This window comes from Amblyomma maculatum, chromosome 6 (genome assembly GCF_055883805.1).
Source record: "Amblyomma maculatum isolate TAMU_Amacu chromosome 6, ASM5588380v1, whole genome shotgun sequence".
Lineage (NCBI taxonomy): Eukaryota > Metazoa > Arthropoda > Arachnida > Ixodida > Ixodidae > Amblyomma > Amblyomma maculatum.
The window spans coordinates 101,956,303-102,100,481 of record NC_139349.1 but is presented as its reverse complement, the minus strand read 5'-3'; the positions used below and the strand labels follow the sequence as shown (position 1 = coordinate 102,100,481).

Below are 144,179 nucleotides of genomic sequence, written 5' to 3'. Positions count from 1 at the left end.
GAGGCGCATCTTTACAACATGAGCTTTTTCATAGGAAACTGCCAGATAACCAATTTCGTATGGAGCTTCATTTTCTCCTTTATATATATATAGAAAACTGGCAGCGTTTTCTCGATGCTATAAATGCTGAATAAAGTATGACATAGGACAACTCAGCTGCTTCACAGACCTTGAGATAGAGTTCAGTGAGCGAAAGAACATTTATTTTTAGCACTTTCAGCGGAATCAGGAGGAGAAAGTGTTTTCCACTTATTTACCCCGTATCCTTCACGCCAAATTACAATGGTGTGGAAAAGCCACGATCGATGAAGCAAAACGTGCTGTTATAATATTCCATCATCTCGACGTGAGCACATCAAATGACCAAAAATAATACGTGGTTGGGTATTGTGTTACTTAATACCAAATTGCGCATAACTGACCAGGCTGTAAGAAATATATGTTACAAAAAAAAAAAAAAAAAAGCAGAGATTTTCTAGCATTTGTCCTCCAGTAACATTTTTTTTTCCTCACATGTTTCATGTTTTTAATTCCGCCATTTCACAGGTTCTTTCTGTATTAACAAAAAACTTCTGTAAAATTGACTTTTTTCCTTCGCTTTTCCGTATCCGAGAACAGAAAATTATGTAAGGCTTTATTTTCTCTTAACGTGTTTCTCTGTTATTATACAGCATTTCTAATGCAAAAATCTTTAACCCCATTGCGCCAAAATTTCTCTATCGACGTCGCCAACACTCGATGGTGCCTATATATAGGACGGTTGTAACCATGGACCTTAGCGGCAGGCGTAGTTATACTATCCCGTCAGGCTCACTATATATATACATATGTTCGTAGGCATCGTTACCGTACTTCTACATGTCGCCAGTTTTAGCAATTTTCACACCAAAAACGTGACGTAACCGTTCTTGCGACAGCGCTTAAGCTCCTCATTAAGCATTCGTCTGCTATTCAAGTAAAAGGCAGTTTGCGATATATAGATTTGAATCGGCTACATATAAGCTTCCCATTGCGAGCCTTCACATCAAGGCTTCGGTGCTGGATGATGTTGTTATCTTATTAAATACTTCCTGTGATCCCTTTCACCTTGCTGATAATGATCCATACTGAGGATGGTTCATCATTTTGCGTGCAGCAATACTTAGAATGGTGATCGCTTTCACCTTGTACTGAAGATGGTTGGCCGTTCTGCACGCGTGTAACAAGGTTTTTACCCGTATTCATTTTTTTTTTAATTTTCGTGTGTTTTAGGCGTCTGTTCCTAGATAAATGCGTCTTTATCGCTGAGAAACAACCGTAAAAAGGAAACTTTAAAAACTTGGAAGTCGCTTAATACTCGCCTCGGGAGTGGAACGCGACAGCGCCTTCTCTATACTATACACGCATTATAGTAAAATACATAATACACCCCTGCGGTACTTAATATAACTAGGCCGCCCTCTAATGAGCCCTTATAAACGAGCCTTTGAAACCAATATGTAGCGCGTCCGTCCGGCACTCAGAAGGCCTGGGTACGATCCCCAGCACCGGACAGGGCACCGTTTTATAATATATAATTATTTCTCTTTTCTGTTTTCGAATTACTTCGGACGGACGCCGCCTCCGACTATGCCATGTTTTCATTGCAACAAGCTGCAATCGCGTTAAAATAAAGACCGTATGTACAGCAAGTGATCAAAAAAAAAAAAAAAAAAACAAAGAAAAAAAAAACTGTAGGAGACGCACTGCTGGAAAAGGGCTAAATTTTCGCCTTCTTTTTTATTTATTTTTTATTTATAGGTACTGCGATCTGGTACAGATCATAGCAGGGTGGGAAAACCAAAAAGAAATACAAGCATATAAACGCACTAAAATTCATAATATTTGCAGGCACTTTTCAAACATTAGTAAAGAGCTCCGAGTTACAGTCTCGCTATTAAGTCTATTCCATTCCGTAATTGTCCTCGGAAAGAAAGAATATTTAAAACAGTTATTTCGCGCGTTCACATGCCTTTGTCTCGTATTATAACCTGAAGAGTAAGTAATATAATTGGAAGTGTTAATACTATAATGACCTTTTACGAGCTGGAAAAGAAACTTTATTCGGCAGATACGATTGCGCTCAGTCACAGAAGGTAATCCAGAAGGTAATCGTTTTCTGTTTGTTCCAATAGGCTGCTATGCTTAGCTGTATAGAATCAATCCTGCCTTCCTTAAATTAGCTTGATGCTGCCGGTATCGGCCCACGCATCGAAAGCGGGCAGGGGAGTGGAGAAAGGAAAGAAAGGAAAAATAAAGATAAGGATGGAGGTCGGTTACTGCAGTAAAAGAGAAGTCACTGCATCGGAAGAGCCGGCCCCGCATTCCGCTGACGGCCCAAAGCCAGAATTTGGAAGCACGAGGGACGCGAAAGAAACAGGCGAGCAGCTAACTTCTTACAGCAGAAAAAGAAATACAGGCAGAAGGAGAGGTTGGTCGGACCATGTCGTTTCCTCCGGGCAGTCCTCGCGGGCAGGCCACGGAAGAAATGTGGATATGCTGCCCGTGGCCGGCAGGGACAGGCTGCTGCCGGCCGAAGGCTTTCTCTTCTCTACCTTCGGCCTTCTCGGGCAGACAAATAAAATGGGGAAAGATTTCGGGACCTGCACCATCGGAATCCTGGGAATAGAGGGAGCGACGGAGAAAAGGTTTTCATTCCTTTTCTTCTTTCCTTTCTGTTATGCTGGACTTGCAGCACGGGCATCGGGCAATCCCTATATATCTCTGGCACAGGGCCCGTTTCGTGCCTAGTATAGGGAGTCGGGAAAAAAGAACGGAGGAGGTTAATCGGAACCGAAGGCTCTGCGGCAACGGGGGGAAGAAGTTGCTACAGAATCCCGCTTGAGACCGGGCGCTAACAAGAAAGTACGATAAGGCTTATACTCCCGGATAGGGCACCGTTATCTGCCCGGAGCCCTGATGGCCGACAGGGAAAGGAAAGGAATGGTCGGTGAGCGTTGCACAGCTGGGAACTATGCCCAGAAAATCGGGAAGAGTAGGGAGCCCGGGGCATCTGGATCGAATCTAGCTTGCTGCGCCATAGCACGTCTTGGCTTCAAGAGCAGTTCCAAAGCAGCGAACAGCACTCTCTTAAATGAAGAAACGCGAACGGCAGATCCTGGATGTGAGCCGTGGATCGCACATTTGTCGAGGAGAAACTTACACCGACAGGAAAAACGTTGAAATGAAAGACTAAAAGAAAATACTAACACAAAACACAGAACATAAATAAATGGTCGATAGATAGAATGAAGGTGCGACCGTCCTCCTGCAGAGGCGGAGTACCTTTCTCACTGTATAGTACAAAAATACATTTGCAACCACATGCTTATCATCGCTCTGGTGGGTATGAAGCTTACCAGAAATAATTTTGTGTTTCTGTCCCAGTGATCTCGCTTACATTAGTGCGGCCGTTTTTGGGACGCGCTCTAGGTCACTTAATTGATAATCGCTGGGTGGTAAGCTGCTTTCCTGTCGCATTGATGCTCTCTTCAAGGATGAGGGACGCTATTGTGAAAGGGAAAACAAAAAACAAAAAGCGTATACACAATCGATATAATCTCGATATGCGTTAACGTTATTTATTATTTTTTATTTAGACATACTGTCAATCCACTGGGGATTTTAACAGGAAGGGCATTTAGTACAAAGCATATCAGGGTGAAAAGGACTACATGGATAAAAATGTCAGATGCAGAGTGCGTAGTCTTAAAAGGAACTTAAAAGGTGAAACGATGGGAATACAGTGTCACACTTCATTATACAGTTATACAGGGAAGATCACTGTTATACAACAAGATCACTGACGCCTGGCAAACATGATCACACTAATAGGTTAGGCATGGCCTACATAGCATCACACAGAAACAATATGAACGAAAAATGTTGCACTAAACATGAAGTCAACTATTTAGGATGACATTTGGAATATGTGATAATGACAGGAAGTGATTCTCAACAAGTTTTGCAAAAGTATCTAGTGATGCACTATTAGTGATGTGATGATGAAGGTTATTCCACTCTCTTAATGCAAGGGGAAAAAAGGAATATTTCAGGCAGTCAGTGCGGAAAGAATATTCTTTTAGTGTTTGGCTATGTTTATGCCTAGTTGGTCTCGCCTCTGAGGTCGTGATGTACTTTGTTTTATCAAGATTAAGTTGGTTATGTAGCAATTGATAAAGCAGCTTAAGACGTGCAAGTTTGGCTCTATTTTCCAGAGTGAGAATGCCGGCGTCAATTAGTAGTTGAGTCGGTGAGTTAGTATACCTGTACCTGTTAAACACAAACCTAACTGCCTTTATTTGGATGGATTCTAATTTACTTATGAGACATTTTGTGTGAGGAAACCAAGCGACAGTCGCATATTCCAGAACCGACCGAACAAAAGCGTTATATGCAAGTTGTTTTGTTGAAGGCGGGGCTTGACGGAGGTGTCTTCTGAGAAACAGGAGCCGTTTTAATGCGGCTGATGTCACATAGTTGACATGCGACTCCCATCTGAGATCATGGGATATTATAACTCCGAGGTATTTATAATTGTTAACTCGCGTCAGGGGGGTATTATTCACCATATAGGAATATGAAGACTGACTTTTTTTCTCGTTATTGTTAGAAGAGCAGACTTACTAATATTAAGGTTCATTTTCCAGTCAACACACTACTTGGATACGGCTTCTGCAGCGCGGTTTAGGGCAATATGGTCATCGGGAGTATTAATTTCCTGGTAAATTATACAATCATCTGCAAAAAGTTTAATATTGACATTGACATAAGAGGGTAGATCATTAATAAAAATTAGAAATAAAATTGGAGCCAGGACGCTGCCCTTAGGCACTCCTGATGTTACTCGTTCAATTTCAGAGCACTGATTGTTAATCTCAACATATTGTGACCGATCTGTCAAATAGTCTTTAATCCATTTAACAACATGGCTGCTGCCTAGTGTGCATTCTAATTTATTAATAAGTTTTCTGTGTGAAACGCGGCCAAATGCCTTTGAGAAATCAAAAAAAAAAAATCATATCTACTTGTTTCTGATTGTCGATGCTCAATGATAGGTCATGAATTAGTTCCAAGAGCTGAGTAACAGTGGAAAGGCCTTTCCGAAACCCATGCTGGGATGATGTCAGGATGTGCTGTTGTTCGAGAAATGTGGTTATATGCTTGGTCAAGATGTGTTCGAGAAGTTTACATATTGTGCAAGTTAAGGAGATGGGTCTGAAGTTAGAGAGGGTTCACTCTTGCTTTCACCTTTATGTACAGGAATAAGTTTGGAGATTTTCCATTTTTGGGGTAAGGCGCTTGTTGATAAAGATTTATTAAATAGTATGAATAAATATTTGGCGATCCATTCGGCATATCGTTTGAGAAATATGTTTGGTATGTTGTCCGGGCCAGGAGCTTTTTTTGTGTCTAGTTTAAGTAAAAGATTCAATATACCTGATTCACTTATATTTAAAGAGGCTAGAGGTAACCTATATAAAGGGGCTATAGGGGCGAGCTCATCATCATCAATTGTAAAAACAGATTTAAAGTACTTATTTATGCTATTAGCACAGTTAAGATCCTGTTCTTGGGAGTTCTGGTTCTTGTTTTGTTTTTTGGGTTTGAGAAAGTTCCAAAATTTTGGGGGGGAGCTTTTGAGAAAATTAGGTAAAGTATTTGTGAAATAGTTGGTTTTAGCTGAGTTTATCTTTGATTTCAAGTCTGTAATGGCTTCAGCGAGACGATTTCCGAGTCCAGGTGTGCGTTTCATCTTCGCTGATTTTCTTAGTCGTTTAACTTTGCGTTTCGCATGAATCACGTCTCGTGTTATTCAAGGGTTGTGTTTTCTGGTTAGTTTTGTTTTCGTCAGTACGTAATTCTGAATACAGAAGAAAACAGTACGTTTGAATCTGCACCATAGAGATTCAATATTTGCCGAAGGCTGATTGGACATTTCTTCAAATGCCGTGAATTCATAAATAAGGTGATCGAGGATATTCGAATCTTTAGCATGACTGTAATCGCGATAGATAATTTTAGACTTAGTGGGAGGCTCTGTGTTATATATAGGAAGAGTGCATAGGACTAATTTGTGGTCACATATGCCATCAATATATTCAAGTTCTGCCTGGTCTGCTGAAAAGTGGCTACTGAAAAATATTAGGTCAAGAATATTGGACGTTCTTCCTTGTACACGTGTAGGCTTATTTACTACCTGACAAAGATTAAATTGAAGCATAGCATCTAGAATTATTTCGGAACATAAGAGGACTCATAAGAGAGTAGATGTTTGTGATAGTCTCTCTGTCTTTCAAGAAATTAACAAGCTTGTTGTCTTTCGACATGAGAAAGCCCTTATACACATATCTGATGCACGCTCAGAAAAAGATTCTTGGTGGATAAATAGGAAAAATAAACACACTCTTCCCTTTCAGTCACACTAAGTCGGTCGACGCTCACTTATTGCGAAGTAAGCCAGAAAGAACTTCCTGACATGCTCTCCGTTTAAATACAGTATAGAAGAACTTCGCACTCAGATGCACATTTGGAAGTTCTTTTATCGTCTGGAAATTCTGCACTCTCGTGTAATATTTGTTCCTCTTCTTTTTTTTTTTTTTTTTAACATCCGGGGAGACATTTAACGTCTCTTCCCTTCCGTTAAGACACCTAACCCAAAGTCTGCGTGAAACGCGAGAACAAACTCAGAGGCAAGGAAGAAAAAAGAAAATACTAAAACGAAATGGCCTGCAAAACGTGCGGTTTCGTCATCTGCACTGCCACGCGAACGGGCGACGCAATCTCTTCCATCCGCCAGAGTAGAGCTTGCAACGGCGCTGGAACACGAGGCAGTAGAAATAGAAACAACAAAAAATACGAGGGCAAATTAAGTGAAACTGCAAGGAAAATTACCGAAATAAAGAAAGGCAAACCGCAGTTATAATGTAGGAAGGAGGAGTTGCTCGATGTACAGACTTCATAAATATTCAACGACCGATCCGCACACCATCCCGGCGAGCGAGTCATGATAGCGGTGGGCTCTCCCACACGGCATATCGGCAGGCTGGCCGCTTCCCCATGCAAAAAAACGCAATGCCTTTTACTTTTTTTTTTTTTTTTTTTTTACTCCTCCGGTCTTATTCAGCCCTTTTGAGCCGCGTGCCTGTCTTCATTCCACTTTCTTTTTCTCCCTACATTACTCCTCTTTTTTTTCTCCACTACTCCTCTTTATTTGTTCTCTCGCACGAGCGAAGCTCGCAAAGTTCACAGTATAAATTTTCGATTCGCCCAAGTATACGGCACAGCCCTCTCGGTTGGCTGCGAACCTGTCTGCCTCTCATTTTGTTTTTGTTTTCACTCTCTCACTTCGCATAGAGTCGCTTCCTCCTGCGCGATTATAAATTTATATTCTCGATAACCATGTGCCTTGCTCGCGAAGTAACAGCAGAGAAAGGCGCAGTGGGAGAAAGTCGAGAAATGCTCGAAAAAGAAAACGCTGCTGCCGATTGGAAGGAACAGCGCAGCGCCCGCCCCCTTCGCCAGTGCGCACGTGCGCGGCGATGCGAAGGGTGTGGAAGGTTCACTGGAGGTGTTATACAAAGAAGCAAACGTGACGTACCGGAGCGTATAGCTTGGGAAAGCAGCACATACATGCAAGAGAGCTAGTCGCAGCCGTCGCCACGCTGGACTGCCCTGAGCATACGCCTTTTATTTATTTATTTATTTATTTTCCTTTTGGAAAGGAGTGCACACGAAAGGAGTCTTAGTTAGATAAAACTGGTATCGAAGCTTGCATATAGCGTTATCAATGAGAAGAACAATTTAATAAACGCTGGTCTCGGAGCAGCTGGTTAGATCAGAAAACGCATTCCGACACACACACACACACACACACACACACACACACACACACACACACACACACACACACACACACACACACACACACACACACACACACACACACACACACACACACACACACACACACACACACACACACACACACACACACACACACACACACACACACACACACACACACACACACACACACACACACACACACACACACACACACACACACACACACAAGATCCAGGCTGTCGTGTACAATACTATACTGCATAGTAAGGGCTTGTATAAATGACCGGCTCAAAGCCTTAATCACGTAAGGGTGGTCGCATACTTGCTTGGCGTTAAAGTACTAAACATTTGTGTTTGCCCGCAAGGCTGCATGTTGTGCGCTCTATAGAAAACGGCTATTAACAAGACACACTTGAAAGCATAGATTCACACATTCTTTAGTTAAGTTGAGTAGCCTTGGAACATTAAACAGAATGTTCGCGCTCCCTTTAAACACCTTTGGCATGAGCTCAAGTTACGCATCATTGTCGGCAGCGCGCTGCAAGAGTTAGAAAACGCAATATAACGTGCTGCTTAGACTGCTGTAGGTGGAAATGTATTGTTGCCCCAAGGGTCTTTCGAGAGATGAAGTGCATTTTTCTTCATAATAGCCTCTTCACAGTTCCTAATATTTACAGAAATATAAATTTTAGTGTCTATGTTCTAGATCCTGTAGCTTAGCAGCAATGACCTTTGGCGTTCAATAGTGCCCTTGTTACAACCAGAGAATGAGCAGAGAAACGACCTTGTTTACAAGGCCTAACGTCCCAAAGCGACTAAGGCTCTGAGGGACGCAGCACTGGAGGGCTCTGGAAACATCGGCCACATGGAGTTCTTTAACCCTCACTGACATCGTACAGTATACGGGAGACTTGATATTCGCCTCCACCAAAAAGCGGCCGACGCGGTCAAGATTTGTTCTCGCGGCTTTACTATGGCGAGCGACGTCGGCGGGGCTGAAACAGTGACTTTTGCTATAATGCATTAAAAGCTCGAATAATTTGATTCTTTCCTTACCACACCCCTTTAAATAGTATACAATTTGAACATAAAGTGGCTAATTCAACGTGATCCTGCAGCTGCATATATAGATGGATCATGCATTATTCAATATGCTGCAGAAAAACAGTACTTCACTTTCGAATACAGTGTTTTCGTCCCAACCTATGAGGATCATCTTTACAATTCAAGCGAAGTCTGCCAACAGGCACCAATCACAGCAAGCATGGGCGTATCTGTCTCGCATGCACCGATTCGCGGTTACATCGGGCAATAATGACTACCGAAGGTACCATGTCTACTGCAAGGTTTCCGTCTACAATACTTGCTTCGCCCATTGCAGTGTAGATTTGATACATATCTCAAAAGTGACCCGGCTTCGATGTTACCACTGTAATGCGGAGTAGGATCGAAAATGTGCTTAGCGCGAGCAATGCATAACAATTGGAAACTTCAAAATGGAGTCTCGTAACATTTAGTACTCGTTGGTGAATATTTATACATAAAATTTGCATTGTACAGTTTTTATCCTCTTATATATTCAGTATCTTTGGGAAATTTTGTGCGCTCGAGTTTTGTTATTCAATTGGCGTCTTTTTTTCTTTTGTAAGAAATTCAAATCCCGCTGTTTTTTCTCTATTACATTAAAGAGAGCTCATTTAGATTCAGTATCGTGTCCTGCAATAGCGCAAGCCTTTTAAAGTTATGAGTTGATAACGTTTTTCTACGCTCTAACATTTGGCTGTTTTCCCACACTAAATGTTCGTGCACAAAACATGCAGCGTCGAAACATGTGCGTAGTGGTATTCAGTAACAACATTATCGAATAATCGTGCTAGACGGATAACAAAAAATTCACATTAAGTACTGCCTATACTCGTTCGGAATTCATTCAGCTGAAGAAAACATCGAGACGCGCTGGAGCGGTGTTTCTGAAGGCCTGTCAGCAAGTGGCCCAATGCCCGCTCAGACAGCCCGCTGGCAAGACAGAAACGGGGAGAGGGTGCGATGAACGAAACTGAATACGCTCAAGGGCTCCGGGGAAACGGCATGCCGAACTGCTTTGAAGAACAAGCGGGGAGACAGTATGTCAGCCCCCATGACAGCCTCTCCTGCTTGGTGGAAAACTTCGTTTCCACGACATTGATGGTGCGGGAGAAACTCGGGCGGCGTTCGTTCGCGTGGCGTTGGAGGGAGCGCATGAGACAACAAAAGCAAGTTGCAAGAAACCCAGAGAAACAAGTACCGAACATTGAAGCGTAAGCCGAATGAAATAGCAAACAGGGCGAGCTAAGCGGAACAAGATACCACTGCCCGCCGAGGGCAGCAGCAGCAGCGAATGGCGCTCTAGAAAAGCTCGTCGGCGAGGTGGACGCGATCCTGACAAGGCTCGCGAAGGCATTCAGGGGCACATGCCGACGCTTCCGCGAGGCTGTCGGGAAACTTCTATCGGCGCGATGCCAGGCGGCGCAAATGGACGGGCCGCTGCAACTTATTGCTTGGGCGCTCGCCCGACGGGCGCGGCAGATTGGCGGCCCCTGCCCGCCCGCGCAGGGGGCTGCTACGAGCAGGGGAGCAAATGGTCCATCGTCAAAGACAGAAATATGGCGGGAACCCGAGAAGTTATGGCGAGCCTGCGCGGCAGCTCACTGCATGCCCGCGCATCCGATGGATCCGCCGCCAGAAGCAGGGCGCAGTTCTCCCGACGAAGGGAGGCCCCTATGGCCCCTTCCCTTCTTTCTTCGCATAGGGTATGGCCCGCCATGACCGTACTCTGCGGCTAGCTTCGTTGTGTAGCACTCGGGAGGAGGCAGAGGACAGACTCCGGTGCGGAAGCCGCAGATGCGGATTATACTGCTCCCACTCCCGCGTGCCGACCCCGATGCGGGAGGCGACGTGAGTCGAAAGGACTGTCCGCAGGGAGGCGCCTCTGCCGCTGACAGGATGCCACTCGAAGAGAGAGAGGAATGCGCTGAGCCGGCAGCCCCGGCGTTGTGCCTCCATATTTCAGCCTTCGCGGCCGCCTGGCCCTGTTTGTCACCCGTGTAAGTGCGCATGGCTGGCGTTGGAAGCCCTGAGTTACGCCGCTAAATGTGGCCAGCTCGAGGCCTGTAGATTGCGTTTCCGAAGGAGAGAAAGTCGCTCTCCGAGATGTGGGCTGCGAATAGCCGGAGCCGCCAAAGAGGCAGTCTGGAGACGTTTACAGGCAAGGAATAAACTGTGCAGCCTCATAAGAACCAGAGGAGGGAAAAAAAGAAAGAAAAAAACAACTCGCAACAACAAAGTGGTGACGGCGGCGAGGCCCTAGAGCGGCGTGCCACTTATGGTGCACTGTAAGTGAGGGCAGAGCCCACGGTTGTAAACGACGCTGACGACATGTCGTCACGCGTTATACGGCGCCGACGCTAATGGGGAGCCGCTGGTAAGTTGCGCATATGAAGAGACGCTCGACAACACCATCAACATGGAGTCTCGAGGCAGCCTGGAGTAATCATGGCATGGGAGATTCGTGTTCGTCGCGTCGGATAAGATGTCCTTGTCTTTCTTCCTTTTTATTAGTGGGCCGCTCACCGACGGCAGCGATTCTTTCCAGATTTGCATATAATGTGGTGTCGAGGGCCTTGTCATGCAAGCTTATAGCTGCTCAGATTACAGTGGTCGCGTCCTTCTGTGTTTATCCCGAGCGTTTGAGTATACTTTCCACAAACAAGTTTCGCAGGGAAGACTTGTGTTGAGTACTGCGATTCTTATTTAAAAATTTCTCTAAATGTAATATTTGTGCGTGCAACTTCATTACTTATACGGCAACAGGCGAAATATGGCGAAATATGAGAAAGGAAATACGACATCACCTTGCGCGTGAGCTCTATATAGCTTAGATAGTTTCTGTATATGCGAGTATACATATAACCGTTGCAACGCTCTTTGGCCTTGGTCCTGTTGGCCGCAGGTTGAACCGACGTAGTCAGACGAGGCGATAAAACTGCGTGCGATAATCACTATGGTACACGCGAATGGTTGCGCGCCGGTGGAATCTCGACGGGCCAGCTCCACTTGATGATGCCGCATGCCCCTTACTGCGTAACATACATTCATGACTGAAATCTACTTCAAGATGTTGCAACTTTCTAAGAAATCATTTGTAACATCAACACTGCTACGAATTGCGCCCTTCTCATTAGTTTCTCTTGTTCTGCATTTTCATCCACTGCATTCCGCATTATGCTTGGGAAGATTTTGGCTTGCAGTAGAAATAGATAAAATAAACAAATAAATAAATTCAATCAAATATAATGCGTCAGTGTTCGAAATTTGTACGTGTTTGCATTTATTGCATTTAAGGGGGGTAGAATTCTTACGTAATGCTATGTCAGCTTCACAGCAATGATATATGATCAAGAAATGATGTAAGAGGCAAGCTTTAGAGAAGGAGACAGAAATCTAATTATTGTATTCCATGCGCAGAATACATTCTCGGGGTCCTCATGACAGCTCCACACGCGTTTGCTGAACACGTGCAGGTGAACACTTTTCAGTCTTTTTGTCTCAACCACCGCGCGACTTGTTGATCAATGTGAAATGCCGAAAAACCAGCCAGGAATCTTTTGAAAGGGTCCATACCATTTCGAGCACCGAAATAAGAATGTTAGACCTTTTCAGAAAGTCAAAAGCTTATATTTCCTTGGGCGCTTTGGTATTATAATCTGGAGCGATATTTGGCGGGTTCTTTTTTATAAAACAGCACAAGGGCGCACAGCAGAAAGAGAAAGGACACTCATGACGCTGAGTGTGCGTCCTTTCTCTGTTTTTGTGCTGCGTCCCTGCGCTGTTCTATATGAAGATGTAGAACCAACTCGTTCAAACAGCTCTTTTATTACATTCTACGGGTGTTGCCGTTTTACACATGCATACATCGGACCGCGCCCAGTGTCTCGAATGGCGCGGAACAAAAAACATCATTATGTCTCACAGGATACCACCTCTGGATGTGTATACCTCCACTCACCACTGTCAGCTATAGTCTCTCCCTCTCTCTCTAACTTTTTTTCTTCTGACGGAATGTTTCGAAGGGCGTGCTTGCATGATGTTAACCGCTCCATTGACGCATCGTTCTGTACAAAATTCTGAGGACGAATTTTTTCCAGGGTGTTGTTGCCAATATTTGGCCGCAGCGGATGCATTCAATGGGATGGGAACGTATACGTCTAAGCAGTCACAGCGTTTCACTAAAGGTAATATATCTAGGAACACGCGGTTCGTGTAAACCTGGAGTATACAGTACTCAATCTCAAAACGCGTAGTATGCATTCGAAGCTCATAGCAGCACGTATCTGCAGCGAATTTCTTCCAGCGCAACAGATGCTACACTCAGCCCGTTTAACGCCTTTATTCAAAAGATGACGCAGTCCCACTAAAATCTGAAGTATGTGAAAAGAGAATTCTCTCTATATAAGGTGTATAGAAGATCTTCATGAAGATTGGGGCTTCTGTAAAAGCGCTAGAGACAAAGCTAGCAAAAAATAAAAAAAAAATAAAGAGGAAGCAAACAGTGAAACATTCGGCTTGGAGCATGGCGCCTTACTTACTATACCTGCATTTTTTACTCCGAAAGTTATCACAAGACTGTTCTATCTACAAAGCACATAATTCTATACCGCGGGATCTAAGTCGTAAGAACTTAAACATTTAGCACATTATTTTTGTTAACTAATTCCTACCTGTTACGGTGGTCAAGTGAAAAAAAAAGTAGATGCCCCTCACCGCTTTGGGGGGAGAAGAGAAAGAGAAGTGCGAGAGGGAAGCGAGATGGTATGAGATGACGTATGTGGCCTGTAGCGGCTCGGGAGTTTAAGACGAGAGAGGAGGAATGTGCAAACGGAACGTGGTTGCTTCGATAAGATTCTAGAGAGTATAGAATCAGTGCAGGGAAGAGGTTTTGATCAGCACAGAGGAAATGGAGGGCTGTTACACGGCAGAGTGCAGTGCTACATGGCTAAACGAAATGTATAATAGCTTTCTCTGGCTATTTTTTTTTTTATTGCCAGCTGACAGTATACAAGAGAACAATGCAATGATGCGGTAAACTTGGCAGCGAGTTTAACATATACTCGAAAGAGATGTTAAAAGCACAACCATAATCCGATTCTGGTTGAGCAGCCACTTTGGGTGGTCTGAACTGTTAACGTGACACGTGCATAAATTTAGTATAACCGCATGTAATCCCTGGCCCACAATTGACAAAGGCAGAGTTATTGTTGAATAAATTTTGTGAAATATAACGGTGCACATCGTCAATTATTTATAAATCGCAGCTGACTGAAGGAGAAAAAACCCTGAGAAAAGCAGTGCACCTCCGGAAAAAATACCCAATTTTAGAAGCAGGTTCATGGCGCCTGCTGAGTTATACTCCTCGAACCCTTAAGAAGAAGGGCACTTAGAAATTAAGGGCCCTTCAAGGGGCCCTTAACATATTAACTGCCACATGACACTTTCCTTTAACAAGCTCCTCTCATTAGTATTCCATGGCTCATCCATGAGTTCGCAACTGAGAGTTCGCTGCGGGAAAACTCATAACTCACACCTCCTTTGACCTATATTCCGGAGAGGGTAAGTTAAAGCTTAACTTCAGGATCGATGAAATTATAACTGAAATTACGCTTAGCGACCAGCAAACAAAATTACCAGCGCTAAGACACATGTGCATATATATATATATAAATGCATTGTCCCTGTTGACAATGAACAGCTGTCCATGGTGAACATACTTGACGAATCGCTATTAGAACTTGTGCAAAAATCGTACATGCAACAAGCACACATGCGGAAACAAACTCCTATGGATCTCACCACTGGTAGCGGGCCAGGTAGGCTGCACATGCATTCGTGTAAGAAGTTACCGTCGTACGAACGGGTTCATGGGTAAACGGTACAGCGCATAATGACCACGCGTAAATTTGCATGTATACAGTCTGAATCGCACAGAAACTCTGCGAGTCGGGAATTTGCTTTGAGCTTAGAACTGTAAAATCTCACATGCTGTATAGTTAGCTTTTGTGCAGGAGCTGAGTATTCCTAGTAAAAAATCTCGCTGTCATTTGGAGCCGGCGTTTTGGGAAGTGCGTCGGTTTAGAATACAAAAGCCAAAGGTAACGCTCTTTCGAATAACTTGATGTTGTCCTGTCAACACTCGGCGTCGTTTCACGAATGATTGGACGACAGAATCATGACGTCACAGCCACATGACCTCGAGCGGGAGTTTGAAACACTCCACAATGCTCACGTGAAACGTGACGGAGTATGGGAACAAACTGAATTATAGAACAAACAATATTCGTATAGGAGCAAGAATGCTACTGAAATTCAGTAAATACAGTGAATGGTCATCTAAAAGCAGATCGATACAGTATGGAGGCACAATCACAAAATGTTATCAAGAATACTTCCAAACTTTTCATTTTCACCCCGCCGTGGTGGCGCAGTGTGCTACTGTACCGGAATACCCGGGTTCGAACTCGACTACTGGCAGCTGCGTTTCGATGGAGGCAAAACGGAGTGACTTCCGTGTACTGTGCGATATTAGTGCACGTTAAAGAACCCAGAAAGTTAGGTGGGCGGATGAGATTAAGAAGTCCGCAGGGGTCAAGTGGATGCAGCTAGCACAGAACCGGGTTAAGTGGAGAAATATGGGAGAGGCCTTCGCCCTGCAGTGGGTATAATCAGGCTGATGATGATGATGATGATGAAAGAACCCCAGGTGGTCGAAATTTCTGGAGTCCTCCACTACGGCGCTTCTCATAGCTTGAGTCGCTTTGGTCAAAGCAAAGCAAACTTTTCACATTCAAACACTTTTTTTCACAATAAGTTTCACTGCGTCATGGTTGGTGAGAAATATGAATATCTCCATTAATTTGTCTGATCAAAGTATGGGGCCAAGGTGCGAGTATGCTTTTGAAGCTTTTTTTCGGGTTATTACTGTGTGACGTGAATTTCGCGCGAGATTACCAGTTCCCTATACGAACCAGTCAATCGAGAAATTTTTATTCTAAGTTTGATGGGCTGTATTTGATTTGCTATCATTAGAGCTATGGCACAGCATATGCACTAATAAAGCTAAATCCGTGAAAATCAAACAATATTTATTTTTTAGGTTCATTACATGCTGTACAAATTTCGTAAGGTGAAAATTGGAATACGACATTCGTCAGCAAAGAATGACGTCTGGATTATTACGGCTTTCAGAGAGACGCAGTCCTAATAACCAGTTTAATTGCTCTAATTACACAGCTCACTGGTCGCTAATGTGACAAAAGCTGCAGAGTATGTTCACGGAACACGCCTCGAGACGTTGATATTATATAGGTTGGTGCCCCTCATACACTGCAGCCCTCTTTTGATTACCCTGTGCTCGTGTTTTTTCCATTTGTCCTGGTGTGCTGCGGGAAAGTAACAAAAATAAAAGTTTAGTTTTTGTCTTAAAATTGATGGCACATCCTGTTTGACGTCCACATTGACTACACGAGGCGCCGAAGTGGGGGGTTCTGGATTAAATTTGTCCACATTACGCTTTATTAGCGTACACTGGCATCTGACAGCAGACTTAGCAGCTGGTGCGTCGGCCGCGATTCCACCTCATGTCCATGAGCTCTTATCGCATTATCATTTAGATAACGAAAAAAATGCATGTATTGTAGTCTAAGCTTTTCATTCGCACAGGTGTTATTCCTAAAATGCTATTGAGGGCGACTGTGTTGAGAAATTCGTGATATATTTGAAGCAGCGTGTCGCAAGTATCAGTAAATTTCCGAGTGGGCACTGTCCCGAAAATCTGCTCGTTTAAAACATTCTTAATAGAAACAGGACATTCCTAAGAGGAATAGTAGCCAATCCTAACTGGAATGTCCACAATGAAGCAGCAGCCTATACAGAGAAGAGTTGTATATTTTGTTTCAAAGAGGCATGAATTATCTTTTCATTGCATGGATTCAATAAATACATATAAGATGCTGTTAAGAGATGATTTTTCGAAAGTGGCTGAATGAATATGATATCGTTTTCTTCAAGTGTGTTCATCCCAACTAACAGCATTTGGAGCAATGATTGTTACTGAAAGTGTTACAGTGAAAGTTAATGAAATCCCCTTGAAAGCAATATGGTATGACTTCGTGTATATCCACTGCGGGTGCACGCAGTTAGCCAGATAGAAAGAAACCGCAAGGTGGCAGCTATAGAGATTTTACGATCTCTAGAAGGCAAATGTGACCTACGCCACATTCCTACGAATAACCGGAAACCTGTTTTATGCCCGTGAAACATTCAAGCCTAAAGTCTAGGGTAACACATGTGGGGCGATAATTTTTAGAAGCATCTGTCACATATACACTGATAATTACAAGTGCTCTCTGGTAATTTTCTTGTGTACGTACTTTTGGAGGAATCGAAACCATCGCAAGTCACTGCAGATACGGGTATATTTTTATTCAAACTGATTCGCAACACAGCAAGAAATCTATTTTTTTTTTTTATCCTGCCATCTACGCGAGTTTAAAAATGAACGGGCAGCATCTCTTGCGTCAGTGCACTACGTGGCATTTGGAGTTCTTATGAATGGCTACTCACTTGCTATCCTAAATATAAAACAACGATTTTGTCCAATTGTTGTGATTACGTTCAGAGGCAAACTAACACGCGTTCACAACAAACTGTCCTGTAAAATTTTCGTTCACTTTGTTACCCGCGTTTGCACAAAAGGGATAGAGTTTTTTGCTGCGGAAGGATCACCACTATGGTGCATCACAGTAAGCACCTGATATGTAAAAACGCCAATAGTAAATGCAAACTAAAACAGCCTCAGAACACCTGCACCATGGGTGCTGCAACAAAACCCTGAATACGTTTCTAAGCAACGCCAAACGTCACCCGAGGGGTGTCGGATTACGTTCAATAACGCGGCACCTGGAGCAAGGAACCCAGCTTTGTGGCTTCGAAAACAGGCCTGCCTCGGGAGGGGCTAACTACAAAACGGTGCTGGCCGCGCATGAGCACTAGCTATACCCATACGGAATCGTTGGAGGTGCTGCTCCATACACAAATTTCTTTGGCTTAAGGTGCGCCTTCGTCCAATGGCGTCTCACCATGCGGTCCCCAACGAAGCCCCGCCGAAAAAAAAAGGGACGACCCCTGGTAAAAAAAAAAAAAAAAGAAAAAAAAATGAAACTAGACCAGCGAAATAGACGAAGAGAAAAGAAAAGACAAACGTGAAGTACAGAAGAGAGCAAAGAACACCGCCCCGAGGTCGCCGCTATCTATTGTGGCTTAGTGGGAGGGATCCCAAGGTGACCCCACGACACCTAACGGTTCATAATTTTCGTTTCGTGACTCATACCTCGGCGTGGCTCCATTCTTTCTTTCGCCAACCGTCTCAGCTACGCTGGGTGGAGGCGGTTCTTGTTTGCATGGTTTCTTTCCGTAACTGCGAACACGCCGATACTCAAGTTCACAGGTAATCCTGAAGGTGACCTCAAAACCGGTGCGTGATCCCACCGCAGAGGCTGCACTCTGTAATGGTACCTGCACCGGTGGGATGTCAGGCGCGATTAATAATTCCTGGTGGGACAAAGAGGAGCCGCCTTGCGGGGGAATTTCGCATAGTGTGCCGAAGCAGCGGGGCTGCATGTTTGAAAGGAATGCCCCGGGCGTCTCACCGCGGGACCCGGGAAAGACAGATGTTCGGCCTTGTCTATATAACTCGCTATACTCCTCCGAGCAGGAAAAAATATTGTCGGAGGAACAGTGACACTTATTGAGGTGGGAGGGGATTGGGGCTTCTTGTTGCGTCTCCTAAGTTATCGGAGAAAATGGCAGATTTAACGAGAACGTGCTGACAGATTTACGACTCTGCACTGGCAAGGGTAAAAATGAAAAGAGCAGAGAAATCAGTCATTTTTTTTTTTTTTTAACGATAACCCTACTATGCCTTCATAAAGGTGCTTCGCATAGGTATACAGCACAGGATTGAGAATAAGCCCTTCATATATATAAGCCTATGCATGGACGATAACCCTACTATGCCTTCATAAAGGTGCTTCGCATAGGTATACAGCACAGGATTGAGAATAAGCCCTTCATATATATAAGCCTATGCATGGGCGCACAAATCACACTCATCTGCGTTCAAGCACAGGTTCACCCTGTTTTCTCTGAATGCAAATGAGAAAAGGCATATCTATCGTGCATGCATATATCGTCAAGCGTTTTCCCGTGCGGAAGAAAAGTAAATGCGTTCGATTTTATTTTTCTTTTTTTTTCTTCTTAGGTTTCAAAAAAGGAACCCGTGAATGAAAGTATCGCAGCTGTACACTTGTGGTGATCCCTGACCGATAAAAAAGCAGCACAACGTTCTTGCAATGATGGATGCTGCTGGCCCCTCAAAGCAACGGCATGCATATATAGGGAAGCAAACAGTCTGTCACCCCATCACTGGCAGAGTTGATTTGCAACAAAACGTTGCGGTATTCATTACGTTTACTAAGGGGACTACAAACGTCGATGCAGGGTGCTAAAGACAATCAAGCTTTTAAACAGAAGAAAAAAAAAAAACATGGGGCGCCATAGCCTCGTGATATCAACTCAGGTTTGTTGAGAGTCGCGACGCCTATAGTTTGCGGAATTTTTCGTCCTTGAAAGTTATTTATTTAGTGCATACTGATAAGCAAGCTTTAAAAAGCAAGAAAGGTACAAATTGTACATTCAGAAGTCGCAGATTTCCTTCAAAAACAGCAGTGCTTGCATTAAGGTATCGTTTACTCAGTTTTAAAGATATCACATGAAGAGCGTGTGGGCGTGTCTCTTGCCCAGCGCACAAAAAAAGCTTCATGAAGAGAGCACCCCATCGAGAAGAGGATTTAGCTCTCTGACATTTTTCTTGGAACGATGAAGCATCGCGTGCCGCTGCAACGTGAAAGGTTTTTGATTGATGAAGTATATCGTTTAAGGCCGATAATAATTTTATGCAAACGGTAACGTCTTTAAAAATGTTCCGTCAGTTTTAAAGGCGATTAAATTCTAACACTGACTCCTTTTGCTTGAGGCCGATAGATAATAAGTTAGATAATTTTATTTATGAATTAGTTTTGGAAAGCAGAAACAATACCGCAGACTGGACGTCGCTCTAAACAGCCAGTATGATTTCACTAGGCTTCGACACTCCGCTTGTTTTGAAACCTTGGATAGATTTAACCTGAGGCATCCCGCATATTTGGAACTTGGCCTGCCACCAAAGCGGAAATCTGCATGTTATTATAGCAACCTCCGAAAATCTCTGCACCAGAAAGAACGGCTCCAAGTTTGCCTAAACTTTAAGAGTTTATAAAGTTCCATCCAGATACCCAGGCTTAGAGAGCACAAAACGCCTTCATTCCGATCTAATTATTCATAACTGCCTGAAAATATAGCATTTCTTAAGCTATAAATCTTAACAGCCATATAGCAATTCCAAATAGCTTTTCTGCCGTGTGTGAGACTTAACCAGCAGGACTTCCAATAAATCTCGAGCACTCCTGAAGGAGGTTATTGCATGGAGGTTATTGCACTCTTGCTTTTCCTGAAACATTCGTATTTCTGTCGTATTTTTACATGTTTAAAGAGGTCTCCAAAAATGTCGCAGAAACAAAAATTTTAAGAACGAGAAAAACGAAACTATGTCAAATATCACCAATTGATCAATTGAAAACCACTTAATTTTGCTTTCTTTGTGCCTTCCAAAGAAAAAATCCTATGAAGTGTTTGGAGCTCGCCTTTTATACAACGACCGCAGCCTTCGTTTCTTCCTTACAACGAGAAAAATTGCGTCTGTTGGAAATGAAATTTATCCTCTCTTTCGCCGGTGGTATATGCATATTGTGGGCAGCATACATGTCCTTGTTTTTGGCCTCAATAGCAATATGCACAGGTGTACCGCAGTAATAATAATAATAATAATAATAATAATAATAATAATAATAATAATAATAATAATAATAATAATAATAATAATAATAATAATAATAATGATAATAATAATAATAATGATAATAATAATAATAATAATAATAATAATAATAATAATAATAATAATAATAATAATAATAAAGTTGATTTTATCCACCTGTGGGGTGGCACCAACGCTGACGTTCGAGCCTAAAGTACTAAAAGCTGCTGGTAAAGCTGGTAGCAGTGCAAAGCTGCCGAACTTCAGACTCTATAGTCCTTTTCTCCCTTTACGATTTTCTTCATTTACTGTACTCAGTATCCCTTCCTCCCGTCATAATTGTACCTTGTTTATCGCCCTCGCATCTTATTCTCTTATGATTTTCCTCTTTTCTTGTATTTACTAGCCCTGAGCTCCCTGGCGAATCTATCTTTTGTCTATATTCCAATCCCTCAATTTTAATGCTAATTCCTCATTTATGCATGTATGGTGCGTTCTTTCCTTATCATGCAATTTTTTTTTCTTATTGTATGCACAATTCAGTTACCTTCTCTGCGAGCTTCCTCACCTTATTGTGTTGACGATTCCTTAATACTTATCGTGTTGATTGTTTTACCGTAAAATACTTAAAATGACTTCTTGGTGATGCTGATTCGGAGCAGCGTTGAATAAGTTCAAATATTCAAACCTTTGCTTAATGAGAATTAAGTTACTTTCTCCAATGGCATCATCGTGGAAAGCAAATGTCAGTACTAATATCTATTTTTCTACCGCCGTGAAGAGTGGCTTATTGGCTCGCCTTCTCGCCAGGTCGCCTTGGGGTACTTGCTCAGGATTGTGAAAACGTGGGCCATATATGCGTGGTTTATAGCAAGCCGGGTTTTCTCCTTCAAAGTTTCTGTTGTGTAACGAATTTAAGTTTCTTTAGGCGTGTCTGCAGTGAATACAAGTGCACCCACACTGCACTGCGGGTAGTCAATAGTGTGTCAAGATAGTCACCGGGCGTAGTGGTGGTTTAAGTTTTGGGGCTCTGTGAACTATTTAACGCCAATCCAAACAAGCAGATAACGCAGCTGAATTCCTGTATAATTAAGAACGCTTTGTTCTAATACCACTGTGTTTCAAATTGTACTTATAATAAGTTCTCGATATGAGCACGCAACGGTGATCAGGTCTATAACATGCCACAGAAACAATTTGTGTGCGTGTAGTCGTGTACGTGATCCAGAAATGGTGGCGCACTTAATACAAAACAAAGGCAGATGTAGCACTCTAAACACGAGTAAGCTTATAATGGAGTAAAAATGGTGTATTTGTCCCCTATCGCACACCTAAGCCATGCTGCCCGAGCCTTGAAGCAGATTTCCATCAGTGGAGATGTGGAAGGTAATCCGTACTTCAAGATGAGTAAAGTTTTAGCAATTACGAAGAATCGAATGAGGTTTTTATGCCCTATAATTATTAACGTCAATAATACTGGTGCAGTGGTGAAATGAGCCTTTTCACTGCTAATTGCACCAAAAAATTATTTAATAAGAGAACATTCTTCTGTTGCCAAAGTATAGCATTCTGTATAATGGTGAAAATTTACCTGACGGTTTGGAGAGGATACAGTGCCCTTACAAAGGAGGGTGCTAGAGGACACACTACTCCCGTTTTACTCCCTTAAAGGTTTATTCGTGTTTAGAATGTACAGGATGTCTGAAAAGAAAAGCAAAAAATCAAACTATTCCCACCAAAGGAGCTACTGACCATTGTCGATAATTCTGATCAGTGAAGATAGCGTACGAAAAATTTTTTTGTCACAAGGAAGAAGAAACTAGCTTTGCAGTCCTTGTCAAGATTATTTATTCCACAAACTTTGCTTCTAAGCCAGAAAATGGGGTTCTCGTAGAACCGGCAGAAGTCTTAAGCTCAGGAGTAATAAAGAAGAGCGCTTCTCTTACCAACGAGATATCAAGATTTCCTTGCATGGTTCTACACCGCATGGTCAATGAAGAAAACTGTTTAGACATGAGGCCGTTAACAAAGGGTGTACGTCTTATTTAACCAAAGGAAAAAAATATATAATAACCAAAGTTTCAACCGCCATACACAGACAAAATAATTCCGGGAATGAAGGCAAGTAATGAGCCCAGTTCACGGATCGAATGTTGCCTCGCTTCCTAGGAGTGCATCATAGTGAATTGAAAACTGCGCAAACTTTTGTACAAAAGTGTTACACACGCTCTCTTTTCCTCTGCGTTTTGTGATGCCCAATCGGAAGGCCAATTTTTTTTTTTTTAATTGTTAGGAGTCAGGACCGCTAACTATAGGATAGATTTGATAGCAGACGTTAAAGACTGATATGCAGTTACTGTATGCGCATGTTGAGAGCGCCCTCATAACACCGCACTCTTTCCTTGAATCTTTACCACAGACTGCATCGGGAACAGACCGGGCATGGTTTGATGCCTCACATTAACGTAAATCTTTCGGTAAAAGCGATGAGTTTAACAAGAAGAACAATGATACGAAAGGCAGAGTGCCCCAAAGCCATACCCGACCCAGCAAAAAAAGAAAAACAGAAAAGAAAGGAAACTTCAAAGATGAGCCAGTGCGAACTCAACGCGGGTGCGACGTGATCTGTCACGTGCTCTGACCCTGATAGAGCGCGCGTGTGGCCAAGCGGAATTTATATCGAGGACGTAAACCGTAAAGTGCCTTTTACAGTGGCCGATGGCGTACATATAGATATATTCAGCCTCGCTTTTCCACTGTCACGGGCGCGCATCGATCAGCTATGGGGAAGAAAAAGAAAAGGAAATGAGTTAAATATACGCACGCAGCCTGGCCCATCTGTACCACGCCTTTATTTCTGCATCTTGCTTTCAGATACACTGTTGCGTTCGACATTAAAGGAGAGAGCCAACGACAGCGATACGCGCTCTTACTGAAAGGAACCAGTGGACTTCCTCCGACTGGCGTGGGAATTCGAGACAGAGTGGGGCTTTCCGCGGTTAGGCCTAACGCTCGCTCGCGCACACACACATACACACCGACTCTGTTGACACCATACGGCAGCCCGTATTTCAAGTATTCCCCCAATAGACGCCGCGGTGGTGCGGAGAGCCAGTATAATGCGTTGAAGACGAGTGCGGGGACCACGGAAGAAAGCGCGCCAAAAATAATAAGAAACCATAAGGAAATAACAGCTCCGCCGGAAAAGGACGTCTGTTATGGATGCGAACGCGCGACCACTTTCTGCCCAAATGTGTCACGCGCACAACGGAAAATGTGAATTATGCGACCACGCGCGAAGCTTTTCAGGCCCCTTGGCTCGTATAGTCGTGGAACATTTAGGAAACCTTGCTGCTTTATTCCCTCCCGCTCCTCCTCTCTCCCCTTCAACTATACAGCATAGCTGTCATGCGGTCCAGTAGCAGATGTATAGACTTCCTGCGCGCTTCCTGAAAGCGTCGTTTCGAGCTGACTCGTAAAGATAAGAAGGGCCTTGCCAGCATTTCAGCTTCTTATATTCTGCAGCCCGACTATTTGTCCCAAATTGATTCGTAAAAACGCGATCTCTTAGTGGTCAATACTTGGTAAAAACGCGCGACGCTCTATAATGGAAGACGAAAGCGAGGCATATATCAAAGAAGCCCCATTCAGAAACGGTCTCATAACAATATGGCAAACCGCGTATTTAGTCAATAAAAGCTTCATCAACGCGCTTTTGTATACGGAGTGCGATCGCACCTGCCAATATCTTTATCGTACGTGTTTCTCGTGGTCTGTTAGAACTTTCTTTTTTTAGAAAAGAGCGAAAGAAAGGGGCTGGTAAACGCTGCATGATTTGCCTTTCTTATGCGAACTAAACCAAGGTGAGAAATCATTTTTTCTTTACACGAATCAAAGACAAGCGTCCAATGTCTTAAGCTACAAAGGTTAGGTAATTTTAACTGCGAAGAATTAGTAGCACTTCATCGACAAACAGCTGACGTCCCCTGTAAAATATATCTAGGTGTCTAACCACTAACGCAGGACAATGTGGGTTGCAACAGCCCCTACAGAGCACAGCAAAATTGGAGTCAATTTTAGGCAGAACAGTGGACCAGAGAGACGCCATAGCACTTTGTGAGATACGAGGGCAGTCTTCGAACTCTACTCAGCTGTCTTCGAAAATTTTTCATTCTCGTTATTCTGCCATCGGCAGAATACTTTATTTTTTATCTTCTTTCGCACTACCCACTTCGCATTCTTACAGCATTCGCTTCACCGGAGAGGTGTAGACCGCTCGCTTCCCCGATATTGGATGTGAATTCGGTCTTTCCCGCTTCCCAGAAAGTGTCAACGTAAGATACGGAGCCGCGGGAAGTAATGAAGAAGAAGGCAAAGAGGGAAAAGATAACGAAAATCGCGTCACAAAGTAAGAGGACCGAAGAAGGGATGTCGGTCGGCGTCTCCTTTTCGCGAAGAAATAAAACAAAAATATAAATGCACCAAAGAAGCAAGCGCCATGGAAGGGAAGCAGGGTGAGCGAAGCGGCCGACGGGCTCTGCTGCGGGCCTGATCGACTCGCAACCGGAACCCGTGGAAAAGCGACCACGCCATTGGCTGGCGCGTCGTAAAAAGCGGCAGCCGCGGCGACATCGAAAGAGGAGGGAAGACGGGAGCGACGCGTTACCCAGGCAGGAAGAGAAGCAGAAAGCGAAAAAAAAAAAAAAAAAAGACGGCAGGCTTTGAATGAAGCAAATATATAGAGAAACTGGAGGAAGGAGATTCAGAAGGGAAGTGGGGGAGGAGCAGGAAATCGGGATGGAAGGGAGCTCGCGACACTGACTCCGCCAAATGGAAAACAGACGCGAGTCAGCTAAATGTCCATAGAAAAAACGAAAAAAAAAAAAAGTGGTAGCGTGTCTCCCTTATACACTTTCTATACCCCGTTCTTTCGAGCTGCGAGCGCGCAGCAATTCTCTACTTGGCGAGCAAAATGTGATTACTCGACGCTGCAGGCAGGGCAGGCTATATTTCGTCCTGCACTTCTGTCTTCCTGCTTCTACGTCGTGTTCGTTATGCTTTTCTTTGTCCTATTCGAGAGTGCTTCTTTTCGCACTCTCAAAGCGTGGCAAGCATGCAACGCTGTATTTCCCCCATCCGTTCTTTTTTGTTTTCTGAAAGCCCAACGTGCATCAGTGAGGCCAAGAAGGGAGCAGAGTGCGAATTCTGAACGCTGTTCGCCCTCAGTCCGGAATTGATGTTGTTAATTTTAATAAATTTCTAATGTTCTACGTTACCTGAAAACCTGAATGGTCACACGCCTCAGTACACATCAGTTAATATCGCAGACGTGTTTGAGATGGGTACTTATTTTAGAACAATTGTAATTTTAGACATTTAAATAATTGAAGCATAACAAATAAAAATTGAGTAATGAAAATACGGTCTCTATCGCTTCTAGTCGTTAAGCGTCCTCCCATAGTTGTTTTTCTTTTTCGGCCAAGTATAGAATGCGCTTTCCTTTCATATTTTCCATCGTTCCTTCTCAAATGCTCAATATTGCTTTCTGATCCGAAGCATTAGGTATAAGCAACAAAGTCTACAAATGACGTATACTCAGTCACCCGACATGCCGAGAACATGTAAGCAGGAAGAATGCAACACTACAGTTTGCACTTCAATGTTTTCGCTGGAGTACGTAGTAATGCCTGCGTGGTATCTATAGAAAATAAGGCACAATGTGTGTCTCATCTGAGCTGTAAGCGCCAACTGTTCGGTCAGGTACATCACGTTATTTTTTGGCGAAAGGTAGCTCTTCAAGTGCCGCGAGCTTTCTTTGCCAGAGGGCAGAACTGCCGGCGAACTGAGCGTTGTGCCTGTGTTGGGAGTGCACGGTGTATACAACATATTTGAAAAGAGGGGAGAAATGCTGATGCATATCACTGTTGTAAAAGCAAATCGGGTGCCTGGAGCGCTGTGGGAAGTCACTGCATTGTTTTAGGACTGTATTTTAATTGAAATGGGCTGGCGACCTTTGAAAGGCGCTGAATTTATCCGTCTCGTGTTTCAATTCCGCATGGCATACTAGAACACAATATGCCTATACTAACTGCATTTTACTGACGGAAGTTGTCATACTCCGTAGCTATATATTATGGCACGTATACGTCGTAATTTTTTTTAACTACAAACCAGTCTCTTTTTTTTTTTTTAATTCTTTCAGAGGCCATCCGACCTGGCATTACCATTCTTCGACGACAGTTATCTTTCAAGGTCTGGAAAAGAGAAAAACGCATCGAGCTCCTCGCCTAATTAACAAGCATCAGCTGCCGAAGGCGAATGCAATGCGTTCAGGTAAGATATTTGCAATTAAGATGTTTGCAACCTGCACCGCGCTGCTTTGCCTTTATCTGTGCCCAAAGAGCCCTTATAAAAATGGGAACATCCTTTGAGTTCAATGTGAACTCAAAAAAGTCAGAAGGAAGCAACTTCCTCTGAACTGAGAATTGGCTACTGATTTTGAATTCACAGTGAATTAACTTTCTCTGACCATCCTGTGAATTTCCTGTGAATTTCCTTTGAGCTCTCAGGGAACAGACCGTTGTCAGTTTGAGTTGAGTTCACAGGCAGTGGCCAATTATTGGTTCAAAGGAAGTTCGAAGGAACGATGACTATGGGATATTTGGTGGATGTTCGAAGGAAGTAGGTTTAGACTGAAACATTTGTTTGTATGAGCTTATATTTATTTGAATAGATGTAATTCCTCTGTTTAGGCCTTGCAATTAGGCCTGCTTTCGAAGACCCTGCGACAAAAAATTGGATCACTGTCCACAATCCCAGTGCAAACTTGCGCAACTGCCGGCGACCACCTTGGCTAGTACTCCATTGAGCAAGCAGGTGTAGGCTGCAAAAAGAAAAAAAAAACGTTAGAAGCATGACTGCAATGAACAAGCTTGAGTCCATCCAGCCTTCCTTAGCTTTTGTAAATTAAATATACAGAGCACGGACAAGTGTGAGCGCCATGCAGGCACCACAGCATTATGCATTAAGGCAAGCATTATGGCCCTGACCATCACTGAAAAGTCAGCTGTTTGGACAATATTTCAGAATGCTCTTGCATCACATGCACAGGCTATGAGCTTGAGGACTTACAGATAACAGCATCCAATTTTCGGCAGCCCAGTGCCTTTTTTGGAGCTTGTTCCTTGCGGGCATTGCAGACACGGCCATAGAGTGAGCTTTCTTCCAGTTCTTCGGGTGAGAACACAACCCGCACCAAGTTACACGCAGACTTTGTTGCTTGATTGCCCGCACTGAGTTTCATGCGGTCAATCAACTGTTGATTTACCATAATATTGCTGCCAATGTGCGCCTGCAAGAACAAAAAGCAAATATTAGTACTATGACCAGTATTGTAACATACAACAATATTCCTTGATATGCAATAAGAAAATGAAGGGGCTTTACAAACAACAAAAAACTTAGACCAGCTTAAGAACATTCAAAGAAACCCCAAAATGCATAATTAAGGTCATTTGTTTGCAAGTAAAAATACACATTCAAGAAGCCGTACTTTAACATGTACAACAATGAAGGCATACGAAAACTATTGGATGTTTTTGACACCTTCCCGAACGGTGTTTTGATCTAATTTTGAATCAGGCCAAGCATCTTTTAACATTTTTATTAGTGTAACCTGACAATTGTGTAATATGTATTTAAAGTAACTAGCCAAAAAGAGGGCACATAATGCCCCGCAAAGGATTGAGCGCTAATAGTGCATTGCTATAGCAGAAGAAAAAACAAGAAATAAGAGATTTTTTAAAGACCTAATTTATGCTTGCATTTCAACAATAAAAAAAAAAAAAAAAAAACAGATTTTAAGTCAGAAAATAAAGGGATTTACTCATCATTAACATTGCAAAGGCCATTAAAAGCCAGTTTAGACAGAGCACAGTGCCCACATTGTCACCTCCTGTTTAAAAATACTAACATCCTTTTCGTACATCAGAAGCTCAACCAATTAAAAAAACTGCCAATGAAGGTTTAGCAAAAGCATGCACTCCCTGCTCTGTATGTGCTACTTTGAGGCAACATTTAGTTTCCAGCTTGCACAGGTAGCTTTCATAATTTAACCCCTCAAGCGCTTTGGACAAGCAGCTCGTCCTTGCAAAGATGCCCTCAAGCCATTTTGGACGAGTGCTTGTCCTTGCAGGATAGATCCTCACCCTGAGAGTTTTAGGTGAGTACAGCGCTCCTCTGTGGCTTAGGTCATGCGCCATTTGACAGATGGCACCACTGACCCGTTAACTGCTTTTTGTTCTACCGCTTGAAAGCCTTTTAAGCAGCCTTAATGAGAAAAATGGTGCCTGGTAGAGGCAACGCATGCATTGTTGGCCCGTCATCGCGGGAAAGAAGCTTTTCTTCGTTGCCATCCTCGCCATCTGAAGATGGCTCAGACACCAATTTTTGCATTGTTATGGGAAGTGAAGACAACAGTGATGACATGAGTAGTTCTTCCGACGAAGATGATGACAGCTCAGACGATACTATTGCGAGTTCTGTGTCAGTGGATGAAAATTGACAACATTCCGATGAAACCCCCTGGGCTTCCATTCTTGGCCGTCCCTTGTAAAACATTTCCAGTTACCTCGCTATATGTTACTCGACTAGATTGCTGCTTATTGGCGGGCAGTTGATTTTTCACGTAATGAGCAATAAACATCACTGCGCTCATTTGACTTAGTTTCTGGTTCAAATATTTTTGTCTTGGATACCTCCTTTTTTATTACACTACCAATAGAGACCAGCAGTAAAAATAAAAACTAAAGGGACACTTAAGCTCCGCCTTTAAGGGTATGATGTGACCAGTGTAGGCTACCACCCATCATATAAAGCCCTGCTTTAACCAAGCTGTATCAACATGTCTGCGTAGCCTAGGTGTAGCAAGCCTGACTCAGCATTGAAGAGCACTGGAATGTTGATTCGTATTTCACCTTCCCACCTCAAATGAACGACCGGAGTTAGCAGCCCCTCCTAACTTTTGGATATCATGTGGTCTCGTTAAGCCACACAAATCATCGAAGAATGTGTGTTCGGCCATGCCACTTGCCAGCGCCATGCTCTTGATGTTTCACTCACAACACAGACAACAAATTTTCATGTAATGGGGCCTTTAACGATATCGTAATTTTAAGCGATTTTAGCTAGAAATCTCAAAATAATAGTGCTCAAGGGGTTAAAGTGAAATTGAACCATTGTTGGATCAGCTTAAGAAGCCACAACTCCTTCTCAAAGGAGACCCTCCTGGCAATACCATGGTGGTTAATTGCCTTTGACTTGCCAGAGTGACATTGCAGGTGGCTGTCAGGTGCAAGTGGATTATATGCACATTAGCTTGAATACCATGGTGACTGGCCCAAGTCGCTAAAATGACTGATTAGAGGAGCACCAGCTGCGTCATTCGAGTTGTAGTGCAAAAAGATGGCCTTCCGAGATCGATAACCTAAGAAATTGCTGAATATTAAACAAGCTAATGGAAATCTCTTTTCTGATGAAAAGGGCTTTGATATAGCCCGAGGGAAGTATGCTCAACAGGAAGCGTAAACAAAAGTAACCTTGCACTTCCGATCACTACAGCTTTCACAAAAACTCTTCCAAATCAATATACACATGAATGAAGTAACAGTCACTAAAATGAAAGGAAGCAGTTGGGATTTTGTTTTCATGGTTGTTTTGATGAATTTAAGAAAATAGCACTGTCTGTCTTTTGTCGTTTCTATCAAATTGACATTCATGTAAAAATATCATTATGCTACTAATTATGCAGTCTGTGAGCCCAGCCTCATAAACAGCATCCCAGCCAGGGCAGCCGCTTTTCAGTGGAGCCGAAACGCAAGGTGCCCGTGTGCTCTGTGTTGTCGGTGCACGTTAAAGCACCCCAGGTGGTCGAAATTTCCAGAGCCTTGCACTACAGTATCTCTCATAGCCTGAGTCGCTTTGGACATTAAACCCTAAGAGCCAACCAATCATAAAGAGCATTGCTTCTTGCCTATCTCTGAATTCAGTGACTGCTGACTTCATTCACATGGATAATGAGCTCCTCGTTTCCCTATCCCTGCACACTTCTCAATGGAAGTGCATGACTTGTGGCAGTGCTATCATAGAGCTAGAACCAAGTTCTTGTGTGACCCTTAAAAAAGTTTCATCGAGAAAGGCAGTAATGAGCACAACCATGCAGACACTAGACTAAAGCAACTAACCTGAGCCTCGGTTGGCAGCACAACTGCTTGTGTTGTACACGCAGCATTATTAACGGATTCCGTCAGCCGATTGACCAGCTCAGCAACATCTGAAAAAAACAAAAAAGGAAAGCTGGAACAAAACATACTATTTCATCACTAGCAGCAGCAGCCCATGTAACATTCACCACAGGAGAAAAGCCTTTTCTTTGCCCTAGACTGCATGACCAACCCTTTTCTGTCACCAAATGCGCCACTCAAAATTTAGCTGCTAGACACTGGCATCACTCACGCACTCAAGGCGCCCTATCAGCGGTACATAATCTAGGGGATGCTGATAGCAATTGATGAAGCCAATGCTGACATCCCACTTCTGATCTCTTTGTTCACTGTGGAAATGCCTGGATTGAATTAACTGCGGAGGACGTTGTAACTACAGTGCAACTGACGGGTGCTGCTATTGCTTAGAATGAATTCATGGGTGCGAATGATGATGCCGAGATAGATGTGAGCGCTTTAACAGAAGTTAGTCAGATCACATCCCTGAAACAGTTTGTCGGTAGCAAGGGCCTTGAAGAGGTCAGCATGCAATATACATGTATGGCGGCAGCAATACGCCATACATTTGGACAAAGGCTGACACTCGAGTGTGTAGCTGATACTCGATAGCCCATGCTTCACCTATCTCGTGTCTGTCTTTCGTGCCGACATTTGCTAACATGGTGTAGTGACCGAGTTAAGTTAGGCAGATTGCTGAGCCAGGTGCAGAGCTTGGACAAGCATAAATTTCCTGTTGTGAAAAAAAAAAAAAAACACCACCTAAGTGACCAAAATGGCACAGGAAAATGAAGCGCATGCCATAAGGATTCCAAGGTCCAAGACAGGACGAGGCCACATATGATAATTTCATACAAATTTAGATTTTTTGCTGTCCCTCCTGCGCTCATTCTAGATGCACCTCATCATTTGCAGGAGACTCAGAGGTTAAAATTTGAGGGAATCAAGGGTTCCATTCAGATACGCCGTCCACAGTAATGCAAGAGCACCACAGACCTGCCGCAGCCATCTGGCTACAACTTATACCCCGTGAATGTGTTTGAACCTAATGCAGCTCTCCGGGTTCACTGGAGCGTTGTCACCGACCACTCCAGAACAGAAAGGAACCCAATCCCGCGCCCGTTTTTCGGCCTCGGCAGCACAAATCAGCACAGGTGCTCACCTTGAGTGGCATTTGTTTACCATGCATTTTCATGCAGCTATCACATACGACAACAGGCTCAATCTCAGATGCATGCCGATCCCAAGCAATGACATGTGACACGCAAGTCACTGTAACACAAACAAAGCATGCTTGCAGAGCAGGAGTGGCAGCAGTTCATCTGCTACGTGCACTGCAAGCATGGTGGTTGGTGGCGTCATGCAGCAGCGCCACGGTGTAGCTGAGCACTACTGTACACCACCTATAATGTGTCGCAAAGACAACTACAGGAGGAACACCAATCCTAATCCTCAGTGTAGGGGGAACCTTATTGCAGCAACATAATCTTACTGGTGCTTTTACTAGGACGTGCTACAGACCAAGAGGTCTTATTCATTTAAGAGTTAGCACTTGAATTTGTTATGCTTTACGTAGCATCTGGTGACACAGCAAATAATTTCAGTCTCATGGCAATGGAGATCAGCATTCCAATGGCTTCAGAAAAAAGCGATCACATACCAAGCATCTGACGTGCTTCATCTCTTGCGGCCTTATATTTCTTCGTTCTTTTTTTTTTTGCAGACCCCACTTCATCCTCAAGCTCCAGGACTCTCTTTTTTGCATCTGTTGGCTTAGACATTTTGTCACAGCTGCAGCTTTCCTGCAAAACGACATGTGGCAAGGTCTATTCACTAAATTGTATTTGCACTCAAATGCATCATACAAAAATTATTCAGTATAACGCATTGTGCAGATATCTGGTTCCACACATGAGATTAGCAAAATAGTGACCAAATGAAGACCACTGACAAGAGAAACGTAGCATGGACACTGTTTAGGGTTCAAAGCAACACTTCTTAAGGAGGAACATTAGCCCTTGAGCAAACCTTGGCACATAAAAGGACATGGTAATGTTTAACTGCTAGCTGACACCATCCAGCATCACTACTGCTCAAGTGGGCAGAATGCCCACTTGAGCAGTAGTGGACAAAACAAAGGATGAACTTCCAGAAAAACAGTTTGAGCTCCCACGCATGCCGTAAAACATAGCCACTCTGCTTTATGGTAGGTTCATGGTGTTTTATGCCCCAAGCGACTTAAGCTATAGCGATGAGGGATGCCGTAGTGGTGGGCTCACCTGGGCTTTTTTAATGTGCAAATGACATCATACAGTACACAGTCAACTTGCATTTCACCTCCACTGAAATGCGGCCATGAATGCTGGGATTGTACCCATGTACAGTCGTGAGCTTTATGAAAGGGAGCATGCGATCCCGTGGCAGATAGCCTCATCCAGAAGTAGTGGCAAAGTGCAACGGCAGCATTGAAAATGAAGTGGAGAGAGCGGTGCCCTTCCACCTGTTGGCCGTACCCCATGCACTGGGAGCAACTTTTACATCGGCAGCTAAAAATCATTGCAGCATTATGCTGTTGGTAACTGATATCACTGCTTGCTTTGCTATGCTCTGACCTAGCAACCCAGCATAGGCTGGTAACTCAGGCAAAAGCGGCAGCCCAGGCCACTGGAGTCTTAGAATGGAGACTCCACACACTGCCTCCCCACCACACACACTTTTTTTTCCCCTTTTTTTAATAAAGTTTTCTCTCTCTGCGCGAAATCTGAGGAATGGCTGGTAGCGAAGAAAAGAAGCATGTTTGACACTTCAATAAAAAGAAACAAACAAATGAATATGAAAGTAAATGAATGCGACAACACGTTAGACGCTTTTATCTGCTTAAACTTCAGTCGCCTGCAGCTGTGAAAGCGTCCGTTTCACTGCTACACTACCAATTGTCTCGGAACGAGCACCCTGGGCATCTTTAAAACTTGTTCTAAATCAGCTTCAATAATCAAGAAACTGCCATCCTCCATGCCGCACCGTTCCGAGACGACAATGCGGGCAGGGTTGTTGGTGTTTTTTTTTTTTTTTTTTTTTTTTTTATAGAGCCCAAATTGGGAAGCCTACTCCTGTTATCACGAAACACCGAGAATTGCCATTTGCTGTGTAAACAGGGAAAATCAGGTCCACGTAACGACAGCAGCCGCGTTTATTCTACTTCTTATTTCCGCAATTCAGTTCATTATGCATTTTTGTTTTAATTTCACGCAATTCCCGGAATCAACTGTCTACCTCTTTCACCATGTGCACTACTGTCACCTGCCGGTTAACACAATGCGGTCGTAATGCGGGCATGTAAACGACTTCGCGACACGACTCACCGCGAGTAGCAAAGGAAGGTGTTTCACGGTAAACATTATTAAGACACGAATACGAAAAGAGACAAGAGACGTTTGACTACTTACCCACTCCGAGAATGAACGTAGGAGAGTACGACCCCTCCTTCCACTGGGCATGTAGTACTCCTTGGTTTGGAATAATCTTCCAGTATTTTGGATTATCCATCAGTTTCGCCTGCAGTTCTTTTGATTGTAGGTTTCTTACAGGGTGTATACGTCCCACTTCTGAGCGGTCGCCCATTTAACCAAGACATGATCGGCCATTTGCACTACTCACGCTAAGAAAACACGACGAACACAACGAACGCGAACAATCAACTTCCTACGGTCATGAAACACATAGTGAAGCATGCCGCTGGCTGTTTTCACGAAAACGATAGCGCTAGAGTCTCAAGCGCCATTGCAAACTTTTAAATGCATTTTTGCAAACTTCACAAACTTTCAAAATAAAACTTATAATTTATAAACAACCTTAAACGTTTGTTTTTTTAGTAGTAATATGTGATGCGTAACAAAACACAAAATAATTTAGGCAAATTATTGCCACAAGCAGCTGCAGCGCTCTTTTTTTTTGCTGCGGAATTCTTGTGGTGCATGTCAATCTTCATTGGTTTTACTCGCCGTGAGAACGTTGGTTTTACTAGCAGTATTCGTAACCTCGGCTGCGGGTGCTTCTGTGCGTGGTGGTACTATAGTGGTACCGACGTACCGACGTCGCTGACGTATTAATTGCTGGTCTTTAAACTGTGATAGGAGGTAAACGAGCTTGACTTTCGTGAACAATGTGACATCCGGTACTAGGCACATCGTGAAGTGCATTTAACTGCAGGCTTTTGAAGCCGTTATCGATGGTGCTGCGGTAACCGCCTACCCGTCGAACGCACTTGAAATGCCACCACGGTAAAAGCGTACTTGCGCGACGTCAACGTCGCGCCGTACCGAAGTGCACTAAATCACGACGGAAGCAGGCCGCGCTTGCTAACAGCGTCGCCCTTGGCGTCGCTGCGAGCCAAGAGTTGCCAGGCTGCAATGCCGACGCAAATACTGACGAACCCTGCCAGCCCTGCGCCGAGCTTTGTTGCGTACCGTGTCAGAGTGCTGAAGCAGCGGTCACGGTTGTATGTACATGCCGTCTCGCGCATGCATCGCCATCGAACCAGCGGGCTGCGAAAGCGATGAATTAGAACCACCTGGCATTCTTTAACCTGTATGAAAATTCTTGAATGTGTTATATTTTATCTTAAAAAATTCAGAGGGGCAAGAAATAGACCAAGTAATGCCACACACACAAAAATAAGCACAAGAAATGAATGAAAAGAAAGTTATCTTTACACTTAAGGACAAAGGAAGGAAGGTGGTGAATATTATTGGTCCTTGTGTGGTGACTAAGAAGAAACTTGCTCTAAAAATAAGATCTAGCGCGTGAAAAAAAAAAGCATGGTTTTAATATAAAATGAAAAAAAAAATTAAAATGATGTTTACTTGCACAACAAAGAAACGAATGCGATTTTGTATATTTTGATAAATGTATAATTGGTTTATTCAAAAAAGTTCAGAAGTTAAAAAAGTGCAAGGGATACTAATGAAAGAAAAAAAATGAGAAGTATAGCTGAAAAGAAAAAATGAGCTTCGTATGTTTTCGCTTAAGAACAAAAAAAAAAAAAAAAGAAGGTATGATGCATAAAGAGTAAAGAGAACTTTCTCTTTACTTGAGGAAAAACAAAGGAAGGTCATTATTGATATTGCCAAAGAGAGCCAGTTTAAAAATGAGCTTCCTTCTGTCAAAAGAAAGGAAAGTCTCAACAAGGTGAGCTCAAAGGAAACTTCCTTTAGTCAAAAGAAAGGAAAAGTCTATAGGAAGGCTGTTCAGGAAGCAAAAAGGAAAAACAAAGGAAGTAAAAAGGAAAATTCGATTTTCATAAGGGAGTGTTTGGCAACCAAACTCTGACGCCAGCCAAACTTCTATAAGATTAAGTTTCGCTTCACCTCAGCACACCGCCCCAACCGGGTGACGGTGGCCCCTCCTTCTGGAAAAAGAAACATCGAGTGTCCAGACCAACTTTCCTGATGTTTGTAAGTACAGTAACACAGATTTTGACGAGTATTGCATACAAAGTAGTTTGTCGTTAATCATTTATATCGAAGTTTTTTTCCCACAGTGGTGAAAATGCTTGTATTACTTAAAATTTCTTCCCTTACGTTTTTGCTCATAGTTGTTCATCGGGTTCCTGAAAAGTGATCAATCGGCATCAACCACCACTGCCAGCTGCCGGCTGATCAATGAGGTGGGTAATTTCGCACTTCCGGTGGTGAAGCATTGATGGACTGTCAGGAATCTAACCCGGTATACCATCATCGAACTAGAATTGTTTTACTAATCTAAAAAATAAAGGATAAATAACGAAAGAGCGATATGCATGGGCTGGAAATCTGAAGGCGTCAACTACTGAAAGCAAAACATTAAGAAAACGAGTACAAGAATGAGGGGAAAAATTAAATTGGTATAAAGCACAATTGCGTTTCGACACAATGAAAACATCGACACACTGATCATACCACGTCTGGATGCGCTGCATGCATTTGAGCACGTTTCAAAGACTGCATGAAATTGTTGAATATAAAACGAATGCTACAACGAAATTGCTTGGAGCAGCAGCAAAGCAGTAAGAAGCGCTTAAATATAACATGCATCTATCAGGAAATATATTTCTAAGTATTTATTACCATTCGCTTTAGGTGGATCCTTCTTTTTATGAGTCATAAATACAAAGGGGCTAATTTGTAGACATGGCGTACTTTCGGGTCCCACTTGGGGGATGCGGGCCAATTTGAGACATGCATTTCTTCCACGTTTTTTGTCACATACTTGGGGTTCAGTATATTTGCTCATGAGAAGAGGGGACATCTCCTTCAGAACCTTTGTTTGCAGCCTGCGTCAGCTGGCAAAATCGAGGCTAGATAGTGGACACTTATTTTGAACTAGATCACTTGCTATCTTTTCCTCGTTAACAGATATAGGTACATGAAAACAACGTCAAGAACCTATTCCAGTTAACATGGCACAATTAAGAGAATTGGGCACTCACTCTGCAATTTGATCCAATTAAGCCACTAGCCGATGGGAAGACGAGACGAAGTTGCTGAACAACTCGGAAGGACCTCACCATAGATCATTCCTTGACCTCCTTCCACGCGGAAGTCTGCGGTCATGTAGCATAAGTAATTGATCCATTTTATAGAAAAAGAGAAAAGGGGAGCTTTCTCTTAGCGGGAGGAATGTTAATCTTACCTAACCTCTTGAGCTGCGTATACAACAGATTAGAGGGAAGGGAATAAGAACCGTCACGCTGCGACATATTCTCTGATAAAGCTTTGGTCAAACTGTTACTGTCCTTTCCCTCTAATTCGCTTCTGGAGCCGGCAAATGCATACCGAAATCTGTATGCTCCAGGCACACAGGGTGTGTTAAAGCTTTGCAGCATTGCTGACAGTTCGTTAATGCCCCTCCGAATGAGGGGTTATTTCTCTCTCAAGCCCTTGCCGTTAGAATACAATTGCCCCTCTGGTGTATTAGCAAATGAAAAAAAAAAATATATATACTTACCACGAAGCCTTCTCTTGAACTTCGTGTTCCAATGCACTTTGCTTTGCAAGCGTCCCTTATACCAAGCAGAGCAGAAGTTTCATGGGACTTCTTTAATTCTTACTGCATTGTAAGATAAGCATATCGGCGTCTGGTATTTCTAGGACCCGGCGAGATTCGTATGTAAGGAGACTCAAAGTGCAAAGCAAAGGAGAAGAAAAAAGACCGATTCGTTCAAACCTGTTCAGAGCGTAAGCGTGCCTTCTGAACATGACGCAAGGATTACTCTTTAATCAGCACGACATAATCGTTCTCGCGTACGTGTCGCTACCCGAACGAGTCGGACGACAAACGGGCGCCGTGTATCTCGAGGTGGCTCCTAATTCTCCTTGTCTCCAACGTCTCTATCCTATACTGCAGGTACGCGATTTCCGCCTGCACTGAATGCCTGGGACAAGTCGGAGAGGCCTTCCACGTTCCGGAACCAGTTTTCCAGCTCTGCGAACTAACAAGCCACTTTACATTCAGAGCCAGTCTTTCATCGTGCCGTGATTACAGGCCATTTATACGAACAACTTCATTGCTCGATGTAAGTACGCGAATATGCCCTAACAGATTGTGCACGCATATCTCTTATTAATAAGCAATAAAAGGTGCCGTTTGCATAGATTAGTGCAAGTGGATAGCACCGCGTCGTTCCGGGAGAGAAACAGCTATAGACTTGCACTCTCGCAGATGAAATATGCATATAATTTTGTGCAGTTTCCCGTACCACAGTAAAGGCGTCAGCATGACCTTCACGACAATGCAAGCTTGCGGTCGTTATGCGCAGTCATTATGCGACGCATGAGGTCACTTAGAAACCCACTCGTTTTCTGCACGGAATTAAAGATTGCCCTTTCTTTATACTTGCGTACATTTCAATACTTTTTTTTTTCCTCACAGTGGTATTCAAAAAAAGTATTTACTAAAAACGGTTCGAGTCAGCATTCAACGTTTCAAAGTGACATTGGCCATCAGGGATGCCGTATATAGTGGAGGATTTTGGAAATTTTGATCCCTTGCTAGAAGTTTTTCAACGTGCACGAACACACGGTAATAGCTTTTCATCTCCATCCAAAAGCGGCATCCGTAGACGGCCAAGCGGGGCATTATAGAGAAATGTCCACTCCAAAGCAGAAAACAGTCCAAAAGTATATATCTTGCGTATTACAAAAAAAAAAAAAAAAAAGCGACGACAGAAACATGTGTTACTTTCTGCTAATTGATCTATATTCTGAGCGCATTGATAGTGCCCGTGCATGCAAGGACATTGTTTATTTTTCTATACAATTACTTTGTTGCGTCAGCAAGCTGGCAGGTGTCCTATAGCGTGAGGATAAAATGCTGCAAGTACTGGACTAACAGATACGTACAACCATTTGCTTAGCTATAGTTGAACTTGGTTTACGTATGCTTTCAGCACTTACGAAAGCTCTTTTAAAGAGCGGTGGCAAGGACAATAATATTGCGCTGTTTTCCTGACCGGAAATTAAGGTCGTCACAAACTAGCCTAACTTCTTCACGGTCGATGTGATCTGCATTCGAAAGCTCCGAAAATCGCAAGCATCGGGAAGATACTCGAAACCGACTCGTTCTACGTACAAATTTCTTTTCAATGTCGGAGAGCTCATGTTTCCAAGTTTTTCAGCAGAAACAACCAGACGCAACAACGTATACTGTTTTGGGATGAAATTCTTGCAAACTGGGTTTTTGGCTTAACCTTGTGCAGTAGTGAACTTACTTTGTCTCATGACGCAATTCGGCCAAACCAGCCCTTGAGCCCCTATTATACATATATATATATATATATATATATATATATATATATATATATATATATATATATATATATATATATATATATATATATATATATATATATATATATATATATATGTATATATCATCACCTTCAACAGATGCCGTTCGCAGGAGATGTGAAAACCTGCTACAAGCCCATGTATTTACACTTTTTACTGTCGTTCCGGAAAGGAAGATGGTCAAGTTCTATTGTATACTCGCGACAAAAGTCTTTGACTATGATTTCCTGCCGAAAATGACGCATATACTACGAACGAACCGCAAAAGTATTTCAGTGCTAATTTCTGGTGATGCGTTAATGAGGTTTGTACACTTGAGCATAATGAGCCCCGTTACCTACAACTACAGTACAACTACAGTACAACTACAGTACAACTACAGTACAACTTCAGCTAGACCAACTACATTTGTGTTGGGAACAGAACACATAAAATTAGAGAGTCCTATTCTGACGGGTCATTTTAATATACAATAGCTTCTCAAAACCTGTACAGGTTTCATAGTCCTAACTTGTTGCAAAAATTGTCTTAATAAAGGATTTAACTTATAGTAACTTGGACATTTAGTTTTATCATTGAAGATTGCTGCGTCAGCGAAACGAAACGGTTTATATAATGAGCCAGTGTGCATTAGATTGCTAAAGAAGAAATGCAATACGTTCACCGTGTTTCATCTTCCGCTTGAAAGAACAAATTGCAGTGCATGTTCTGTTCTTCTGCAGCTAAAAAAAAAAGTAAAAAAAAAAAGGGGGGGGGGGGGGGGGGGTCTGGGTCATAAAGTTTGTTTCCTCATTTTCTGCAGACGCTGCAATTTCAGGACGCTCGAATCCTGCTCTTTCTGACTGAAGTATGTCAAGGAGTCTTTATGTTTGTAGTGCGCTGACAGCAGACTGAGAACTAAGTTAAAACTTCTCGAATTTCCGCCTACCATTATGACTTTTTTTTTTTTTTGCTCTTACATTCAAGCAATTGCCGACAAACCTCAAAGCGCTGCCGATGCAGAAAAACTCCTCGTCCCGCATCCCGCAAAATGGTCTTCCTGAAGATAACTGTCCCAACAAAATCGGCAGCAGCAGCAAGAAAACGCTGGCGAGAGCTGTATACCAGCTGCTCGCTCGAATAAGAGCTCATTTCGAGACGGAAAGAAAGCGGCAGAAGGTCGCGGCGGCGCGTCTACTCCGCGCGTGCTGCACCCGGAGGGGTAGCACGTTTGGCTACAGCTATATCAGGGAACCGTCCATAAAATTTTATGAGCGCCAAGGTCACGGATGCAGCGCACACGGTCGTTGCTCTAGCGGAGGTCGGTCAGCTTCTATACGGCGCCCGGTAAGGCTATTGAGGTCGAATTGTCTCTTTTCTTTCGCCGATTTCGGTAAAAAGGCTCATTGTACAAATTAGTCGAGAAGTTGCTATTTGTCCTTTATGCGACAGCTATATAGTCGCCACTACGTCCTTTTGTGTTGTGTTCGCACTGCTCGTCTTTGTGTGAAAACTTTACATGAAGTGTTGAACTTTTACATGTAGTGTGACACCTTTATATAATGTGCAGCCCCCTTAGTCGCGGTGGAGCCTTTCTCCACTGCGTAAAACTTCAAGTTTCAAAACCTACTGCGAGCGCTAAAGTGACAGTGAAGACAACGACACAGGGGAGTGACTTAGTAGTTTAAGCAATTTATGGGGCTGTGTAGGGTTCGGGGTCAAATAGTTCGAAGCGATGTCGTTTATTTTTATTTTCTTAGCACGTAGCCTTGTTATTTTACGCCTTCGAACTTTTTTTTTTTCCAAGTCAGATTTTCCTTCATAGCAACCAGTGCTGCCGAGTGGTCATGACAGGTCCACCTGCAGCTTCATGCGGGTCAATCCTGTAGAATAAATTTTTGTGTATCTGATTCTACATAAAATTCATGTCGGACATTTAATTACACAGGCGTTTGACCAGAAATGAACTTCGCACAAAGAGAATTTAATTGGAGACCTTCTGGCACGCCAAACCGAGGCACGTGCATGGCCACGAAGTATTGAAACGTATACTCATGGTATAGTTGTTAGCGCTCCTTCGCTTCCAATAGTCTGATTGCCTATTTGACGTCTTCTCCAAGTTATGAAGTTGCACTACAGCTACGAAACAAAACGCACACTTCGCAAGTCCAACTTGCAGAATGCAGATTTGCCAGCCTCCGGGATCCGTTGAGCGTCATGGCGCTTGCACTTGCGAGAATGAGCTGTGCCAGCAATACATGTAATTTTGTTCTTGCAATTTTCTTCTAAAACAAAATTACATTTTCTACAGTGGAATGCACAGTATTGTATTATACTCGTTTACCTTTTAACCTAAACTGTCCTTTCTCCCTGTCGCTCACCTCTTTGATTTCTCCTACCTGTCTCCTTACTATCCCTTTATTTCCGCCGCCCCAGTTCAGGTGCTTCAGCTTATTTCGATAGCAGATACCGGGGCAGCAAAAAACTTTTCCTTCCTTTATTGTTTTTATTTTATTCTGTTATAATAAAGAACCACTTGCTACTTTTCTACTACACAAAAACTTTGTTTTCAGTAAGAGTGATCTTTTCGTGATTAAAGGGACACTAAAGACAGCCAAAGATGGTATGAAAATCTAATAAACTACATTTGGTGACACTGTCGCCGCATATCCGGCAGCAAAAAATCGAATAATTGCTGAGATATTGCGATAACAAGTTGAGGTTTTTTCTTGTTCCCGCCGGTGGAATTCAAACTGTGGCCTCCAGCTACGTAGTTGGAGTTGAGTGACGCACACTATGACGCAAGCGGAGACTCCGTGATCGCTAGCGAGCCGGCGCGGCCCGCGGCGTCGCATCCCTCAAGGGCCAACTTGGCAACAGCGTATACTCGCAACACTCGCAGTCTTGCGTCTTGCAACGTTTGTCTTTTCGCCGTCGTTTACGTATGATAAAAGCGTGTTATCATGTTTGAGAAAAAACGTACTACCGCATTCAAACATGCAACGTAATTCGCATTTGTCAGCCTCCGGGATCCCTAGCGCGTCACGTGATTTGTAGTTGCGAGCCTCGGCCGTTTGGCTGTGGTGGCGATACCTGTATTTCTGTTATTCTTCTTTACTACCTTATAACAGCTCTGTTTTCAGTAAGAGTGGTCTTTTTGTAATCAGGAACTGGCATTCTATCGATGCAAACCCACTTCCTTTCTCTCTTTAGTGTGCCTTTAAGAGCTGGCATTGTATCGATACAAGCCCGCTTCATTTTCTTCTCGGTTCGCATTTAACTCAATTCAATTCAATTTTCAATTCAATTTTATTACATCTGCGTTAGTGTAAATTCCATCATATGAATGAAGAAGGAGTTCCTAGATACGGCCACCGCATGAGAAGCCCCTTTTAGACCAAAGTGCGCACCTTGCAGAAAACGAACACGTACCTGAAATTTTTAGTGCTGCATAAGTTACTCAAAACTGGAAGTTTCGTCGTTTAAATGTTTGTGTGGAAATACGGCGAGAGTGTGATTCCTCCTTGAACGAGTGAAAGGCATGTTCTGCATTTCTCAGAAGCCACTTCACTCGCTTAGCTCGCATTCCTTTATATACAGACTAGACTATCGCCGACATAGCTCTGAGGGAAGACAGAGCGTTATGCGCAACAGGACTTTTAAAAGAGCTATTCATTTTTAAGGTCTCTTCCAAACTGTCTTAGTAGTCAAAACACGCAGCGATGAATGCGTAATTCAAAGTGAGTTCTGCAGTTCACATGAATACGTACAACCTATTATATCTGAAGCTTTCTGCTTTAAATTAGCGACCTCGCTTTCAACGCTTTAGCCAGATATCTTAATGAATACGGGCTCTCTTGCCAAGAAAATGCTCATTATCAATATTCCTGCGCCTTAACTTTCCTTGTGCGCCTGAGACATAAAAGCATGCATATATAGTGCCCGAAGTTCCTGCACAAGTCGTGATGTTTTAGTTTAGTTTATATCTCTATACAGCACGTTACGCGTGTGGCGCGCATAGATGTTGAAGGAAATGAACATTGGCAATAATTACCCCGAATGAGCGTCAAGCATTCCGGAATGAAAGGACGATGCTAATAGGTGCTGAAGTGTTTAGTAATTCTTGCTGTCGCGCCATGTATCCAATAAGGATGTACTGAAAACCTTTTCACTTTATCGGATATTTTTATGTGTTCACATGACTTAATTAAAAATCGTACCTTGTGTTTACCTGCACCTGGGTTTGATAGACTAAATATATCTGCTAGCCTTGATTGGATTAATCGATATGATGTGGACGTGGTTTTTTGAGAGTGTATGAGTGCTGCAAACACGCTTTCTTACATCGTTTGATTCAATTACTCCTCATAGCTTAGTACGCGCATTGAGTTGCGCTTTGCTTCTTTAATTAAGCACCATCATATAGGCCGATCCCAACAGGCGCTCATGCAATGGTTGGTTGACGTTTAGACTACCGAGCGTTACTTGAAGCAATTCGCGACATTTTGGGTGCGCATCATGCATGTTTGATAGAGACCGTCTCGTACGGAACGATAGTGAGTCTTCCTCGGCGTGCGTATGTGTGTAGCGACCGGTATTTAGTTGCCTTCTACTGTCATGCCTTATGCTGCAAATTACACACAGCTATGAATTACGCAATGCATCCATGACCGTATACAGCAAAAAGAAAAACATAAGGAAAGGAAAAGCACACAATAAAATTGTAGGCCTAATCGAAACAAAAAAGGTCGAAATATAATGAAAAAAAAAAAAAGAATCCTGTGCATGTTACGAATGACTTCCCGGTCCTTTAATTATTTCAGAGAGCCTTTAGATGTCGCCAAAATGGTCGCAATCGGCAAGTAGTTGAAAATATATGGGACATAACCGCAGAGTCTGCCGCACCGTAACCGTGTATTCTGTGTCTGATCCAGGGACAACATAGCGATGGCGTATCCTAAGCCCGCGCATGGTGATGATTTCGCGTTTAAAAGAAGAATTCAAAAAATGTTTAAGAGAAAAAGTTTCAGAGAGGATGAGCTTAAGAAATAGGCAGACCAAGTCTGCGGAAGATATTTCCAGCTGCTAAGATTTGAGAATTGTATAGGGAACACTTTTCTGAATATTTTTATAGCGCTGTCGACCACTGCGACTGCGACGACATCAAAAGAAGCCAAAGACAACAATCTCATGTTGCAAGACACATGCAAGTCGAAGCACGCACAATCACTTTCTCACAGAGAGAGTCCAATCTATTCCACTTGCATTTTTTTTCCTTGTTTATATTAAGCCGCACGGGAAATCAGAAACGCACGCGAAGATAAAAAAAAAAAAGTTCAGCTGTAGAGATACTGCAGGACCGTCAACCAACGATCGAGGCCAGTGCGTGTGTGCATTGCCCTATTGTTAAGCCCAATATTAAACAGGGCCAGCATATATAGTGCTTTCTTATTAGCTGCATTGTGCGAAGGCTGTCATATATGAACTTCATTGTTTGCTAAAATAATTAAATAAATAATTTCTTTACAAATGCATGCCACCCCCCCCCCCCCCCTCCCACCTCCATTTGTTTTTGTTTTGTTTTGTGCTCCCACTAACCATCCCATCCATTCCTGGCACTCAAGCAGTCTGGTGCGACATCACTAAAGTACTCTGGTTGTGTTCGCAGAAAGTCTGGCAGTGACTGCATATTTGTGGACTGCTTAATATAAGATATCTGCATGCATATCATACTAGGTCTCAAAAACCATGCCGGGTTGCATAAGCCTGGAAATTAATGAAACCTCGGCAATTTCAAGCCTGCGGGGAGATTAGGGCTGCCCATACCAAAACGATGTCTGGCGACGTAGAAGAGCTATAGAAGAGACATTCGAAGCTGCTGGTCTCCTTTGCACATCATATCCGACCCACTCGGCACGTTCGCCAATACCCGTTCGTTGCGCCACGCTACCGTGGTGCCAACCGTGTCACCACCGAGCGAGGAGGCACCGCGTACCGCTAGCAGACCGCGCAGCCGATCTATAGCGGCGCCCGGCGGACAACAAAGCCAACCGAGCCGGCCGCTGGGCTGGAAATTGAGTCGCGGCCATTATGTACGCCGCGAGGCGAGCCCCGTCGGTTCGGTCCGCGGGACGAAAGGAAGCCTGGACTGCGAGCCGGCCGCGTGCCGCGAATACGAACGATCGGAAATGAAACGGCGCCCAGACACCGCGGCGCATACGAATGGACGCTAAGCCGCGCCAACGATCTCGGACGGGTCTCTCCTTCCGCGCGCTCCGCTGCTGGATGGAGGCTGCGCCCGCGTCCCCCTCGCTCCTGTGCTGTCGGGCCGGCTCAACCGACGCCGTCGCCGCTGCGTCGTGGCATATATAGGAGAGGCGAGGCACCGCTGCTGCCGTCGAACATGGGTTAGGGTTTCGACCACTGGTTTCGACGACGCTCTGCGTCGGAAGATTTGCGAGAGTTCCCGTGGCCGGCCTGGCCCGATCGATGGGCTTCGCGCGAAAACTGTCAGGGCTCTGACAACTCGGTCACAGCATGTACTTAGGTCTCTGAGATGTGGGATGCAAGACTCCAGATTCTGAAAAATTTCTTATGCATCTCTCTATAGCTTTCTTCTCTCCCCTCAGTGAAAAAGCAAAACAAAAAAAAGCCCCGTTTCGAGTAGCAGAAAAACGTTTTTGCCCTTTCGCACATCATCTTTGTTGGGTGCAGGCCTGTAAAAACCGATATTGTAGTGTACTAAAACCAAAAACTGCATTTGTTCAATGCTCTATAGGACATTTCTTAGTTCATTATGCGATAATTTGTAATAAAATGCTAATTTATTTATTTATTTATTTCGGATACCTCGAGGGCCCTTGGGTGAGGGCTTTACATGAGGGGTAGGCAAACAACCTGGTGATGGCTTTCTTGAAATGATCCGGGCTTGTATGAAGGATGGCACTTGTGGGAAGATTGTTCCAGTCACGAGCTGTTTGAACAAAGAAGGAGTGAAGATGGGTGACAGCGCAAGCAGGTGGAGGGTAAACGGCCTTAGGGTGGCTTGTGCGGGCTGAAGAACGATGAGCAGGCTGAATAGGACAGTTATAAGGAAAACTGTGAAACATTTTATAGTATACATGACTGCCTCGCCTGTAACATGCCTGTAACTGCCTTGCATATACATGACTGCCTCGCCTGTAATAGCGCTGCGTAAAATTCACGTAGTAAGCTAATCGCTTGATTCTCACGCAGTTGCGCTGTTAATGTGGTGTAAGAGTGAAATGGCGGCTTGAAAATTGTTTTCTTCAACTCGTCATTTAAAAAAAAAAGAACAACAAAACAAAGGGCAACGAGGAAACGCTTATGCCTTTCTTTTTCTGCTGCTGTGCAATTAAGGCGTCTAATAGGATGTTCTTGCTAAATAATGGCACATCACTTCTTCCCTCTGAAATTTACACACAACTGAAGTGCGGGAGCCAAAACTTTGCTGTATTTAACATCTCCACCTGATGTGTAGTCAACCCTACCATGAGGAGTCCAGAACATTGACTCGAAAACTTGCTGCACATGACTGTTTTAATCAGCATATGCTCATCAGTGTGCAAAAATGTCCGCATTGTATTTACAACGCTGATATAACGGCCTTAATTAAAGGGCTTGAAGGGGTGGTTCTGAAGAGGCTTAAGTTTCTGCACTAGTGCGAAGAAATGTGCCACTCTGTAGTGCGCTTTTTTTATGGTGCAGCCATAGTTCGCACTGCAGCTACCCGGTGACGTATGCTTTAGAGTTTATTTCCGATCTGTTTATAAGCATCTATGCGAGATTCGATATAACGTAGCACATTATTGTGCGAAATCTTTCAGCTAAGATGCTGGAATTCTTGTCAAGAACTATCGACGGCAGTGCTCAATGCTAAACATCATAGGCAATGAGTTCAATTATAATTTGACAAGTTGAACATAAACTACATAACCGTATTAGTCGCCTCTAGAATGTAAGTATTCATGGAACCCTGCATTCCTTGCAAACTGTGGTGCTTTTGAATACTAACTAGGATTTGAAAAGTATAAATGAAAGAGCGCCGGACTGAGATGTGAGGTGACGAAGTAAAGGCAGAAAAAAAAAAACACACAAAAAAAACACAACCCTTTTGGCTATGTTACGCCTTAGACTAGAAGCTGTTAACAGCAGCGATGGAGTAATCCGTCCTCAAAATGCGTCATCACAGTTTTAGACGAAATGCAATCCACTTGAAATTCAAGAGCTCCCAAGCTCTCATTGATGTCACCCTCGGTCCGTCTAAGGTCCGCAGCGGAAAGCTTGAAAACTGGGCGATTTAATATGGAAAAGCAAGAGGGTTGGTTCCATATAAGCTTCGAATATTAGCCTTAGCGAAAGTTGCAGGACACGTTTCAAAACACAAAACATGTAACTAATTTCACATTTAGGCACTAATTGCCAATTATTATTCAGCAGTACGTTGACCGCCTACTACAGAACATCCTGTTCCTGGGCGGCCTGCTGCATTTTGTTGCTATGCAAGATGATTTCTAAAGCTGAGAGGTTGACAATGGGGCCCTGCAGTGATTTGATCATGCGACCTTTTGAGCTTTCTTCGTCGCAGAACGTGGCAGCAAATTTGGCATTCCTATAATAAGTTTCTCTCCCTCTCCCCCTTTGACCCAGTACCTTAAAATTTCCCCCTGCCATATAATGGCTGCTTGAGATCGTCGAGTTGTCAGATTCAGTGGGCACAGATCACCCTGGTGTGAGGACCTCAGCCGAGTTGCATGACATTATGCAGCGCTCAGGAGCCAGCAGTGACGAAACAGGGCGCGTGAAGCAAGGCCTCCTTCTCTTCAGAGTTTTAATCGCGTCACCAAGAAGTACCAGAGCCAGCATTCGAAGGCTCGCTCTCATCATAGCGGTGGGTACACAAGGCTGGGGACGCATGGTGACCCAGAGATCTGTGAGTCGAAAACTGCTCTGCTTCAAATAAAGTTTTGCACATCGTGCAACGGGCTGCTGCTTGAAAGGTGCCACTTGCGATGAACTGTAGGAAGGTTGACGCTCACAGAGGCGAAATCGAGTAAGAAATGGAGAAGATATTACGTGTTCAGGCACACTGGATACAGCTAAACATTTTATGCAATTCATCGAAAGTAGCGAAACTGATTGCTTTCGTCCGGAGCCATACACTGTGTGTCTCGATACGCTCCGTCAACATTCCAGAACCAAAGTTAATCGAAAACTTTTGTCAACATTTTTCAAACTTCAGGACCGCCCACAACGGAGGAGTTCCGCTACATGGATTACAATTTATCTCGATTCCTTACTTTTCACAAAAGCTGTTTATTCAATATTTCTACAGCGGTCGCTTGTTAGGAAGAATAAATATCTGGGCGACACTGTTCGTAAACGTTCTGTCTTCGTGGTCACAATGGGGCAAGGTACAAAGGTGTTCAGATATCACGTATACCGTATATAAGTTACATGCACAAAACCCAAGTGACAGTCAACAAATGCCACCTCCTTTACCCACCCTGCATAATTTCTACTGAACCATTATTTCGTTTCATTAATGAATCATGTCTTGTCGTGTCATGGATGCATGGAAAACGTAAATCCTAAGAGCATGCCCTGGTTGCAATCTCCCAAACAGTTCGCATCACATCTCAATCAGATCGCAGAGGCCTGGCTCAGAGCTTCAGCTTACAGTGTGCCTAATTGTCGTTCTGCTTCACATGCCTAATTAAGTGTTCAATCAAACGCGCCATCTGTTGCTAATTCAAACTAATTATAGAGTAAAACAAAGTAATACAAGCTGCGTGAAGTGAGGTTGTGTGATATTTAAATCGGCGAGTTAAGCAGCCTCTAGAAAAGTCCTTCTCCGTCCCTCACAACATGAAGTCCCGGCATATTACAGACAACGGCTCCTTCCATTGAAAAAAAAAAAAGAAAAAAAAACCATTATATTTTCAGTCACGCTGCTTTTCGTAATGCCGCCAAATTGATTTATCTGCATTATTCGCTCCCACCATAATATATATATATATATATATATATATATATATATATATATATATATATATATATATATATATATATATATATATATATATATAAACGTTACAGCGAGTTCCCTTCTAAACGGTCATACTTTGGCGTCTAAGGACGTGTCGATTTCCTTGTATCATGCATGACGCAATTATAAAAGCGCCGAGCAAAAGGTCTTGGCGGTGTAAGGTTTATCCCAACCATTCGTTGCCGATATCAGCCGCTATCATCGGTCTCAAAGATGGAAGAGAGGACCCTTTCGAAATGCGACAGTTTCGAGGAAAGCTGCATTCTGTGACGATAACGAAATCACGGGAATCGCACATTGAACAGCCCGTTCCGACAAAGTGCAAGATTTCGCCACATTCAACCCATATACGTATGTGTATATTATCGATTACCGCCGGCACAGGGAGGCTATGCGTTCTTCATACAAGTGTATCCCATTATCCTTGACTCGAAGAGTCTGAAACGATAACAATAAAAAAAATTCGTCCTTTAAATCAGCTATAGGATATAGCCAACTCTGCTTTTAAAGTCGTAGGAGCACAGGAAAAATAAATTAAGATAAAAGAAAGGGCGACCGCGACACGCTCTTAAAGTGTCTCGTCGTACCTGTGCCAGCAATCGAAATGTGTGCGCAAAGAAGGCAGTCGGCTTCTTGCGACCATGTGCTATCTGATAAGCCACGCGCATGCAAGCTATGCCTCAACCCGCGCACGACGACTCCGACGACCACCGCCATGGCCCGCGTATACAGCGACTTGCAGCAGCACCCTTTAGCCGCTGCGTACACTATGCAACACCGCTCGCTCGTCGGCACATCGACGATTACGCCAGCTCGTGTCGTGCCCTCTCTTCCACCGCATGCCTACATCTTACATGCACACACGCCGTCAGCGTCGCCGAAGACGACGACTAGGCGGGCGATTTGCAAGAAATAACGTGTCGTATCGCGCTGGCACGCGCGCGCTAGAGCTGTACCCCTTCGACGGTGCCTGGCGACAAATTGACTTGCAAATTGGCCATTTTGTCGTCGCCGTCGCCAGAATTATTTTATTGCTCGCCACGACACACACCGAGCCACCACCCACATGTATACGAACTCCGCTGAGCCCTGGCGAAGCGTGGAAGCGAAGAAAACACACACAGCCACATGAAACAGGAATCGGAATCTATTTTGGCTTTCGGAAAAACACGATTTGCGTCTGCCTCCCCCCCCCCCCCCCCCCCTTTTCTCTGTACGGCAGCAGACATACAAGTGGCGTGGGCTTCGGGGGAAAAAAAAAAAATGTATACGTGGTCGTCGTCGGCGCACATTTGGCTGTTAGTTACTTGTGGCTTTCTTGTTTTTGCTGCTCGTTCTGCCGCGGGCGGCAGCACCGGAGGCGAGAAGCGAGATATGTATACACGGAGATTTCGGGCACACACACACGCGTCTTGGAGGTTCCACCCTTCCTTCCTTTTTGGAGCCGAGCTGCAGCGAGCTGGCAAGGAAACGAGAGATAACGCTGCTGCCTCGGCGCAGTTTGGAAGCACGCCTGCGTGATGTATGGCCGTGTAAGCGGTCGCGTGTGAAATACTCGCGCGCTCTTTCTTGGCGTCGTGAGAAGGAGACCCGCGCCATTCCCATGGGGGCACCACGCCGCCGCTCTGTGCGCGGACGCGCCGAGCAGTGCTGCTGCTATCTAGGCGATGGCGCTGCCATAGCTGAGACTGCGGCTAGCCTGCTGGAGCGACCCGTTTCCCCGCTTCCATCGCCAAAGTGTGCGAGCGCGATGCGCGGGAAAGATTACTTTGTCGCCATTCCTTGCCGTGCTAGTAGTAATAGACGATGAGCTCGAGGAAATTGGACATCTGTCCTTGTTCTGGAGGGGCAAAATATTATATTGGAGCTGGAGCCTTTGAACAGTCTCGGCTCCGAGGAGCGCTTTTCTTCGCGAATGTTGCTGTTTTATCATATAGTGTTGACCGATATCATCACTTATCTTCATCTCTCTAGAATCCAAATTTGTTCACCTACTACTTAGTACTAGTGCAGCGTACACTTAGCCCGCAAAACTAAGATCACCTTCAACATCTGCAACTTTGGCTCAAAGGCAATGGCGCTCGGCAGTTGAGAACAAGGTCGCGGGTTCGAATCTTCGGTAGCCGCATTTTGAAGAAAGCAAAATATAAAACCGCTGCTGAAGTTAAGTAACTCCGGCTGGTGGAAATTAATCCACAGTCCTCCAGTATACGGTGCTTCCGTATACCTTGTGTGCAGCTTGGTGACGTTAAGCTCCACATACCTTTCTGTGTTTTCCCTGAGACATAATGTTCTCTTTCATTCCCCAGATCATGATCCGGTATAGGTTCATGCTCTAGACTTTGCCATCATTTCAGCTATTGAAGATAGCGCGTGCATTCGACACTTTGACTACTTCCGTTTCCGTGCAGTCGCCCCATGGAATGAGAGTTAAAAAAAAAAATGTCCTGCCTTTGGGTACTCCACTCAAATTTGATGTTAAAATTCCCAAACTTTTTTCAAATGTGAATGTGGGACAGGTGACATTAACGCCGCCAATTCAGCCTTATATATATCCTTGCACTGAAGTCTTACGAAAAGAAATGTTCTTATCTTTACGCTCGTATTGGGCCGTCCCATATAATGCGGCCATCAGTTTTCAAGCATCTAAGCAACGACTTTTGCTCGTAGATGCAAACGAAAAAAAAAAAAAAAACAATCTCAAGAGCTTATAAATGACCAGATATACCAACATGTAGCCTTGCGTAGCCAATGCACGAGTGATACGTTTTATTGCTATATAAGACTATTGGGCAACCAATCATTCTTTATATTTCATTACGCACATCCCGCCGGCCACGTGCATGGCGCTGCCGCCGAACCCTCGATGGCGGCACCGCGACATCCATGTTTACGGCTTCGACAAGCTCCGTCGGTGTCGCCCTTCCGATAAGGTGCCGAGTCGGGTGCAATCGCCGTGTCGCGTTCACATATGCAAATCAGGGTCCGCAGAAACAACTCATGCAAGACGACGATAGAGCAGGAATAGTTTCAGGGGTCTGTTTTTTTTCTTCCCCTCGACTGCGCTGCGACGTTATCTGGTTACAGCCTTACCTTGAGGAGAGTTTTTTCTCCGCGCCGAAAGATAGGGACTAATGGCGCGGAAAACGTGCAATCTGAATGGACCTTTAGAACGTGTTTAATTAGCGCCGTGGCCAGTCACGCCTTTCGCGTTAGGTTATAATGAAAAAAAAAAAAAAAACATATATGGGCCGCGCCATCGATATCGACAGCGCTCTAGCTCTGCTTTACTTCAGGGCGTCGGCAACAAAAACAGCGCTGGTTACCACGCACATTGTTGAGTTTGCATTAGGCGTGCGCTGCTCGCGAACCGGGCGCGAGATACCAAACTCGCCTCCGCGAACCCCCTGAGACAGAGTTCATGCTGAGATCTAGTTTCTTTCTATCGCTTTCGTTCTTTTTTGCTATATAGTCAAGGGCATTGCGAGGTGTTTAAGCACGGGATGGTAAGAAGGCCACTCCGAACCTGCACTCACCTAATTCCTCGCTGCCGCTTTTTCTCCGTGTTCGCCAGGTGCGCGGGATGGCGTTCCTCGAGGAAACAAGGTTGCGGGTACAGAGGTCCTGCAGAACCATGCACAGCGCGGCTGGCTTCGAAGAGGCTTCTGTTCTCGTACAACGCACCCCCCGGGATCGACAACCGTGGCGTTGTGGTATAGTGCCCAGCGGCGAATGCATGACATTAAAGAAACGCAGAGTACGGACAGGAAAAGGGTAAGGGAAAGCTGAGTTTGGTTGGCCGGCCAGAAGCTGAAAGTGGCCTTCGGTCCAAAAGTCATACTACAGCCTGCCTGTTTTTGGTTGTTACCTCCTAAATGTCGTGCGGATGGGCCAGCATGTGTCATCGCCTTCACAGACGTCACCAGTTTGATAAACAGAACGCTGCACAGGGCTTTCAGGCTACAGATAAGTTTAAGCGTAGAAGCGTAGCCAAACGACAGTTGGCGATTAACCGCAGACCGCTGAACCTGGCTCGCAGAGAATCATTTTTGCCCATGCTAACCCGGCGTCGCGCTAGACGAACTCGACTATATCGCCTGGCTTTCAGTGTGGCGGGCGCAACAAGTGGGGTATAGATAAGCGCACGTGATAAGGTAGGTAAGTTCAGCGGTACGTCCGCATGCGTTTCACACGTGGAGTGAATTCACGCGCAAAATATATGCGGGCCAAGCATGCGGACCACAATGCAGCATGGCACGTCTCCCATTACCGCATACGGCACCGGATCTGGGGATATTTTCAGGGTGTCTATTTTTCCTTGAACGTGCTATTCATTGATTTTGTGACCAGATTTACTCTGCGCTCTCCAAGAAGCACTGCAAAATGGGCCGTTTCTGGGATTTCAATGAAATATATTCCTTGTAAAATGAACTTACCCCTTGAAGGCATGAGTCTTTTTAAGTAAGTCATGAAAGTGAAAAATTTTATTGGATGAGAAATTAAAGAGAGAACTATAAAATAAATATAAATTATAGGACACTACCCAGTGATGGAGTGAAATGAGGTGGGCTCCGAAACAAAATATAATTTTTGTTTGTTCTGAGTTGCTCCCAATTTTTTTTCATGGTGAGGGATTGTACAGTGGATATGACGATGCTAGAATTACCGTAAACAACTGAAAAAGCGCGCCATGCAGAGTGTCATGTACCGCGGAACGCAGGCTGAACTCGGATTTAATGCTGTTAGACAAAACTACAGAAGTTGCTTACGATGCAATAATATTCAGTGTTATAAAAGCAGTTGTCTATATAAACACATCCAATAAATTGGACTACACATCAAGATAGCTTGCTTTCCTTTCTCTACTGCTCTATTTTCGTTTCATGCTGTTGCCGCTGTGTGTCCGTGTCATTCGGACTCTCGTGCACCAATTCAGTAAGCTCTTTTTCTTTCTTTCTTTTTTTTTTTTTTTGGGGGGGGGGGGGGGGGGGGGGGGGGGCGAGGTGGCTAAAGACAACGTGGAATTTCCCCGGCAATAATGCAGCTGCGATATAAGGTCGATATATATTGATATATACAGTTAGCATTTACATCTGTGTCCATTTAAAGAGACAATAAGTGTGTACTACCATGCTCTGCCTTGGATGCATGCATCTCACGACGTATATATATATATATATATATATATATATATATATATATATATATATATATATATATATATATATATATATGCCCTTTTTCTATGCTATATAGCAAGCGTCATGTTTATAGCTTCATTTAACCAACCTGTCTGCTTCTTTTTACTTTAGAAATGGCAGGTGAGAGGCTTTTCCGTATTGTGAGCACCGGAAATGTCTTGCGAAACAATGAGAAACTATGTTTCGCGTGTGGCACTGTAACAATTCTAAAGCTTCTATTCTCGCACTCCTTCTGTAGCACCATCACCCTCTCAGCCCACTTTCCTTGCATTTTTCATTATGTGCCTCCCAAAGACCCCCCGCTCTCTCTCCCTCTTCCAACACACTTCCACTTTTGTTTTTAATATGTGCCGCAGGACTGCTGGTGGAGTTGTGCACCTCCAGAACGCCTGCTTTAATTTTGGGCAGTCACTCCGGCATTATATTTAGGCACGCATTATAAAACAAACTTTCGCCCACAGATTTACGCAGTTGCTGTTGGCGTCTTACCTGTTCCAACCTCCGCATCCCCTCTTCTGCCGGCCTATACCTGGCCCATCGCACGTGTCTGCATGGAGGTGAGGAGAGAGAAGGGGGGGGGGGGGGGTGCTGTATACTCATATAGAGTTTACAGCCGCGAGTCTGGAGTAAATAACGATGCATCCCTTTGGCGGAGAGATTTAGACTGTCATGCGTGGCACTTCTTCAGCAGTGTCAACTGGCCCGAAACAATGAGAATTTCTCGCGACGACCGTTCCGTCGCAGTCACGATGCCGCTGCGTCGTTTGCATCTCGCAGAACGACTTCTTGCCTCTCTCTCCTCATCAACATCCCCCCTCCTTCTTCCCCCCACTCAGATGTCCCATGCCGCTGCGGCGTGCGCAACTGCACGCGATGTGGCGCGGCGGTGTCTGGCTTGTGACACGTTTTAGTGCGCGTCCATTGTTTCAATTTACGGTGCTGTCGTACGCAGATGCCCCAGCTGCCCCTTCCCTGTACTTAGCTAGCGGCATAAGAGCTCTTCTTTTAATGGCTTTTCCAGGGAAAGTTCATCCCTGTACGGAGAGCGCAATTTCATTCGTCTTCGCATATGACGAAAAAGAGATGCATGCTTCGGGTGAATCGCGAGTTTTCGCAAGCAGTTTAGATTACACAAACGCTATACGTATTGCTGGGACGTAAACAATACCGGCGTTTTGTGCTTTCATCTCGGGGGAAAGAAGCGATGTGAGATCTAAGGGGCGGTGTTTTATCTAAATTTTGGTCAGTTGCTAACTAGCGCAGCTTTTTCTAACGCGTGCAAATAACGAGCGCTGCGTTCTTAACGAAGATGAGCAAAAGGGCACACCTGAGTGAAAAATAATAGTGTGATAAGAATTACGCATCAGGAAGAACATTAGGTAGTCTTAAAGCAGTTCGGGGAACTTGCAGGAGGTGTTTTTGTGTGGTTTAGAGCAATACCTATAAATTTTACCTAATTTCGGTAACGAGAACCTGTGCTAGCTGTGTAAGATGAGATAAAATTATACGCCTCCATTACAGCACGTCAAATCAAAAGGTTGGATTCGTTCATGATTCGTTTCAGAAGTTCGGCCTAACTTCGATTTCACGTTACAAGCTGCTGAGGCCTACTTGAGAGAAAAACTGGCACGAGGCTATCTACAATTGGCGTCAGGGGGGCCCACTGCAGGATCAGTGAGTGCAACTTCGAGGGGAAAAGGCAAAGTGAGTTTTTATAGCACACGTCGTTCTTTTTTTTTTTTTTTTTTCTTTTCATGCGAAGCACATATGGCTTCGTTTCAGCGGAAAGTTAATGTCGTAACGCTTTGAAATCGTGACACCGCGTGACATGGTCGAGCGTGGTGACGGGCTAAAGGTCACTTGCCAGCTATACACTTGGTTACGGTCAGGTGTGTCCGAACGTGCCTGCGAACATCTAAATAGGTTTTCGCAAGCATAGAAGGCCCTACGCTAGCTACGGAATGTATCGACGTCGGTCAAGGTACTTGACCTGTGGTCCATGAAGAGAGGCGCGCTGGGAGAAGTATATTAGTATATTTGTCCGAAGTATAATTGGCAAGGAAGCAGTCGATAACAACAGGCAACAGGCGAGAGCCAAAAATAGAACGAATGCTGAGTGCGTATGCATGCGTTGTTCCTGGGACTCTCGAAGACCCTGTAGCTAGACGTTGTCATCGCAGAGATTACGTGTCGTACTCGTCAGACATCGTTGTGGGGGACTTAGACAGGTACTTAAGGCATCTACGAAGTTCCATGACGTGATGTACAATAGGGTGAGTTGGCGACCCAGCGATGCCCTCCTGACAAATCGCTACACATTCTTTGCTCTTGACTTCCACACTCGAAACATGGTGGACGACATGAAGTACGTCCATAACTAGCGCATTCACTACAGAGTTGTCACTTAATGTTCTGCCGCGTGTCTTAGTCTCAGTGTCCTAGTGTCCTCAAATGAGCTGTAATTACTGAAGTCAAAAACCAACAATGCTATCATATTGCGTTATGAAGCGTGTTGTATCACCACACAGCGATGGTCACTGCAAGACGAAGAAGAGCCAGCTGCCAGAAGACTACCAGCTGACGGCGTCTGGGCACCGGATGTACAGGGTCGTTCGCTCTTAGGGTGAACATGCGACCGCGTGGCCGCTTTCTCCGTAGCCTCTGTGCGTCCGACACGGTTGAGCACAGGAGCGAAATGACACCCTATGCGAGGCACTCAGATCTATCATCGGCTGGTATACACACTGCTTCGATATGCCGTATCGAACGCAACGTCCATTCGAAGAGGGAGCCGTTGCATGTTCGCCACGACCCTGCACTCGAAAAGCCTTTAAAGACCGAAGACGACGATTCCGAGATTCCGAGTACGGTTACAGTTTCAAATAATTGTTTAATAAGATAAGCTCTAATGGCTTCTCAACTTTATGGCCTTCCAACTTTATGACTTTATGCTGACCGTCTTGTATAAAATGAATACCGTGTCTTAAAGAGAATGAAGTGTTTGCAATGTTTCAGTATGGCACGTAAAAGCACATATAAAGGCACATAACGAGGCTTACTCAGAGTTCATGTAATTAATTAAAACTTGCTCACCGATTACATAACACTTCACTGCAAACCGCCAGGAAAGTATCCAAATATAGCTTTGTGGGACACCTTTTAATCGCGAGGCAAATGTGGGATATCGTAAGATACTCCTTGCATACGTTTAAGAAAATTCTTTCAGCTCATTATGCGTGGCGAGAACTTTTAAAAATTTATCCTGCGGTCGTACAAAGTATTTAAAACTGCCGCTGAAAACGAATGGGTTTTTGTTTTTGAAAGTTACAGTAAATCGACCATGGAATATTGTAGGTTACTTATCGTTAGCATACTGATAAAAATGGTCTAAGCTCTGAATGCGTAGCAAAGTTCAATTCTGAAGTTTATCTTGAGCTCACAAGCAATTCAGACTGTCAAAGAAAGCGAATGGGCGAATGAGATGCATCTTTGAAAATAAACAGCAGGAAATTACAAGCCTGCACAAAAAGGATCTATATTTTATTTGTTAATGACCAGTTAGGCAATATATGTGAAATATTACGTTTTAACTCAATTCCTCAAAATTCGTTCAATGTTTCTGAGTGTGTATAATTCGAAAACAATGTGTGCAACCCATGGCACGAAGCCTGTCCACATGTACTATAAAATTTTCCCCTCTTCTTTAATTGGATACATGGCTCTATTCACGCAGCGTATGGCAATGCACGTGCATGGCCAGAAATTCATTGTTCAGAAATGTCTCATATAGGTACTTTATTATTGCAACGAAATGTGTACTTTTTCATGCAAGCAAAGAAACTCGACAACCAAGTCATCAACATTTGCACAGTTTTGCACCTCACATCATTTTTCCTAAATGTCTAAACATCATTGCCTAGCGAAATGCACATCCCTTTTCATTTGCAACAAAAACTTGAGGTGGATAGGAACTCGGAAGTTGAAAGCTTTTAACGTGCTCCAGCCGTTGTGACGGCCGAGAAATTCGAGAAACAAATAGTCACACAATATTTAACTAAGCTTGCTTAAAGTTTCTTCGGGAGGCGAGTGTGGTGTTTTAAGCGCTGCAAATGTGTGCAGAAATGCACTAAAACGGAGATACGTCGTCACTGGAAAAGTTTTTAACAGCTCTGCACAGTAGCGAGAACTTTGCTGTTTCCACAGTGCCATTTTCAGTTATGTACACGAAGAAAATAGCGTAGGGCTTTTAGATTTTAGTCACGCTGCAGAAACCGTTAGCTGAAGCCGATGTGTCGAGATATGTTACAAATCTGCATCTGTACTTGCATACGTAGTACCTTGTCGGCAGTTAGAAACGATCTGCTTAAAACTGCAGTTTTGCACATTCCTCAACTGCACCTGTGCCATGCAATGTGTCATCAGCCAGTGCTTCACTAATAACTTCACGAATAATCAAGTATACTGCAATAACAACTATAGGGCGTCTGAATTTTGATGATCATTCCTGAACGAAGCCCTGGGTGCTGAGCACATACGCTGCTGTAGCAGTCGTATTTGTTGATAATTCATATACGAAAATTCGAATTACTCATTATAATTTCCTCCCCGGACCTATGCTATCGGCCCAGTTCCCTTTTAAGCAGTAGCTCAAACAGCTCGTACAGCGCGTTCAGCTGAAACGCTGCCGGTGCCGTAATAGTATACACAGGAGCTGTCGGCCCCGCGTGTCAGAAATAATCGGGGGGCTGCGTAAAAAAAAAAAAAAAAAACATTGTATTATGGTAATTTGTGGTTCTAGTGATGGAGGATTGATTAGGATGTGAAAGGCGATAGCGAGTTAATGAAATCATTGCAATTAATTGATGAATTAAACAAACGACAAAAATAGGAAGATGGGAAAATAGGGTTAAGGTGTGAAAATGTTCCCTATTAAAAGATGATGTTTAATGATGTCAATTAAAAATTTGCAGTGTGTAGTTGATGAGATAGTCAATTTAAATAATTGAAGAAAAATTGGAAGAGGGGGGCTTCAAAGACGTCAAACTGATCAGAATGAAAATTGCCATTGCTTGTTGATGCTAATTAAGAAAATTACTCTTGTGATTGTCAATTAATGAATTGAAATAAGAGAAAATGAAAAATCAGAAAAAAGGGTTCAGAGATGTCAGAATGTTGAAAGCGAACGCTTGATTATGCAAATAGAAACATTTAGAGCGTGAATTATTCAATCAATCGAAATAATTCAACAGAAAAATTGTAAAAAGAGCGAATCAAAGTTGTCAAAATGCTCTAAATGAGAACTCAATGATTGATAATGCTTATTAATTAAATTTAAAATGTGTATTTGGTCAATTATTTGAAATAATTGAGAAATGAAACATTAGAAAAAAGGTAGGGTACAAAGGTGTCAAATGCTCACAATTTAAGCCAAAGTTTTCTGATGCTATCCCTGTATATAAAAACATTTAAAGCATAAAAATCGTGAAAGAAGATTGTCCATGTGTGTGAAACGCTACTGCGTCATACCTTTTAACGGTGTAGTTCGTGCGTTGCATCGAACGAAAACAGCGCGTTCCGCTGAACACGCCCCGAGGTTTATTAAGTTTCAAGAAGTGTCGGAGCTTACCGATGACGTCATCGCCTAGCAGGCTATAAGCAAAATATATAAAACAAATAAACATTGATAAAACAGCGTCCGTGAGCGCTTGCTATCGCGTCATACCCTTAACGGCAGAGCCTGTATCCCCTTAATTGTTTCTCTTTTTTTTTTTATTCTTGTCGCTAAAAATGTAATTATGCTATGTCTGCTGTCTTTTTTCTGTCAGCATGAGGTTGAAGATCGCTTGTGTAGTGATGGTTCAAAAGTGCGTAGCGAGCTTGCAAGCTCTTATATTTCAAAGGCACATAGCTCCCACCTCACCACAAATTATACACTCTCATATAAGTTCCTTCAAGTTTATTGCGTTTGGCTGCATTCCTTAGAACTGCTGATTGAGGGAAGGTACTGGCCTGGGCACAAACAAAATATTGGCAACATCCGAAGTGCAGATGAAAATTTCAAATGCCAAAAATGGTAATGACGGGAATGACTTATCATTCTCTTCAAGAACATTTTTTTTTTCTCCAGAAACTACAAACTTCCAATAGAGAGCGTGAAAAACGTGCACCACCAATAATACGGCTTTCCGAAGCCGATATAGAGAAATTCGTCCATTTGCATTAGGCCTCAGCTCGCGCATGAATGCCTTCGACCAACACACTTTCAACACCATCTGAGTTCACCTACATATCTGAAAGGCCAAGAATGCAAAGGCACTTGATGAACAGAAGGTGCAAACCAAGGAAGAAAACAAGGCACTCTGAACAGTTCTATTGCACGGCGCATCTTCCTGAGCACACAAAACAAAAAGTGAAATAAAAAACAATCGAGAAGAGATAGAGAGCACATCAGTCATACAGGCGTCGTGAAATATGGGACGGGCGGATCATATAGCTTTCTTCATAAATATCAATGTATCTCGCCAGAGACAATCACTACATTGTATACGTACCCTACACGACAGACTAAAGTACCACGTATAAGAGGCCAACTCACAGTAGCAGAAGCGTGGTATAAAACAGCTACGGAGCACCACAATGACAAATGATCACGTCACGCACTTCCCAGGCCTTCAATAAGGCACCAGCTGTGATGAGATGTGGAAAGGGAGGGGGGGGGGGGGGGGGGGGGGGGGGGGGGGGGGGGCGGTCGTTTTAAAAAGCATCAATGAACAAGCTGTTTCTTTCTGCCTGTTAGATGTGCATCCTGACTGTCTGGACTAAACCAAAGTGCACGTGGTCCAGAGATGCATCGTGCCCACAGCAGCGTATACATATAGATATACGGAAAGCTTGTATAGCAGAAGAGGATTATTCATTAAATAATAGTGTCGAATGTAGAAGAACGCTGGACTTCAAGTTACGGCTGACTGACTCTTTTCAGTAACAGAAACAACACAAAGGCCGCACGAGTATACTGACGTCCGATTACCCCCCCCACCCCCCCCCCCCCCCCCCCCCTCCTGAAGAAAAAAGAAAAGAAATTTATGTGGGGTCGGTGTGCTGCAAACGATTAGAGAGAGAGAGTACGAACATCAGGAAGCCTGAGGCGCAAAGCTTTGACGCGTTCTTTCCCTTGGTTCACTGATTTTTCTGCCTTACATAACATCCCGTTCGCGGTCGCCAAGAGACGGCCTAAGGAGAGCACAGGCTCGCGCTTTGTGTCCATGGGAGACCAAGCGGAAGACAGTGGAGAAGCCTTCTCTGTCTTCAGCACCACCTATGCGATTGCCCACTGTCGTCGTTGCGAGAGGCGATTTGTTTACGGAGACGCAAAAGCCCCGCCGGGGTTCGGCCGATTTGCAAGCCAGCTCTGTCTCGTGTTCGGGCCGCGAGCCGCGTCCACGTCGGCGGAACCCAGACACGGTGGCGCCGGCGGGGCCGTTTTTCAGGGCGGCGGGCAGCCGTGGCCGTGCCGCCGGCGCCCCGGACGAAACATCCGCGCGTCGCGCTCTACAAAGGTCCACAGCGTGCCGAGGAGAGCGTTTGTTATGACGAACTGCGCGTTGTGCTCTTTCTACCCGCTGTACCACCCCTACACTCCACCGACTCTGCCGCGGGGCAGGCGCCATACGGCCGCTCTCGGACGGCAGCTCTCTTTGTGCTTACGGCACTCCAAAAAGCATTTAGCTCATAGCCATGTTGGCTGCCATGTTCGTTCTCGGCAACGTTCAAAGACTCGTCTTGCTCGACCCGGAATTTCCAACATCCGAGAGTGCTCGCTTCTTCTTTGTCTTGTTTCGCGTTTAGGAACCTCCGTTATCTGCGGCATAGGAAAAAAAAAAAAAAAAAAAAAAAAAAAAAAAAGGCTTGGCACGAGCGAGACGGACGTCTCATTTCCCCGAATCAAGCGAGCTTGCTCTCCCTCCTGCCCTCGCTCTTTCTACGGCTCGCGCGCCCGTATGCATATTCGTGTGCATTTGTGTTCTCCACGCCGTTGACGCCTGCTGCTGCTGCTTCTGTTCAGGGCATTCTCGCTATGTTTGGCTGGCGATAACCGTAATAAGAGGGCAGCGGAAAAGGAGGATAGCGGCGGATGAACAGGGTGCAGTTATGGTAATGCGCCTTCCGCGCATCCATGCGTGCCTGCGATCCCAATGACCCCGTGCTGTTTGCTGTCGCCAGAAAGCGCACGCGCTCGGGCCTTGTTGTGCGCGACGCAGCCGTCTGCTTATCGGCCAGCGCGACTCCCCCCTTCTCACCGTTGTTGCTTTGAGCGCACCGCGAGGAGAGAGCGAGAGAGAGAGATGCATTAGCCGGAAGTACCACCAGGGTGGCTCATTTGAATGGCCTAACGAGCGGAGCTGAGGCGCCTTTGAGGGCGACTCTCGCGCGTACGTCAAGCGCCTGGTTGCGGCACGCAAAAGCAAACGCTTGCTTTCGAGAATGTGTATACACGTCCTGTACAACGTCTCTGCATACACTGGGCGGAAAGGGACTCGCGTCGCTCCTATGGAGAAACAGGCGAAACTCGTCTGAGCACTAGTTACATTCTGCTCTTGACTGCAAGTCCCGGACATTATATGACCGAGGAAAACGCGCCACTAATGATACCCGCTCGCTTGAAACATTGTCCTGCTGTCTTGATTAATGCCTAATTGTCTAATGGTCGCTCTGCTATACAGCTAGCAAACTGGCATGTAGCTCTAAGGTCCGAAAACGACAGCATCTTCAACACGAACAGGTGGTGACAGCTCTCTCGTCTTTATCTTACTGTGCACACAAACGCAAGCTAATCAGATCGTCAGTCGTGAAAAATTCAATTTTCTACCCATTCACATAAACTAGTAGAAATCTGAGAATATATATCCGGCATAATACTTAAATCGGTGCTTTAATAGTGGCTTGACAAGGAGAAAACCTCGTTTTCAGCTTTCCAGCTTGTGCCAGCACGACTTGAAGGCTTTTAGCGTACATTTTTCAGTGAACAGCTATGACTGATATAGCATCGCTTTTAATCATACTAACCTCATTGTAAGTAAGTACAATGAAAACGAAGTGAATGAAAAGCATAAAGAAGGCTCTTCTTAACGCTTGTTCATATCAGTTGTGCTCGGTGTGTTCTTTGATTAGATCAGACAACAGGCTGCAACAGGCAAAAAGAAAAAGCAAACGACGTGGGGACTGGGAAAACACAACATACGTATAGGTACATTTGCAGTGTGGGCACGGACAGTTGTCACTTTATGTTATAATTTCTTTTTTTCCTGGATGATACGTATATGTGCCAACAAGGCTGCAAGGTATACAGCGACAATGGACTCTAAATAGATGGCAACATTCAAAATAAACTCTCTGTCATTCTGCTCCGTAAAATCAACAGGACTGAAATACATAGAAAGATGCAACCATCTAGGAAAGAAAGGAAAGATTATGACACTAAATGCCCATTGCAAATATTCGCGAAGCGTTTTTTTTTTCTTCTTATATCAGCATAGATAGGCCGATGAATCAGCATAGCCGATAAAAACTCGAGTTAATCCCTACGTCATCCGAGTGAAACTCCAAGGAGCACGGCACGGTTTGAAAGCAAACGGAACACTACGTCACTTTGGTGATGCCGTGATCGTTACTCCCTGAGGGCTTGTACCACTCGGCTTCCGGACAACGAGAAAACAAGTAAACAAAAAAATTCACGGACAAGCTTGCAAAAATACATAATTGCACAAAAAAATTGGCGAGAAAAAGAGAAACAAATTATATAACCTTAGAGCTATTTTGATTATAAGTCGTATTGCTAGCAGTCGCTGCGGTTTGCTCAAGAAACGCGCTGACCTGTCATGCACGCTACAGAAGGCATCGTTAACGTTGCAGTCAGTCACACACTAACATTTAAATAGTCGCACTATTAGAAAGATATACCTCGGGACTCTGTACACATGAGCTCGACGTGAGAGGAAAACGGGAGATCTGATGATGACATACGAATGATGTGATCACTGGACGGACTTCGCGACCTTATACGTGTTGTCCAGAGTGAACTCTTCTACCGGAAGGTACTTGACTTGAAGCGGGAAGAACCCACAGCGGTTGCTGCGCACGATGCACACCTCACGCGTCCACGTGATGCCAGCGCTCGGAGCACAATCTCTCGTGTGGGCCTCGCCGTGGCGGCGAAACTTAAGGTTCTCCGAATTGTCATGCACGGGGCAGGGCACCGCACACCGACGACGACGACGACGGACTCTTGACGTCCAGGCCGAGTGCCAGCGGCGCCGACGACCGCGGCGGTGCTGTCGTCGAGGCAGCGTCCTGGTCGTCGTACGGCTCGTCGGGGTTCAGAATGATGTCGTCCTTGTCGCTGTCATCGCTATCCCCGGGCTCGACCCCCGAAGCGTCCGAAGCGGACTTCGCGGCGGCGGCCGACCCAGACGTCGCCGACGAAGAGGACTGCTGCAGCAGACCGCACTCGACGCTGCTCGAAGACTGCTTGCCGGAGTGTTTTGCTTCTAGGCGAGCCTGCTCGTTGATCTCCTTGACGGCACGTAGTTCCTTTTTGAGCTTCATGCGCCTGTTCTGGAACCATATCTTGATCTGGCGCTCGGTGAGGCAGAGGGCGTGGGCAATCTCTATGCGCCTCCGCCGGGTCAGGTAGTGGTTGAAGTGGAACTCTTTTTCCAGTTCCAAAGTCTGGTAGCGAGTGTACGTCTGTCTTCCACGCCGCCTCGGACAGCCGTTAGGACCTGCGAGAGCGTTTGCGAGACGCGACAGGAGCACCAGTGAGAGGGTGACGTGAAACGACTCATGTGGACTCGCTTATAGAAGACATGTGGCTCAGTCAGCGTTTGGCGAACGCAAAAAAACAACCTGTTGCAATTGGAGCCCTGTTGCGGAAGTCAGCCTGCTTCGTGTTCGACCTTATACCACTTCATTGCTTCATGTACGAGTCATGAATGGAGCGGAACAACCGGCTTTCATGCCTTTCGAAATAGCTTAGGACTTCAGCCTTAAGAAAAATTCACAAGGATGTGATCAACAAGAATACTAAACGTCCTTTGTTTCGTGCACGGCTCATGAACAGAACTAATAGATGGCCTCGCGAGATCTCGTCTGCACGCCTACAAAACCATGTAGCTTGGAAAAGAAATTGCATAGCACACGGCTAATTCCAACATTTAGTAATATTTGGAACCTATTACGTACGCCACCTGCAGATACATTTCTTCTCTTCCTGATCATAATTATCGCCATTCCACGAGATGACGTTCAGTGCAGGTTACGCACCTTTCCTATAATCAGCGGCGCACCAGTCAGGATTAAAAATAATCGAGTTTTCTTTCATATTTGTCAAGCATATCATGTCGTACGGATATTTTTAATGCGATTTTATTTTAAATTAACGCCTTTACAATCGCTACCATTAAATATTCCTTTAAGAGGATCTGAAGTTCGCCACCTAGATGTTACTTCTTTTTCGAAGGATGATGTCCCGCAGGCTTAATCCAATTCGTGACGTAAAGCATTGACCTGCATCGTGGAGCGTTCTCTCCGAGTGCTCCCGACTCGCGCACACAAGCTTTAGTGCCCCGCATAAACCATTGTCTGAGCTTCTTTCTTCCTTTCGGGCATACAATTTTTTAGTTTGCTTTGTTTTACATACACAGTCGACATTCCATTACTCGCGCATAACTGCCCAACGCTCCGCCACGAGTGCTAAAACGAATACGTTTTCGCTCACACATGCGAGCGTTCAGTTTCGCACACAATATAGTCACGCGCACAATGAAACTGAGCACTTGCCGTCAGTAAGGACAATTCCGCATTCAGCGAGGCAATCGTCGGTTCTGCGAAGCAATCGCCGCTTTCCATTCGGGAAAAGGGCCGTAAATAACAACTATATGGTTCGTAATTCTAATGAAAGGAGAGGCCCCCTTGGCTGGCTCGTTAGCTTGCTTGAGCATTAATGCCAACCGTTCCAACGTCTGATGAACGCGCGACCAAGTGCTTACATTGCGGCCGCGAAAGGAACGCGTGAAAGCGTGCACGTATATGTATATGCACACGTCGTTCAGCGCGCACGGGTTGCACGCTTTTGTGACTGGAAATTAATAACGAAATAAAATGCGGTCATTCGTCGGCCCTATAACGCTCATTTATGTACCTGCATATGCGCTTTGTGCAGAAACTCTGCGCAGTAGCGCGCCTTCTTTCGAGCGGAAAGAATTAGGTGGAAGAGAAACGTCTGTTCCGCGTCCTCTTCAACGCAATGGCACCCATTCCTCGCCTATGTTTATGGGCCATAAGCTTTTGTGAGTTTTCGGGTCCGTTGCATGTATATGCGCCCTTTAGATGGAGTGTGGCTTCGTATACGCTCAAAGAATGCGTCAGCGTCTCGAAACGACGAGTGAAAGAAGGCATTCAGTACCTGAAAACAGGTGGAACGAGTGCGGGTATTCTTCCACCCGGTGATGCAGCTTGTGAGCGGCCGCACGGAATGCAGATCCTGCAACAAACAAAATAAGAACAGGTCGTAAAAAAATATATATATACACATACGTTGTATAAGTATAATACCGCCTATAGAATGAAGACCTGTGCGATAAAAGGAAAATAATAGTGAGGATATGTGATGCAAGAACAATTCGCAGCAATCATGAAAAAAACAACAACGAAGAACAATGTCCGCGGAAAACTTGACCTGCGTGTGGAGGTTCTCACATCCTCTTGCATCTGCATAAAACGCCATGAGGAATATGAAGTGCAATGTTAAAATTTTTATTTTCAATTTAAAAACTTCACGTTTTTAAAACAAACGCGTAACTGCGGATTCAAAGTTCTTCAAGCTGTTTCTTTAAATTTCTTAAACATTGCACCATAAAAAAATATGCGATAGTGTACCAACCTAACGGGAACACAAATCGATCGCCACAAATTTGCGCACAAGGCCGTATTCTGGTCGTCTAATGAAAGCTCGTCAGGAAAAAATAGTACAAGAAATTCTTGCTGCCGACTACACCGTGTATATACAGCCAAATTGAACTGCGATATGTTGAGGTTAAAGCTTTAAAGCTGCATATGCGAAATAAGAGACGATGTAGTTGAGGCTGAAGATTAATTTCTGCTGCGCGCGGCAAATATACAAGCATGGGGTAAAAATATAAAATGACGTTATAGAGTGTGCGGGTGTTTTTGCATTTCACCAATGCGGCTGTGGTAACAGAGATGTGATCATGCGTCCTTGAGTTCAGCAGCATAACGCCATAACCACTATTTCACAACGAAACAGAAAAAACTTTCTCAATGCTCATAAAGCAAAAGCTTGAAATATTTTAGTCACCCTAAACTAGGGGTTGTATGTGCACATGGCCTAAATTTTGAGCGTGATTCAAGGATTGAATGTGTGTGCGTGTGTGTGCGTGCGTGTGTGTGCGTGCGTGTGTGTGTGTGTGTGTGTGTGTGTGTGTGTGTGTGTGTGTGTGTGTGTGTGTGTGTGTGTGTGTGTGTGCGTGCGTGCGTGCGTGCGTGCGTGCGTGCGTGCGTGCGTGCGTGCCTGCTCAATTAAGACTTTCTGCACTCACGATTTACGAACTCAACTTTAATTGGTTGTCGTGCGAAGCGATGATAATTCCGGAGTGCAGTTCATATAGAATAATGTATAAAACGATGACTTCTTAACTAGCAAGTGGCACCGTACTTTCCAAAGTTTAACAATCGTTATTTGGAAGTATTTTACTTCACAGGATTCATTTGTGCGATAAAGTAGTTAACAGCACGTATACGCAATGAACTGTGAGCAGAACACTGCATGAGGTGCTTGTGCAATAAACATGTGCAGCACTCAAGATTGTTACGCTATTCAATAATAACGCCCCCAACAGCACTCTTGACATGAAATCAAAAATATCAAAACATATATACATCCAATACCAAACATAAATAGACCCATCTGCGTGCGCCACGAATTACAGAGCTCATTGAATGTTCTAAACCATACAATCTCCAGTGAACTTGTGACAACACGCTGTAAGTTAGCTAAACTTTTTAAGAGTTTTCCGAATTTAATTACAGCCGTATACAAGTCAAGTCTATACTATAGCCTCCCGAGGCCACGGCTAAAGCAAGTTTGAATGGCTAGAGCTCGTTCTTTTCTTTTCGTTTTTTTTTTTTTTTTTTTTTTTTTTTCAGATGTCACTTTCTATAGCTAATACAGCCGATTGCATGCTGTCCTACACGACCCTACATTGCGGGTCACTTATCCTCGTTTTGTGCACTCTCTCGCTCTCCCTCACGTAACTTCTTGTACAAAGAATTTCTAACAGGTGGCCATTAACTGAAATGTCTAAATGATGTTAACATATAAACGTAGTTGTGCTTAATTTACTGCATATTTTAAACGTGTATTTCTCTCTTCAAAACAGAGGGGGAAAAAAGTTTTGTTTTTTCGTACATGCGTCGCCAGTTTAAACGCCTTTTATATAGCTAGGCGCCGAACAAATAGCGAACTTCATTACCTGAAGTGGCTTCTTTTTTTCTTTTTTTTTTTTCGAGTGTTCCGATACACTAATATGGGTACGTATACAAGCTGAATGTAACACACCTAGTGGAATACAGCAAAAATAAGCTCATAATTTGTGACTAAAAAAATGGCCAACTAGACAGCGGGATGCAGTATACAGGTTTGGAGCATCAAGTCATTCTTCAGCAGCTGTAATGAGGCGCTATTAATAATTAGATCAGAAAAATATGCTGTAGTGAACTCTAAAGCTTAGAGCTTCACATATGTGATTATATCCTATTCTATTTGAAAGAGGTTGGATGGAAAGAAATAAAGGTGAACAAGATGTAATTTCGCGTATAGAGTATAATATTGATTACAGAGTATTCTAAAGAAAAGAGAGTTTTAGCGATGAATTCATACTGATATTTTCACAAAATTTCACAGTATTCAAGCCCTATACGTGTAGCATATTCGCTCAGCTAGCGGCCGCATCGGGGTGGCGCAATGGTTAGGGCACTCGACTATACTGTGCCAAAGGATGCAGGATCGAACCCCGGCTTCGGCGGCCACTTTTCAATGCAGGCGAAAAACTGTAGGCAACCGTGTGCTGTGCGATGTCGGTGCACGCTAAAGAACCCCAGGTGGTCGAAATTTCCGGAGCCCTCCACTACGGCCTTTCTCATAGCCAGAGTCGCTTTGGGACGTTACACCCCATAAACCAAAAGAACAAACATTATGGGTGTCGCCGCTTCTTACCTCTCGCGTGTGCCGCCATCAAAAGCGCAAATTCAGCAGACTATTGACATGCTTCTAAATGAACAACACGCTCACTTTGTTGCCCACCCTTCAAGGCAAGGTATAATATACATGGTGTTCTGTGCGTACAAGGCAACAGAGGCGCATTAAACATCGCCTCTGCTGTCCCAAAAGGATTCCCATTTACACCATTTTATTGGTTTTCTTTTTTCTTTTTTTACAAGATACATGACTTACACGGGCGGTGAACCATTTAAAGAATATATACCTACTACAGTTATTGTTCCTTATGTGTGCAAGCCGATGTTTAACAGCACCTAGAAGGGCTCGAGCCATGCACAGATAGGAGGATTAGGAGACCCACCAATATGTCAAAAGCAGCATACTAACACAATGTGCTCTTACTTGCAGTATATGGAGATTATTATTGAACTTCTTGCTAAAATTTGGCACGAATAAGAGAAACTACAGGGACAAATAATGCACCTCGCATATTTCTGCAAATATACGTAAAATGGAAGGTGAAGGGTTTAGCAGAGTTATAGAATGACTCCTTATCGCCCAGCATGCGCCTATCTAGAATATATAAAAAGAAAGCTAAAATAACATCCATTACTTATCTTGAAGTGAAGGATAGTGCTATATTTTGAGATCAAATGTACTAACCAGTTCTGTGCGCTAATAAATAGAGTGCGTTGTCTCACTTACTAAAGGAAAGAATCTATCTACAGAAGAAAACATAATGCCAAGATATTGCAAGTACGGCTTAGAACATTACTGTCCTCTGCTACAAACCAAATTAACTAACAGCTGATGCGTTTCTTGGTATCGATCCCTCCAGAATATAGATACCACAATCTTGAATATTTCAAAAACCTTCGACCATTTGGCACATTAGCGTATTATTAAATGTTCTCATTCATAACCCTGTACGTAGCCTGAATCAATGTATACCTAATAAGCAAAGTCAGTATGTGGAGGTCGACAACCAGACGTTTACAACAGCTAAACCTCCTTTTCCGATGTACCACAAAGAAACGTTCTATCATCAGGGCTGTAATCTTTTTGCGACGACTTCCTTAGCAATATTTCCCTCAATATAACATTTTAAAGATGCGTACGTTGCATACAATTATTAAATCGAAGGTCACAAATCATTAAACAGCTCTATAACAAAACGTCAAGCTGTTGCGAAGGGTTCCAGATGGGAAATTATTCAGTTTATTTAAAATACATACATCTATTTCCATATGCCTTAATGATCCTTCCGCTTACAACAACTATTTGTGAGCACGAGAACCTGAAGATAATACTAACATCTGACTTGAAATCGGACTTCATTGCTAAAACCATCACACAAAACAAAACTAATTCAGTGTTTTTCCACTAATACTGTATCACCGGCTAAAACAAAGTCCCTTGCTTAAAGAACTTTTCTCACATCATTCCAAAAGCACGATAGAGCTGCTTCGCTTCCGTTGTATAAGTTTCTCCCTAAAAACTTGAAATGATACAGAGAGAGGCGTGGTGAAGCATATTTAAGAAATGCAGCTTTAATCATGATGGCGTTATCAAACAAATAGCCTCAAACTTGTGCAACTTCAAATGTTCCTATTCCTGCACATTCCAATAAAACAAGATGCGTCGAGGTATATATCGCATACCCAGGCAAATCCAAGATGCCGAAATCAACCACAGGTGTTGAGTGAGCATTCAATACTGATGTGTAAAAGCAGCTGATAAGCAAATGCTTCACCAGCAGCTCATCCATTATAGATACCATTCTGCCACAGGTTCCATGAATGAGATATGCACGTCTTAATCATAATTTGTGTTATTTCACTTTTCCCATGCTGTTATTACTACGTTGTTTGTGTACACATACTTCTATCTCAGTTGTTAAATCAAGCTTATAATTGTTCCTAAGCATTGCTATCGTGATTATCGCCGAATTACTTATATAAGCATGTTATTTTATTTTGTTCCGACACGCGTATTTTCTTGCTAGTCTAATTATGAAACAAATACATGTATCTGGCTTATTCTGTTTGACCCCTCAATGAATTAATTATAAGTGTCACATATATAAGTAATAGTTAGTTAAAGAAAAAACAAAATATCGATTACGTATAGTAAAACGTTGCCAAAGGTGGAATGGCAAATTATATCGATCTACTAGCAAGCATTGAAATACTGAATTGCGCCAAACTCATGTGATAAATTACGGGTTATTTTTACGGAGTATGTGTCAGAACATAGTTTTTAATATTGGTTGAATGACACCGATAATTTCGTCATCTTGTGACAGGAATATCGGCTATAGTGCAACTGCCTTTGTTAAACAATTAACGAACTTTTCAAATGTTATTCCACATGTCACAAACGTATACCTTCTAGTTCTTCTGCACCCTTTCCAAACACTAAATGTTCACTCCACATAAACTTATAAGGCGCGTCACTCGTACATGGCGCGCCATGACGAACGCAATGCCCTCAAAAAATTGTTGTATCCATCTCCAACTGTTATTACCGCTGCAGTTCAACGATGACGCCTCATTCTATCTGCAAGAACAAGGAAGAACCGTGATTAAAGACAGAAAATGCTACACTTTTCATTTCGTCGCAAAATTCGACAACCTAGTCTCTACACCCTTACGTGCAGGTGCCGCACAGTGTGTTGTATAGAGTCGCGTTGATATTTCTGGACACTAATGCAACTCCTCGCCGGTATAAGGCGCCCACTCTTTCAAAGCAACTGTATAAATACGCTCGGCTTTTAACCTCACGCTGGCAGCGTAGATATGGCCGGAATAGCGTGTTCACCCATCCGGGTATATTTTCATCCTATATCTATACACGCCTCAACTCAAGCATATAGAGGGACCGTCTGCATTCCGAATTTCGCGGAGACCGCCTGCGGAGACCGGAAATCGCACAGCGTGAAGATGGCTATCGGTCTGACATTAAAACAAAGAACAAGAGCTGCGTGATGTGCGAGTTGAAATCAAAAGTCGTATATAAGCGGGAAAATAAATAAATATATAAAACAAAAGAAAGCCGAGCATGCAGCCACATGCAAGAGGGGTGCCGTTAACCTGTCCCATCTGTATACGGGCTAGAAGAAAATCTCCCGATGCACCTGCTCGCATATAACAAAGAGAGAGAGATAGGGGAAGGGGGTCACGATACGTGCGCTACACAAATTGAGGTTCGTTGTTAAATTTGTGGACACCGCTGCTTTTGCGAGCATCTGTGAAATAGGTAACTAGAGGTCACGCGCTCACCCCGGCCAAGGCGATTAAGTGTTACTCTAGTCACTGTTTGTCATTTTGAGCCAGGTATGGTCGCCGTGTACTTGAGGGCAAAAAAAAAAAAAAAAAAAAAAAACTTTATTAAAGAAGGTTATTTTATCCGGTCATCTTGCGTGCGCAGATCATGCACACCAATTTACGTGACTCGTTCGCCAGACTGGTATTCGTAATAGCGCTTGAGATTGGGCTAGACCATTAGCGCGGCTTTCCTTCTTCGCTCTTTTGAAGATTGGGCGCAATCACTTTAAAACTGAACATGATACTGATGTCCAGACTGTCAATTGAAAGACGATAACCCGCAGTCCGTTCTATAGATATATGCATTACATGTTGAAACTGAAATTCTAAAAGCACTCAGTCAAGATGACATGTCTCTCACCACTAATGCCCGGTAACTACGGGCAGCTGGAATTGCATATAAATTCGCCTGCACCACGTTCACCGCAGTTTCTCCGGAGTATTGTAATCAACCTGCAGGTTGCCAGGAGATTAAACTGCATTAAAAAACTGTGCGAGCATTTGTGTTCTATATAATAGAAAAAAGTATTCGTCTTTTTTATGTATTTATGGTAATGTATGATTTCTAAACAATATAGGTTCAGGGCTGTTTGTCTGAGAATAAAACGCCAGGTAAAGTGTTAGCGAGCTGCAATACACACTACGTGTAAGCGCATCCAGGGTAGGGCTGTACTCATGACGCATTCTGTAAGTAGTGTATAGTATCCTGTTTCCATCTTCAATCTCTTGACCGCATAACTTTGGGTAAAGGAACGCCGCCTAAAGGAAAATGCATTCACTACCATGCTTTTCCATCAACGTGCATTTGCTTCCTGTCCATCAAGCATTTCAAGCCGTTCCATACCGGTGTATGAATTCCATACACTATATGATAAGCATCCAGCCTTAACTCGCAGAAAGCTTCACTAGTACAGTCGTCACGATTTACGAATTGTTTTCGCTGTGATATAATGAAGCGTCGATGTTCCGCCCGAAGCGTATAAATATCATATCAGAAATATTGACTCTTTCGATTTCTGTAGACATATCACAGATAACACATGTTTTGATTTCCATTTTTTGCTTTTTCGACCAACCTGGTCGAAAACATACATGGTACATTCCCTTATAATAAATGGACTCTTTTCCAGATTCTGATTCGAACTTATATCATTTCTGCATGTGGAGCTCACTCTACACAACTTGTGCACGTGTCGCTCACATTTCATTTGCTCATTTCTTCCAGAGTTCCTGACAAACGTCCAAGCCAGTCTGAGAGAGAGAGAGAGGGAGGGAGAATTCATCGCTGCAGCCACTTCCAACTGCGAATTGCATGTAAGTCAGAGACGTCGCAGCCGATCACCGCAGCCGCGGCGTCTCTATTAGCATAGAACCCAATCAAATGTGCACGTATCCGCCTGCATTGTGATGTACGCTTGGCCGAACACACACGCGTCGCTCGCTGGCAGCACACGCCTCTGTCGCGTATGTGTGTGTGTGCGCGCGCCGGCATCCACATCAGCATCGAGAAGCTCGACCGCGGCCGTTTTCCATCGCCAGACTCTCCCCCGTTGCTGTCTGTTCCTGTTTCAGCGAGGACTCGCTTTTTCTTTCCACCTTTCTCTCTTTGTCCCTGAATCCTTATTCAACGCGGCTTGCGCACAAGCTAGAAACAACCGCTTATATGAATCACGTTTGCAATGAAGCCGTTCCTAATGAGGCTGACAGCGGGTGTAATGTGTACTCGATCCGAGCAAAGACCGGGGCCAGTTTCCGGCGTACAATCCGCGCGAGCATATATAACCGCGCCTGTCAATCTAATAAGCATTCACGACGCCCATATACACGCGCAGCTAGCGTTTCTTTGTGACCGCGGGGAGAGCTTACCTTCTCGCACTTAGAGAATGATTGTTCGCGCGTGAACGATTATCAGAATCTCCGTTTTTTGCTCACGCCTTGCATGCCTGCCAACACGCACGCTCGGCGCTCCGTAACACCCTGCTTCTCGCCCGCAGAAACAGCGCGAGCGAGCAAACGTTGAGTATAATCCGTTGTCTCCTTGTTTCTTTTTCAGGTGTCAAGACCTGTTGTCTAAGTGTGTCACGTCTCCGAAGCTAGTCTGTTCAGAGGGGCTTAGACGAGGGGATATAGGAAAAAGAAGGTGGTATAGTTGTTTTCTTTGTCGACTGCCTTACAATCATCGCCGCTGTTGCTTGGGTATAAGCTTCGCAGAAATCACTCTTTCGAGGGAACAAGTTCAGTCGCTAAATCTCATACTTGGAGACGAGCTCAGGTTCATTAGGCGACGAAGCGATTCATCAGAAATTGAACGAAGTGCCTTCTATTGTGTGTTTACCTGGAGTTGGAACCCCACTAGATGGAGGGACACAGAGGTAACAACAATAATTTGTTTTATTTTCCTGTGCCCTTCATCTTTATTAATATGAGCGTGTAGTTCAGAACTTCGAGGCACTTTGCTTTGCGAGAGCTCCAAAGCTAGTTTTTCTCGTAAATGGCGATTAACATTTTGTTGGTTTGGGAAACAGAATCTATAACAGGCCGAAGCTAAGGCAAGCTACCCCGCCCCGTCAAATATGATTTATGTTTAGACTTGTTCAGTTGCCATGTCTTAAAACACCGGTAAAGTTGTCGGATTAAAAAAAAATATTTAAGCCGGCAAATATGAAAAGCCATTATTTAAATGTATGATATCCTACTGCGCTATCCTCGTTATCTAGTTCAGTAATCACTTCCGCATTTCGTTTTCACTCGTGTCCATTCAGCGTTCGTGTAGATAAAAATACACAGGAACACTTTTGGCTTATTTTGAATTGCGCGCTTCGTTTCCTCTACCGACAACGGAATGAGTGAGAGGAAAACAGACGCGCAGTAGGCTTCTATCCTCGCCGACCGCATTGTTAAGTAGTTCAAATTTAGTGATATGCAGATTGCTGTTCTAAGCTAAAGAAATTTCACTTTTATCCCTCGCGATATTAACACAAAAAGTATAAAGTCAAAGAAAGGTAGAGAAAGCAAAATGGCCGTCACATACAAGGATGCTCATAATCTTTGTTTATCTGTTCTTCCCGTTCATTAAAGGCTTTAAACGAGCGACAAATACGAAACAAAGCTATCGTCGCGGGGAGCAAAACAATGTGATGGTTTATAACAATATACGACCGCTAACCATCTCGCATTATCCGTGGCCTCAGGCAGGGGCCCCACACATGCAAACAGCCGCAAGCATTGTTAGCAGAGTGCAGGGGTGCTTTAATTGCATCTACTCTTTTGCCTAAGCTAGGCCTTGGCAAGCAGAGACCATTACTATACTGGCAGGCCAGCCTTATTATCCGCGTATACGCCGCGTTACTCCGTATTCCTGACATATCGCAGCTGGTGGTCCCCAGCGGACTCTGCGTGAAGCTCATTGTCTCTGGTGACTTGCAGAGCTCGGGCGGAAAATAAAAGGGAGCACCAGCTGGGATGCTGCCGCTATGTGGGACTCGTTACATGTGTGTGTGCGTGTCCCGAGAACGGAAAGCAGCTACGGCGCCACGAGGAGCGGGTTGCTGCGGCTAATTGACGGGAACATTATACACGGCTCTCAAAGCGCTCAGCGCAAACACCTTGAAGGTGCCTGGGAAGGTCATTGCAGCTGCCATTTTCGATCAGCTTGTAGCCTATACGTGCATGATAAAAATTTGTAACTTCTTTTAGGTGGTCCGCGTTTGTTATAGCTCTTTCCGGACGCACACAGTCTGGGGCTGGTATTGCTGATATCAATTTATTCGGTCGTATTAATTAGGAACAACGGTCCCGTGTAAAAATGGGGCAGAGGTGTAAAGCATGCCAGGCTACGCACGAACCAAATTTGAGCAAAAATTGTGCAAAAAAATTGTTCCTCAGATATGAAGAAAACCAACAGTCGCTGAAACAGAGAAAATCATAACGGCCTATTTTTCTTAGTTTTTGTTTGCGGCGTTATCGACGGAAAATAATAAGTATAACTGCTTTCTATTTGAAATGTATTGATTGGATAGTAGAAAAAGTAAGTAGTAGAAACAGCCCTGTGCTCACCACAGACGAATTCCGTATTTGAAAACAGTTGCTGCCTGTACCATCACCACCTTCAAGAACCTGTTAACCCCTGCTTTTCTCTTCTGCCTTTTTTTTTTTTTTTTTCAGATACTTCTGGGCAGTGCTGTTCACCTGTGTCAGTAATCCAGCGGCGATTCTTACATTTACACAAGACTGTATAGAAGCTCTATCGTATTGTGCGTTTATTTGAGCGATTTATTTTTTTTTCTTTTTTTTTTAGTCATAGACCGATAAAATTCGGCTCGCTCAGAGTAGTGGAAGATAAATATTGACAACAGCTGACTGGTTGACGGTCTCATCAACTTTATGAGCCGAACCTGCAGGCAACAAATCCCAGAGGCGGGTGTGAGGGGCGGGGACATGAGGTCGCATTTTCCAAAACAAGAAAAACCAGAAATATTATACATATATAGTAAATCAATGCCGAACTCCCTTTTCTCTGACAAAAGAAGTCCCAGAAACACGTGGTTTTAATACCCCCCCCCCCCCCTCAAAAATAAAAAAGAATGTATGAGAACATTTGCGTAACTTTAAAATATTTTACATCATTTTCGACGCTACTTGCTCGCTTAAGGTTTCGAAGGAAGCATAATATGTATTGCAAACCAATATTTTTTTAGCTTTTCTAGATGGCAAGCATTGCGACATTTATGAGTTTCACGGCTTATGACATAACCGGCGCATATGACTGATGTATTAATGTGATATGTTAGAAAAAGGGAATAAATGTTCACGACTAATTACACACATAAGCCAACAATCAGGCTCCAATTTTTAGTAAATCTGTTCGAACTCAAAACGAGGTGCGGGACACACCAAAGCAGGTCAATAAGGGCTTTGCTAATTTCGGTACTCTTGAAGGGCTCCTAGTAGCTTTCTTGAAAGCCCCTGCAAAGCGAGGTGATGAGCAGTAAAGGAAGAGAGTGAGAGTTCAGGACAGCAACGGCCGTTTCAGCAGGCAGCACTTTCTGAGACCAAGGTCAAAGGATCGTCTAAAAAGCCTATTGGCCGTCTAAAGCAGAAAGCGAAATGTTTCCTAAGGCTTTCGCCGTGGTAGGGCAAGCACGCGTTGATCGACGCTCGACAGCAAAGCAAACAAGCAACGTTGAAAACGAGATAGTGAAAGACGACGAATCGGGCAAGTAAGAGCGAAAGTGCCTTTTTGCCAGGACGTCTCTCTCCCTCTCCTTACCCATTTACAGCTGCCCATTCTGCTCGTTCCTTTTGGACAAGGCAACTTCGCAGGCTGCAAAAGCAGGCGCTAAGCAGAACCACGCGTGGAGAGAAGGTAGTGCCAAAGGCAAGAGATTTACACGAAGCCTATACCATGCAGGCAGCCCAATAATGGCGCCATAGGCATCCTTCTCTGGTCGCCATCGAAAGCCAATGAGTTCAGGGGTCAGCCATTTACTGCAGCCTACCGCGGCATTTCCAGAGCCGTTCACTAGTACGAGTTGGTTCATGGCCGTGTGTTTGTCGGTGTAGCAGCTATAGCTTCTTCCGCAGTCGATCCGCGAAGGAGCTTTGAGATACGTATTTTGCCTCTCCTGTTCGGCGTTACCACTTCGAGCCAGTGATCTACGCGCTGCGTACGGCGTTACCACCTGTAATGATGGAGTTCGCGGTAGCTCAAGTCAGCGGTCATCGGTGGACTGGAGGCGTCGTATTGCGAGGTATGTGCGTTCGACCTTAGTCAATCAGTATTTCGGCAGCACACACACAGTATGACTAAGACAAATAGACGCGATGAATTGGTCATTCGCATGATTTCAAGATGATTCCACGAGGCGTTTAAAGTGTTCCTTATAGCTCTGCTATCATTTATACAGAAAGCACAACTGCTGCTAAAACTTAAAAAAAAAAAAAAAATGCTGACTTCCGGCTATTGTTTACTTTTGGCTTCAAAAAGGTCTCTGCGAGTAATATTTTGTGAGTTTTCTGCATCAGTGTGTGGTTTTGGCTTGCTTCCAGTTATTTGTTCGTACTAACAACTCTTATCGCCGCATAATATAAACGTGTAATTCTAATCTGCAAAGTTGAAACGATTCAAAAATAATTTAGTGCATTTCTCTTTGGTGTAGATGAGAAACATGTCCTGTATAGGATGAATTTATCGGCAATATATGCTCGTGTATGTCATTTGGATAATGAGTATAGTATAAGCCACCCATTCGAGATGATGAAGATTAGCCGCTACCTCTTAGTACCCAGCCATGTAACTCTGCGCGATTTCTGGAAATAAATGTCAATGTCGAGTGAGTATGCCGCGCCAGAAAGACAAGAGAAAATCAAACGCAAAATCGTTACCCGTGCTGAACACACGCTACTGTCAAAAGAATGTTTCGCGAAGAGAAATTGGTGCCGGCTGCGTGTACAACGAAAGCCGGCGCGGATCGAATGACAGTGCGAGATTTGCCCTCTATTCTCGAAGCAGGTCTCGGAACAAGCGCGCGTTGCGGGTTCCGTGATTGCGACATGGACAGCGAATGCCCTTGTTAGTGATCATGACGCGGCAGCGGAGGGAGAAAAAGCTTGCATAAATGCGTGCCCTGAAGCCGCGCTAATGGCCTGTGACGCCGTTAACACTCGTGCCAGCAACAGCAAAAGCGGCCTCCGACACAGGCGTGAGCGCCGCACACAATACACGCACATACGGTAAAATCTCTCACGACGGCGACGCGCTTTGTTTCACGTGCGATTCGGTTTATGCTGCGTACGCAGAAATGGGCATTCTCCTCGCTGCGCGCCTGATATTTCATTAATATTGCTATTGACACTAAACTTTTACTTATAGATTTTCAATCCTTGTTAATGAGTAACTGGATATATAGTGACAGGTCCTGATGATAAATATATGGGCCTTCATATCTTGGGTACAGAAACATTGCAGTGCAAACAGAATCGCGTACACTGAGTGCAACCATGCCCCTGATCTGCAATGAGCAACAGCAGCTGACAGGTCCGTGCACACTTAAACTTTGTATTACTATCGACTAAACGAATATCGTCTAAAGGGCACAGATACCTGTGCCAATTTTATAAGTCTCGAGGCCCAGAACTGTATACATTAGAGCGCCGCGGAATTCCGTTAATCTCCATAACAACCACCAAACTATTCCCAACTGTGCAACTATTAGTCATTTCGATTTGTACATAGAGTTGTCCTCTGTACGCCAGGTGAAATCTGCTTGTATCTGTATATAGATTGGTCACCTTGCGGCTGTGGTATGCCGTAAGATATAGTTACGGTGTGAAGTGGATGATTATGGTATTCAACCCGACCCCTTATGCGTCGTACGATCGTGGCACTGCAATAGCAATGTGTGTCCTTAATACCTTGAACCGACTAACCATACGCATTTTAAAATTATACCTACCGGCCGCTGTGTGACTGCGACGCGGCATGACACGATATTCAGCACGCTTACCTATGCAGAACGATTACCATGTATGCACGACTGTGGTACTCAGCTTCACGAGGCATGCTTCAATATACCGTGCAGAAGCCGATTGTACTTTTGGTGAACAAATGGCGATATGGTTCTGAGATATGTACGCTTCCGATAAACTGCGTGCACTAACTACTCTTTACAATGACTTGATCGATGTCTCAACACAGCCCTCATGTCACCGGAATGCGTATGACACGATTCCTGTGCTCTGACACTTTTCGTGAGTTGCCGGGTGTACTTCAGAGGCAATACGAAACATCTTAGGGAAAATATCGCAGATAATAACTCCCAATTCACATTGTATTAACTTTGGGCCACTAATGAGCGATGTTCTCGTGATGATGCCGCCGCTTCTATTTTCAATAATTTTCTTATCTGTTGTAGGCTGGGTCCCTAAAATTTGAAATAAACATTTTGAGCCATCATATGTATACTTTGTCACTGCTTCCAGCAATAAAGAATAAAAATAATTGATAGATCAACTCCGAGAAACATATATGGCGAAATCAGTAAATAAAATCAGTTTCTCAAATTTAGAAGTGATAAAACTATACATACATATTAAGAGGCATCCGTTATAAACATACAGCAAAATTAGACATTGTTTAGTTAAAGGGTAATGCAGTAAAGTCGATCAAATCTTTCTCTTTTATGGCAGAGAAGGCTAGCTTTTGCAGTGAGTTACCCTGAAGCGTATCTTCAGAATACCTGGCGGCTATCACTTCGCTTTTTGCATTGTGCTGAGAAAGCAATTCGTGCAATACCGCGAAAAGCTGGTGTGATTTTCAACAAACGCAAGCAAAAAGTGTCGCTGTTTGCCCCGTCTGCAGCATGCCGCTTCAAGCGGGAACCTACAGGGTAGACAGCACTCAAGATCGTGCAGAAAAACATCAGTGTAGTGGTATCACGTCTTGAAACCCGCTGTCATTTATTTAGCTTATTTCAGTCACCTATAATTCCATGTGTGTCGCGAAGGGTTGGTCTTGTGTAGCGCAATATTTCGGAGCGGAGATGCCTTCGAATCGAATCATACACGTATATATATATATATATATATATATATATATATATATATATATATATATATATATATATATATATATATATATATATATATATATATATATATATATATATATATAGGGCCAAACGCGTCTCAAATATTGAATAACAATTGTTTGCTTAATGTACTGAAGAATAAAGCAAAATACATCTGTCTATTACAAAAAAACTACTATTTCAAGAGAAAAATATGTTCCTCACCCGAACTACAGACCTGAACGTGTACCAGAATCGTGAGTGATGTTCAGGGCTCGAACCAATCTGTTCAAAGTATGGTTTTTCCGTCACACTGGCCATGGATAGAACGCTTTGTCTGCATATATCGTCAATATTACTGAGAATGAAGAGTTTGCATGATTGTTGTGATTTGCTTCTCTTTTCGTACATATTTTGTAGTGTTTTTATGAGCGTTCCCCCACTGTGCGCAATGTGATGAGTGTGTAAATAAATAAGGAGCGCGTATTAGCATTACAATTTCGAATGCGTATTATCTGTACAACGCGAAGCCATTTCAGCCCTCACTAAAATGAAAACTTGCTGTTGCAGAAGGCATTTGGGTGATCAATGTATTGAGAAATGACTATTCGCGGAAGAATGAAAGTGGTCTAAATCACAAACAGCCGCTATAGTCACGCTCTAAACACAAACACGCAATACAACCATACAACTGTGGACATCTCGACAAGAATGCTATATATTATTGGGCTGGCACAACACAAGACAGCTTTAAGAAACGTACCATTAAAGAAAATTGTGTCCTAAAGTATTAGCACAGCTAGAATATCAAATCCACTCGCCAAATAAAAAAAAAACTTATAGGATAAAAATTCACATTTCGATTTTGGACATCTGAGACATCAACATCCAAATAAGAAAGCATTTCTGGCACAAAAGCTGCATATTGCGAAGGTAGTTCAACGTTATACATGTATACAGCAGCGAAGGCCGAAATAATGGACTAAACAACGAAGACGAATACCGTGTTCCTCGAGGAGTTGATTCTTTCGCCGGCGACCAAAACATACCCAGCGATTTTTCACGAAAATCCAGTAGTATATAGCTTGTGAAAGCAACTTTACAGAAAAAAAAAAAAGTTATTCGAAGACTGGTCACCCTTTCGCTACAAATTCGAAGCAACTATCCTTTAATAATCAAATTTAGCGGGCACTTAGTAAGATTAATCCTGACATTCACAACATTTAGTGCATCTAAATACATTCTTACATTCTTTCTTATATATACAGTCAACGACGGACTTAAAAGCTACTGTCAACAAATACCGACAGCTTGATCTTCAGGAAGAAAATAAAAATTAAAGAAAAAGAAGCGGCGTTCCAAAATCAATCCTGTCACATGTCTCCTTGTTGCTTAAAAAAAGCTATCGCACAACTCTGTGTAATTGAAAAAAATTTGTGCTTGCGATATTTTTTTTTTTTTTTTCACTCGAAGGCTATGTTATCGTAACAACATAAAAGTGTAATTGATACTCTGGAGACTGAGTTTATAAGCCTCCTTCAAGGTGTTCTTAAGTCTATAAGCCACTGAAAATGAGTGTGCATTTTAGCTTCCACGGGTATGGAAGCCGTCTAGTTTAGGTATCGAACTCGCAGCCTCGTGCTTAACATCAGCAGAAGAGCCGCTGACCCAGTGCGCAAATGAAAACGCGCGTGACCAATATCCCCACTTCTTTCGAGTGGCCCCGTACGGATGCCACCCGCACACAGTTAGCGTGCTCAGCACTTAATCGGAAGCCGCGTATGTAGAGGTGTGTGAATCAGCGGCACACTCAGCCGTCCGAGAATCTCGGGCTCGCCCGATTTCGAAACCGGCGAGCGCAGCGCAGATTCCTGCGAAAACTAATCAAACGCGCGCTTGTCACGGTGAAAATGATGGCCACCGCCGCTGTATATAGCTCTCTGCGTGCACAACAGGTTGGAGCTCTTGTTTTCTAGTGCTCTTTTATAGGGCCTCATGACGCGCGACGGGTTGCGCAAATGACGGGTCTAACGAGTCCATTTGAGGGCAATTTTTGGCCGGTGAGCAACACATGGCAAAATTAGATGAGAAGTGTCCTGCAGATTGGCATGCGCGTGCGATGTGTGGCTTCGAGTAACGTCGTCCCGACTATACTATTATTTTTTAATTGCGAGGCCGAAGGGATATATATTGAAACATCGCGGGCACACATATATACTATATATACTGTTTTGCTTATTTCGCTTTTAACTTTGGACGGCTCCACCGTCCATTTGTCATGTGGCACATCTAACAGATATTTTGCTCCAGGAAGAATGTAGATAAAGGATGCGTGAGGACACATGGACAGAAATTACGGCAGTCATCAAACGGGAATGTATGGGTGCCCTATGTGTCTCGTCATGTGTCAACCGAAAGAATCGCAGCACCGCTACCTTTCCTCGTCCGGATGGGTTAGTCTGGACGCATGTAGTGCGGTATACAGCACAGTCTTCACAATATATACCCGTCTCCAGTCAGGAAGCAGATAATATACCGTTCATATTATCTTCGCTTAAGGCTTTATGAAAGCAAATGGAAAATCTGTATGTGCCAGCATAGGATCAGTGATGAAGTTGTCATCATTGCCGAAACTGGGAGGAACGACGCCGCTCTCAAGCCAAATTGTTGTTGTTGTTTTTGGTTGAAAGCAAGGATTTGATGGCGGACGCCATCAACGTCAATGTTCACAATAGCAGAATCAGTCAATACTGTATTAACAGGAATGAATGGGAGAACCTCTTCCGTAGAATCGCCCAGCCGCATAGCTTTGATCTAACTATCTGTCTCCTCGAAATATATTTCGCCTCTTTTCGTACACTCTAAAAAAAAAGAGTGTAAAAGGAGGGTAACTTCGGGATTTATGCTATCTGAAACCGCATGGCTTAAATATACCCTGCGCAATCACCCGCACGGAAGACGTTAGTCTCTCTCGCATGACTTTACACCATTTCGTCCCTGCAGCTCAAGCAAAAAAAAGTTTGCCGCTTGTTTCTTCTTTTTTTTTTTATGATGGTAACCGGTTTCAAGCTGGGTGCGGCTGTGTTCCTACTTCCCGTCCGATGTCCTTTCAAGAGCTACCACAAAAGGACCCCTCGTTTTTCCCCGGAGGAGGTGGGGAATCGTCGAAAGTTGGGAGCATCTTATCTTCTTACAAAAAGCGGTGCCTCCCCCCTTCACCCCCCCCCCCCCCCCCCCCGACACCCGTCCCGTCTTTTGACTCCTACGCGAGCTTGACCGTGGAGAGAGCAAGGCCGAACTCAGAACAAGGGCGGACAGACAAGTGTGTACGCTGCAAAACAGGGAGAAAGGGGAGGTGAGGGGGGAGTGGTGGTGAGACGAGAAGCGAAGCAGTTGCTTTTTAGTTTTGTTGCTTTTATTCTCAACGCAGCGTCACGTGTTCGTAGTTAGTTTCTTGAGCCTGCCTGCGTTCCCTGCGACTCTGCTAGTCCGAGAAGACGACGACGGCGATTGCCGCACGAGTCAGCGTTCGTGCTCTTTGTCGTTGGTACTCATCTGTGTTTTTAGAAAAGTTCGGTTGCTCTCAGCGATTATTTCATCGAGTGCGCTCATCGATGCCTCACTATGAAACGACTTCGTGAAAGTGTGAACTTCGGAATGAAACGGCGGATGGCTGGTCGTCGCGGTGGTGGCGTTCCAACGGATCCTTGGCGCCAAATTTCAGCCGCGCATGTAAGTGACGTTTTACATTTCGTTTTACGTGTTTTTCTCTGCTATTTAACTTGGCCTGAACATGTTTTGTTATTGCTTACGTCCGCGACGCTGCTTGTTTGTCTGTGAAACGGCCTCTGAGCACGACGTCTTGGATCCCAACCTGAGCATACCACTCCCTCAGTTCAGACTGGAGGAGCGGCGCATCCCAAGATTTTTAGATGGTCACGACCTTTTTGCGGGATGTTAATGGTGCATTTTTAGTCGTCTACGACGCTCACAAGCATATCCCGCGGTCGAAAGTATGCGTCGACGAGCGCTAATGCAGTCCCGGTGATACGCATTGACGTGTTTGCATGCCGCATTATTTTTGCTCGCTGCCTACAATCGATTTTGATCGTCTGTTGTTGCTGCTTTACGGGAACGTTGCCATAAATGCGGGAGAGCATGCAGGGTGATGGGTTAAGTTTACGGTTCTTTTGCCAGCAACTTGTACGTTCGAAGGCAGCGCGCTTGATATCCTAAAGTCACGCTTTCAGAACGCCGATTTAACCCCGCAGTTTTGAGCTGATGGCGTCGAGACCAGAGGTGGGACCGAGCCGATTCGTGTACATGTATACTGTCGCAGTGACGCAATGTGCAGGAAAGACATTTCTCACGCTTTTTTTTTTTTCGCTGCAGGCTCAAGTCCTTCGTCTCGTCTGCGCAAGAACGTAGACTGTCGTTTCTTCAAAGAATTTGAAACTGGTCTCTGCTATCCGTGCTGGTAAGTCCAAAGCATTGTTTCCGTCCAGAAAGGGGCGTTTAAATTGACACGCGCACTTTTGTGGCACATATTGCTGATCACTGACATCTGCCTCAATGTATACTGCTTGGGATTCTCGTCGGAGAATATTTATGTCGCGTGCCATGTGTGTGTCTCCTTGCGTGTTGCCATTTTCGCTCATGCCGTGCAATATGGTGCACGCCCAGACAGTGACTTATCAATTGAGTTTCATTGTGTTTGAGGGCGTGTGCGAGTAAATGGTGTTATTTAACTTGCTGATCACTTATGTTAAAAACTGATAATAAATATTGGACTCGATCAAATCACTTAACAAGTGAAAAATCTGGGTTAGCTGGTGATCAGATGTCTTCAGCATTGAAGCAAACCATGTGTCACCCCTTCTCTGCTTTAAGACTGACTTTCTTTTTGTAATCGGTACATAAAAAGACCAGCGCAAAAAAAAAAAAATAATAATTACGGGGACAAAGGAACAAAAAATGACAGGACGGGCACTGAAATACGTTTTGTGTTCCTTTGTACCTGTTTTCTTTTTTTTCGCTGGTCTTTTAGGGTGTAAGTATGAACCAACTGGCCCAAACAGCTATTTTGATTAAATGTGCTAATTTTCGTTAGCGAGCTAAGGAAAATTTTTATATCACTAATATTTTTCATTTGGGGATTTGCTATAGTTTCTACTCAGCTATTTCCATTCTGAACTTTTCAGCCTCCTGACCCATAGAAAGGAGGCTATGCCTGACCAATAACAACACATTCTTTTCCTTCTGTAGTTTCTGTTGTCAGACATTGTGTTATACTCATTACTACAATTCACTGGTACTGAGACATTCCCTCATTGAAGTTAATGTGTATTGTCATTGTGCTAGCAGTTTGTCATAAATCTGCTATTCTAGTTTATTTAAGCAGTTATTTCGACTGTAAAGAGGTGGCAGATATTGTTACAGATATATCTAGGAACAGGAGTTGTAGCTTTTAAGCTCATTGTCAAAATATTTGAGTCATTGTTGTGGCATGTGTGGTGCCATTATTTTTTGTACTATAGTTATGTATGTACTAGTTACAAGTATCATGCTAATGTTATGAATGATACCTTTGCTGCAGCGTACCTGCCAGTAGGAGGAATACGGTGTAGAAGTGCTGTTACTCCTGCTTCTAAAGATCAACCTGCTTTCTTCAGCGCTGGACGACTACTTACGGCAAGATTTGTGTGGTATGTATTTTTCGACATAGCTGTGGCATTGTGGTCTGTTCATTGTTGCTTTATGTCTATCAAAGAGCATATTTTTCGATGCTGAGGAGCAATAGCCCTGGCATTACATTGATTTTGGAACCATTCAGTGCTATTGAGCAAGTTAGCAAGGGAGGAATTTTTTCAGTATGTAATCGATCTGAACATGTTGACTTCTTTTTATTGAGTGAGCTGTTAATGTATGCCTCTTTTCTTTTTTTCTTCAAAACCTAATATTTAAATTGTTTGCACTTGGTTCTCAGCAGTAAGGTTATGTTCTCTGATGGGTGTAATTTTCAACAACTCACATGCTCTTATGTTGCTAGGTATGTCCACAATAGAATGAAACTAAAAATGAAGTACTGCAGGTGATATGTAATGGATGGTATTTTAGCACTTTCAGCTTTATTGTTTCTTTTGTGTTCTTTATATTGTTTTGTGCCATTTGTACTCAGCGTATTTTCCTTGTGTTCCACCACTACCATTTAACAAATATATATATATATATGCCCCCACCCCTTATGTCATGTCTATGGGCCTATAAAGGGAGAATGAATGAAATGAAATTTGCAGTACAATTAGAACTGGATTGTGCAGCACAGTGGACATGTCTGTGGTAGAGGATAATGGTTGAATGGCTCATCAACCAAAATTGACTTAACTTTTGCATTTTAATTTTAGGGGACAGTATTATATACCAGAAATGAGGGTCCCCAATATTATAGGTGAGCCCAGTTCTTAAATTTTCTGGAAGAGCAATGTAGTTCAAAATACTGAACAAGGAAAGGCGTATTTGAAAACTATTGTCTTGCTTTCCCACATTGCATGTAAAAAATGTTGTTGCACTTGGTATTGTTGCCAGAATCATGTTAGCTTCTTCTGCATCATCAAAAACACAAAATATGTCTATATTATCTGAATAAGAAATGTCAGCAACACCCTTTTTTAGTTATGTAATGTGGAAAAACCAACTTACAAAGCTTTTAAAGGAATATTTTTGATGCTCATTATGTTAGACCACTTAGATGATTAGGAGGGTTTTAGGCCTAGGCTCACTCATTAATAGCCTTCAATTTTGCAGTTTTCATATTGCCTCTTATAAACAAAAAGAATAGATAATTAAGTCTAATCCTGAAGCTGTACCAGGTACCCAAAGTCCACATTGCTGCACAACCCACCGGCAGAGACTGCACGGGTGTCTCGTCATAGTTTATGATTTGCAATCTGTAAAGGTAAAGAACATAATCTTCGAGAAATTTGTTGTAAACACTTTTTAATAATCATTCTTGTATAATATTGGTCAGCATTTACAATTTCATTAGTTAGGCATCTAAAGAGATAAGCAGTTGACAGTTCTGGCAAATTGCAGTTTATGAGAAGTTTTATTCCTGCTGCATGTGCTGCGAGCATTACATGAAACAGCAATACATAGAATCTCAAGCTTTGTGGTTTGTTCAAGGAATTATAGGGGTATTGAAGTGTATTGTTTTTTGCCTCCTGAGCAAGATAATGTAGTTTTGAAGTGAAACGGCAGTCTCGAGAAGTTTTTGGCATCGGCATAAGCTGATGTGTGGTGTGAAACTAGCAATGAACTTATGTAAAAGTTGCATTTTATTGTCATGCTTTACATAATTCTGCATCTGTGACATCACTGCAGTAATGCACATGTGCAGAAGGTGCTTTGGATGTGCCTTGCTATCATTGCTCTTTTAGCATGAAATGTTCCATCTTTCAGAAGTGGTATCCCGCATTTTATAAGGCATAGCCTCTGTGGTATATTCATGCCTTTTTCCAGGAATGTAAACTGCACTAAAGGCAGAAACAATAGAATGGCCTTAGACATACCCCTGCAGGAGCAAGCTCTGCAGGAACAAGCTTCATTCGTTATATTCATGAGAAATGACAACGAATGCAAGAACAAAAGAACCTCCCCCCATCCCTCCTTCCCCCCCCCCCCCCCCCCCAAAAAAAAAAAAGAAGAAGAAGAGATTTGCAGTTGTCACTTGTGATGGATGATCAGATGACTAAAGACAGTGTAGTCTCAGGAAAACATTAACACTATAGGCAACATAAGATAATGTCATGAAGGACCAGAGACAGTGTTTTCTAGGAGGGTGAGACCATAGTGACTAAAAACAAGACCACTGGTATGGTCAGGTGTGAAAGCAAACTATAATGTTTGGGTGTTGGAGTGGAAACCAGCAAACAACAAAGGTGAAAGTGAAGGTGATAAAACAAAGTTTAACATAAAAAGCTAATGATAAAAAAAGGAGAACTGCACATATGAACGAGTAGAGGGAGGGGTTTTTTAAATCACATCTTTTGCCTTTATTAGGCTAGCTTCTATTTTATCAATATGTTTTCATTCATATTTCTTTAAATAACCCTCTGGGTAGTCCAACATCAGTGATGCCTATGGCTTGACCCTGCTCCTAACAAGAATATGTCTCATTGTATATTGTGTCTTATTGAGCATATTGTCAATTTTTTCTGAGATTGCAATGTGCTAGTTGTCTATGTGTGTGTTAGTGGCACAGGTAAAGCTCAGATTTGGAGAATTTTCATTGATCTATACATTGTGTGATTTCACAATTCTCATTATATAAACACTTGGAAGCCTGTACTGGTGCACTATTTCCATCTGTCTTCCTTTTTACTTGCCTTTTGTGCACTGTTATTTTTATATGTGAAATAATTACTCCATAAGCATGTTTTGTGAGACTTTCTTCGTGAGTAACTGATTACAAGTTCTCTTTTCTATGCAGGTCAAATACGTGGTACATCCCTGCCCTGACTGTGCGGAGAAGATTATCCAGTCCCTTGCTGCAACTTTGGTGTATAATGAGGTAAAATAAACACAATGGTATGTTATCTTAACCGATTGTTCTGTAAATTCTTTTTGTTCACTCTGCAACATAACTTACGGCTTGAATACAACATGACACAGCCTACCTCACCTGAAACATTGCTCACTGTCACACTCCAGACGACACAAAGATATTGCAATGTTTCAACATAATCTTTCCTTCCAGAAAATCTTGAAATGTATTGGTTACCTTTATTCCTGCTTCCAGTGACCAAGTTTACGATGCAGATTGGTAATAGTACTCTTGTGTGGATAGCATATATATACCACAAGATGATGCTTAGATACCCTATGTAATATGGCATTACTTTAAACTGCTTGGAGGGCAACGTTATCCTTCTCCTGGTGGTATAAGCTTGCACCATAAAGGTGCAAAACTTTGCGCTCTTTGTCGTAATATAAATTTATACTCTAAAATGGTAACTTTGCACCTGTATATACAGGATAAGCTTACGTTGTCAAGGTGCAAACTTGCACCTTTGATGCAAGGGTATGCTTATGCCATCGACAGACTAAAACATAGGCCTTTATGAAAGGTGCAACGTTATGCCTAGGTAGAATACAGTTACACTGCTTGTGAAGGTGCAAGTTTATGCTACCAGAAGCGTAATGTTACACTACATGCAATGGTATAAATACTTAGTCTTCCAAGACACAGCGTAACCTTACCCCAAAAAGGTGTTAGCTCAGCGACAAGCAGTTTACCCCCCAAAAAGACTAAGATCACACCTTTTTTTTTTAGAGTGTATATATGCTGTTGCTCCAATGCAGTCAAAATATCCGGCTCTACGCCTTACATACTTTCCGAAAATCTACGCAGACCTCTGATTACCTATAAATCTGTCACTCTGTTAGTTTAGTGTTGATTCATTTCTACTTCGCAACGAGCTATACACTTGCAATTTATAGTTGCCCCCTCCCCCTGGCTACGTCTCTGACAATGCGCCTTCAAGGCTGTATAGCTGCATTTATTATAAACTATATACGTTGCTGCATCCAGTGTAACTCAACTAACGTTGCAGTAAATATAATTCATGATTTCCTCTAAAGGAGCCATTTGTGCTACTTGCGCATTTATTAGATGATTGCAAATTTATTTCGACGTTTTTTTTTTTTTTTTTTTTTGACGGGTGTCATAATTTAAGAACACCAACGTGTTATCGTTTCATCCATAGAATTGCTAGCGTTCTGAAAAGGAATAAAAAAAGAGTACTGTAATTTACACATATCTACGCTATCCCCTTAATAATGGCATCGATTGCGACACTTTATTATTTAACCTAACGTATTAGATGCGAAACAAGCAAGACTTTTCAATTTTCTTCATATTTATCTCCTACGAGTTACCCAAATAGCAAGCCTCCCTCCTTCGGTGGTGGCCTATATAGCACGTGGTTTGGTTAAGGACAGTGACCTTCTAAATGTATTATGAAGTCCATGCAAATCTGTCTAACATATACAGGCCGGAATAACGCGGTAATTTATTAGTTATATCGGGTTTCATGGCGCAAAAGCAACTTTCGCTATGATGTACCCAGACACGAAGATAGAAGGTAATTTATTAAAAATCGGTTTATTTGTGCTTGCCGTATTACCAGCAGCAGCGCGTTGTCCCCACTACGCCGCCACTCTCACTCGTGTCAACCAAACGACCCTGGAGTAGAGAATAGACCGTAATAAACCGCATTGCCTAATGTCAGCCCTGCTACTTGATACGGCGCTTGTTTTCTTCTTTTTTTTTTTCTTTCTGTATAGTAGTTGCGACATAAGCGGAAGCTTCTGCATAAGGTCAGGTAGAGCGAAAAAAAAAAAAAAACTGCGCGTATCAGCATGACCACATACGAAGCATCATTTCAGGATAAATTGCTGCACTAGAAAAATTGATGCAATAATAATCCGGGTGGAGAGTCGGCCGCTTGAAAGCAGGAAAGTTGTCGCATTGGAAATAAATAGGACATATGGGTAAAATGAAATAGTAACAAACACGATTCGCGCCTTGACAATGCGTTGCGCACATTGCACAGTCTTCTACACGGAGTAGGCCATGCATAGTAGCATGTCAGCGAACATTAACGCCGGCTAAAATCTCTGTTTTCATAAGAGAGCCTTCTCTCTCTCTCTCTCTCTCTCTCTCTCTCTCTCTCTCTCTCTCTCTCTCTCTCTCTCTCAGTACAATATGTTTGACTGTGCATTAAACACAAGAACAGTATAGGATGCCCACAGCATTCAAACAGCTGTCTTGTGCTATGTATAATGATGCCTCATGATTATCTCGTTCGGGATTAACTGTGAGAGTGCTCCGTTTGGCAGCTGTTTCTCCCTACAGATATCAGTCCACCAAGGCTTTAATGCGTCAGCTCAGCAATCACGGCTCAAATATAAATCCTACCTGCGCAGGTGGTGCCAGCAACGAGCACTGAGAAATGCGATAACGAGAAAGTACAGCTAAACGACCAACGCCGCTATTCCCGAGCGCCGGGACATGACCTAATTGAAAACGTAGTTGCGCAGAACGCCATAGCAAAATTCCCGGAATGACTAACTAGCTATACCGTAGCTGTGCTTGACGGAACGGAATGCGTTTGTTCAACGGGCCTCGTGCTTAACGATGGCAGTTTGCTGTCACACGCACGAGGACGCGAGATAGAAATTAAATTGCCTATACAGAAAACGTTTCAGTAATGTATTTTACCGTTGTTCCCATTACCTGTGCAGCCCGCCGTGAGGGTTTGTACACACCTGCGGGGCAGAAGAAACCAGCCCGTTTCCCAATGCGACGAATAGCATGCGAGTTACACATGCAGCGCGGAACATGGCTGAAAAAGTACGCTTTGCGATGGGCTAAGCGAAGCAAGTCAGCGATACAAAATGCCAATCACTGCGTCGTGATGCTTTGTGTAATCTTTGTCAGACAGGTCGGGAAGCTCGGAGAGTAGAAGGCTGAATACATTTTAATGGAGGCACAAATAATAATAAGTAAAGGGTATATCACTGTGTTTCCATTAGCTTCGTATCGCTTGTCTAATATAGACCCACGATGCAATGCCATAGATAATATATTCATTGTGCACGGATTGAGGAATGTAAAAAAGGTTCATTTACATACCGAGATTATATAGTTCGCTCTAGCGGAGTGACAAGGTCAGTTTATTGCAAAACTGAAAGAAGCATAATCTGAGACGGTTCCGTTGTGGCCACAAGGTGTATCATTGAAGAAGACACAGGCAAAAAAAAAAAAAAAAAAAAAAAAAAAAAAAGAAATGGCCTTACGTGCCAAAGTCATGGCCTGGGAAATAAGGAGTGCAGGGTTAGTTCGGAGAAAATGCGACCACAAAGCTTCTATGCATATAAGCGCATGAATATATAGGAAGCAAAATATAGTTTTAAACAATTAAGAACGCTATCTGGCACTGAAAAGATCAAGTAATGAATAGCACTGAACATGGCGTTGTGAAGATTATTCGCATTTGAAAAACATGCTTGGAAGAAACAAAAAGAAAATGTTTCTCACGTAAACTCGCAGTAATAGTCCGTTAACCACTAAGCGAGCCATGAGTTGTTAATACTGGTTGTGGATGTGGACCTTTTTTTATTTCACCGCCAGGGGAACGCGACAGCCGCCGCCCTATGATATTGATACCACAAAGTGCCGCTTAGTTGTCAGCGGAATGCCATAAGCGTATGTACCACTCAGGCAGCATTATGGGCCATACCTGTGAAATACTTTTGGGTGTCACGCATGCTCTATACACCGCCGCACCTGAGTAGAAAAAAAAAAAAAAAAACTCTACGCTGAGCGTTGGAAGAATGTTTCTAGAGCGAAGAACTATAGTAATAAGATGGTCAGATCCGACCACGAACCTCATGTGAGGCCCCTGCCATGGTCAGGCGGAAATACACCCAGTACAGCTATGCTGATTCGAACCCGTGGATTTCCAGTGAAAAAACTAGCACGGAACTCCCATACACCCCTAAAAACTTTCGCGCGTTCCACCCTGTTTAACAACGACAAAATCCTGAAAGCTTTTTTTCTTTTATCACCTCCCTTATTATCATTTTGGCACCTATAGCCTAATCAGCAGCGTTAATACATCACGGTGCTCACTGTATGCTTGCTATTGCATCTAATCGCCCCGGCCGTATACTCATACACATCGCAACACTTCGAATTTTCCGCATTGCTTACTATTAAAAAAAGAATAAAGAACATCGCGTGTGTAGATGAATATTCAGGCAATACTCCGAGGAAAGAAACTGCTCATTATATTTATGAGCAAGACCGTGTTTTAACAAGGCAGCGTAATTTAAGTAGCGGAAAGATTACACACGCAGGGAGCACAGGAGACGGCACGACATGAGTCTTTTGAGTTCCCTTACTTGTTTTGCCCTACTATTCATTTATTCACCACCAACTAGCCAATTCCAAAGCATTGCTATAGAAGTCTTTCTTTCTTTCTTTCTTTCTTTCTTTCTTTCTTTCTTTCTTTCTTTCTTTCTTTCTTTCTTTCGTCTTTTCCTCCTTTCTTTCTTTTCCTTTCTTTTTTTATTTATTTATTTTTTGATGACAAAAAACAACCTTATACCAACAGAGAAATGCGAACTTCTGCAATTCACAGGGACCGAACGCTATTCAACCTGTTGCATGCAATGGTTTGAAGTGTTAATACTTTGTTACATTTTGTTTTTGCGTCTTTCTTTTTTTTTCTTTCTTTTTTTTTTTTTGCAGTGTAACGATGCTCTGATCGACTTATTATCAAAGCGAAATTTTACTTAGTTACAATTTCTCGAGCTTTCTGACTACAAAAAAAAAAAAAAATGATTTCGTATTGGTTCGATAGATCGTTCTTGATTAAGCCCAGTTTTAGACCCAGTACGCTGTTTACAAATGCTGGAATAGACACTTTGGTTTCACGCATAATTTTGCTACATGTTTGAGAGGAGAAAACTATCTAAAGCAATTAACGTCACATTTGCAGCGACTTATACGAGAAATCCGCTCACCGTTGACTCATTTGTACAGCGCATGCGCGTCAGGTCGGTGCCCTCGAAATACCAACTTGCACATGTCATTTCTTTCATTTTCTCATTTTGCTTATCAGTTTTAATGTCGGAAAACGTTCATCGTGCCCCAAGAGATTAGAAAATAAATATTTTTTTTTCCCCTGAGCTCCCAGTGAAAATACAATAATTCTATTCTTGGGAATCTACAATGCTGTCAAATGGTTCGAGGTAACTTCGAGCCAAACTTCTAGCTTTGACAACAAAGGCGAAAACAATGCCGTTATTTTAACGCAGACACATTGCGTAACGGAAAATGATAAGCCCGAATTATGGGAGGAAAACTTAGACATACCTGATATTTAAGCTGCATACAAGTTAAAATTGGCATTCCTTATACAAGCTACGATAAAAGCAGGACAATAACGCATCTTAAATCCTATAACGAGAAAATCCTTCCTTGAATCAGTTCAATGATTCACAAAACTATTTTGCGCAATAAGAGGAAACACGGGCGCATTGTGTGCGGTCGACATCTGCAAGCATTGCTAAATTCAGTGTACTAGCAATAGCTTTACTAACTGAAACGCTAATATCGCAAGACAGAAAGAAGTATATAATCATTACATGGAGTGTTACCCGTCTGTGCACATAACCCGTGAGAGCGTTACTTTGGAACGTTATGTGCCATTGACAACAGATATCCGCATCCTTCTCGGAATATATGTAGTAATACGTCACAAAGCGGAAATATAGTAGCTGATGTGTCAATGAAAAAAACAACAGAAAAGCATAAGGGAAGTAAGCAAGTTACGGCTTATTGGAAAAATAAGCTGGCCATGTATAGGCCATACGAGGGGTTTATGAAAAGCCTTTCTTCTCGTCTTAGTATACTCCTTTCAGCACGAAGCCCCTGTCTAAAGGTCTATTTAGATTTCGAGCATTTCTTCACATCATGCCACCTTGATTACTACAAGAAGCGATAAAATAAAGAAAATCTCTCTGCAACCCAAAATGGACAGGCTATAAAAGGCAGCAATACAGTAGAGGATTTACGATATATGTCCACAGCTATACAAGGCCGTGCAGACCATCAAGTGCCAGCTCTCCTCTCCCTCTTCCTATCTGAGTCGAACTATTAGGCACTTTTCGCCGAAACAACAGGCCGAGCTCAGCCCAGTGGCACTTTTCGGTCGGGCGGCGTCTTCTCGGGGCGTCCAGTGGAGTCGGCGTATACCGACCAAAATCGGGGCCAGGCCAAAATAAACCACGCACATCGGCGTCCAGCCGAGTGCGGACACGATACTTGGCGGTGCACAAGGCAGCCCCTATTGTGACCAGCCTTGGTGCCCGGAGCTTTTTGTCTCAGCGGGTCGCCAGTTCAAAGGGAAACGCCGCGGAGGATTATTATTTCTAAAGCGCTTCGTCGACGCTGTACACGGAGGCGGCCCGCAAGCCACGCAGGTTTCGGCAGAGCCAGTCAGGCGTGAAGGGATCGAGAGAGGCTCGTTCGAGCCGTGCGCAAGGCCGGACTTTTAATAGGTTCCGATTCGAGCCCAGGAGAGAGAACAAGAGGCTTGCGGCTTCGCATCCATGGAGTCGCGGCAAAATGCCACGGAAATGGCCTGCACTCTAAAGAAAAATAAGCCTGAAAGGGGGTAAAAAGGGAGTATCATGTCCTCCAACGCACCCCCTATCAAAAGCAGGGTATGGTGCCCAAGCCCTGACGTACATTTGCGCCGCCAAAAGTGCGAAATAGCTATATGGTCGACATGCAAAGGAAACAAACTCTCGCTGTTGCAGGTATTTTACCCCAGGCTTCAATCTCCTCTTAATGCTAGCCTCAAGATTGCTAGTGCTGAGGTTATTTGGCTTGTGAGATTGCTAATTGAACCATATTTGTGGGAGGAATATGCGTCTGTTGACAACACTATAGAATTCTGTAGACTTAGTGTGCGAAAATCTACCCCGAGGTTTGAAAAGAATACCATGCTTTTATAGGAAGTGCGCTAGAAAAACGTGTTACTCCAATGTTACTCCCCAACTAGGGGATTTTCGTGTTTACAGTGTGGCTGCGCTTGTGCTGTGGTCTGATTAAAAAAGTGGTGTATTCTCGGAATCATGCACAGCGTTCAACACAAAGGCGACACTATATGTATGTATGCATAAGTGGAAGGTGTTCAATCGCAAAAAAAAAAAAAAAAACAAAAAAAAAACCCATATAGATATAAATAAAATTGAACGTTTCCATAAAACTATCGCCGACAGATGTATAGCCCCTTGCTTGTGTACTAGCAGGGGTAACATTTTTGTCCAAGTATGCTAGCGAGAACTTGACGTTGTTCAGCGTAGAAATTATGCTAAATCAAGCACGTGTTTTCTATAGTAAAGGAAATAAAAGTTAGCAACTTGTGCTGAGAACTCACAAATTACAAATTACAAATTTCACAAATTACGTTATTATAGTATTACGTAGAAACTCCCCGCTATGCAGCAGAAACGACGACAACATGCTGTGCATGAAGGCGAATATACGGAATGACATTTCTTTTACGGCCAGATGCACCTTGTACTTAATGTGGGCGACCCACATGCGGTCTTGACTTGGCCTCAATAAAAGCGCGAAGGTTGCGGCTGTGATTTGCATCTATATAATGTACCGGAGTATGTATGTATTGCATGCTTCCTGAGTCAATACTCTTCGGGCTTACAGCTACTCGAATAACAGGGTGCAGCGGAAATTTTTGTTTAACAGTCTTTAACACCAAATCGATGGTGGTATACAGCGGCGGCATCGGAAGTTTAATGTACTATGGGAAAAAGTTCTGCTTGGTTTGGCTAGATTTGGTTCACGACGTTTACTGTCCTGAAGACACTCATGCTATAAAGGACGCGCTGTACTGGAGGGCACCGGAAATTCCGACAAGCTGGGGCTCTTTAACGTGCACACTGCACGAAATCCTTGCTTTTCGCCTCCACCGAAAAAGCGGTCGACGTGGCCAGGATTCTAACCCGTTTCTTTAAGGTCAGCAGTTTAGCGCCATAACTATGCACTAAGCCATCACGTGCATGGGGCGGATAAGATGCGTTCCCGACCTTTCTCTTGATATAAATTCCGTCATTCAATAAGAAAAAGCCGGTTACCTTCTCTGTGCATGACATGGTCTCCCCAAGTCCACGGCTTCCCCAATTCCACTCCCCGTGATTTTAGTCAGAATACGATTGCCGCCTTAAGTGGCGAAATGCAGCCTTTCCTCTTTGCAGGCGAAATGAGCTTCTCAGGCGTGCCCCGCCGGTTAAAACACCTTCCTTTTTTTTTTTTTTTTCTCTGCGGACCGAGTCACCAGCATCACTTAAAAACACAAACTACGAATTATTTCAGAAAGAGAGAATGCTCGCAATTTGTTTTACCTTTATTGCTGCTACGACCATACCCTAAAAGATTTTGCTAATGTGCAAGAATGCATGCTTGAATGATGCAAGTTAAAAATTCCCACGAAGCATCAGATTGGTATCAGGATATTAGGTTATATGTGCCGCTCCCAGAGGATAAAGGCCGAGGCTAACACAATGACTCCAGAACAGTCTACAAAGCTGCACCTTTAGCAGTTTTCAGCCCAAATTAAATTTTATGGTGGAAAAGCCATAGCGCCTCTTCCTTTATCTTTTTATAGGCGGAAAATTTCATCAAAATCCATTTTTATCCTCAAAACCCAATTACTCAATTTTACCTTCAGTGCCTGCTGGGCATGCGCAAAGCTATAGCGCCTCATTCTGATTCCCATGCCATCGTTTTCCAGCCTGTGGAAATCATGTTCGCGACATTGTGCCTGAAAATGCTTCTAATAGTGCGCTCACGGACAGCTGTGTTCAAAGGGAATCAATTTGTTGTCAGGAAACGTCGTCAATAAAACTTCAAATACTAAAACAACTGCACTGTGCAGGTTACTTCGCCCTAGCCTGCCATAAGTGTTCTCTCATTGGGCTTTAGCCCCCCCCCCCCCAACAATCCCGGCGTTTTTTCGTTTGTTTGTTTGTGTGTTTATTTCGACCTTTTCCGATTTTACAGAAATTTCTAGGGTGAGTTTCCTGATTATTTGGTCAAATATCGCCGCGGTTGAACGTTTTTTACAGCGTGTGCTTGACGTCATTTGACGTCATTTAACGTTACTTGACCCAGGGCTATCACTACTCCCTGCTGTGTATGCTACAAGATAAATTGAGAGCTGCAGCTCTTAGTCATTTCAGACAAATAGTGACCCCACCTGTCACAGTCGCCAGTTTAGCCAATCAATGCGCACACGACAGGTTCTGTGACTGTATCCGTGACGTCATAAGCTGATTGAAACCTACGTTCGGTTTCCTGTTCTTACTCTTTTAAAATAAATTTCCTTGGTATTTTGAAAAACGGTTTGGTATTTTGAAAAATGATGAACCTTGTATTAAATTGCTTCACTTTTAGTAATGATGCATACTATGTGCTTGTGCACGGTTTCCCCATTATATAGTTGTTTCGTAATATAAGCAATGTGTACACGCAGCAAAAGGATCGACCAAGCTCCAGAAACGACACAAACGAACACAAAACCAGAATAAGCATTAAAAAGAAAAAAGTAAATAGGGCGGCAAGGGAGTGAGAATAAAGCATCAACTTGAGAAAACAAGGCAACCGTATATACGCAATCAAGGTTTCGCGCATCACGTAAGAATCCTCCCTGATGAGTACATTGTGTACCCGCAGACCATATGAGCGTTGAACATCGTAAACACGTGTGCCGCCTCGTTCACGGATTGCGCACCGGTTCCTTTTCGGTGAGCAGTGGTGCTCCAGATTTAGAAGGTTCTGGGAAAGTCTGGCGCTAATTCCGGACTTTTGTGTCGCGCATAGTGCGCTTAAAACCGCGCTATTGTAACCACGCCTACCTCGTTCAGGCGCGAAACGTCGTAAACAATAACGGACGCGTTCGCATGTCAGTGAACAGGCCCTGATTATACTAAGGCTAAAAAAAAAAAAAAAAAAAAAAAAAAGGAAGGAAGGAAGGAAGGAAGGAAGGAAGGAAGGAAGGAAGGAAGGAAGGAAGGAAGGAAGGAAGGAAGGAAGGAAGGAAGGAAGGAAGGAAGGAAGGAAGGAAGGAAGGAAGGAAGGAAGGAAGGAAGGAAGGAAGGAAGGAAGGAAGGAAGGAAGGAAGGAAGGAAGGAAGGAAGGAAGGAAGGAAGGAAGGAAGGAAGGAAGGAAGGAAGGAAGGAAGGAAGGAAGGAAGGAAGGAAGGAAGGAAGGAAGGAAGGAAGGAAGGAAGGAAGGAAGGAAGGAAGGAAGGAAGGAAGGAAGGAAGGAAGGAAGGAAGGAAGGAAGGAAGGAAGGAAGGAAGGAAGGAAGGAAGGAAGGAAGGAAGGAAGGAAGGAAGGAAGGAAGGAAGGAAGGAAGGAAGGAAGGAAGGAAGGAAGGAAGGAAGGAAGGAAGGAAGGAAGGAAGGAAGGAAGGAAGGAAGGAAGGAAGGAAGGAAGGAAGGAAGGAAGGAAGGAAGGAAGGAAGGAAGGAAGGAAGGAAGGAAGGAAGGAAGGAAGGAAGGAAGGAAGGAAGGAAGGAAGGAAGGAAGGAAGGAAGGAAGGAAGGAAGGAAGGAAGGAAGGAAGGAAGGAAGGAAGGAAGGAAGGAAGGAAGGAAGGAAGGAAGGAAGGAAGGAAGGAAGGAAGGAAGGAAGGAAGGAAGGAAGGAAGGAAGGAAGGAAGGAAGGAAGGAAGGAAGGAAGGAAGGAAGGAAGGAAGGAAGGAAGGAAGGAAGGAAGGAAGGAAGGAAGGAAGGAAGGAAGGAAGGAAGGAAGGAAGGAAGGAAGGAAGGAAGGAAGGAAGGAAGGAAGGAAGGAAGGAAGGAAGGAAGGAAGGAAGGAAGGAAGGAAGGAAGGAAGGAAGGAAGGAAGGAAGGAAGGAAGGAAGGAAGGAAGGAAGGAAGGAAGGAAGGAAGGAAGGAAGGAAGGAAGGAAGGAAGGAAGGAAGGAAGGAAGGAAGGAAGGAAGGAAGGAAGGAAGGAAGGAAGGAAGGAAGGAAGGAAGGAAGGAAGGAAGGAAGGAAGGAAGGAAGGAAGGAAGGAAGGAAGGAAGGAAGGAAGGAAGGAAGGAAGGAAGGAAGGAAGGAAGGAAGGAAGGAAGGAAGGAAGGAAGGAAGGTATAGTATGCTGGTCACAGCGCGCAGAAAAATTTCTTTAGCCCCTTGATGAATGGAGTTTTTTGTGTCCCGCAAGTGCTGGCATATGTAAACGTCAAGACTCTCCATGATCATACAAGATTCCAAATACGTAAACGCTGTCGCTGTAGCCGCAAAACTGATTTCAAGGAATCACCGGAGACGTTCCGTTTTAGCCAAGGGTTCTATGAAGGCATAGCCAGTGTTAAAGCTTGCACGCTTGGCATAGACTGTATAGATATTGTTTTCTTTGCTGAACAGAACGCGCCTTTCAAGTAGTTTGTTTAGAGGGTAATTAGTGTCCGAAAGGCCAGCTTCTCAGAAATATTTCCCACATATGAATATATTTTTTACTCCACCTGACTGCGGCTCAACTCCTGACGCAAGAAAAAATAATCTCACTTGAAACGTGACTTACCCCTTCTGACCCGCTTACTATTTAATTTTAACGCTTCAAGCAGCTAATGCACATTATTCACAATTGTATAAGTATACCGAATCGAAGTACGTGCTTGAATGGTATTGCAGAAGCAAGATTTAGGAAAATCGTGTGTCTGCAGGCGCACAGCGCTAGGTTACCTGCTTAAATCAACCTCCGCGAGTCTTCCTTTGGACAGCACTCTGATACCGGAAGCTTTCGGTCATGACATGCATGACGTAAGAGGCTGAAAACGAGGAAGAGAAGGAAGAGAGGTAAACGCAAGCCTTTCGTTCAATGATTCGTTTAATTAGTCAGCAAATATGCGACGTTGCGCATTAACCCCGCATCCGGAGTAGTAATTCTATACAATTCACAGATGCATTGAGCTTTCCGGCTCGTTCCGGATGCTCCTCCGCATAGCTGAAAGCTTTCATTCGTGCGGGTCGGTAAAGCGAAGCGATACTGCAAAACTGCGGGCTTACGCCCGTGTGCCTTTTTCTTCGACGGAGTGTGCCCAGCGAGTTTTTGTTATCAGAGGAGCGAAACATTCCAATGTCGGTCTCGGCGATCTCGTGCTTTTCAGACGTGCTGTACGAGGTTGTCGAGGGCCGTTCCGAAAGTGCGTGTTGCCATAAAAGAGTCGATGCAAACGGTCGTGACCTGTTTATCAGGCGAGTTTACCAATTTGCTTCAACTCTACTTCAGAAAGGAGGAGGAAGTCTTTCACTAAACAACAGCAGAGCTGAGTGACTCACCAACCTGACTTCCAAGCCGAAAGTCGTAAATTGACAGCACATCTAGCAGGCCTGCAGCAAATAAACAGCTGAAGTATATTATGGTTGACTGGCTTGAAATTCGAAACACTATGCTGTAATCTGTCTGTTTCTCACGACCGCTTTTCGGCGAAAATGTTTATATTCGGCAGGCCCTGTGTGTAAACAACGCGAGTGTGGCGTCAAGGAAGGGCTGAAAGTTAGTGCGAACAATTAAAAAATAATAATAATGTTTTCCAGCCCACACGTACCGCCTGAAGCACAACAGGCTTTCAACGAAGTATTGAAGGAATATGCTATAAACGAAATAATATTCGAGCCTCGCACTTCTCTGTTACAAATATCAACATAAAGCGCGTGTTATACATGCCACGCGTATATGTTCCCGCGCGGTGCTGCAACGATATTGGATGCCCATTTCGCAAAAGACATGCTAAGAACAGTCAGATCATTTAAAAAGCCACCTTTCATCTCCAAGTTGAGGATTCGCAACGGCGACTTTGCAGCTGAAGTCACAATGTGGAAAAGAACAACATTTTTTGCACAAGAAACACACTCAAGCTTCCGTGACTAAAATGTGTCCGTTCTCACGAAGCGGACGACACAACAAATCAGTGTGTTTTGAAAAAAAGGTAGATTGGCTTTATCTGTATTTATTTATTTAGAGAGCGTCATATCGACTTTTATCAATTTTTCGTTGCAAGTTTTTGTGCTCAGAAAAAGTGTAATTTGCTGAGAATACTTACCCCTGTGTGACTGAAGCATGTCGAAAGTTTGTAATTCACATTTACAGCGTGTAGTTCCAGACGATACAACAGGCGTGCAAGAGCACCACTCTGTAACATAGGTAAATTTGTTCAGCACTGAAGGCCGCTAACTCTCCGACGAAAATGGCGTATATGCCATTGCAGAACGGAATTGTGCAGTTCAGCTATATAAGTTAACATATTTTCCTGAGGCGGAAAACAAACTGTTCTACGCCAATTGAGCCGAGATATTAAGGCCTGAAGTGATCCTCTCTAAATGGCTTCATACTGCGCTCACACATATCCCACTGCGACCTTTGACTTCCTCTTCGGGTGAAGTATTAACATACAAAGAACATAAATTAGTGACCATAAGTTGGGAATTAGGTGGATTTCCCCTTTGTGATTACAGCATTACGTTATCAAATGGCACCCAACACGCACATCAGGATTTCGTTCTTTGCATTAACTCCGCAACGGCCGCTCATTGAATACGCGCTGTGATTTTGCACAAGCCAGAGCACGCCGAGATTGCCTAAAGGGTTTTGGTTGTTTCAGCAAACAGTATTAAAAAAACTGAATAGCGAGTTCAAAACAGGGAAAAAAAAAAAAATATTATTCGTAGGATAAAATTGTCAGCCGCGGCGGACACAATATAGGTTGCAAGGCTCACGTATTCGACCAATTAATTAACTTAAACGCACTAATCCACTTTTTAATCATCACAGTTCGGTGGTTAGCTCCAATGGAGAGCTCAAAATGCCATATCGGTCTTGAGACAAAAAAAAAAAAAAAGAAATTAAGCCCTGCAGCGCTAGGAAATCCACGCTTCTTGTTTTATTTTTTTGTTGTTGTTTTTTCGTACAAAACCGACACTTACCGCATACATTTGGCTTCTGCCAAGTGCATCACGCACATGCAATGGAAAGTCAAAATTAAAAATTAGCTTCGAGAAACTCAACAAGGATGCATAAACAAACATGTTGGGTTGCAAGCGCATTTATGGTGTTAGCTCCACTTTCAGCAACATAGCGCAATTGTTGGCGTCCCTTTACAACCCTTTATAGAGCGTGACACGGCAGTTAACCCTGCGAGCCAGTTCAATGGCTATATTAGTCTTCGTGTTATTCGGTGCACCCTTGCAGTCGAACCTTCCCTCACCAGGTGTCACGCATGAATTCGAAGATTTAAAGATATATTTATTACTCCAACAGCAAAGGCTTCTCGCACCTAACTACAGTGCTGTGCGCCAAAAAGCCGCAATCGAAGCTGATAAGCACGTCTCACTAGTATAGAACGAATGACTGGCCGACCACTGTCACGCGCAGTAAGCAACCATCACCACATAAGCCGCGAAATTTCAAACAGGAATAATGCAAGGTCGTTGTACAATTCAGCATCTGCAGACAGGTTCGCCCTGTTAAATTTTAACTGGTACTGAGTGGCACTATACAGGTGACGGTTGTTGAGAAGGATCGAAGGATCGAATCACCCCTATCGTCCGACATACATGCCGGTATGCACATATACCGCGTATACAGGAAGACGGTATAACGGGACGTTCAGCGGGACATCCCCTGTTCGCCTTATCACCACCTTCACCAATAAGAACCAAACTTTATCCGCTTAATCATTCGTTCGATTTGTGGGAAGCTTACATACGCATCCGCGGACTGTTAGGAAAATAACAAACGAGATATAAGCTTCTCTAACGAACTTAATAATGGCAAATTCCGAAACAACAGGCGTTCTGAACAACAAAAAGCAGGTTGAAACAAGAAAGGTCAGCGGGTATGAACAAAGGGCAACACCCCGATGACAACGGAAGATGATGGTCGGGATGTGTACGTGACAAGCGTTTGCGCATGCGCGACAGCTGAAACAAGTCATTCACGCGCGAAACGAGGTGCGAAAGCAGAGGCAGGCATTTAGGTCGCGCCTCAGAACTGGTCTCGTCTGGCTCAGTAGGCACGCATCACAGAAGCTGCCGTTGGAAAGCCGAGGGTCACACCATGTTTTATGGATTCTACACGCCGTACAAGAGCGGGAGGGGAAAAATGTGGCTGATTGGCTTTCCATCCGCGCCTCACGGGAGCCGGATAAATGCGCATGGGCGCTGGGAAGTACGCAGCCCGTCTTCTCCGGTGTTCTCGTTTCTTTTATTATCCTTACTTTTTATTCTTTCTTTTTTTTTCCCCTTTTGGAAGTGGCGTACCGAGCTGGTTCTGCGTTTTCATGTCAAGAACACATGCCATCATGCGCTGTCATTCTTCGTGTTCCGAAAAGTGTGTATGTCTGCATACGCTCACTCGCCTCTCTGTTCGGCAAAGAACCCTCAAAGGAAGAATAACTAAACAAAGCAAAAGGGAAGTGCAATTATAGGCTTGATAGGGGGAAGTGTCTGGTCGCAAAGAGACAAAGTTGAGTGACAGCCTGTTTTAATGGCGCATTCAAGCTGAAACAAGCGCGCAAATGGCCTACTCAAGCCCGCATCAAAGCTTTTTGACTTGGCAATTAAAACGCCTGACAGGAGACATGTTATGGCCGCGGTATGCAGCCTATAGATATAGACCTGTAATGGCCTTTCTGGCGAAACGAATCCTCTTATTTAGGTCATTTTTCTCCTTATTTGAAGTCTAGTCTGTGAAATGGCAATTTAGTCTCAAAAAACAAAAACAAAAAAAAAAAAAGAAAGAAAAGGTCTCACTGCCGAGCTTCAACACAAGTTTCGCGCACCCCCTTTGAACCATATATACTCATACACACCAGAGATGGCAGTAATTGAATTACAGTATTGAAATTACTGTAATTTAATTACCTTTTAGGTAATTTGTAATGTTATTAATTACCTTTTTCGTTTGGTAATTTAGTAATGTAATGAAGTACTTTTGGTAGTAATTTTGCAGCAAAAGTAATTAATTCCTTTCGAAATTACTTTTACTGAAGTGCGTCTGGTCTGTTCCGGTTTTTGCTCTGGTCTTGTTTTTGTAATGGCAAGTGCTATAGGAAAAAGGGAATAGCTCTCTGGGACGGAATTTGGCGGAAAGACGAAATAATGTGTGTGCTTCGCGTCTGGAGAACAAGTTTTTTTTTTTACTAGGTTTACTTAATTTTTGCATGGATGGAAACTAGAAACTAATTTTAAAATAATTGAATTACCCAGTAAAAGTAATTGTAATGTAATTTCATTCCTTTTCGGGAGAAGTAATGAGTAACGTAATTTAATCACTTTTCTGCAATTTTCAGCGAAGTAATTAGTAATCTAATTTAATTCCTTTTCAAAAGTAATTTTGCCATGTATGGTACACACATAGATTTCCGTGCAGGCAACATATGTTATTTGATTTCATGCATACAAATGTCGGATACAGTTAGGTAAATTGTTAATCGAGTTCCGATTTTTAAGAGACCTTGGTGGTCTGTGTAAAAACTCGTAAACTTCATAGGGCTTACAGCAACACTCTTCATTACTATACTTCTCGCCTGGAAGGGGGCATACTTATATGAAAGGAGGTCATTTTCTATTTTTGTAGACTCCCAACTGCACCTGTCGGCGTAGTTTCTATTGAGCCTTATACCGTCTATGTATGAGCTAAATGTGAGCAAGTTCGCAAGGCAGACCTTTTTTATACGAGTGCCTGCTCAGTCACTACTCTGCGTGTTTATTTTATGAAATATCTGTGAAACATGCGTTTAGTAATTTTTTGTGCCAAATACGGCGTTTAAGCTGGGAGAACTCAGTGCAGCAATGTGCACGGTGTTTGAGACAAAATCTACAATGCTTTACTCATTTGGGCGCGAAAATGATCCAGAAAGACCATTTTGCGCGAAAGTTCTGTCTGCAAGCGGTATACAAGAAGGTTTTGCTTACCGACTCTGTTTTTGTTCTTGTTTTTAGGCAAGCCTCTAAGAACGTGCTTTGAACCACTGGCTCAACAAAAAATCGCACGTATACTGCCTTTTGGTCATAAACGCTAGCCTCAATATTAGGGAATATTAAAAGGAACCATTTGACTCCGGGAATATATTACTGCGCTCGTGCAAGTTTACTGAAGCTGTCATTTGTAACCGATTTGTGGCAGCAACAACCGCTATAGCTTTCAGAGAGAAAGAGAGACATAACAGCCGTGGAATGACGGATGAGCATTACGAACAAAATGGAGTTCATAATTCATTTCCTTTCAGCTAAAACAACAGTCGTCGATCTTGGACGAGTTCATTTTTCCGTCATCATGAGTATAAACCACAGCAACAAAAACAAAGCCTAAATTCATTTTGGTGCCGACGTCATTACTTCGCTAATGTTTCTCACAAATTCGCGTTGACCTGCCATTAAATTAATGAAGAATATTCTGCAATAAACTGAACTACCAAAGCGTTCACGATGAAATTTTTGTATACCGTTAGTTAACCTTCAAAGCCAAGGCAAGTAGCAGGTAATCTTCTTCCGGAGCTATATATCTGTGAAATTCCAGGGATGAAGAAACATGGCGACTTGCATAGAGCAGGCGACGATGATGGCCGTCAGTTATTCGTACACCGTTATTGTACAGTGGCGTAAAATGTCCAGAATCATATGCAAGTATTTAATTACTTCCGGCAACGGGATATGTTCATATTGTCGACTCATTGGGTTACGAAAATTGCTTCTGTAATGTACACACTGAGTGCAATATTTAGCAAACACAGATGTCTACGAATACATTTCTGAGATGAACATAGCAACAGACTATAGGGACATGTTTTGCAAAGGACTTTCAAGAATTCCCGACCAAGGCTTATGTCCATAACTGCGCCATAAATTATGCTTGTCTTGTGAAACACTCGGCCAGGATGACCTGTATTTGTTTTTGTTTTTTTTTTTTTTAATTTTGAAGTCTAGCCTTCACCATTTTCGCGCCACTGCACTTTCTTGTAGTCCAAAAAGGACCGTACATGAGTAAACAGGCAGATCTTTCGTACACGCAAAACCTGCGCGATACTGGCTTTTAATTTCAGTATAAGCTTCGTAGGCATTTGTCAAAGGACCTTCTTTGCCCGATACACAGCCAAGTATGTATACGTATACCTCTGCGAAAGAGAGAAATGCCGCTTTTGATTTGCCAGATTTATGCCCTGGTTGGCGTGACCCTCACCGTGTATACAGTTGCGCTCTGATGAAGACGTACCGTTCTGAGCTTTTTTTTTCTCCGGACAACTAAATAGGAGCGTTCTTTTGCCGAGCCTTTCATCGCGGGCATAACACTCCCTTCCATTTCGCCTCTGTGAGAATAATTAATTAGGCTGCGCACTAATCAAGCTTACTAAATGGCCTCCCCACTCTTTGCTTTAAGCAAGACAACGCTGATTACAAGGTTGAATGGAATATTCAACTGCGCTTTATATACGTGAGGTCATGGACTGAAACTTGGTGAATACGAAAAGGAGAATATGGAGAAGGAAGACCTTTCTTCTGACCTAACAAACTTTGTCAGAGACGCCCATAAAACACTTGAAGCTGAGATGCCTGTTTGCTCGCTTGCACTAACACCAAAATAATTGGCAACGAAGAAAATGAAAACTATGGATTGTTTTTGTTAGTGCTACCCTCCAAAATAACACATGCGGCTTTTCGAGATACGAAAGCCGCTTTTGGGAGCTGTTAACCATCCAGCTCGACAGTTTGTATATAATTTTCGTTAACTGCTGAGAACCAGTTTTCCGCTTTCGTTTGCCGCCGCCGGCAGTCATCACTCAAAACCAAAACTAGGTTTATTGAAATTCCATACTTCCGCCTTTTCAAGGATGCAGCCACAAATATACGCGCGAAAAAAAAAAAAAAAAAAAAACGAAATGTGAAGCTAGACTCTTTCATCCGTCAACATCTTTTGCATGGGATAGCAGAAAGGCTGTGCACAACACCAAAAGCTGCGTACCAAAACGTACGCAGAACGCCGCTGAAACAGACCGCTGATTCCTTCCTGCCGACCGACAACACAAACCTTGGCTGCCAATATAAATACGAGTATGGAGCGAGAGAGGTCGAAGAAGCGGGTAAAAGAGGGGTGGAGGGAGGGTATACGTAGAGCTCAGGCGCAGAGACGGCGGGCGCTCGTTAACAGGCCTTTTTCCAGTGCCTTAACGAGCGGCACAAAACGACGCCGCGAGATTAAACACCGCGCAAATTGTTGAAAACGGTCACGCAGACCACGCGTCGCTGCGTATCCGACTTCGCCGCTTCAGCTGCTGCAACCTCGTGGAACACACAAACGCACACACATATATATACGCACTTAGACCGCGCATGGTGACGACGACTCACAAACGCGTCGCGTGACGCCGTATATACCCTATCTAGGCGACGCGCAGACTCACGCACGCACGCACCACGCACCGCGAGCACCCCCCGCTGGTTTCTATGGACGACCACTGGCAAGGTTGTCGCCGCTGAAACAATGTATGTGCGATACGGCGCGAATGAGGGCCGCTTATACACCGACGCGCGGGTCCGGCGGCGGCGACCGTGCCGGCGACAATGGTGATTTCAATTGCCGCCGCCGCTGGGGCCCCCCGCTGCCGCCGCGGCGGCAGAGAGAGAAACAACTTCCGTTCTCCGGACGTGACTGTCGGAGAGCCAAGTGTTTGTGCGTGTGTGCGTTGTCTCTTCGGCAGCACATGCCACGACGCATGCAGAGAGCGCTCACTCGCTCGTGTTGCGCGCGACACAGTCCTTCCCTTATATCGGTTTCCTCTGCCCAGTTCGCTTCGTTATAGACGCCGCGGGGACAAGCAGTTAATTACGTTTGCTACAAAACGGAGGAGAAACAAAAACCACGACAAAATAACAGAGAAAAGAGCGTTTACTACCTTATCTGCAACTCCCTTCTGCCCCTGCTGCTCGTGGCCTCATATCAGGCACGTTTAACGTTAATCTCGGCACGTCCTCCATCTCCCGACGTGTCTTTCAGTCATTCTGCATGCCCCCCTTTTCTTGCGTACAGCTTTGTGCCTTCTGTGGCAATGGTCGCGATTATCTCATTTCCGCGGCAGTTTTTTTGCCAGTCTCAGTCAAACAAAGACGGCTGGAGAAGGGGTGCACGCGGGTTAAAGAAAGGCAGCAGATAACGTACAAACTAAGGCCTGGGAAAGCGCGAAAAAGCCGCTCAGCTCACGTAACGCGAGCCGTTATTTTTCGAGACAAAGTTAATGCACTCGAGACTGCAGAAGTCCTGGTCCCTCGACTAAAGTGCGTCCCTGCGGTAACAGCAAATGGCGTTCTCTGTCGATAAGGGGAGCACAAAACGCCACTTAGTTACCGCATGGCCGTTGCCTCATACGCCACTTCTGCTACATGATATCTCCATGACCCCGCAGCACCTCATCCTCTTCGACGCAGACAACACTCGTCAGGATTCGTAGCAGCACTTGCGATAAGTAATTTTTCACACACTTGGTTACCAGCGTAGAGATACGTTAAAGGAATAGCCCAAAGCTACAGGTTGTGTTCCCAGGCCAATGACAAAGATATACCAGTCTGAAAGTGGTTTTTGCTGGGAAATGTATGTGTATACCATGTACACAGCTGACACGTTTGAACAAGGCGCCGACCTCAACACCTGTTTCAGCTAGGATAAGTAAGGAGCCTCGGCGATCAAAAGTTAACAGGAGGCTTTTACACAACCTGTCTCGTTGCACTAATGTCGCTTTATGCGACAAAATTCACTGATGAATTTTTCAATGTAACCAACAAGGCATCACCTGATAAACCCTCCAAGTTCATGACATTCGTTCTTGCTGCTTTTAAACTATTGTTTCGAGCACTGTGTTTGCGGGTGACAAAATGTTTAGGATCAAAGTGGAGTTTCTTCCTTAACCGTAAGCCTGCCGTCTACAGCTGCTTCACATAGTTCGTATCTGGGAACACTGAAACGTATAAACTACCCCTTCCCTCCCCCCCCCCCCTTCCCCCTCTTTACACACACAAATTGCTCTTTGTAGTCGCCTGTGAACTTACAATCACTGACGGCAATGTCAGCGAGTTTCTATGCGTGTACTCTTTTAAGTCCAGATTCACATTACAGATGATCGCATAGTTTATTAACGGATAAGCTTTGGTCACATCGCAGTCATCGAGATATCAAGATCTCTTACACTTGCACATTGGTTGCCGTACCATGTAAACCTGTCTGCGCCAGCGGTTGGGTCCCCCCAAGAACAAAAGAAAAAAAAAAGTCTGGAAGGAAGAAAGACGACACACACCCGACCTTCGCAAGGCTGCCATTGTTGAACCCGTTGCCTTCCTTGATTCCCTGTTTAGCGGCGACCTGTATACTCTGTCCGGAACGTGACACACCAAACTCTTCCCACGACTCCGGTTAGCTGTAGATTGCATTGCAGGCACGCGTTTGTTCACCTTCTATTACACGACACTGGTATCACGCAGACTTCCTCGCCCTCATCTTTTATGACCATGTACCACAGCCGTGCAATCAACTTCCTCGACTACTTAATTTTCCTTCAACTACAAAGACAGGCCGAGACGGTATACACGGTTAGTCGCTCGTATACAAAGCTGGACGCCAACCTCCAAAGATGGCGTGTTGTCACGCTTTAAATTATTCTCTTGTTGCATCTAACTTCCCTTAAACTAACTTGCCTTGCCTGTCAGAGCGATTAAAGCTGCTCATGAGGACAATGTGCCTTCCCCGACGAATGCACGCATATACGCGGTAACGGGTTATAGGGCGAAAAGAGAGGAGGAGGGCGGAGAGGAATGCATTCATGCATGTTGAAAATAAAAAATGATTCACTATTTTACCATTTTAGTGCCGCTATAACCTGCTACATTACATGTAAATGGAAAGCTTAAGAACAAGAATAACAAAAATACTCGAGCGAACATTTCGTAGTGGTGTACGAGCAATGGTTACTTATTACCGCCAGGAACAAATCGTTAGCCCACACCAGCTCACAAGCTATGACACATTGTCTGGCGGCACGTTCAATTTCCATGAAGTATAGTCGTTTTATTAAGCACAGAAGAGGTACTCAGCCAGCACTTTACAAGCATAAAAGGTTGATCTTCATACACCCGTGCTTACTTAACGCTCGTGGGTCACGACAATGCTCAAAAGCTTGCCGGCTGCCCAGATGTATACTCTGCATTTGCCGCTTGGCGTCCGTGATCGCACATTTTTTTGAAAGAGCACGAGCTCGAGCTCGGCGATAAAAAGTGATCCAATTTCTACTGCACGTGGGGCGAAACTGTGAGCACTCCACACTTTGCAAGGCGCGCAGAATTCCTAAAAATCTCAGCGAAACTAAAATTTCGAATACAAAGTTTCTTCGAATTCCTAGCGCGGAATACACCAATCGAACTGTATAGCTCCCTCTATATGGCGCTAGCAACGGCATCTTCATCCTGGCCTCAATAGCCATCATCGTGTTCGCGTCGTGAATGCCTCTCACGAGCGCAAACACGTCGATACAGCACCTGCCGAGCATTTACATATATTCCGCACGAAGCGTTATATATACTGCATATCTGTGCTTCTATATGCGCGTAAAGGACCATTTCACCGTCGCGTCTCAGGTTTTCACTCATAAAGGACTGGTTTGTTCAAAGCCATAAATATTGCGGCGAACCAAAATGTATGCGAGAATTAATATCGACCCTCAAACCACCATGATGTATACTTTCGGGGATGCATTAAATGACGAGAAAAACCAGCGCCCGCGCTCACGACGGGCGTCGGCGCGTAAACGGAGGCGCTCGTGAAGACGCACCAACGGGGCATAAAGGAGCGTTATCACTCTACCATCCTTCTCCTCTTTTCAGCCGAGCTGCGTCGGCTTCAGGCGCTCGCGGTAGCTCCTCGCGACAGATGGCGTTTCCATTGAGATGTTGCCTTCCAACTCCTTTTATCCCGTCCAATAGAGCTCGCGGTCTGTGCGCGGTCTCGTCTCCGTCTCGACGCTTCCCTTACAGACCCCGTTCTTATATTTCTTTTTCTCGTTTCTTTATTTCTGATGGCTCGACGAAGAAACGAGGAAGCGCGTCGAAAGAGTCGTGAATTGTCGGGGCCGAGCACATAAAATACGCTCGGCGCACGGGCCTCGTTCGTCGTCCGCGTGACGACGTGAGACGATCTTTGGACAGCGCCCAAGGTTCTTCCTCTTTCTCTCGCTTTCCACAACCGCCCTCCTTCGCCTCGTCGTCTCTCATCGTGTACAACTTCACGCGCTTCCGAGCGTCCTGTACATGAAAGAGATAAGGATTTCGCAAGGAATGGAGCAGGGTGTTCGTCGCGTCTTTATTCGTGTAACAGGGCGGACATAAAAATCGGCGGCAAGACTAGTTGTATGTCGCACGCGGAATAGCCAAGTATCGAAGGACAGCCAGTGCAACGCTGGTGGAATGTTTTTTTTTTTTTTTTTTTTTTTTTTTGTTTTACCTACGAAGCGACGTGATGCCTTAGGAGCGAAGAAGAGGTATCAGGGTCAATTTTGTTGTTTTTCGCATTAAGTCATAATTTTATATGCATGGTACGGTGTACCTTTGATATGGTGAGAATTCGTATTTTACTCTATTTATGAGCATTGATTATGATCGATCATTATCATTCATTATAGGGATATGACAGCAGTTTTAAAAGAGCAATAAAAAATGGCCGTCCTGTTTTAAATCTGACCCAATCTTTTCTGGGCTAAATGGTAAGGTAAGCAAATATTTGCTTAATGAGAGCAATGAAAGGTTTTTTTTTTTATTTATTTAAGCACCCCAAGTGCCCAACCGGGCATTACATAGAGGGGGGGGGGGGAGCATATAAAGAAAATGGTTACATAAAATGCACATGGGTTCATGTCATACATAATACAAATACAGGGAAAACAATAATGAAAGAACACAGTGTGAGTTATAAAATTTGCTCAAAATTGTACATTGTGGGCATTATAAAGTATGCCAAAAACCAAAAAAATATGTACATGTATAAGCAAAACACAGGCACAAAGCTGGCAAATTCAAACAGACTGCAATGCTGTGCTATAGATTTAAGAAATGTTAGTAACGATGAGAGGAAAGATTATGTTTCGTTCATGGACACAATGCTGCCAGGTAAAGCATTCCACTCCTTTATAGCCAAGACTAATGGGTAATTCTGATACTTGTTAGTGTGGGCAAAAACTGTTTGAATTTTATGTGCATGGTCGGTACGAGATGATATGTGATGTGCTGCTCTGATGTGCCTGCGCGCGAAAGATGAATTGTTGAGGGAGATGAACAACGATAGGCGAAGGAATAATTCGTCGTATGTCAAGGTCCATAAGATTTAAGGATTGCTTTATTGCAGTCACGCTCTGGGATGGGGAGTATACGACCGTAGAATAAAGCGGGCTGCCTTATTTTGCAGATTCTATGGAGCTGGATAATGCACTTGGTGGGGATGCCATACTACCAAACAATGCTCGAATAGCTGTGTAGGTCTAGCTTGCTATCAGGGTTAGCTAAGGATAGACGACGTTTGAGAAGGCCTAATTTTTTCAAAGATTTGCTAGTAACATATTCTATGTGGCTATGCCAATTGAGGTCCAGGAAAAGAACAACGCCTAAGTATTTAAAAGTTGATGTGCTCAATTGCACTGTTATTTATAATATAGTGGTTTACTGGAGTTTTACAAAGTGCCGATCGATCATCTGTTTGGTTTTATCGGTGTTTATTTCCGTCTGCCAAGGATTGCACCAATTACTTAGCCTATCTATTAGCTATTATCTATTAACTATCTATTAGCTATTTCCCTATAAATTATACAATCGTCGGCAAAAAGGCGTATGAAGGAGCTAATGTCTGTCGCGTTGTCATAAATTAAGAACAGAAGTGGGCCTAAAACGGATCTTTGCGGTACACCTGATTTAACATGTTTAGATTCTTCAGATGTAACGTTATTCGCAGATACAGATTGTTGCTTGTTTGCTAAAAATTATTCTATCCACTTTGTGGTATTGTGATTAAGTTGCAAGTTATGTACCGTCTTTGTCAAAAGTGTATAGCCCAGGGGGTCTGCTTCTGAACCGCTTCGTGCGGTGTGTAATGCATGTCCAGTGTTCCGAATCTCTCGATGGTAAGAAGATTTTTGGTCTATACACTCTCCAATGGAAAAGACCTCCACTAACACTAGATTAGCGCCGCTATTTGGCTCAAAAGCAGACCTCCCGGGCTGTACACTTATGACAAAGGCTGTACTTTTTTGAGGAGGCGCTTGTGGGCTAACCGATCAAAGGCTTTAGAAAAGTCAATAAAAACTGCGTCAGTGAACAAGATGCTGTGGATTTTAAGATGGTGACCCGTAACTAATTCAAGTAATTGGGTTTGACATGAATGCCGTTACAAACCATGCTGATTTTCAAGTAGCAGTTCATTTCTACCTAAATGTTCCATGAAGTGGGTAAATATATTTTCCAGTAGTTTGCAGCACACTGATGTCAGAGAAATTGGTCGATAGCTGTTAGGATCAGTAATATCCCCAGACTTAAATATCGGTATAATGCGTGCTGTTCGCCAATAGTCTGGAACGCAGCTACTGTTCAGAGCTGATACTAACTATTGATCAACATACGCCCATCTGCGGTCCTTGACATAAAAAAAAGAACGAACGCGCATCTTTTTCGGAACATTCGCAGTTGAGCAAGAGTTACCGCAGAGCTGGGAACGAAGGTGTATTATTAGGAGAATTTAGAAAAAAAGAAAGAGTAATTCTACTAGCGCTTATCAGAAAAAGGTGGGGAAAGCCGACAGAAAAGCGCATTACGAAATTTTGGCGAGCGCACACACACACACACACACACACACACACACACACACACACACACACACACACACACACACACACACACACACAGACACACACACACACACACACACACACACACACACACACACACACACACACACACACACACACACACACACACACACACAGACACACACACACACACACAGACACACACACACACACACACAGACACACACACACACACACACACACACACACACACACACACACACACACACACACACACACACACACACATGCGCGCGCGCGCACCGCACACGCTAAAAGGGGAACCCTGATTTTGTTTTTCTTCTGAATTCTGATCTTTGTCATAAAATACTGAACAGAAGCCACTGGGCAAACAACAACAACAACAAAAAAAATGATGTTGTGGGAAAATGAGCCCATTGGATGTCCCTTCAAGAAACGATGATCTGCTCTCGAAATGAGAAAGCGGTGATTTGAGCTGGCGCCGCCAAGCCCCGCCGCCTGCAATCCTATGCACGCGGAAGCCGGCCAGCGGAAGAGTCACGCGGCATTTCGCCCCTCATAAACAGCTCACAAAGGCAGACTCGCTCGCCCTCTCTCCCATCCTCTCCTAAGGCGTGCCTCGGACCACGACGACTGAACACGCACGCATACCGAGGCCAGCTGCTGCTGCTGGCCCTTCCTTTCCCAGCAAGGGAGAAGGACCTGGATAGTCAGTCGCAGGAAAAGGACGAGCCAGAGGGTAAGAAGGATAACCCAGCAAAGAGAAAAATTGCAGAGAAGGAACAGGCGTGTTGAAAAGACATTCTAACCTTCGCCTGCCCGTCCGACTTCTGGACCGACAGCGGCCGTCGTACCCCAACGGAAGGCCATCATCGAAGTTTGCCCGAGCCCATAGACGCCGAGGCGAGACGACGTGCTTGAAAGACAGGGACGACCAAAGCCCGCCAAACTCCCAGGCCGGAGAGAGTGGATGAAGAAGGAGGGGTGGGAGCTGGCTGGCAGGCAGCTGCGAAGCCTCATCTGGGTATCAAATGGCGGCGACGAGTTACGGTCCCTGGGCTGCGGAGGGCAGGACAACGCGAACCTCGCGAGCCGGCTGAGCTCGTGGATCGCCCGCTCACTTGGCTCTTCATACCGCGGTGTCAGATTGCCCCTCGCCACCTCGCCATGCACGTCAAGTATTCTCCCCATCCTCCGCACCCTCCACATCCCATCTTATACTTTGTGTCAAGCAGCTCCAGCGAGCACGGATGAGCTTCCCCGGCGGACACGAAGACTGCTCAGGATCCCGGCAAGCACCCAACTATGCGGGCTTTGGGCGCCTTTGGGAAGCCCTGGGCTTGAGTGGCTGCGACGACGAACTTTCGCCCCCATAAAGGGACGCGAGTAAATAAACAAATAATAAGGGCGCAAGAAAGATGGGCTGAGGGGCGTTCGCAAGAGCCCCCGCTGCTCCTGGTCGTGAGGCGGAGACGGCGGTGCGGCGTTTGTAATGAATGGCGATCGTCAGGTCTTCCTCTTCCCGTTTTGGCAAGAAGAGCCGCGTGGGCTGCGCTGCTTCGCGGTGCCGTTCGTTAGAGAGGAACCGCGCCTTCCATAAACACCGGAAGGGGCAACACCCCCCCCCCCCCCCCCCCCTTCCCCTATTCTGGGGTCTATCGTCGGCGGATACTTTCTGGAGACCATGTGTTTCGGAGGCCCTCCTGCGGCTGCATAAATGGCGCCGATGATGACGATGGCCTCCGCAAGGTGAGCACGAGCGCGTTTCAAAGCAGTCCGCCGACGTCGACGCCCTTATGCCCGAGTGCGTGATGTATATATAGGCATAGGAACTACTATCTATCTATCTATCTATCTATATATATATATATATATATATATAATGTTTATACGACTGCCCTCTGTCGTAAAGTTCTCCTGAGTTCCTCTTCCATTCACAACCCAGTCCTGTCGATTCCAGCAGCTTTTTCTTCAAAGGTAAATGGGCTCAGCTTTTAAATTCCTTTAGCGGAGATTACTGTCTCAAGGCTTAGGAAAGGCGAATAATAAAACTGGGTAGAGGATTTCGGAAGGAAGCAATTCTAGAAAGGAGCGATGATGAGTTCAGTGAGTTTAATTTACATGCATACTACATGAAACAAACGGCGCTTGAAAACATCCACGTGTGTGCAAGGTTACATAATGCGACTGCATTTGAAAAACACAAGTTCAGGTTAATTAGGAAAGTTTAATTTGCATCACAATAAAGGATTTGAGAGGCATGCTCCGCTAATTTTGTTATTGGTCAGCGTGAACATTGTAATGTTATTAAAAAAGAATCACATGAAAGAAAAATAATCAAAGAAAGAAATATCAAGTTCACCTGTGGTCATTTTTGTGTTGGACAAACCGGCAGGTGTGCAAATGACAGACTAAGACAACACTCAAACTCTCTCAAGAACAGCACTGGGGAGCACCTGCCGGCGCACTGTAAAGGATGCGGCTTTTCAGCGGTACAGTTAGGCCGCAGAAAAGACCAGCTTGAAAGAGAAATTTTTGAAGCAGCAGTCATTCTTCGTTCGGGGACAAAAACATGCGTGAGCAACCCATCTGTGACACTGGTCAAGAAAGAATTAGAATTTCTATCAAAATGATTAGATTTGGCTCAGACGATATTCGCTTGTGTCATATACGTTTGCTAATCATTTTGTGTCTAGTGCTCTCTTCACTGTATTTTATCTTTTTTCGTCGTTTGTGAGCGTCGTTAACGCGGCTTTCAATAAAATCAGTTGATAGTTGGCGCTCTGTGGTGTGTTTTCTACGTCTTGTCCTTGTCTGTCGCGCAGAAGCATTTCTTGAAGAAAAGACCAATTAAGACACGTTTCCCTCCACCACGGTTAACATATCAGTCGTAATCAAGGTGAGCTCCGCCTTTGCGCGGTTAACGTTTTGGCCGATCACTGGAAACTACCATACACAATCCTAATCACACGACTATAATCCTAATAAATAATTTATTACACCACGTCAAATGTGTATTTAGGCCTGCTAAAGAGAACCAAAGGGATTGAAGCTTAGAATCCAGCACTTATACACAGCACAAAAGGGGGCAACGGCACTGTATGATAGAGCGGTTTAAAAGAGAAAGTACGAAGATCAGAAAAAAAAGAAAAAAAGAATCATACGAACTTTCTTCTGTGCCCACTTTTCGATACGACCGTGAATATATATAAGAAATAAAGTGGAATCAATATGCACCCGAAATCCCAACATTGTGTTTAGGGATAACTGTTATCACAGACTACACTACAACTTGTCTTAACCTTGCTTACTCGCCTTTAACATCTGAAGACACATTTCTCCTTGGACAAAAGTCGCAGATCCGATCAATGTATGTGTCTCCCATATATCCTAATTCTAAATCTAGCCAGCCTCAAAAATACCTGAGCATGATGCAATTATATACCATAAAACTTTATGCACATATGTCAACGCCAACGTCTCTCTTTAAGTGACAGATCATTTATATAACACCGTCTTTGCTTGCTCCTTCTTGAAGGTATCCCATGTTTATTTTGTTTTTGATTTTTTTTTTACGCTCTCGCGGGCACTGGAGCCGAATCGCTCCAAAATTGGCATCCCAAAATAATGCTTAAAAAAAGGTTGGCCGACTTTGGGCACCCTCCATGTTCAAACAAGGCTCGAAAGGGTTGTGGACGGATTCGCCTCCATGGCGGGCACAGCATACGTTGATACCAGCACAATGGAACAGACCAAAAAGGAAGCGCCGACGGCGCAGGTGTATACAAGACCATATGGCGCACCTGGTTTTCCTGAATAAAATAAACAAAAACAGTGCAAACAGCCGTCACCATCTGCGTGAATAGGCTGTATATCATTGCGGAAAGTGTTGATGCTGGCTTGTCAAGGTAAGATTCCTTTTTTTTTTTTTTCTCACGCCAAGACGCGTTTCTGTAAACGATGTGAGAAATAAGGTGCTTTGAAAGCGTCGCTCACGGAAGCAAACAGTGTCGTGATGACGGGGTTAAAGGGGCACTTTGTAAAGTAGCATATAGAGTATTGCTCGCTTCAGTCGGCTACCTAACATCGGGAATATAATTACCGTTTACTCCATATACATTCTCACGTCCATGCACAACGCTCCATAAAAAGCAACGGCGAAGATTAATTTAGGTTGCAGGAAGAGGAACACGGTGCATGTTTTATACCGCGTGTTTGGCATCCTTGCCCCGATAATAAAGCCAGTTATATATACTTGCACAATTCACGGAAGTAAATCACAGCAACGGATACACACCAGATCGCATTTACGAGTATCTGTTGCAAGTTCGGATATAAGTATCCAGCCTCAATCATCAGGCGCACACACGCACGCACGCACGCACACGCACACGCACACACACACACACACACACACACACACACACACACACACACACACACACACACACACACACACACACACACACACACACACACACACACACACACACACACACACACACAAAATAACATTAGAACCGGGATTTAGTGATGGTTTAATACTGAACGCTTCGACGGACTCAAAGATATTCTGTGAAGCAAGTCCGCAATGCGGTTTCTGAAGTGCACGGAAAAGGAACGCCGTTCAAAACATGCAATACACGGTGCAGGGGGTCTCCATTGCAGGACATCGCTATGTGAATCAAACCAGTTAACAAGAAAGAAAAAAAAAAAGAGAGAAATAGCTTCTTTTCCCTGCTGCTCCCAATCCTATAGCGCTCCATACCTCGTCCCTCAATGGTTGCAATTCCTTTCTCGCTTTACATAATAAAGAGGTACCGAGTTTGTGGCGAACAAACTTCGCCTTTACGAGTGTATACACGCGTAAAACGCCCTGTGCTGACGCGATCGAAACACCAAACCTTTTTCTGCCTCCTGATGTCATTTCATCCCTGAAATGCAGATGACTACTTAAGGATGGTGCGTATGTGTATGGTGTGCAGTGCATGTAAATGCAGGGCTTAGAAAAATACAAGAGCAAGCAATTACGCAAAATAGGTATAAATGCCACATAGATATCATAACGAGCCCGCGGGCAACATATTTGCATTTCTTTAAGATTAGCTGCATACACGCGTCGCTTCCGTCCAAAGTGAAGCTCCAGGGAAACCGGCAAACCGTGAGTGTCGCGTTTTTCGCCCCGCGACAAAGAACGGACGCAATTTCTGGCATTCACAGAAAAAAAAAAAAAAAAAAGGAAAAAAAAAAACGCCGCAATGGAAGTCTCTTTTTTTTCTCTCAGCGTGGTGTCTTCGCTGGCAATTAAGTACCACGTAAAGAAGCCACGAAAGCAGGATGAACCCCCCATTAGTAATAGAAAAAGACAGAAACATAAAAGTCCTCCCATTTCCGCCTGGCGCGCCGTGTACGGGTCAGGTTATTCGTACAATACGTGCGCGCCCAGCCGCCATATAAGACGCGTGACCGAGCTGCTAAAGACGACGACGACGACTCGGAGCGCAAGAAAAGAAAAAGACAAGACGAAACGCCCCGAGGTCGCCCTGTGGTGACGGTGGCGGCGACTGCGACTGCGCGGCGTGGTATCTTCGCGCTCCCGTGCGGCAGCGTGCGTCCTCAACGCGGGAACCCGCTCTCAACGGAGAGGACAACCGAGAAGACGAGCGAGAACCCACAGCCACGCAAGCTCGAACATACACATAAAAAAACAAAAGACCAGTAATGAACAAAGAAAACCGTATGGAGCGCTGCGCGGTTATCCTCCGCACAGCGTCCATAACGTTTGTAATGCGTGCTTTATCGGCCGTTTGCGGACGAAATAAAGAGCGCGCAGTCGCCATGGGGGCGACTAACGTCGTGCGTGTGACTGTGTGCGTGCGTGCGTTCGCTACCACACGAGGTATACCACTTAGTTCGCGCGACGCGATGCCTGCAGCGAGTCGACCGAACGGCATGGAGCACTCAGTTCACGGCGACCGATCTCCCGTATAACGTGTCGGGAGCCGTGATTACCTTACAAAGAGTCACATTAGCGGTCCGTGCCACCATTTATCCTTTCATGTGAGGAGCGGGCGCCTCGTTTTCGCGCTGCTATCGTCGGGCCCGGCCGCGTTGCGGATTACACAACGTCATTGCGCTCCCCGCGCGATCGGCGTTGCCGATAGCAAGCGCGCGCACGCTGGCTTCATGGCTGTGTATACTCTAGCGCCACCGTTTTCGCTATTCTCCTCGCATTTATATATATACTCCCGGAGACGAAGAATCGAAGTCTGAGGGGAGAATTGAAAACTGCCTTCGACGTGCAGAAGTATATATTCGAGGCGAGAAAAACTTTGGAAAAAGAAAGAGAGGAGGATATCGTACAGACTTTTAGCCGCGATGGCATGCTTCGGCAATCGCAAAAGCCATAAAGAAGCTGGTATATACGTTCTTGCGGTTCCCAATAAAGAGAAGAGATTAGTCGCCGAAATAAGGGAGCTCTCGTACATGCAATTGGGATTATAGAGAGAAATAAATCCTAAAGAGGGGTTTCCACTTGGAATAGAGAGAGAGGCAAAACTATGCTTTTTGCGCGCTGGAATTAAGTGGCTTTAGAAAATCGCTGTTGCTAGCTGGGTATCGGTTTTATTTTTTATTTTTTGTCGCTCCTAATCTTGGGCCGAAATCTCAGCGAGCGGAATAATTCCTTGAGCAGCACCAATAGAGGAGAATGGGGGGCTTCCCGACGCATATGGTCTTTTACTCGCGTAAACTTCGCAGCCCTCGAGAACAAGGGCGGAGGAGCAGGAGGGAGGGGAGGTGGATTATGTGTCGCCGCGGCAACTGTTCCAGTAGCACGTCGAGCGCGGAATGCATACACGCAGTCACGCGTGGCATTGTTGTACGACTGTGCATGTGTATAGGCAATATAGACACACAGAAGCGCCCTGCTTTGCTCGGGATTACGCGTCGATGTCGCCGAGCAGATACAGATTCCACAAAGTTCGAACACGAATGTTTTCGAGGGCGTCTACAGATGCTTCGTAGGATGTATACTGTCGAACTTACGGCGAGCAAGAGCGAAGGTTATATGCACTGTGCGTGGAATGACCTACAGAATTCCCATAAAGAATGTTTCGATGGGCCATCTAAATGCGCAAAAAATAAAAAGAAATTAAACACAACACATGCCTGTATAAAAAGGCTTACATGCACACACTGATATCAGAGTTGGATGTATACGACGAGATAATGAGATTAAAAGCGAACTTCATGGCTAATTCTTTTATTCAGCTTTGTTCTTCTTTGAATGACCCCGTGCACCCTGATTTCGAAGGACCAATTCAAGCAACAGAAGAAAACAAGCAATAAAGTTGCTGCAAGAAATACAGGTCTCCGATGACATTAACATTTTTGTAGGGCCAGCGATATGCCGTATCTATGGCCCGAAGTCAAAGACGCAGCTTTCCTTCTTAGATTGGTAGGATAATATCGTGTAAAATGCGAAATGTTTGGAGGGATCGAAGCCTACAACGACGAGTGGAAATTTTACTGGAACAACTCTCTGAGCTTCAAATGATTTTCGAATTTCAAACGGTAAATACCTGAGATTGAAGAACATGAAAATATAGACAATGCGCAGTGCAAATGAGAAAACATAGAACCGATTCGATGAGGTTCCCTGGGTGGTTTAAAGCGGCTGCTATTAATTCAGTATAAATGACCACGGTCCCGATTATTCAGATCAGGATCAAAGCATACTCTCCCGTGTATAGGTAGATTGTGTTTTGCGCATGCGTGAACGAGCAAGGAGAACAGGCGTATGCATTGAAAACTGAAATGCGTATTCCCTAATTGAACCCTTCGATCTATATATATATATATATATATATAGGGGCACAAAATTCATCTTTGGCAGAACCTTTTGACAGGAATCCGAATTTAATTACTATAACAACCATATATGTCCCAGGTATCCCAGCTAACTTGTGTCAATTAAAAAAAAAAATTTGAGATAGGCCAGGGAACCCATGGTGCATACAGCTGGCAGCCGTCTTGCACACCACAAGCAATATTTTGTTTCAGAAATGACGAGATAGTTAATTAGGTTAATTTTTCTAATTTACTTTAAATTCACATTAAAAAGTAAATTAGATTTGCAAAGTTGGAGAGCACTTTCGGAAGCCCCCATATCATTAATTTGCGATAAAGGAAGTCGCACGTGCATCTTTCTTCCGAACTCCAAAGAAAGCCCGCGAAATACAAAAGCAATCACGTGACCAGCGCATTCGCGCGCCACGATTGTGCTGCTCCTAACCTTCGAGTGAACGCAATCAGCTACGACCGCGGTTGCATGGGCCCGTTTTCAGCGGTATAGGCCGATATGTCTGCGGTGGTTTCTTCGCCCGCGTGAGTCAGTCGGCGCATGCGTGCGCAACCAGCTCGGTGAACGGGCAGCAGCCATTGGCAACTTATCAGCCTAACGCTGAAACTGGGCCGTCGAATCACGGCCGCAGGTGATTTTCGTTCACTCAGTCCACGATTGAGATCAACGTAATCCTGGCGCGCGAGTGTGCTTGTCACGTGATTGTTTTTGCATTTCGCCGGCTATCTTTGGAGCTTGGAACGAAAGAAACTTGTACGACATTCTTTATGTCAAATAAATGGAATGGGGGTTTCTGAAGGCGCTCTCCAACTTTGCGAATCACATTTACTGTCAGAAGTCAATAAAAAGTGAATTTAAAATGAGATAATTACCCTAATTACCTAATTACATGTCTCTGGAGCGAAAAACTGCCTGTGGTGCTCAAACGGCTGGCAGCTGCACGCAACTGGTTTCCCTGGCCTATCTTCAATATTTAATTTTTTTTTTTAACCCTCGGCACAAGTCAGCTGCGACATCTGGTGTATACAGGGTGTCCAAGCTAACTTTAGCCAAGAGTTAAAAAAAAAAAGAAACACCTGAGGTTGACCAGAGAAATAAATCACTTGTATACATCTGCCAGCCATCTAGCGCACCACAAATAATGTTTTGCAATTAACTAATTAGTAATTCAGATGATTTGTCTAATTTACTAAGTATTGCCCTTACACGATACATAAATGGATTTGCAGAGTCGCAGACCACCTTCGAAAACCCCATTCCATTTATTTCCGATAAAGAAAGCCTTATGTGTATCGTTTTTCCAAGCTCTAAAGGATGCCTGCGAAATACAAAAAAAAAAAAAAAAAAATCACGTGATTGTCGCATTCGTGCACCACGATTGTGCTGCTCTCAGCCTAAGTTTCAGTGAACGAAATCAGCTGCGGCCTTGGCTCCACGACATCGTTGCTGCGGCAGGCCGATATGTCTGCGGTGGTTTCTTTCACCGTGATGGCTGTAACCATCGCCAGCATATCAGCCTATCCGCTGGGACTGGGCTGTCGAGTAACGGCAGTAGTTAATTTGGTTCTCTCAAACTACGATTGAGAGTATCACAATCGTGGCGCGTAAATGCGTTAGTCACATGATATTTTTTTGTATTTCGCGGGCTTTCTCTAGAGCTTGGAAAAACTATACACGTGAGGCTTTCTTTATCGGAAATAAATGGAATGGGGGTTTCAGAAGGTGCTCTCCAACTTTGCATAACACGTTTATTGTGTAAATGCAGTACTTAGTAAATTAGAAAACTTAAATTGCTAATTAGTTAATTGAAATATAAAAATATGTACATGGTGCGCCAGAAGACTGGCAGCTGTATACAACTGGTTTCTCTGGCCTATCTCAAATATTTTATTTTTTAACCTCTGGCTAAATTTAGCTTGAGCACCCGGTATGTACTTAAGCAGTCAGACAACAATGAACAATGAGAAAACTTACAGAAAAATTAAAAAAAGGTAAATGAAACCCTTGGAGATGATGAGAGTGACAATGTATGAAAGAAACAATAATTAAGTGTTAGATTCACATGTGCACAGCAGGTTGCGCCCGAAAAAGTTTGGTTTGGTTTATGGGGTTTGAACGTCTCAAAGCGACTCAGACTGTGAGACACGCCGTTGTGGAAGGCTCCGGAAATTTCTACCATCTTGGGTTCCTTAATGAGCACTGACATCGCACAGCACATGGACGCCACTCCGTTTCGCCTTCATCGAAACGCCGTCGGGCTCACTTTACCGGTGATATGAAAACACGCTGATTTGTCGCACAAAGCTTATCGACATCCGAAGCTTGCTCAAAGATGCAAGGTGTGCGCAGTCAGTGCGTCTATCTAAACGCTTGAAAAGGAAGACATAGTCCTCCCACTGTCTCATGAAGTCGGTTATATATATCTCTATGAGTATGACCATCCTGTAATCTTTTCTTATATCATATACGTATGCTGACCACGCCACACATGGCATTCTTTGCAATCTCATTTTGAAGAGTTTGCAGACCAAGTTTCATAAAACGGAAGCATTATGAAGCCTTGACAAATACCTGTATGCAAGGAGTTCACATGCTCTTGCATAAAGTTGCCATTACCAGGGGAGCAGATTATGTGCAATTCACTTCTCTCTTCCACGCTAATGCACAATCACTACTTTTCAAAATGACAATTATATGATGGTGAGCACAGAACGCCGGTTGACACTTGCGGAGTAAGGAAACGCGTTGTCGTGAAAGCCCCTAACGACCATGCCTTATTATAACGAGTCTGAAACAGCCCAACCAAGCCTAATATTAGCCAACATCATTTTGATAGTACTTTACACATCAGCAACGTAACCATGCAACCAAATGCGCATAAACTCCCAACTCCCAAATGAGGATCCACAACCGGCTTCTCACAGAGCTAGCCATCATGAAACTTAAACGTGATTCTTGGTTTCCTAAATAAAGTGAAGCGCCGCTGTAGGGAGCTTGTTTATGGAGCACAAAGAATGTTCCCTTCGATGTTTCCATGATGCAAGGTGTATTATATATAGAGGGAACAGAATCATGTCAATCATCTCGGGTAATTAACTTTCCAATCAGGCAATCGCGCGGACGACATGCATTGCTTCTATTGAGGTGCCTCCATTGTTCGGGGAAATTTACACCTGCTCGATTCGTCTCTGCGCAAAGCAATTTTTGTCTCGCAACTTGTCAGGGCGTTTTATGCCGCGGCATATATAGAGCTGTTCTAATGAACGCATCCGAAGCATGCAGAGCTCCGGTAAAGACAGGCGTGTAGCAATTTTAGTCGTCACGCCCGAGTTGCTTTTGGGGTGCATTCCTGACGCCGCAACACCGCGAAGTCTCCCCTTCCTCTCCACCCCACTCTCCCGACTTCACGAGCGACAAGAGAGAAAACACGATAGAACGAACGGGGCAAAACAAACGAAAGAGGGCTTCGCCTAGCTGCCTTTCCCAAAGGGATTTTGTACGACAGTACAGACACCTGTACATCCGGAAAGCGCGGTAAATAGCACGGTCATAAAATTTTGGATCTCCTTCTGTTCATACTTTGCGCGCCACTGGCTTATCTCAAATCGTAAATACTGCGCGTGACAACGGCGATATACGTTACACCCGACAATAGAAACACTTCTAAACCCCGAATAGGGACAAATTAAACGAGGCTATGCTGGAACTAAGCAAAATAACACACAAAACAAGAACCACGGCGCACAATCAGTGCCAGCAAGCTCAAGAACATGAAGCTGACGCCGTTTATATGCATAAAAATAAAATGGGCAGGCTGTAGAATTCAAATCGTAAATCAAATCAAAATCACGGTTTCACACGTCGCGCCCCGCATAAAACAAAATCACGTCCAGCTGAAAGCCGCCTGAAAGAGAGATGCCCAGTCAGGACGTCAGTTTGCCGCAACGACGTCGATATATATCATCGGCATGCATGTATACATATACACATAGTATAGATGTTTCTCTACCGAAAATGGCGTTCTGGTTTTCAGCTTCCCTGGGCCAACAACAAGAAAGCAGCTCACAAGACGCCCGAAAGCAGTCGTGCGCGAAAAACAAAACGCCCATAAAAGTGCGACCATGAAAAAAAAAACCTCCTCGTTATCCTTTCTCCTCCGTCCGCGGACTAAGCGGCAGCAACGTCAAGCAACGGGCGGCTTCTTTACGTTGCGTGCGCGTTGCGGCAGATTTCGTGCGCGTGTATACTGGAATTGAGATGGCGCAGGAAAAAGAAAAAAAAAAAGAAAGAAAGAAAAAAAAACGAAGGGGGGAGCGGTTAAGTTGGGCATGAAACAAGTCACCGTCTAGCTAAAGGACAATGGTTTCACCGCGTTCGGCATAGCTCGGTCCACGGAGCACGCATAGCAGGCATCGCACGCGGGACTGCTTGCTCCGCTGGCGTCCGCGCGCATACGTACACGACCACCGAGCGCCGTTCCCGAAAAGGCGTCGTGGGACAAAAGAGTTCGGGGTTGTTTCGCGGCATGCCTCCACACTCCTTGAGCACATAGCAGAGAGAACGCTGGCGACGTGGCCAGGAATTTCAAGGTCGCCGTTAAGAAAAAAGGGGGTAAAGAAGGCGGCGTAAGTTCGCGAGGCAACCATGTGAGGGGGGAGGGAGGTGGGTTGTGAGGAAGGGAAGGAGTTAGAGGGTTTAAGTCGCGCGTGATTTATGACATGCAGCTTCCGAGCGTTCGTGGTTCCTCAGCCAGCCTGACGCGCCGAACGGACATAAATCCCGCGGAAAAAAAGACTGAAGGTGTTCCCAAGTGGCTGCAAGCAGGCGGCAGAAGCGGCGCATGAGGTAGGCTCTTCAACGACGCTTGAATAAAAGACAAACCCAATATCGAGTGGCAGCGAGGGTCGCTGCGTGTAGACGTTTGTCTTTCTGCGTATTAGTATAGCGCACTACGTAATGAGTCACTTGAAAACGCCGAACGGCTCTCTCTCTCCTTCATACGCACGCTCTCTCCAGACTGATCACCTACAGTGAGGATGAAAGGAGGAGAGGAGGGTGCGATGGTTGGCGGCTCATGAAGAGAGTGTGAGAAACACGCGGTGATGGTCCGTGACGTTTCAGGCCACGGTGTCTGACGCTAGACTCAGCGGGGACGATGTGCGCGGTGTCGCAAATAAAGAAAAAACGACGATGTAGAAAAAGAGTCATGCGTCAGCCATTCCCGGCGAAACGGCGGAGTAAATGAGGTCCCAACGGGCGGTCCGCGCGATATTGCGAGCGAGCGGCCTGAAATGAACCTTTGTGCACCTATACGCCGTGCAGCGGGAGATTCGAGATCACGACGACTATCCTCCCTTTGTCTGCTTTTTAGGTTTGGTCATAACTGTCTTTGCATACATTCCCTTTTCCTCTTCTTTTCGTTTTGTGCGCTGCTTGTAGAAAATAGAGAACCTTTGTCTCGCGAACTCGTTACATATGCTTACAGGAAATTTTAAAGGAAGAGTCAGGACCAAAGGTATGGTGCGCACACAGCCCTTCCTTTCCTTCCTCGCAACTCTGTATAAACATCTCTTGCAACGAAAAAAAAAAAAAATGCCTTCAGCTGCAGTCACCTACGGAATTTATTGTAACGAGACAGCGAGAGAGAGACATGTATCGCACAAATGCATTTACTTAACAAACATGTGCTGTCAGAGGTGCGGTGATAGCTATGAAATATAACACATTTCATTTCATTGTATTAAAGACCCTTAAAAAGGATGACAATAATAAATCATATATGGTAACAACGACAGGAAACCTTTTACATTTCCAACAAACTGATGTGAAGTGATAATAGCAACGTTTTCTGGAAAGCCGTCTATTAACGAGGGCATTCAACCCTTTTCATTGGTGGCACAGGTGTAAACTTAATAGGATTGCCTTTGCCGAATACCAACCACAGGAGCTTTCCAGAACTCCTCTTTCAACAAGCGATATCGAAATTCGCAGGCCAAGCATGAGTACACATCTAAACTCAAACGGAATTGCGACGCTCAACTGCGCGACAGACAAATGCTATTTAGTTTCTGCACATACCCTTATCGATATCCGCACCCATGAAAATCGATACTTGTGACATGGAATGAAACGTCAACCCTTCCGTTACAGTCTGGACCCGCGTTCAATAAAGCTTACAAGAAAGCAGCAGCCATTCGCTGCAATGTTCGCATGAATTGTCGTCTTTCATAACGTTCGCATTCAACGGTCACGTTTTGTCATCATGAAAATAAATCGTAACACTTGCTCCGAAAATGACGTCATTAGAGCGGTTATGCCTTCTAAACCTCAGTGACTAAAACATTAACCTCGTAGACTATACACAAATGTAACATAGTGGAGGGCACAAGATCAAAAAATTTTTCATATGCATGCATATGTCAGAATATGTTCATATCTATACGAACTTTAACGAAGCTATAGATTGCCACATGCTGCGATCGATGCAGTGTAACAACAATATGCATGCTAACACGTTTATAAAGTTAAGGGCACATGACTGCTATGTGAGAATAATAAATATTCTTAATATGATGGCTTCATATATTCTTTACTGACGGCCTGTAATTGTCACTAGATAGGGAAGGTGCAAAATAACAGGTATGGTTGGATAACTAAAATGTAAATGCCCCATCACCCTCCAATGTCCAATTGACACGCTTATATCGATACAGTATTGCACACTGTACTAGTTGCAATCAGCTCGTTCAAAATGATTAACAAGAGTGATTAGAAAGTTCCAGAAGAAATACACGTGACAAAACGAAACTATATTGTAACTGAGCTGTTCGTTACGCAAAAGGAGAAACACAACTTTATATTTTGCGTCTGTCACCAATGTTTTGTTTCACTTAAATGTGTCAACAGAATGTTAAGAATTTTACTCGGGAATTAGGCTCAAATAATTCTGTCTTTGAAAAACGGGTATCAAACTGAGTGTTTAACTTGTGGCTCCGACCCTTTTTACATAGTTTCGTCTCGAGCTAAAAAAAAAAAAAAAAAAAAGGAAATCAGGAGCAAGGCTGCGTCATTTTGATAACACCTGCACCCAAGGACTTAACCGCCTGTGGGCACACCTATATATATATATATATATATATATATATATATATATATATATATATATATATATATATATATATATATATATATATATATATATATATATATATATATATATATATATATATACATACGTCCACACCTCGAACGACACCTGTTTTTTTTTTTTTTTTTTTTTTTTTTGTCTTTCACGCCATTGTTGTCTGAAATAAATTCCTTATAAATTCCTTGCTGATATATGTTTCTCTTCATTCTGAATCTGATTGCGTTGTCTCCTTGATTTGGGCAATATTCTCGCGGACGATTTCAGTTATTTCTTCCTTACTCAAAGCAACCATGCTAAAGCACCTTCGGACGCCTAAAGTTAACACTCCATTGGCTATAGCAAATTCCAGATTCGTGGACCAACGTTATTATTTCATTTCACCCCCTCGGTTGCTCAAGAGGCCGATCAGATGACGTTCAAACCGCATTAGCAAAGTCCGAAGGATAGCGCTGAAAAGCAATTAATGACGAGTAAGAAAGTCTTCGAGAAAGATACGACGCACAGTCCTTTTCGACGCATTTATACGACGTTCGATTTATCAGCGCATTCGCGTCCTTTCCAGACAGCCCACTTATTATTACGGAGATAGCGCCGCGGAGTTTAGCGTCGACATATCATCCACGATCAAACTCGTCATGTTTGAGAACCTAGAGGCAAAACTCAACTTAAGTGCTCCTAATGGGATAACTGCCATTTATCGCCCTGGCGACGTCTTATTTTCCGTCTTCACGGTTCGGTTCGAGGCGTGGCGCAAACTACGAATTTCCTCATTACGGCAGAGGATAGTTATCCGTAAAATAAAACGGTGGTTCGAAGTAAGTCGTAAAGGCTCGCCTCAAATGCGTGCGCGCCTCGTTAATGGGCTTACAAATTTAAGCTCTATCGTCAAAGTATACCGTCACATTCCTTGCGCAATAAAAAGGACATGAAGTTAACCTCATTATATATGGCAAACTATCGCTGTCGTGTTACTTTTTTTGAGTACCTGCAGACAAAAGGAAAACTTTAAGAACTGCGCATTAAGAGGAAAACATTCCAGTCGAATAGAGGTTTTTACTTATAAGGGTTGAAATCTAATTCGATTGCGTAGTGCTTAAGTTCTTTACAATGTGCATTATGGCTGCTGGTACATCACGGGAATGGCATCGAAGAAGTCTGTATCGCGCATACACTTAGTGAGTTACATTTAAAACTAGAAGCCACTTTGGTTCATTGCATTTACGTCGGCAAACAAGTAGTTCTCAGTTACATCTCTATTCTAGACGCTGTACTGCATTTATTGACTCTATAAGGCATGAAAACTGAGTACACGTTGTCCGTGCATTATTTACACGCATAACGTTGACACTTAGCTCAGAATCTCTTGCCAAAGCGAGAAACGACGATGTATTGCAATAGGCGAAGAAGTGTCAAATATGCAGATATATCGCATCCATATCTTTGCAATATTTTGTGAACATCAACCGTGGTTCCAGTGTCATAGCAGAAAATCTGAGCGGCGAATTAAAGACGGTTTGTCGGTGACATGTATACGTGCGGCCAAATGTTCTTCTCTGAAATGGTGACGTCACAGGGTAAAATATGGCTACTTTTTTGCTCCATGTTTATACAGCACAGGAAATCCCTGCCTTTTGTGATGTAAATGACTATCTCAACAAGGAGGCATTGAAGCTAGAGAGAATCTTCTGCAGCGCTTTCCCAAAAGGCGGCAAACGACGAAACGTATATGTATTTGACTTCGCGTTTTTGTTTTCTGGGGAAAGTAAATAAGTACCAACATTTAAATTAAGGGGACGTTCACCTCCATATACTGCACTGTGTCGTCTGCACCAAACCGAACAGAAGATAGCTTGTCCCCACTATAAAAGAAAAACCATCTTTATTGTATTGCCAACTGGTCGTTGAAAATTCTCCTCAGCCCCGGAATTCTGCGCCTAACTGCGAAATCTCAGCTTACATTCTACTCATGTCAGCTGCTTTAAAGGGCTTCCCACGAGGAATTTATACTAATCGACTTTTAGTAGGAAAATATGCTATTAATTTCCTTCCAAGCAGCTCGTGCAGCTTCAGGCGCAGTGCTTAACCATGGAGACAAAGCAAATGAAATTTTGACCGATCCCTATCGCAAAGAATAGGGCAACGTTTTTTTTTTTTTTTTTTTCATTATTATTGTCAGGACTAACGTATCCTAACTTGCACCTCGCCTTTCTATCAGCGGCAAGACTTACACCTGTAAGGAGCAAATTTGGCCCGTAACGTCTAATTATTTTCTCATATGTTAAAGTACATAAAGCAACGTGGAATAGAAGAACGCTATAGAAAATGTTACACTGGTATTGAGGTTTAGACGGCGCAATACGAGCCTTTGTATTATGTTACTGGATATTTTTTTTAGCCAAGGCGTGGCCGCCCACCGGCGCGTAAACACGGTTATCCTCTGGACAACAGGCTTTGAGAACCCGAGATACACGAACTACGAGGGCACCAGGATTCCGGACCTTTTGTATAGCCAATCGAGTGTCGCTATGATATACCCAAGGGTTTCATTCCAAACTTTGCTCGAAAAAACGAAGCCAATTTTGACATTCTTCCCAAGCACGCACAATAGAAATACATTTTTTGAGGGGCATTAAAACGAGTAATTAAAAGAAAGCAGTGATACGCCGTTAATACGCGTATATTTGAAAGCTCCAATCCCAACTGAGTGTCTGGTGGGCTTTCCGTGATAGAAACATTTGGATCTAATGAGGGGTGAGCGCTTCACAAACAAACAAGTATTTCGGATTTTTTAGAAATAAGTTACGCCCTCCGAGATGGACGAGAATGCTGGCATTCTAGCGTTGTATAGAGGGCCTCGTTTCGTGGGTTATTGTAACCAACTCGGCCACAAACGACGGCATAGAAATTAAACGAGGCGCATGATTAAAACTCTCCGTGGACACTGACTCATGGGCGCCGTCAAAACAATCGCGCTGCGCGAAATGCCCGGCGAAATTAAGTGCCGCTTAGGCTTTGCGTGTGTACTGGGGAGTATCCAAACTGACAAGCAGCCTAACCGAACTTTCTACGTCAGGCTTGATGCTCTGGTATTCGACTCGCACAAACCCGCGGCCCGAGTTCGTTGATCGTTCTCTGTGTATAGCGCTCGTCCGCGGCGCTATATACGCCGATGGCAAAAACGATAAGTCATCAAGGGTCACTGCCCTCCATGTTCTAAGCGTGTTTACAGGCGCACTGCTCCTGCCGAAAACAAAGTATTGGGTTCGTCAAAAAAAAAAAAAAAAGAGGAAGAAAATGTACACGTGTTCTGCATTCTTCGAAACGCTGTGCACGATCTGATAACGCATCAAAATGCCACTATGCACTCAATTCAATATATTACTAGCAGCCTGCTATTGGACATATTTTTCTCCTCTGTCCCTTGCACTCGACCAAAAAGTACGGCAATTCAGCAACATGTTGCCGGGCGCATATGCCTGAAAGATGGCAGCGCTGACAATAAATGGAACGCGATTGTTTCGCTCTATACTGTCATATATGTAAAGTAAAAAATGGGTACCGCACAATTTAATACACCACAATACGGGGTCTCTCGTTTGCTGAAGGCACCTGTTTTGATACAGTCACGAGCATTTAAATACGTTCATTGCTGGATCAAGAATTTTTAACGCTCGAAAGGAGACAAAAAAAAAAAAAATTCCTAATAAGTGTATCAAGGTACGGGCGCATATATTTTGTACCCGTGCCAAAGTACTCGACCGTAGGAAATAAAGTTTACGTAATAGGCCTTCCAAGTTATACAACTGACATTTTTATGTATTCATGGTGAGAAACAGGCAGCCAATTAAAGCAATTAAAATTATTACAGCTAACTTTTTTGTTGTTGTTGTGCTCGGTTTCGTAATACGTGGAAACAGGTGAAACAAAGGATCGTAAATTATGAGTAAGACAGGTAGTTTGAGTACAGTGCGAGCGTTCTGGCGCGTCGTGCGTACAAAGATTACAGGCCGGAAGTGAGGCGCACGGATAAGTCGCCGCAAAATGTCCTTCACCTCACGCCCGCTGGCAGTATAGTCGCCTTTGTGTACACATCTCTTTAACTGTGCCCGAGAGTTCTTGTACTATAGCGATCTTTTTTTTTTTTTATGCTTGAAGTTTTAGTCTGGAAGAAGCACGTGTTTTAATGTCTTGAATAAGAAGTGCTCGCTTAAACAATAGACTAAAGATAATTTGAGGCTCTATAAAATCAGAAAAGCGCTAACTGCACACAATAAACGTAATTATTCGTTGATTAATCTTAATCATCGCGTTAATATTTCTTATGCAAACAGGTGCCCGTTAAGAGCTTTATAACGACCTTCCAAGCACCTGCAATGAGATAAAATGCATTCCTTCAGCATAGGGGTGCGGTGGGAATTCTCATACAATGAGTAAGTAAAGGGAACTTAGGGCTGTTTATGCTACACAAGATACTATCCCTGCACTCTCACCCATCCCTGACCACGAGCTGCATATTATTATTATTGGTAAGCAGCACGTCAATTAGCAAGCTTCAGCTCGCGCGCATACTGCAGGCATGTTCCCTACGACCCCAGTGCAATCTTGTGAGGCGGGATTTTCGTTTTACGGGCTTGTTATGACCTCGCATGCTCGTTTAAGAACTTTTATGAAAAAATGTGGTTATCTTGTCGGTTAACAGAGTAACACACTAAGGATTGCGATAACCGAGCTAGCTGCATAGCCCATTTTCTGTGCGCGAAAAAGTATACTATACCTGCTAATGTTCACCTGTACTTTAGAACGACTGTCTTAATTATTTCGTCCTGAATAAACTCCCATATTTCATACCTTCGTGGGACGGAGTGATATCAATAAATGTGCCTTCTGACGACTTTGCAGTGATGTCAATTAAATTACAAAATAAATTCCTCCAGAGTTTATGAACAGCGATACCATACGTGTTGTGTACAACGTGACAAAGAGCTTCTAACAAAACGGTGCTTCATGAGCACACAAGGATCTATTGTGAGGTCAGATTTCAATCAGCGCGCATTACGCAAGTGGTTAAGAATGGGGTGCTTTATTTGGTCATTCGAGGGTAATCACCTAAATGGGTGAAATTCGTTTCCCCTAATGGCTAAGGAGACATTAAACCGTGAAATTAAGCCAAATGGGCTCCGCTTTTTACTGGCTTTCCAATGAACATGTGAAATACATGCCGGTTATTTCGTTTAGAACGGCACGTAGAACACAAGCAACTTCAGCGTGGAGCCAACACGTTGTATATACATATACTGAACGCAGAAACGGCAGAATTAGCCCTATGGAGGAAGCTATTGTTATTTTTATTTAGTGCCCTTTGGAAGAAACTATTGGGAAAATGCGCTTATTCATTAATCCAGCACTATACATGAGACGCAATGCGACAACAAAGCAATGTCATTTAAAAGTTTGCTTGTTTTGATACAGATAAGGACACTAGAGGGGACACCAGCTGGAATCATAGAGCAGTGAAGATATGACAGACCAATAAAGAGATCAATTCACCAAATATTAATGTAATATCGACATTTTCCAACCTGTGCATTGCTAGGTGATTTCAAGAATTGGACGACTAGAAGGGATTTTCTTCTTATTTCGTATATTTTTATATTCGTATTTGTGTATGACATTCACTAAAAAAGTACATATAAGTGCCACAAGTGAGCCTTCTGTACAAGTATAATCTACAACTTTGAAAGAGTTGCTACAAAGGAATAGGTAGAAAGTAGACAGAGTAATTTGCAAAATATCTGATTATAAACGATTAATCCAGTCAAGGGCATAAAACCACTGTTTCAGACTTGCCTCCAGGAAGATCATAGATATGCAACAGTTTGAAAACAATTTGGCCATGTCTCGTCTTCGTTGAGGATATTCATGCTGAAATGAGCTTTATAATGACAGGTAGTTTCAGGAATTGCGTTGCATGGATTGTTCCAATTGCAATCATGACATGTTGCTCATTGTTAAACAGACACAAAGTGAAAACCTGTCTTGGGATGCACTGAAACTCAAGGAACGAGTTATGGCTCGTTACATGGAATGGTTGTCACGGTTATGGTGACAAGAAAGAGAAATGGCCGAGCATGCATAGTTAAGGAGAGGATATTGCACCTCATTCGGGACAATGTCATCAGATGCAAGGAGCACTGTTCTTTAGTCAGTTTTTGGTCGATCATAGTTATGACAATGTGCTTAGCGCATTTAGTTCCCGTTCAACATCAATTCAGCCCACAGTTCCCAGAGAAAGCCTTGCAGTTTTTTTTTCTTCTCCCGCCATTGTTAAATGTGTCAGTACAAGCGCACCCTGCGAATTGGATACATCGAATCATTGCGGTATACCATCTTGGTTGAGCCAGTCCTTCTACGCGGTCAATGTGTCACGCACCGCGCCTTGTTGCGCGCCAGTGTTACGCTCTTTTCGCTGTCACCAATGCTCGTCGCAGTGGCAGCCCCGTAGCACGTCGCCTGGCGTCACGGGCATCGTGCGTGCTCCGCTTAGTGCGGCGAAGGCGACTCCCAGTGACAGACAGAGACAGATCCGCGGTCGTCACCTCACCTGCTAGCGCCATCCACGGGTAGCGCGGCACGTCTGCCAGTGCGTCCTCGGGCCTCATCATTCCCAGCCGGGGCAGCGGGTAGGCGAGCTCGGCCGCGGCCAGGAACTGCTGGGAGGCCATCAGCGAAGCCGTGGTGGGCGACGCCGAGGCCGCGCCTCCGGCGGCTGCAGCCGCGTGCGGACTAAGCCCCAACGCGGCGGCTGCGTAGCCCGCCGCAGCCGCTGCCATCGCGTCCGACTTGGCCAAGTCCACCGAGGCGGCGAAGTAACCCAGCGGCGACGCCGAGGACGTCGCCGGCTGCGGTCCGTGCACGAACGGGTACATGTCCGCGGCGCGGGTCGTCTGGTACGGGCGGAACGGCACCGGAGCAGCCGTTGTCGCCGCTGCGTCCGGCGACTTGCTAGCACTTCCCAACAGGCCGTCCATAAAATTGACACTCATGGCTCATTATGTTGGCAGCGGTCGACTCGCCGTTCCTCGTCGTCCTCGTCGCCCCGGCACACGCACACGCACGCACACGCGCGCGCGATGAAAAAAAACCCGCCGTCGTCGTCGCCGCAGCCGCCGGCGTGCTCGCACTCGCGGGATCGCCCCCTCGCGGCGACGGGCTACCCTCGCCACCTCCTCGCAGTCGGGCAGGCAGGCATCAGCTGTGCGAGGGTAAACAAGGCACGCCAATGGCAGAAACCGGCCAGGTCCCGCTTTCCACGGCAGCCAATGGGCCGCCCATTCACGCCGGACGTGAAACAAGTGCGACACACAGACACGCGCGCGCGCGCCCGAGTGCTCGACGGGGAATCGCGTGGTCACGTGACAGCCCGTTCCGCTGCCTGGGCTGGCCGCGGCTGCTGTTCGTTTGGCTTCCGCGCGCGCCGCTCGTTAATTACGCGCTCTTCGTCATGAGAGCGTGTGTGCACACGTATATGCCTGCCTCTCCTTCGAGGCCCGTGAAGTCTCGACCCACCTCTTTCACCTGCCCTCACTAGCCTCCAAAGGTGTGCCTTTTCCACGCGAACGAAAGAAGGAAGAGAAAGGTTGCGGCGAGAGCAACACCTCGGCTGAATGCCTCATTAGTCTTTATTCTGACGCGCCTAATGCGCAAGAATGATCGGTGCGCTGCCATCGGCGTTCGATCGCGTTAGCAGCTGCCGGTCCAAAAGGAGTGAGAGCGCGCGCGCCATCGCGACAACTTGGCGCGCCCTCCGCTCCTCCTGCGCGCGCGTTTCTTTAGCGAGAAAAGGCGCGCCAGTCTGTCGCTTGGCGTGCGAGCGCGCTCATGCTCGCAAATTGATCGCTTCCACCGAGCCTGATTTACGCCCGCACGGTACCTGCTGTCGACCCCGTCCGCAGCCTTGTCGCCCGTCGCTGCCTAAGTCGATAGGACTCGCTTAACCGGCAGCTGAACAACTGTCTGTCACTCGTTCTTTACATAGCGCCCTCTAGACCAAGAGAACAGCTTGCTCTATCTTATTCTCCCCTCCAGGATTTATTTTTTCTCCTGTTTCTTACACTGCGTTTGTGTATCCCCGCTTCTCCATCTATACTCGCGTAACACCATTACGTCATAGCTAAAAAACGAGTACAAGTGAATGAACGAAATTAGCATCTCGCTGCATGTAAGGGTTCGAACGTTCTGTAGCTTCCGTCCTCGTATGCACGTGAAGTGGAAAGTGCCTAAGGGCTTGTTTTCTTACCTGAGCCGCAGGTGATTGCGTGCCCTTCAGGAGCTGTTTAAGGTGCGAGTAGGATTCTATAGTATCGCGGGCCTATAACACAAGGGACCTTGATTTGGCTCAAAGCTTTCAAATCGCGACTGCTCGTGGTTTTATTGTGCGTTCTTTTCTCGAAGCTTCTAGGCAGGCAGTGACGCCCGCCACAAGACGAAGGCGTCAAAGTTAAACGTCGTAAAAGCATCAATGTTTAAGCGTAAAAATTTCGACTTCATTTTTCTGGATTGAAGAGCTCCAGGTTGGTTTCCTGAAAATTGTAGTCAATATCTTTGCATTCTTTCTTAAAATACCTTGATTCTGGTGAATGGTTGGTTACTAAGGGTGGTTTTTGCTCGCAGGAAGTTGAACTGATTATTTTGCTTCTCAAAAATACTAGATCGCTCACATATACTAGCGAGTGACTTGTTTAGGTCAGAGCTGCGGCTTTTGAATAAAACATCGATTTGAGTAACGGCATCATCGACTTGTGTATGCATAAAATAATATATAAAAATCTTCTTGTCTCGGCCAACGAAATCAGAGATCAGAATAAGCAGTTATTTCGTTCATCTCATCAACCGAAATTTTTAATTTGAGGGTTAGAGACATTTGTTATCAGTATCTCTCCCACCGTGCTTCAATTTCCGGTATACTTCATTGGAAAGTTCTATTCCTGCACGATGTACCGTATGGGCATGAGGAAAGCCTTGTGTATGTCATTTTCAAAAAGTATACAGCAGCTGCTTGCATTCTTAGTTCTTTTTTATAACATGTTTTTATTTATTTCTTCGTTTTGACCTCATGATTAGGAACGTTGTATCCGGTACGAGAGAACTTGCGCTTTATATTTTTCTAAGGACGATTAAAATGCTGGAAGGTATTTTACATATAAAGTGGCTACTTTCACAATTTGTTTCAAAGTGCGTCTCATGTTCTCCAATATGTTGGCACCACGGAGTCCTTCAGGGAAATCATGCTTGCAGTGTTTTAAAATTTTACGATACACTATAATATAGCGCTTTGTTTCTTTATGGCGATGACCTGGTGTCAGTCTTTTTTTGCTTCATGGTGTAAAATGACATACTGAACGAAGGACAAGGAATGAGTATTAGTGGGAGAATATGAGTTCCGTGAATGCGAAGCAGTGGACGCGGACACGGAGAAAATATATATAATTAATAACACCGAAACAGGAGACTCGTACAACGGATGAATGACAGAAGATTTGAAGGGAATTCCGTTTATTTTTTCTTTTCTGTTTTCTTTTTTTTTTTTTTTTTTTTTTTTCATTTACTAAGGAATAAACGAGACTCAGAGAGACTCTTATGCAGTTTGCGCAGAAAACAAGCCAAGAACATTCTCTCCGTTTCATGAGCTTTAACGGATAACGATGCTCCCATTTTGAGTTCTATTGTTTTATTTTAACGAACAAGCCGTATACTTTCAGCATAGAGACATTTAATTATGTGTAAGGTGGAAAACAAGAGCAATATGAAATCGGCTTCCCAACGCACTATTTTCCGGGAGCAGCCGGTGCCCCCGATCCCTCTGTTCCCAAACTGCATGGGGACAACGTAATGACGTAAGGCCACTACGATCCAGTCTTTACGTTTGTTTTATAAAGGCAATTACTATAATACAATTTGATTACATGTTTCAGTCAAAGCGAATACAAGGGGTAATAACGAGGGGTGAAAAGAAATACAACAAAATGCAGATCGTGCTAATCACAACATTCCTTCCCCTTCCTCTTTTTCTGTGCGTAGCATATATCCGTCCACGCATGCTGTAATAAGGACTGCCTCTGCTAGAGTGACATCAATGCACAAAAATTCCTGGCGCTTCGGTCACTCGGTGTCTTCTGTGCCATGGTTGCAAACAAGCAGCGCCTCGTATTTACCTATAGGCCAACACAGATTACAAATTTAAGGAATAGATGATCACAGGCAGACAAAGACCTCGCTGTAAAGGTCGTGCAAGTGCTCGTTAGGCCGCATGCAAAGTAGCTGCTCTCAATATCTCTTTGCATTGCTGGTACCAGTGGCCCTTACCGCTTCTTCTCGTCACTATGCAAATATTCGTGCGACAGGGCCTCAGAGATTAAATTTTGCTGTAATACTCATTTAAAATCAAAGGGAAAAATGGAAGGGGGCATCTCACTTTTTCCACAGGAGAAGTATGCGATAGAGTTTCATGTCCGGTGCGATAAATCTGCATGCTCTCGCAATACGCTTCTTTTTATTAAGCGCCAGACTTAGCAGCCTTTCCTCGCCGTGTCGTCGCCTATATAGCTGCAGTGATCGCAGTTTTCTTTCTGTAACTCCATTATTCCTTGTAGCTTTACGTCATCAACTTTAGAATCGGAGTAATGTGTGTCTCGTCCTATCCGTTCGTGTTTATCAGCGCCGTTTTAAACAGTGATGCATGATTAACTTCAGTATATACTGCTCGCGACGACCTTCCCTCCTGCAGCAGAGCTCCGAGGAATGTGTACGTGTACGAACTAGCATTGTAGTGAAGTGAAATGTCTCAAGGAATGAGATATTGCCATATATGTCATAGTGTCAAAAAATGGGTAGTTCACTTGTTGGATCGTGAGGTCAAGGTATACATGAAGAACGCAAACTCAATCCATACGGTTATAGCTTCATCTGACTGTGGCTCTTTGCCTTTCCATAAAGTATGATGTCTTGCAATTATTCTTTGCGAGAAATCGACTGAAAATGTTTGCTACCTGCAGCCCCCTAAGGAGTGTAGACTCTGGAAATCGCATTGGAACAACTTTTTTTCTTTTTTCCTTTTTTTTTTTTCTGTGACGAAATTTTTATATCAAGAAGTTGGCCTTGACGCTTTTATGCTCGGTTCGAGATTGTTTGTTCATTAAACCGCGAAACATGCGAATATTATCTAGCGATTTGTTTTTTAAGGGATGATGAAGGCGTATACTACGCGATCATATACGAGTTGTAGCCTACGCATTCGCGTAGGCTACCACTCTACATATAAAGCACCGCTCTAACCAAGCCGTATAGACGTGCCTGTTTGGGAAACGTGAATACAAGGGTACTGGCAGGCTGGCTCTGATATCACCCTCCCATATGTAAGGAGAGACCCGCGTTGGCAGCTACTGCCAAGCGTAACGCCAGGCAACTTTACGCCCAGTGAGTTCGCGGGCATGTCATCTGCCAGCTACCGCCTGTGAGCGCCACGCTCGTGATTTTTAGCTCCCAACGCCGCCGACGCCAACACCGGATTTTCTGGTGTACGGGGTCTTTAACGATATCGCGTTAAAATTTAGTGTAACAATATATTGAAATATCTATGTCCTCACGCAGAAGGAGACGTGGTCGCAAATCGTTGGAGGGTCTGTTCTAGCAGCAGTGAGCGGCGTGCGAGTTAAGCCGCAACTGCTTTCCCTCAATTCGTTCTGGCAACGTATTCTCCATGTTCGCCTGCAGCTTGTAAAGTTTATTTGCCAAGATGTTCCGCGCATAAGCAAATCTTCCTCGACAGATACCTGAAGTTATGCTCACAGAGAACTGCGAAACAATCAATGACAAGAAATGATGATAATAATGTGGCATATCAACAATACCTTATTGTGCGAATGTTTCTCGGAGAAATATAGGCCACATAGGTGGTTGACAATAAATAACCGCAGGCAGCTGGCTCAGCACAACTACAAATACATGAAATTTGATATATATGGCTGTAAAAATTTCTTATCGCAATGTAAACATTTTGCATGAGTTTTACTATTTAAGACTTTACAGTTGTTAAAATGTTTCTATCAGAAATACTACAGATATTATAGCACAGAATTTGTATTCATGCTGAAGTGAGCATGAGTCTCCGCCAACGCTGTGGGAGAATTTTGCCCTTACTCTCATTTCTATGACGGGAGGTTAAACAGACAAATTCATTGAAAGAGAGAGAGAAAAA

The 144,179-nt window shown here is 44.0% G+C and overlaps 3 protein-coding genes and 1 long non-coding RNA gene across 4 annotated transcripts in view; 1 reads left to right on the top strand and 3 right to left on the bottom strand.

Moving 5' to 3' along the window:
• LOC146186459 (homeotic protein ultrabithorax-like) overlaps window positions 1-53,809 on the bottom strand; it is a 449,712-nt gene extending 395,903 nt beyond the window's left edge. The window contains exon 1 of the transcript XR_014708111.1: window positions 53,556-53,809. The gene's annotated coding sequence lies outside the window, so the exon portion shown is untranslated. The remainder of the gene's footprint in view (window positions 1-53,555) is intronic.
• On the bottom strand, window positions 31,041-34,729 carry LOC146186460 (uncharacterized). Its single transcript, XM_084607208.1, has 3 exons — window positions 34,593-34,729; window positions 32,807-32,948; window positions 31,041-31,199 (listed from the first exon to the last, which is right to left on the bottom strand). Exons 1-3 carry the CDS (start codon window positions 34,641-34,643, stop codon window positions 31,042-31,044), a joined length of 351 nt encoding a protein of 116 aa, XP_084463334.1. The 5' UTR covers window positions 34,644-34,729; the 3' UTR covers window position 31,041.
• An 8,480-nt stretch (window positions 53,810-62,289) lies between the features above and the next one.
• Window positions 62,290-139,057, bottom strand: LOC146186457 (uncharacterized). The gene is made up of 3 exons (XM_084607207.1): window positions 138,528-139,057; window positions 67,684-67,761; window positions 62,290-66,001 (listed from the first exon to the last, which is right to left on the bottom strand). Exons 1-3 carry the CDS (start codon window positions 138,967-138,969, stop codon window positions 65,457-65,459), a joined length of 1,065 nt encoding a protein of 354 aa, XP_084463333.1. The 5' UTR covers window positions 138,970-139,057; the 3' UTR covers window positions 62,290-65,456.
• Window positions 85,881-90,978, top strand: LOC146186458 (uncharacterized). Its single transcript, XR_014708110.1, has 4 exons — window positions 85,881-86,140; window positions 86,801-86,885; window positions 88,005-88,113; window positions 90,897-90,978. It is a non-coding gene; the product is annotated as an uncharacterized LOC146186458 (long non-coding RNA).
• Window positions 139,058-144,179: the final 5,122 nt, after the last annotated feature.

Excerpts from the sequence above, each read along its gene's own strand:
- LOC146186460 (XM_084607208.1), bottom strand. The coding sequence starts at position 34,643 with ATGCCCAGTGGAAGGAGGGGTCGTACTCTCCTACGTTCATTCTCGGAG. Across the intron at positions 32,949-34,592 it reads TACGTTCATTCTCGGAGTGG|GAAAGCTGCAGCTGTGACAA; the intron begins GTAAGTAGTCAA and ends GTCGTTTTGCAG. Across the intron at positions 31,200-32,806 it reads TGAAGCACGTCAGATGCTTG|ATGTTGCTGAGCTGGTCAAT; the intron begins GTATGTGATCGC and ends TGTTTTTTTCAG.
- LOC146186457 (XM_084607207.1), bottom strand. The coding sequence starts at position 138,969 with ATGAGTGTCAATTTTATGGACGGCCTGTTGGGAAGTGCTAGCAAGTCG. Across the intron at positions 67,762-138,527 it reads CCCGTGGATGGCGCTAGCAG|GATCTGCATTCCGTGCGGCC; the intron begins GTGAGGTGACGA and ends TGTTTGTTGCAG. Across the intron at positions 66,002-67,683 it reads CTCGTTCCACCTGTTTTCAG|GTCCTAACGGCTGTCCGAGG; the intron begins GTACTGAATGCC and ends ACGCTCTCGCAG.